We start from the raw sequence: 141,196 nt of genomic DNA on the forward strand, positions 1-141,196 counted from the left end.
GACAGAGGTAGTTTCAGCTGCTCTATAACAGCAGATTGCACAATGTAGTTTAATGGTTAACGAAAGTTAATATAAAGTTAAAACAAAAACATTCACAGTGTTGCTTGGACTTGAACCGGACACTCCTGGAGTCTAAGTGAAAGTCTGCCACATTGTATGTGCCCCACTATCCTCATCCTGCCCCTAAAACAGACGTCTGCAGCCATATTGGATGGCACTGGGCAATACTTGCTGATGAAATGTGGTGCTTTTTTACGAGGATGTGTTGTTATAGGCATAAATTGTGTGGTTCAAGTTGTAGTGGATTTTAGATATGTAGCTGGTTTGCATCATCATCTGGGTTGTCCCAGTGTACCATAAGTAGCTGTTAGCATTATGCACATTAGAGACTTTCTCACAAGCTCCTAGCTGAAGGTCAGTAATTTCCTGGGAAAAGAGTGTAATCAAATCAAATGTGATTTAACTAATCCGGTGCGGGTGCATGAATGCAGTATTGACTTCTAATAAACCTATGTCAACAATTGGTAAAACATCAGCCATTAAAACAACGAAATGTTAGCTACAGAAACTGAAAAAATACAAAAAATATAGAGAATGGATTGACAGAGAAGGTCAAGGTTTTATCGAGCCAATGTCGCTTAGAACAAAGTGACTTTGGAAAACCAAATGCTGGCCGGTTAAGATGCCAGAGCTGCCTTGTTTGTCACAAAAAGGGAACTTACAATTACACGCCAAAATTGTTTTTGACTGTTCTGATTCTGATTCTAAATATGTATATTTCTTTGGAGCCAGTCCCTAGAGGCTGTGGGGTGAACTACAATTTTTAACCCATCCACATGGGCTTAATGTCTCAGACCTGGAGGTCGCTCCTTGGGTTGAACCAATCAGTGTATTACAAGTACCAACAGTCATCAATTAGTTTTTCTTTTTGGCTTGAACATTTTGTTTTATTATTATTATTATTTTCACAGCTTTAACTAAGCGTGGTCAAATTAAATAAATAAGTATTTAAGACATTACACTTACAGTTTTGGCCCGACTCTGAAACAGATGGTTTTAACATAAAGTGAAAGCTTGCACCTAAAAATAACCGGGGAAATATATGTGATTGCATATGTGTGTAGGCAGACTATAAATAACAAGCACACTGATAGATTTTGTTGTTTTTGTTTTTTTAATAATAGATTTCACTTGTTATTTATTTGCATGTCCTGCAGACACATATATTTGGCGGTATATGTCATAAATTCCTAATGGGTAAGGAAAAACCAGACAGCCATGACACACACACATAGCACAGAGCTCTGTAGGTCTTTACTTAATGAGCTTCAAATGCAGCTCTCCCCTACTGAGCTGAACAGAAAGAAAAAGATGGACACATTAGAGAGGAGATGAGAGAGGAGGAGAGCAACACAGGGAGGGGAGGTGAGGAGAATAGGAGTATGTGAGCTGGGGAGAGAGAGAGATAGAGAGGGAGGGGGTGTAGTCTTGTTGAGTTATCGCCATATTTATATTTGTTGCTCTTTGTGTTGTGCTCTATTGTGTGCTGCTAAAAGGATTCTGTCTATTCATTGGAATTTGAATTTGAATCTGGACCTAAAAGGAAAGTAGTGTACAACATAGTTCATAAAAAAATGCAAAAATTCAATGTCACCAGTTACCAGTAAATACAACAAAGCTAATATGAAACTCAGTCTGATTCAGTCTCATTTGCCAATGAAGGGCTAGTGTGTGTTTTTTTCTCTGTATTGCGGTTGAGCCAAAAATGCAGCTCTGACTACAATTTCTGACAGCTTTTATTCTCCACGGTGTCAACGCTACTGTACGACAGCAGCAACACGCTAGAAGTAAGGCAGATGCTGGTAAAAATAAAAAAAATGTCTATCTATTAAATTAATTGAAACGTAACACTTAACACTCCTCCAAGTCTTCAGCAAAGTATTTCTGCCAAAAAAAAAAATCACATGTCATGTCATTGACAGAGCACGACATGCTAAATGGATTGCATTTATGTAGCACTTTTTTCCAAAGAGCTCTAAAATTACCCTCTCGTTACTGATTCACACAAGGAGGGGCTGGCCTCACCATCAAGAGTATTTTTAACTAAGTGGAGAATCCAACCCCAGACTGTGGCGGTAACTACTCTGTCTGTACAGACATATTTCTCATATTGCTGGATGTGTACAGTAAATAGGCTGATGATACACTCTGTCTAATGTAAGGCAGATTTAATGTGAGTGTGAAAAGAAAGAATAACTTCACATAACCTCTCACACCTAACTGTTAATGCAGGTATGTAATGAGGTGGCAGTAGCTTTAAAATGGGGGAATGGTGATAAAATAATTGGGGTAAAATAATTGATGCATACATGTTCTATTTTTTCATTTTAATATCCCAAAGATAAAATATGGCAAAGCAATATAGGCCTGCTCATAAATGCATATAATTTTTCTTAATTCAGCTCAGTATTTTGAAAGATATTTGACTCATTCTGTATATTTCACATTAAATTTACATTATTCTGTGTTTTCATTTAATGTGGATGCACAGAAAAATAACACAAATGTACAAAATACTTAAAAATGTAAAGGTTTGTTAAAAAAAATACAACTTGTGCAGAATATTGTGCAGACCACTGTCCTGTTATTGAGGGCTATAATGAAAAATCTATTACATCTAAGCTTGTTTTTAAAATGTAAGGACGCTTTGAATCAAAAATCTTCACTTTAAATTGAAGGAAATGTGTTTTTGTTCACTTTGTGGCATTTATCTCACTTTCTTCTAGTAACCTGTGCAGCAGATGACCACTGTTTGGCGTGTTCCGCCTCCCTTCATTTAACTTCCCTGAATGCTGAATTGGGTGTGAAAAGCACATTGGTGCACCGTGTCAGCTCTGACACGCTGAAACCAAGCTCACGTGGCATGTGTGTGTCACTACCTGTTTTTTTGTTTTGTTTTTGCTCCTTGCCCCATGATTTTGGTCTTGTCTTTCTTTAGCTCTGCATGCACCAAGAGTCAAACACACACACACACATGATACACACTTACGACCCCCTCTATGTCCCATGTGCCGGTCCTGGCTACAGCTCCAATTACCTGGTGGCTGGAGCAGTAGGGCCCTAAATGGGTTGTAGCACCGAACAGGCATGTCTGCAAAGGATCGCTCAGTGGGAGAGAAGGAAGAAGAGGAGGAGGAGGAGGAAAGAGAAGAGGAAGGTGAGGAAGGAGAGAGCAGGAGAAATGTGCCTCCTGCTGCTGGCCTGTGGGAAAACACAAGATAGGAAGAAAATGGAGGAAGAGAAGAGCGATGAGGCGAATTTCACTCTGGTTTGCCTAATATATGTGACATTCGAGCTTGCCGGTACATGTAACATGATGGCGGATGATGTCTGAAAACATTTCTCTCAGGTGTCCAATACCTTTGTATTATTTCAGCTTCTCATCCCACGCTTACACATGATTAATCTCTGTATATTTTGTCATATCTCCACCACTGTATGTCTTCTACTCTAATACCTCTTTTCTCATCTCTTCCTTCTTGTCTCTTTACAGCTCCTGAGGAGGTGAAGGATAAGAGGAAGAGGAGGAGGAGACGGGGATGGAGGAAAAGGAAAAAAAAACAGGCAGAATATACGGGCCACAAGTGGGTGAGAATGAAAAGAAGCTGTCATTTCCTACACAGCTTAAGAAATGATCTTACTGAGCCTAATCTAATATACGATTTGTGCAATTCAAACTGCATTGAATTAATGGCACATTTGCATTATCAGCCTATTTTTGCTTCCAAAAATCAAAGATGATACATTAACAAAGAAACATTATAAAAACCTGCTGGATACAAAATAACAGCAAACTTCTTTGTTTTTGTGGAATAGCAGGGTTATCATGTTACACGAGTGGAGCAGCTGTCCCGCCTCAGCTGCACTTATGCTGCTTTCATTGAGAATTTAAGATTCATGTGACAAAAAACGAACAGCGTTTGAGTCGTTTTTAGTTTTAAACATTAAAAATTAAACCTATCACCATTAATAGCACTGACCAATATGCCTGTGTGCTAAACTGTTGTGGTGATGTATACTAAAGTTAGCATGCTAACTGGCAAGCACCATCATCATCATCACACCACTTTGTACTATAATGGCCTATTTTTACAATTTGGCGTGTAAAAGTAAATAATTGCAGACTTTAAATCATTTTTGATACTATAAAATTATCTGTTGAAGCAGGTTAGTGTTGGAATAAAATTGTGGTAACACTCCTCCACTTTGTTTGCATTTTCATTTTAGCATAATATACATATTACTGCATCGTTATTATAAGGTATTAACATGCAGGCAGTGTCACATTGCTCATAGTGCACATAGTCTACCTATGTGCACTGGAATCAAGCACATCCCTGCAGCGTTTATTAAAGCCATTCTATATGAATAGTTGAGCAGAAAAATGTCCTGAGACCACGCAGCGTTAATAAATTAATGATATATTTACTGATATCATTTTTTCATCATTTCTTGTTCTCCTGTTCTTTTCCTGCTCTGTTGGTTTCAATGAGCTTCTGTTCTTGCACTTAATATTGACACAGCACTGTTTGTACTCTACCTGCTTCATGTGAAATTACATGATTTCAACAGGTTATTACTGAAGAAATTATCAAATGTAACAAATAACTGAAATTGAACTGAAAATATGATTTCATAATTACATATATATACATACATACATACATATACATGCAAAAAGAGATGTTTTGCAGAATTTTAACACGTGGCAAGTGTGTCCAGACACACACATGTAGCTCCAGGTCTGACATCATCCTGCATCCAGACCAGACCAGAGACCAGACTAGACCAGAATATTTTGCAGCAAATATTATTATAATTATATTATAAGACAAAAAAAGATCAGTCAGCAGTAACAGCATCTTTGCAGTATTTAGGATTTGTTTTGGGGCTTTTTATGTGCTCTTTAAAAAACAGAGACTGACACATTGTGTGCTAAAATCATCACATGTGTCAAATGGCTGTTGACACAGTCACGCGTTGTGTTTTTTTTTGGACACGTCTCTTTTTGCAGTGCACTTGTCTGCCTTCTAAGTCCTTTCACTGACACAGGTCCTTTTATTTTCAGATAGAATTTAATTTTATAATTTAGTAAATAATACAAAAATTAAAAAATATTTTTAAAGTATCATGTTGAGAAAGCTAAAAAAAAAACTATTGAACAAAAGCATAAATAATCCAAAGTAATCATATTTAGTGTTTATAGCTGATCTATTTAAACATTGTTTAATATGTTTTTGTTTTGTTTTGTTTTGTTTTGGCACCTTCCAGCTACCTTCGAGACATCCAAACAGAATTGCTTTTTTGACATTATGTGTTAGCTGACATCTGGGCCACCCCTTCATATTGGTATAGAATAATAGTTGTTAGTCTTTGTTTATGCATTTAAATAAGCAGGGCACATTCCTATATTATGTGCTTCAAAATAAATTTAGTTTAAACTGCTTTAGGTCCTGTGAGGTCACGCCTGGTTCATTTGGGCCGCTCTTGTCATAATTTGCAACATCATGTTTACAGCTTATTTACAATTAAGTCAATAACCTTTTTTTCCCCACTGTACTGTTCGACATCTACTTTTATTCTGAGGCCCTTGAGCTTCAAGCTACAAATTGTATCACAATCACACTGAGTGAAAAACCAGAGTTCACAGTACAGCTCCCAGTTCTAGCTGAGTCCCAGTGTAACTCTATATTTACAGCACGTCTCCCTGTTAATTGGTTCAGATTTATTCAAGACATTCAGTGAGGAATTGCAGCTTTCACCTGCTTTACCTCATCAAAAGTGAAAGGGAGTGATCACAGTCTGCTTTCTTTCATCTTAGTCATTCCAGAGGAAGGTTTTTTTTGCACTTCACATATTGTTGCACTTCACACCAGTTCACAGTTTGTGCTGACTTGTTGTAAACATGTCATTTATTGTTTACACATATACCAATAAAGGGAATTCTGCAGCCATTAGCATATAATTCATTTCCTCCTGTGCTCTCCAACATCCACACTGTTTAACAGTTCAACTCTGCCTTTCACTTGCTACTGAACCGGTGTTAGTGTGTGTGTTTCCACATCTTCATATTTCCAACATGGATCTCTTTGTGTTCTTCTTTAGCACGTGTGGGTTGGTGTCTGTGTGTGTGTGTGTGTGTGAGCAAGTAAGTGTTTGGGTGTGTGTGTGTCCAATGCCAGTCCCACATTCTGCATCACCATTCATCTCAATTTAACAGTGTTCAATGTGTGACTCCCTGTGCAGGTGTGTGTGTGTGTGCGGCCATCAGATCCTGTAGATGTATAAATCATTGGTTGAGATTACGGCTGTTTTATTATTCATGATGCAGGCCTTTTATTGCCAGCGATATTTATCTCTTCGCTATCTCCCATAACCTGCAAGAGAAAGGCAGATGATGGAGGGAGGAGGAGAAAAAAGAGGAAGAGAAAAGAGGGAGGGGGTGGGAAGCTTTAGCTGAGCTCTACATAAATAAATTTGTTAAGTGGGCGGGTGTGGTTTAGTATTTGTGTGTGTGTGTGTGTGAGAGAGAGAGCGAGAGAGTTGCCTGCGATTCTCCCACCATGAGGCCCAGAAACCACACGCAGCAGTCCTACATAGCACATTTTCCCTTATTCTCTTAACATAAGCATCTTCTCTCATTCCCTCTGTTTCGTTCTCAGTACTGTTGATAGTCATGATCTTTGTGATTCTTCATCCTCATCTTTCCTCTCTTGAATTGTAAATCAAATCCCGGATTCATTATTCAACACTATTTATGTTTTTAAACTTTCACTTTTGCCATCTGTGACAAAGTTGCTGCTCTTGTTTTCACCCTGCCTGTGTGCATGTGTGCTCATGTGCATCTATCTTTGTGAGAACTACTGATTTTTGTAAAGTGAGGTCATTTTAGTTTTTCCTTACTTTTTTTAAGACCCTTCAAAGTGGCATTTTAAGCAGTAGAACCAGGTTAAGGTTAAGGTGAGGCACTATTGCATCATGGCTGCCCCCACAAAGGGAGCTTTGCAAGACTGTGTGTGTGTGTGTGCTCATGCTTGTGTAGTTATCATGGTAATTGTGGGTTTAAACCATCATCCAATAGTAGCTTTGCCTTGGCATTCCTTTAATGCTACAGGTTTAATATCAAAATAAATACATTACATTCAAGGAAGGATTAAGGTTGATGTTGTTAGGAATTGGGTACAAAAGAAATATGTACATCAATCAACATCAACAATCGGTCACAGTGAAAATTCAATATTGTGTATCCCTAATAAGTAAAAACCGAGCAACAGACCCATTTACCCCCCTGACCTCTGCACATTAACTTCCTTAAGGGCACATTGTCGATACCATTTATGATCTGAGATCCATCATCCAATTCGTGACACTGTGATTCTGGTCTGAACCATATTCTCACAGTATTGCTTCTGCAGGAGCCAATTCACTTCCATTCTGGAGTCCACTGTATGTGTGAGCCAAGACTTCAACTTCTAACTTATTTTCACTATTTTTTTATTTATTTATTTTTTACTCATTGGATCTATTTTTGTCAGACCAGCTTGCAATGTTGAAGCATGAATTTCACTTGTGATTGTGTGCTAATAGGAGGGATTCCTGCCAGTTTTTGTCTTTACAGACATACGACTAAAATCTTTGAGGAAGCTCTTAAAAGAAGGTAGACGCACAGACAGGAGAAAAGAAATCCCCCATTTAAAGAGTGAAGAGTGAATTTCTGATCTTGTAAGTACCTGTGACTACACTGACCATAACGCACTAAAAAATGTCAGAGAGGCAAAAATGTTGACATGTCCTGCTAAAAAAACACAAGTCGAATACTGTGAGGTGCTTCAGGAGGACATTTGAACTGTGCCAGAGTCATGATGGCGCAGCACAGCCACATCTAGTGGATATGAGTGGTTTGGCTGCTTCAAATAGAAGTCACTGAACTCTTTCTATTGGTTCTTTGCTTCATTTTCATGCGCAAGCAGAATTTAAGTCATTATTAATAAAGATCTAAGACCTAATTCTGCCTTTACAGGTCTTGGCTTGCATCCTCCTTTGGAGATTTAAACTACAAAATTTAAGGTCCTGTGGATTCTGCTGGGTTTTCATTTTCACCGTTTTAACTAAGTGGTCCCTGAGATAGTCTTCTATGTGTCTCTGTTTCTCTCCATCTCTGCCGTATACACACAAACAAGTGATGTGGAACTAAAGAGGAGCATGTGTCGCAGGTCAGCCTTCACTTCACCTCACAGGTGGCAGAAACAGCTGTTCACACACACCTACACACATCTCTGAGCGTAGTATGGAGCCCCCTGGTGAAGGACGCAGATCGATTTAATACTGTAAAATGTTTGCGTTAAACTTCTGATTTATGATAAATGAACACATACCAGAGTCACACTACAACTGAGCAGCACAGTCTAACTGTGGATATTACTGCCACCTCCTCCACTATCTCCCCGTCTCTCCACATAATACAACACAATGCACTTTAATAAAGACAATATTCCTTAGCTGTGTGCGCATGGACCTCAAATAATGAAAAATATTGATTGGAAGCTTCTTTAAGTCGATATTACTCTCTGTCATCAGGGAGCAGTGAGCTCCAAGCAGGGACAGCTGAGAGCTGTGGTATCAGGCTGCCATTATGAAGCTTACATCGCCATCTACTGGCTGCTGGAGGACAACAGCATTGAAAACATGACAGAAAATATCTGACTTGTATATATATACCGTATATATATATATATATATATATAAACATATAATATAAATTTGAACAATACTAAAAAATGATGTTTTTTTTGTTGTGTATTACCTTATCATGGCCCTCCATGATAAAATTACCCACAGTCACTTTGCCAGTCTTCATCTGCTGACATCTAAAAGCATCATTCATGTCCATCTTTTATTTATTGAGAAGAAATGTATTATTTATTGTCCTGGATCCTAGAGAGAGGTCCTAAAAATGATGTAGGTAATGAGCTGAAAAATATATTAAACCTTCATTTCCGATCAAGCAGTAGGGCTTAAATCCAGCATTTGTTTTTAGGGAAAAGGGAAATATATTTAGCTAGCTTCTTTTTGTTGTTGTTTTAAATAGTTAGAAAAGAGATCACAAGTTTAAACCAATTTGTTATTATTATGATTATGATTAAACATTACTTTTATGTAAAGCAGGCTGTCACTTCCTGTAGAAAGCATCCTTTAATAGATACGATGACAATGATCCCACCATATACTGCCATCAGATCGCAGAATGTTATGAAATACATTATACATTCATTTACAAATTTAGACATTTATGGACTCTGGGATACTTATTTTGGACGGAGAGAGAATCTCTAACCAAACTAACATACTATGACGTATTATTCATGACTTATTAACAGATGTGAAGGAGTTAATCTGCTTTACTGACCTGCTACAACATTACATTAAAGCTTAACAATTAACTAATAATCTAATAAGTAATGTGCAGTACATAATAATTCAGCAGGAATTGTCATTGATCAAAAAAATGTTTTTGGCACTGTAACCATAAAATAACATGAATGATATGGAACAGAATAAAAAAACACAGATATTATACTTATATACTTGTTATATTTATGTAAAACATGCTGGTGTCATAGAAATGGAACAACCTCGCCTTGGACTGCTGGTACTCTCCACCCTCTGGTTCAGGTCTCAGCTGTGCTCCAGCCAGGACCTGGAAGGGGGGCTACTGGTGTTCTGCACCCTCAACTTCAGGCCTGAGCTGTACCGGTATCCCACACACTTCAGGTCTCAGCTGTGGCCCGGCCAGGATCTACCAGGAGGAGGACTACAAGTGTAAGTATTTATAATTCATTACTGTACTTAAGTAAATGTTTTATGTTTTACTTAAAATAATGGTACATACTTTCTACTTTCTACTCTACTACATTTCTACAATGTTTGTAGTTACTTGTTACATTTTATGAATACAGCTCACATCTGCTGGACAGATGTAAGGTCAGACTCTGCATAGAGGTGAGTGGGTTTACAAATGACCAAAAGAAGTATTCCTTGTGTGTGCTGAGTGAATGTTCCTGTCAGAGCCCTGTTTTATCTTATTCATCTCAAGGCTGCATATAACTGGTAAGATCACTGTCTACTTCCCTGTCTGTCCTCTCTGTTTCTTGTTTCCACACATTAGTTTATATACCACATTCTCATTAGCAAAGTCTCCTGTTTACTCAGTGATTCAAGACTAAGCTAACTGCCAACCTGTGCTGAGCTTAGAGCAACGACTTCTCACAACCACACGAGGGCAAAGCAGCACAAATCTCTTCTGCTGTAATATATGCTGGACACTCTTTCATAACATTCAGCCACACATCGGCAGTTTGTAGGTATTCTCACATGCACCATCTAAACACCTATTACTATCAAACTTTTTGACCTTTTGACCTCAGTCAAGTGAAAACCAACAACAATTAAAAAATAAAACCCATGTGACACATTTTGTTTTCTCCTTTTTGGAGTGACGGCGAGATCCCAAAGTAGCAATTGGCATGCCTTGCTTGCTGAAGTGGTATGTGCCGATCTCAAACTGCCATGCCAGTGCCATGTCTGACTGTTTTAGTGGTATGTGGCGATCTGTGGCTCACATGCCTCTGTTTTTAAGCAACATGCCATTTTGTTGGGGGATGTTTTGGTGGCATTTAGTGCTTTAGACTTTATCGCTTAGACATTCTGCTCAAGCACTATATGTACCACTCATATGGCGTTTGTACCGATGTGTCAGCGCTGGGTGTTTTAGTGTTATGTGCCGCTTCGTTGCTCCATGCCACAGTTTTGGGATGTTTTGGTGCCATTTAATGCCTGTTTTGGACTTCATCAGTTTCACAGTTTACATGTGTATTTTTTTTGTTTAAAAAAAAAAAAAAAAATGGCGCCATTGGGCCGTATTGTAGAACGCAGAAACATAACGTTGTCATGGCAACAGCAGTTGAAGTTTTCAGCTGTTTTTTTTAAAAGTGGAATTAAAATGTCTCTGAGCTGATGACATGTGAGCTAATGTGCAGACTGTGTTCCATGAGTGAGCCTTCACACCAGTGAGCTTTAAACTGGCTGAAGGAGAAAATGTCCTTCTACAACCAGAGCTTCAGTTTCATTATTTCAGGAGTGATAGAAAAGATATTTTACTTGTTATCTAGTGCTTTAAAATAATGACACAGACATTTTAAATTTAAATTCTTTATTCGACAAATTCTGACATTCTTTGATGTTTTCTCTCCTCAGAGGACGTCCACTTGGACTTCAAGGGTCCCGCAGGAGAGGACATCGCCATTTACTTCGAGGATGAGGTCTGTGGCCGAGGCTCCACTAAGAGAGGTTTTGAAGGTGTCTGTGTGGAGCCAGATGCCAAAAGACCTCATCTCGAGTGTGCAGAGGAGTCTGGTTGCACGTCTGCCACCAACAGGACCGTGGAGGAGGACTGCTGGTACTCTCCACCCTCTGGGTCAGGTCTCAGCTGTGCTCCAGCCAGGACCTGGGAGGGGGACTACTGGTGTTCTACACCCTCAACTTCAGGCCGGAGCTGTACCCCAGCCAGGACCTGGGTGGAGGAGCAGGACTACCGGTATCCCACACCCCCCACTTCAGGTCTCAGCTGTGCCCCAGCCAGGATCTACCAGGAGGAGGAGGACTACCAGTGTTCCGCACCCTCCACTGCAGGACATAGTTCCACCACAAACCCCCACAATCCTTCTTGAAACATCATCTCAGTGATTGGACTTTTCCCCCGTTTTTTTAACATTTAATTTAAACATAATGTTCATGCTACTAACTGTGTTTTATAGTCTCTCTCTCTCTCTCTCTCCCTCTCTGTTTCCAGGCAGCAGCAGCAGTTCAGTTCCATGCAGAGAATGAACAACCCTGATCCTGAGCAGCACTGCTTCACATTAGTCATACAAGTTGTTTATTTGATTGCATATAAACAAATGAATGTATGTGCACATCATCACCTGGAAACCATCAAACGGCTTAAGGATCTTCAGTGAAACCTGTATCCAAAGGCATCTTTTACTAATTAGATCACCTGATCAGCCAATCCGAGTTACTGAGTCCTGATGCAAACAGGAAGTTCTGACATGTTGAACAGGGTTTCTTCTGTTCCTTAAGTGTGCAGTAAATGATCAGACTGACATCATCCAAAGATACTATGTGAATATATTTGGGTCAGCAGACTTAGAGGCTGGTTTCAGTTCAGGTTTCTGTTTAGAAGGATGCAGAGGTTCAGTTTAAAAGACTGAAGCTGAGGTCTCTCATGTTGTTGCTTAGCCACATTTAAACCTTTCACTTCTTGGATGGTCAGATGTTGCTTTATTCACACTATTATGTAGTATGAGTGAAAGTTATAAAGTTTAAAACAATGAGTGAGCTTTTGTCTCCGGGGAGCAGCAGAGGACCTAAAGTGGAGCCTTACTACAAACACAGCCATAGCACTATACTGTGAGGTCTAAAAGGGTCTAAATACACACACAAAAAAAAATATTTATTCACGTGTGGTTTTTCATTCAATAATTATCCATCGCTGCTAAAACTTTCATTTTGTCATTGACGGTATAACCTTTTTCGTTACACAGGATGACAGATTACCAAACTACAGTGGTCAGGTTACCTTCCATAGCCGGGCCACTATGCCTCTCACTGTGGCTTGCAAAGGAAAATAAAATAACCCGCATAACCTTAGAAAGGTGACAAAGTTAACATCAGGGAAGCTCAATATCTGATTTAACCTAACAACTGCAGTTTTGCAAAATTGCCTGTGTTGTGCAGTGTGAATAAATGCTAAGTGCTGCTCTCTTTAAAGTTGTCTGAATCATTTTAGTCAAAATTAGGTTGGAACAATTCAGTTATACTAAACATGTTCCTACTGTCTCTAAACCCTGTTCCATAGCCTTGAAAAAATGTTTGGATAGTGCAGGGTGTAAGAGATTTTTACCACCATGTTGCTCATTGCTCGATAAAATATATGCTTAATGACTTAATAATGTTATGCAGAGCATTAACAAACAAAATACAGTGTGTAAATGCTGTGGTTTTTGCACAAATAAATAGTGTTTTTTATTAGATGATTTTCTACTGTTCAGTCTTCTATTTATTTATCTTTTTATTTATCTGAACTTACTTAGTCTTAAATATACATGTGATGTGTTATTGTAGATCTAACTATTTAACATGACCAACAACATTGAAATGCAGTTCACACTTTCATGCATCCAGAATGATTACAATGACATATTGATGGGACTTTCCCTTTAACTGAGCACTTGTAATTTTGATATTTCTGACATCTATTGCATTAGTATGACTTGTAGTGGCAGTAAAGTAATTTGAGAGTATTGCAAATTTACAAATTTATGTTATTTTTTAATTCTTTCCATAGCAGCCCACTCTTTTATAAGTTGACATACAGCTAAAAGCTAAACTAAAACCTAAGTGACAAAATCATTTGCTTTAGACTCATACAGCAGATGAAGCAGCAGCAAAAAAAATTCAGGAATGAGACATTTACACTCTTACCATGAGTGGATTCTGAGGGTCCCAGCTGAGTGTGTGTTACATAATCTGTGCACCTCTCTCCCCTCCCCTCTTTCAGTGGTGTGATTTCAGGTCTCCTCGCTGCCTGAGCACCACCTCTGTACAGAGTAGAGTCATGATTGGATCAGTCTTCCTATTGGTGCTTTGTGTGTTGTGTCACCCTTCCCTCAGTGGTAGCCACTCCCCTGTGTGTGTGTGTGTGTGTTCGGGTGGGTAAAGGCTATCCGGCCTTGACTGTGTAGACTCTGGTCTGTCAGGTTGTGGGAGGAGGAGAAGAAGCTCCTGCAAACTTTACAAGTTAAACTATGGACCAAATGTTGGTAAGAAGATTTTTGCCTTTATTTTCAATTTAACAAATTATCATGTGTTAAAATCGTTACACTCTGTTGTATAAAAAAAGCTGTAATGCATGTGTTTTTCTTTTTTGCTTTAACTTTGCGTGATCTTTGTCCTGCAGGCAATCCCTGTGCTGGTGGCTGTTTCTATGGTGGTGGTGACACTGCTGTACTTCCTCCTGCAAGGAGAAAAGAAGAAGAAACTTCCAGTGACCCTGCTGGACCCCACAGTGAAATATCCACTCCCTCTTATACACAAACAGGTGGATTTTATTTAAACTCACAGAGAGTGCTCAATTTGTGCTCACACTCGTTTTAATATGTTCATTTTTAATGGCAATATATACAATTACAAAGACACTTATACAATGTATGGACAGAACAGTTCTGACATACTCTAACTTGCCCTGAGGGGTTTTAGTCAACAAACAGCAAATTGGAGCACTGTTTTAAAGATATATTTTGTTGATTTTACACACACACGTCTTGTACAGTACACATGTGAATACAATATATAAGATTATTTTATAGCTCTAGATAGAATGTGGGGAATAAGCAGCACTTGAATCTCCTATTTAGCAGGCACATTGCATTGTGGGTAATGTTGCTGACAAGGAAGAATAAATACATGAAACATAAAACTGCCCATCATTGTGGGCGGTGCAGTGTAATATCATATTAGTGATTCACGTTTGCATGGATGGCATGCTTTGTCCTTATTTTTGTCTTCTCTTTAATCTATTGGTGTCCTTGTGCAGGAAATCAGTCATGACACAAAGAAATTTCGGTTTGGCCTTCCATCTGGTACTCACATCCTTGGACTGCCAGTAGGTACTGAAACAGCTTTTTTATGTCTCCTCTGATATAATACTTAAAAACAAAATACAAAAATTGAGAAATGAAGATATTGTAGCAGAAGTTATCTTGTATTCAGTAGTAATCATTATCTCCAGTCATGGACACGCTGATTTATTTTTAAGCTAGGGAGCTTAAACACTGTGAAAATAACAATTCAACTACAGATCCTTAAGCTAGTGTCCACTGTTAATCATATTAGCATGATTGAAATGTGATGAAAGCAATGAAATACCTTGTTTGTGTAAATACAGCTCAACAAACATTATACAAAGCAAAGCTTGTGCCTCTTGGAACACATGTACAGGAAGAATATAGCAGTACAGAATTTACAACCAAAACTCTCTTCCAGTTTCACTGAAATATTAATACCTGTATAGATATGGAACAATAAACAGTTGAGATGCTCACAAGAGATTGTTACCAGCACAGTGCAGCCTCACCACTTCTCCTGTCTCTGTACCAGGTCAGCATGTGTACCTGTCAGCCAAGGTGAATGGCAGTCTGGTGGTCAGAGCCTACACTCCAGTTTCCAGCGATGAAGACCAAGGATATGTTGACCTTGTGGTTAAGGTAATTAAACTGAGTGATATATGGAACATAAATCCCCTTAATGTTGTATCTGTTTAATGGTGAAAGAGGTAAAAAGAATATTATAAAGAGATCATGCCCAATCTGGCAGCACACACATACATACTCTTGATCAATGGCTTGTCTACTGTATGTACCTATTAATAAATGTATTGGGAGAATTATGCCACATTGTTACATCTGAATGTGAATATGAAACCATCATGTACCTTGTCTAGGTTTACTTCAAGAACTCTCACCCATCCTTCCCAGAGGGAGGTAAGATGTCTCAGTACCTGGACAACATGGCTATTGGAGACACCATTGACTATAGAGGACCTAATGGACTCCTGGTGTACAAAGGCAATGGTAGGGTGAATCTGATTTTTCTACCTACACCAGCAGATGGCACTGTGGTATAATGTAAATCTGAACCTCTTTATAGCTGGCACACAACACAACTTAATACTGAGTGTGTCTTGTTTAAACAGGTCACTTTTCCATCCGACCTGATAAGAAGTCAGAGCCAAAGGTTCGAAAGTTCAAGCACGTTGGGATGATCGCCGGTGGAACAGGTTCATTACATTTAAATCAATTATTATGCATGTACTGTTATCAATTAAAATTGACATTTCTGCAGAAGAGATATTTGTATTATGCTCTGTAAGTGGATTGTATTTGCTTATATAGATCATATAGATCAGGACAGAAAAAGCAACAATTCTGCAAGTGTGTTTGCTTTCAGAAACATTTAATGACATTTTCTTTGCTGCCCACAGTTGACACTTTCACTTTATTGAAAAATGAACAATGACAACATGTTACCTGGCTTGTCATCTTTCCAGGTATCACTCCCATGCTGCAGTTAATCCGCAGGATCACAGGAGACCCCACCGACAACACCAAGTGCTCTCTTATATTCGCCAACCAGGTCAGATGTGTGCAGTGTGTGCTTCCCCTGTTTATCACACATAAAAGAGAAAATTATAGCTATACATAAAATCTCTTATTTGCTCCATCTCAGACTGAGAAAGATATCTTACTGATAGAGGAGCTGGAGGAGGTGAAGAAGAACCACCCTGACAAAGTTCATCTCTGGTACACACTGGACAAACCTCCGCTGGGTGAGAAGCATTTATTCAACTAATGAAACACAACTCTGAATGCATGCTAACTTTGCTACATGCTGAATATTAAACATTTTACATTTTCATTTTAACTTCCTGGGCACTTAAGGAGTCTGCATCCCCTGATGCAGACTCCTTAAGTGCCAAAAAAAAAAGTGCCAAAAGACTTGGTCCCAGCAGCAAGCAGAAATCATGTAGCTTATCAAGCAGATCATCATACAAGCTGTTTGTTATATGACTTCGCTACTAATAGTGAAGACTCAAAAATAAGTTTGTTTGATTGTAAATTCCCATGAAAAATGATTCTTGTTTAAACCAGATCAGAATGTGTGTACAGTAATCATATGAACATTGAGATATGCTTACAGCTGTAAAGGCTAATTTTATCATGCTACCACACACAAGAATATCATGTGAGTATTATTAGTGCAGTGCCAGCTGAGTAAATCTGCTGAATATTCACAGTGAGCAACCAAACAAAGACTCCTTAACTGGAGGAAAATCCCAGCCCACCAAGGACGGAGATAGCTTCAACAAGGTGTTACAGTAGCTTAGCAAAAAAACACCCCTGTCTCTTTTTGCATAATCCTTAAAGCGAGCAGAAATAAATGAGCATAAAACTGTTGCATAATCTCTACTGTTAAGGCCTTTGAACACTGTCACGTCTTCATTAGTTCCACATAGGCACTTGATCAGTATTCATTTGAAGAGGTGCACTTGCTCTTTGTTAGCAGTGTCATTATTTTGTTGCCTTGGAGGAAGAGATGACTATCAATTGGATGAAAGAGGAAGTTGAAGAAACCTCTTTACGTCTCCTTTTACATGGCTTCATTGACACTAACCAGCTTAAATCCTTTATCTTTTGCTGAAGATCAAAAACCTGCAGATTGTTTCATTATCACTGAGGAAAAAAGGACAGAATACGTCATATACTTTATGTAGCACGCTAAATACACCAAAAATTTTAACAAAAAGAATTTGAAGCATATGATTAGAAATCACTTTCTTTGATTTAGCTGGTGTGGACCTTTTCTGACTCATTGTCCTCATTCTCTAAGGCTGGAGCTACAGTTCAGGATTTGTGACCTACGACATGATCAAAGAGCATCTCCCTGTCCCATCCAGTGATGTCCTCATTGTCCTCTGTGGTCCTCCACCCATGATCCAGTATGCCTGTTTGCCAAACCTGGACAAACTGGGACACAAAACAGAAAACATCTTTGCATATTAATGTTCGTATGTGCAGAACTTTGGTATAACATCATGTTTTACCTGCAGGCATTTTCATTATTTCATGTTTTACCTTATTGTTAATAAACATTGAATGAAAATTAGTTGAAATCTGCGAGCTGCAACAATAAAGTACATTTAATTAATTTTAAATAAATGTGTTAGTAATATCTAATAATTTGTTTTTATAGATTATGGTGTGTCACGGTGCTCATTTTATGAGTACATTTTATATTGTATTATATTTTGTATTAATATTTTAGATGTCTGTAGAAGCTCTGGTTATTTTTCATTTTATTATTTAATCTGCAATATATTTTCTCTTGTGCGGCCATTCTCGGCTTCCGTAGCACCACTGCTGAGAGCCTGCAGGTTTATGGCGCTTGCTTTATGTATGCGGTGAGGCGTTCAAACTTGCATCTTATATTTCCGACGTCCAGTGAAGGCATCGTCGGCTAAGGGGCGTGTTTCTCTTCAACATGTCGGCGTAGGAGTTTCTGCCAAAAGTTTACAGTTAATATTATTCTTTGTTTGTGTTTAACAATTGTCATTTGAAGGAATATGGCGTGTAAACGAGGTGTAGACTTAGTGGAGCCGTTTCAGAGCGGGGTGGTTTGTATGTTTGTAGTTTTAGCTGCATTTATTTGCACAAATCTGCCGGTGTGTGATTGTGAAGGAATCAGTCCAGAGAGGTGTCTCGTTTGGGGTCCAGGTCTGAACGCGGACACGGTGTTACCGGTCCGACACTTCTTTATTCAGGCGGTCAATTCAAGAGGAGAAAACCTGACCCTGTCACCAGGTAAGGCATCTTATACACGGCTGAATTGGCGATCTAAATGTATTTTTTTTTAGCTAATTTAAGCTGAAATGGCAGCATATTTCTGCATATTCTTAACGACTGCTGCTAACTGACTAGCTCCATACACTTCCACTAGCTAGCTACATTTAGTTTGTGCTTGTTTTATGTTGTGCATGTTAAAATAATATCAGTTAGCTCACTACATATTTTAGGAGCTTATTTATATTGTACCTAGTGTCTTCTTGCCTTTGGAATGTGTTAAAATGGGTCTTAATTTAAGTTAAGAAAAAAAATAAACAAGTGGACTCATTTTTAAAAGAATGATTTATCTACTTGTGAACCCCTGCATCAAGATGACATTTCACTGAAATGCTATATACATGTGCTGCCCAGGTAAAGACACATTTAAGGTGAAGATAAGTCCCCTGGATAACAATGAGCACATTCGCATCCATGTCCCTCCACCTATGGACAGAGGAGACGGCTCCTTCCTGATGAGGTACCGCCTATACGGCTCTGCACAGAAGGGTCTGAAAGTCCAGGTTCTCTACCGAGATGCTGCTGTGGCCAAGTCACCCTACACGATCCAAGGTTTGCCATAATGCCAACAACTAATTCACAGCAGTTTTTGTTTATTTAAAAAGGCACAAATTATAGTTCATCGTCTGTTATCGTCTTAACTTAGTCACTATGTTAGAGGAGCTCAACACTCTGGAACTTAAGAAAACACATGCAAAACAGTAACAAATAGTGGTGCATATGATGCATGCAAATGATGTGGTGCATGCAAATGTTTCCTAAAAAACCATTGGCAGGCTATAATAAGGCAAAGGCTTAATAATCCATCCAAGAGGGTAAAATAAACCAAAACGGCGTTTGAGATTATTTTCAAAACCAACAATCAGTAGCAGACTCCAGTCACTCAAGTCACTACAGTCTAAATGTTACTCTGTTTACCTGTTGGCACTTGTTTCGAATCCTGATCATTTCTTTCATTACTCCAGGTCCAGTCTATCATGAATACTGTAATTGCCCTGAACTCAATGCCGCCACCTGGCATAGAGTCATGCAGTGCCCTGCTGAGGAGCCCCAGATTCTGGCGGACTTTAAATCTTTTCCCAACATTGACCTTCAGCATCTCAGACAGGAAGTGCCTCACAGGTTTTCAAACAGGGGAGGTCTCATTCACTACTCCATCATCAACAACCAGTTGTACCGGCGCACACTGGGAAAGTACACTGACTTCAAGATGTTCTCTGATGAAATGCTGCTGTCTCTAACAAGGAAGGTAGGGTCTGCTGTTTTCACTCAATTGTACAAAGGAGATTGCACCTGACATTATGTTGTTGCTGAATGTTTCCTCTGCTGCTGAAGGTGAGGGTACCTGATGTGGAGTTTTACCTTAATGTGGGTGATTGGCCGTTGGAGACAAGGAGGGCAGATGCTGTTCCGATCCTTTCGTGGTGTGGCTCCACAGACACACAAGACATCGTCCTTCCCACTTATGAGGTCACACATTCAACCCTGGAGACCTTGAGAGGCGTCACCAATGACCTGCTATCCGTTCAGGGAAATACAGGTAACTTACACACTTTTGAGCCACTGTGAGGTGTGCTCCAGCTGTGAAAGCTGTTAGTGTTTTTTTTGGGTCATAGCCTTTAATACAGTAGACCACAATAGTCCAAGACAAATATAGACCCTGAGCATACCATATTGAACAGACACAGTGGTGACAATATGGTGGCAAAGAGTCACTGAAAGCCTTATCATCTTCTCATAAGAACCACTAAGTGCATAATGAATAGTATTTTATTCTATTTATCCTGTTTAACAGTGTAACATTAAACAACATACATATATGTTGTATATAATAAACAATAAGTACAAGATCAATATTTAGGAACAGTTGCCCTCCATATGTGCATCCGAACAACTGTGTAATTGTTGAGTATTTTATCTAGGGGCAAACGATTGGAAACACAAATATACTGTATTTCCATACTTATTTCTCTTTTATACTTACTTCTAAATGAGACTAAAAGCAAATTCCATACTTTTCTATAGTATGTTAAAACACTGGTATTTGCAAAGAACTGACTAATAGAGTTTTGGTAGTAAGAATATTTAATATAATATGGGTCAATATTTTAAGGACTGAAAGATCTTTTTACCTTTATTGTTGTAATGTTTATATTTTAACCAGGCCAATTACACACTGACACACAAATGATTACAAAAAAATAAAGCAGGGAAAACTCCTATTATGTTCCTGTCAGCAGGAGCTTAACATGCTTTTCAGGTTCTCCACGGTGTGTGTGTGTGTATGTGTTTGTTTTACCCTCTGGATTTGTTTTATAATCAGACAAGTGTGACAATGGGCAATTAATACATAATGTTTGACTAAAGAGTCATAAGATGTTACCACCCTCACCTTAGGCTTAATCTCACTGCTGTTGGGTCTGCTGATCTACTTCCTTAAGTCTTAAAAATTGCATTCCTAGTGTTGATATTTCTAATATTTGTAGAAGTACCTCAAATGTCTTTGAGCCTTTCAGACCCCATATTCCTCACATTTCTTGTGTTTTTGGTAATATTTGGTCAACCCTCTACCAGGGCCTCTGTGGGCTAATAAAACTGAGCGGGCATTTTTTCGTGGTCGGGACAGTCGGGAGGAGCGTCTTCAGCTGGTCTCTCTGTCCAAGAAAAACCCGGAGCTGCTGGATGCCGGCATCACAGGGTGGTTCTTCTTCAGAGACCGAGAGAAACACGTTGGCAAAGCACCACTTGTGGGATTCTTTGACTTTTTCAAGGTGAAGAACTAGTACAGATGTTATTTATAAATTTAAATCAGGCCTTTTCAAAAATAAAAATATGAATGGAGACAATGTGTAATATCCATGTATAATTACTCCTTTTTGACAAAAACAATGACGACTTGCCTTCTTCTTGCAGTACAAATACCAGGTGAACATGGATGGAACAGTGGCTGCATATCGCTTTCCTTATCTGATGCTTGGAAGCAGTCTGGTTTTGAAGCAGGACTCGCAGTATTATGAACACTTCTACAGTCAGTTGAAGGGGGGCACTCACTACATTCCTGTGAAGAGAAACTTGTCTGACCTTTTGGAGAAGATCAAATGGGCCAAAGAGAATGATGCTGAGGCACAAGAGATTGCCAGATCTGGCCAGGCAGCGGCCAGAGAGCTGCTGCAACCCAGCAGGCTGTACTGTTACTACTACAAAGTGCTGCACTTGTACTCAAAGCGACAGGCAGGACGGCCAACACGGCACGCTGACATGGAGCTGGTGCCTCAGCCAAATGACCACACTGCCTTATGTACCTGTGAGCGTAAAAAAGAAGCTGCTATGAAGGATGAACTATGATGCATGTATAGCAGTGGACCCGTAATGGTCACTGAAAACATTCCAGATGTAGTGAAGATGTTCCTGGTGCACACAGAGATGTTCATTTCACAGTTTACAATTGACAAATGCTTTTATTTTGACAGGAAGTGGTAGGAGTGAAAACATTCAAAAAAACATTTCACTGTTGAGCTTAATGACAAATAATGTCAGTCACTTTTATTGTCGTGTTGTTTCTCTTATATCTTGTAAAATGTTAGAAGAAATCCGAACACAGTAAATGTGCCTTTTCATTGGATATTTATATACAGTATTGTAATATGTAGTTATGTCTTAATAAAATCATATTTTTGGACAGTACTGGAAAGATTTCATTGAATTATTAAAATTATTTAATTTTAGTTTTTTATATATATGTATATTCCACACAGTACGTTAAGCTAAGCTAAGGTAAAATTTTCTGCTTTAGCTTTTAGCATGCTGAGGTGGACAGCAGTTTTTCAGGAATTGGTTACAGAGATACAAAGCTACCAATCATTTCAGTAAAACTCTCTTGCAAATCATTGTCCAGACATTGTGCCAGTCCATTAGCTACTTGTTTTATTGTTATTGTGCTACAAAATTCACATAAATTAACCATCTGGGAACCTTAATGTATGTACAAAAGAAGCATGGATATAGTCAACACTGCAAATTGCCCAAAACTATGTTTACAGTTAGAATTTAAACATTAGGCATTACAATGCAATAAGACAGTCACAATTAGTTTCTAATAATGACTAGTAAAAAGCTTAACCAAAATGAACATTCTTCATTTAAACTGTGTACATTTGTGTCCTTGTTGTAAAGATCCTGCAGCAACAACTTTAAGACAATGTCAAATTTACACTTTGAAGAGCATTCATACATCTGTTTCTCACTTGAGCAGCTGTTGCACCCAAAGCCAACCACGCTTTACACAAACAGTTAACATGTATGACATGAAAAAAGGTTTAATTGGTTTCAGTTTCTGAACCAGTCTCTGACCTCTTCTATACAGCTCCTGCAGAATCCCTCAGTTCAATGGTAGCATGTGAGACAGAACATGAATATGTGTCAAGACATTGGCGGTTGTAGAGTACATATCTAGCCATACTATTATCGCTATACTGTCTGATAACATACAAATAATGAATTCATTTGGCCTGTGTTCTGCTGTCAATCAGTTTCAGGACCCTGGCATGTGCTTCAATGTGACACTGCCATGGCCATCTTATATTCTGTGCTGGTTCAGCTGAATCTAATCATAAGTGTGAGGGGGTCATCATTTTTTCTGGTGACAATTGCCTGCATCATTCCTGAAGGTGTGTGAAGATACCTCGAGCCTTTGAAGAAGTTTTCAATCAAAGCACGGTCGATCTTGTTGCATTTTTCCCTGGCCGCCTCAAAGTTGTTGCTGAGGACGCCATAGATATTCTCCTTGTCGTTGTTCTTCCCAAAGAACAAGAAGAGGGCGTAGCAGTCCTTACCGATTGAAGTGCAGAAGTCCACCATTTTCTCGTACGTGTTTTTGTTGCTGGATTCCATGTGGGCCATCTGGAGAGACTCGCTGCAGGCCTCCAGGGCGCTCACTTCGGTCTCCTCCCTCTCAGGCAGTTGCAGGACCTGCACAGCTATCTGGATTTTAGGGTTTTTGGTAGGCTTCTCCAGCTTTGCCCAGACCCAGTCAGCTCCCAACAGGACACGCTGCTCTGGTGTCATGGCTGTGCAGTTGAAGGTGTCTGTCAAGTTGAGGTTGACGCTTTGAGTGATGTAGGTCATCAGGAAGACCTGTCAGAGGACAGTGTGTTTTAATGCATTACTGAAAAGTAGATTTAATGCCGATCAAGTCTGATGTGGTAGCTACTGTACCTGAGTAAGCACCTCAGAGCTCGGGTGGAACTTGTTCTCCGGGTCTTTGAAGGCAAGGTACTCCTGTGTTCTGCATGAGGCAGCAGAAAGGCAGTCGCAGAAAAGAGGAATGAAATCATTGGGCTTGACAGAGGGGGGTTTTTTCAGTGTGGCGAAGATGCATGGTCGGGGGGTCAGGTCCTGATGGGGAGGCGGTTGTTTGGGTGAGCCATTTTTAAAAGAGGAGATGAATTTGCCGTTATTCTGGCCCATGCTGGACTGATGATGGAGGGCAGGCGGTCAAAGGCTCGTCTCTCTGATACACTGAAAACAATTGATCCTGATGCAGTGTCAATTTTTTTATCATTGGTAACAATTGACTCTCATGTTAGTTTTGAACAAATAAAACTACCATTTGTATTCTTTCTTAGAGTGACTTTGAATTTTTGGTACAACAATGCAATAGATTACCAAAATGAATAAAAATGCCTGGTAGAACATTATTTATAGATCAATACACTCACCAGAATGGGACTAGGATTCCCTCCAGTTCCAAGTCCACTACCTGCCCTCTGCTCCTGTTCACTGCCCTGCTGAGAGACACAGTGTCTGTTCCTTTATGTGAAGCTCAGTCTTCAGGTGTCCTAATGTGTGCAACACTTTTAGTAGAATAAAGAGCATTTTCTATCCGAGGGGAGTTCCTGCTGACACTGTCAGCATTGGGTGCGGTTTTTTGGAACTTGTCTAAATTCAGTAAGTCAACAAAAGACTCATCTTACCAGATAAATGACTAGGGTAGCCCTGAGGCATTTGATGGGTAAACAAATTGCTTAACTGTCTCAGAGAGAACTGTCAATAAGAACATGTAGGTTGGGTCAGCTGATTCTGGTTTGGCTCTAGATTAGCAAATGAAAGGTAAGTTTCACAATCAATTTATGAAAGCATAGTGTATTTTAGTACATAAACTGTTGTGTGTTCTTTTCACATACATGTGTTCACCAATCAGAAGATCCAGTTTATCAGAGTTTTTTGAGTTTTATTTTTTTTTTCAACCATATATCAGACTGCATTCATTTGTGCAGTTGCATGTATATTTTATAAAACTAGATTTAGAATTTCCTTAAATTGATGGGGTCAGTACATCAACACACATTTAAAACAGTTCAGCTGGGCATGTGTATTCATAGCATTTTGATATAGGGGAGAAAATGAACCATAATTAGTTTTACTAAAGCATAAGATCTAATAAAACCACATTAAAGAAACACACAAAAAACGACAGAATTAACTGAAATAGTAATGAAAAAAACTAGACTTTGTAGGAAACAAAAACAAAACTAAAGCTAACTTAAATAAAATAAAAACATCCTTGTTACCTTTGGTCAAATCTGCATCATTATGTGTAGTGTTTGTAATACACATCTCACAACCTCACCCACACACCCCCACCAATAAAAATAGACTATTAATAAAATAAATAAGCATAAAACCTTGTATATGCTAACAATGCAACAAATTAATGAATAAAACTAAGCTAAATAAATAGTGTAATAATATTAAACGAGATAATAACATCGCCTTATGATGACCTTCTTGATAAACAGCTGCTTATTTGTGCTGATCTGTACAAACACAGAAAGGTTAGCCAAAGCATTAGCATTGTAGGTTTTTAAAATTTGATTAAAGTAACTTCAAATTTCTCCTGGATTCAAAAATAAACATTCTCTCTGTAACAAACTGTAAAAGTAATTGTTTCACTAACACTGCAGCCTGTCAGAGCTCAGTGGTCCCATCTCTTACACACTTTACACACAAAGAACAACATCACCAAGTCACCGCATGCTACAAATGCTCTGATGACACACTGTCACAACAAGTTTCTCACTCAAACAATGGTGCTCTGACCTCAAAATGGAATGTGAACAAAATAACGCGCACACACTATAGGTGTGTCATGATATTTTGTAACCAAGACATTTAAAAGTTAAATAGTGGTATTTTGGTAATAAAGCACATATTGTAATACAATGTGAACGATCCAGTACCTCTTAAATCATTTCAGTGTGTTTGTGTTTGGCTTTGTCACAGTAGATTACGGTAAAGCACCTCAACGCTGTTACCCACCACTGCTACCACAGCATGTGGGGACTGATAGATATCACCATAATAAAGTTATTGTGAATTCTTTTGGCCTTTATAATGGTGTAGTGACAGTCTGATATCATGACAGCCCTAAGTACATAGACTGATTCTCACCTGCATTCACTAATAGTTTGTCAATCAGGGAGGCATTTTAAATATATTTATACTCAACAAACTACACCAAAGAGGTCATTGTTTTTGTCGCCCAACCACCCCACTACGACATACAAACATTCTGCTGTAATTAAACCCATCCATTGTGCTCCCTCTTCCCCCTCTCTTTTTCCTAATATTATCATCTCTAATAAAATCAGTCTAACCAAAATCACACATAACAGTGTCATCCCACTGTAAAAGTAGTGTGAAACACTGCTCACACCCTGAATAAGCACCGCTGCCGTCCGGCGGCAAACTTTTAAAATTCGCACCACTGCACTAACTAACACAGCCCTGATCTTTTGTGTTTACTATATATATATATATATATATATATATATATATATATATATATATAGGTTAGAGTCAGGAGTTAATGTTGTGTGTTATGGTGTGGTTACCCTTACATATTGTCATTAAAATCTTATTACCATTCATACAGACAGTATTGATCATTAAAGGGTACATTGCATAGGGAAACAAGAAAAGCAAAAAATAAAACAGTTTTCAATGGCTTATAAGTAGCAGTCCCATATCTTCCATATCTACAGGTGTTACACGAGGTATCAGCGGCTAGTAGAAGTAGTGACCAGCTCCACAGCGCAGTGTTAGGCTGGGACCTGAGGTACGGTTCAGCTGTGAGAAAGGTGGCTGCAGGATTCTGCAGTGGATGAACGGCATCCGTCTCCATCCTTTAAACCAGCGCCGTCTGAGACCGCCTCATCTCCTTCCGCATCTCATCTCGGCTGAGCAGGTACTGGAAGCAAAGCACGATGGGAGTGGTAGCGGGTTAGTCGATGTTTGCTGCTGACCTGGGATCATCTGATTGTTGTCACATGAGGTTTTTTTCCTTCATGTGAAGTTGCATGATTCAGCTTTAAAGCTGCAACATCATGTTTATGACAAAGGAGGGAATGGTCAACCTAATACCATCCAAATGCTACACAGACTTTCAGTTTAGATCAAAGGAAGAACTGATCCCAGGTCATATTATGTCAGCTGACACCTTTAACTCTCCACAAAAAAAAAGTATCAGTGTGGTCTAGTTAGCTTAGCACACAACAGTAAACAGTAAAGCAACCAGCACATCTGTAGCTCACAAAGTAGGAATTGTTACAAATTATGGAAAATGCAATTATTGTGGTCTTGCTTGAAAATAAAATGTAATGCCAAAGATCAAACCAACAGCCACTTGATCATCTAAGCCCAGCTTAGCATAGTTTAGCTTAGCATAAAGCTAGATGCAGGGGTAAATTCAGGCTGTCTCAGCTAGGAAAAATTATTTCTAGCACAATAACTTAAAGATATAATTGATTTATAACTGACTTGTGAGGCAACATGACAATCCAGCAATCATGGTGTGTTTAAAGCTGAATAACTGACTGATCTTTTCCCCTTTTTTTAAAAAAAACCTAAATACTAAGCAAAGCTTTTGAGAAAGGTCAGAAGAACATACTTTTTTGCCATTAATATCATCTTATAATCATCAGCTTTTAATTCTGTTTCTAAATGTCAAAACTGAAGCAGAACTTTTCAAATATTTTTGTGACATTTGTTCTAATTTCTTTGTCACGATCTCAGTGCATCTCTGCTGTGAGAGATCCAGTGTTTGCTTACGTCAAAGCCTTGGGGTTCAGTTACTAACTTGAGCAAACAGAACAGCAGAACAAAGGCATCTGCTCAACAAGAAGTAATAAAAACAGGAAGTAGCAGCAAGAGGGTTTCACACTAGCAGTCAATAGTGTTCAGTCTCATTTATATACAGATATGTGGTGTTTTAATGGTGTTACTCTCTAATAATCTGCAGTTTTCCATCTGAGTGACTCAAACTTCTGTTAGAACAGACAGCAGGCAGTTACCCAGTGAGTGAATCAACTGCACCAGTCATTAATCAGCAGCCTGTGTGTGTGTGTGTGTGTGTGTGTTGGTGCTTACTGTGAGGTTGTTGATGCTTTCAGAGAGAGCTTCTATTTGCAAAATGGTATCCTCTGCGATCGCCATCTGTAACACGCACACACACACAAACAAAAAGATGTCTTATGAAGCCACTATTAGACATATACTCTTACTCGTGATTTTAACCTTGACATATACATCGTGTGCTTTACGTTACTTAGTGAAAGAATGAGGATTGTACCTGCAGCTGCATACTGAGCCAAACATGCATTTGCCATGTCACCTTTAACGGGTTACCATGGTGATGGTCATCAGCTCGGCCTGCTCAGCTGAAGGGGAAGCTGGTGTGATAAACGGCCATGATGGTAAAGATGATGATGATGATGAAAGCAGGTTAGTGGTTGATGCAAGTTACGGAGGCATGCTGCTCCACAAAGCAGCGCGGCACCTTGTCATCTCAAAGTTAGGTCATTCTCTTGATATTTGTGATTGGCATCGATTTAATGTGATGTTGTACAATCAAAATAAATACGTATATAAGGACACGCACCATTTGTCTGCATCTACTCTGTAGAAAGAAGCAGCCAACATTACACACATATGATTTAGTTTATTAAATGATCTGACATTTACAGGACCAGGTGTAAGCTCTCTTTAGCAGGTTCTTTTTGCTATAAAAATACTATTACAGTCAAATATGAAAATAACAGTACAAAACTCATCACCTCAGGTTTCAAACAAAACATGCTTTACTATTTGTCTGCAGTGACATAAATATTAAATAAAATCCCCCTCTATAATTATTATGCAAATATTGCACAAGTTCATGTTATAGAACTGAATTTGGTTAGAAAAATCAAAGGTGTATATGATGTGACACATATAAAATTGTCTAATGGTGGCGCACAGATGTTACAACAATTGCTTAATACTGTACAACAAGAGATGTCCGTATGTACTGTATGGAAGTGATGTCACAGGAATCCAGAGAGACGCTGTGTTCTCTCAGGATGAGTTAGGTCATGGCACAGGTCGGAGGCTGAGGTTGGGTTAGATAGGCATCTGAAATCAATATACTTCAAGTGTGCTTGATTCATTGTCTCAGAACGCCCTGCAGCATGACAAGCAGCCGACTGTGAAACAGCCAGGCGGGTTTATGTGGGCGTCTCTTTCAAGAGTAAGGCACAGGGTTGGGTGATGGGCGGGGCTTTAAGGAGCAGGAAGGAGAGGGGATGGGCTGAGGTATTAAGGGCTGCAAGCAAAGGAAGCAGAGTAGTAGCAGAGATAGCTGATTGGCTGATAGAAACTGTGACGCCATGGTTGTCCATGGTGTCAATACAGTATCGCCATGTTGTTATCACGGCTGTTGTCATGGAGATGAGTCGGCTCTGCTGTCCTCAAACCCCACCTGCTCCCTGGAGCGGTCAGGCTCTCGGTCCAGGATGGGGCTCAGGCCTCTGAAACCGGCGTAGGGGCGCATCTGCACCCCGTTCACCAGGGACTGTCCTGACAGAGGCAAGGATGACTCGATGGGACAAACGTAGTCTGTGGAGTCATCTGGTCGTCTTCTCCTTAGGTGTGTCAAGTTAGAGAAGCCCAACTTCCTAGGCTGCAGTGAAAAAAATAACATGTCAGTGTGCATAATTTGATCAGCCTTGTGAAGCTATTATTGTTTGCACACAGGAAGAAAAATTGTGGTGTTAGAAATGCTGAGGTCACCAGTGAGAGATACGTTTGAATAACAACTAACAACTAACACAACTAGCATTTTGGTATCTAATTTTTCACTTAGTTCAGTTTACACCAGCAAAATATATTATTTATCTGTGTCTTTTATCTGTTATGATAAAAGATGTTAAGATATGTCTTCTTCCTGTTGTGCATATGAGTAATATGTGGCTTCTAAAAATGTCTCTGCTAAGCTTGCTCTTGCTGACAAAAACCACAGTGATATCATCACAAAGTAGTATTGGAGGAAATGCACACACACATGTTCACACTTAAATCCATTTTTTGTGTGTTTGTAGACTCAAAGTGTATTGAGCATACCGGCTTATTTTGGTCCACACAACCATCCACATAAATATTTACTGCACATGTAGTATCTTAAGAAATTTAAAATCCAAGTGGCCAAGGTTATAAATGGGTCAACTGCAAGTGTGAATTGTGTTTTATGGTGGATTCCATTTTTCTCCAGCAGAGCATAGAGGGACTTAGAGCTGAGGCTGCAGCTGATGGCTGAGTCTTAAAGCAGTCCGGGTTTACTCTGCTCTCACAGGCTTAAACACACCGAAGGGGCTCAGAGATTAAACTGAGCTGACACACCGAGGTCCCACTGCGGATTAAGGTGCTTTCTTTAACACAGGCAGGAAGAGGGGACGAGTTACTGTGTGTGTGTGTCTTATAATTCAGCATTATGTTGCCTTTGTAATAGTCTGTTTTTTAGTATTTTCGTACCTTGACTTTAGCTGTGATGCTGAGTGGAGTGTATCCCGCCGCCTCCATGTACTCTCTCTTCTCCTGCTGAGCCTGTACTCCCACTAGGTTGTTGAAATTGGTATTTAAATGGCGTCTCAGCAGTGTTTTTTGAGTAGCAATGTTCAACAGCATGGCCAGCGTGTCAGAGTTAAACCGAGGTTCTAGCATCTGTTGGAAGACACATCATGTTGAGTACTTTTTTTTGTCTTTTTGATCCATTATCTATATAATGACATGCACTCACTATGAGACCACCATGCACGCCGCTGCCCCTCAGGTTTGGTGCATACTCTGCCAAATCCACAGATCTCAACCACTCCATTACTCTGTGGTTGGACCACTGGACTACTTCATTGGGAGTAAACTGACTCTGAAACATACAAGGTCACAAAAAGCAGGTATATAAATTAGTCCAAATCTTTAAATCAGGCAGCAAAGGACAAAAATATAATGAAAAGCAACAATTGTTATGTTCACAATAATACTAGATAAATAGGAGCTCACGCAGTCATACCTCGTTGCCGGGCCTGCGTTTGAGGCAGTTAGGGTTGAATTTATTGACATGGAGAACATGTATGGCGCACTTGATGCTTAGGTGATGCAGCTGACTGGTCACTTTGAGGAATAACAAGTCATTCTAAGATGGAGAGAAGAAAAAGATGAATGCACAACTATTGGGAGGAAACGTTTGGTGGATCACACAATTGAACACAAGTGCTCATGAAGACTTTACACTGGCTGTTCAACGTCTTTAGTTCTAAACTCACCACAGTGAGGTACTGCAGCACCTGTCCATCCACTCTGCTTTCATTAAACTGGTCTTTGTACTGAGGAAGGCCGATATCATCAAGCCAACCTGGAACAAAAAATACATGTGAACACATAATTAAGCACACAATAGGGTTTTTTTGTGTGTGTGTGTGTGTGTGTGTGTGTGTGTGTGTGAAAGTGACTAATGCTTCAGTACATACGAGTGACCCAGATGTAATCCAGCTCTGCAGATTTCTCCACTGTTTTGCTGCTTATTGTCTTGATAGACAATTGTAGCTTCTTCCTGTGGAGTGGATTCTTCATTGTCAGTTCCTGCAGACAGAAACAAAAATGACTGACTTCAACTGGCCAAAGATTTGTTACATTATAACTGCTACAGATAGGGTGAATTATCTAATTAATCCTGATGAGACAGAAAGGTTGGGGGTGTTAGGTGTCCAATGTTACAGCGTTAAAGGAGCAGAGACAGGCGTAACAAAAGGCCAAAGAGATAGACAGCAGCAACTGTCACAGGTAGACCTGAGAAATAGAGTAGCGTTATCTGATGGAAGCCAGGTTGTTCCATCAGATAATTGTCTGTTAAAATGCATGTGTGTACCTTCTCGAGGTCTTGTGGGGTGGCTGACAGCAGAGTCTGACCGCTGGTGACCCACTGGCGAGCCAGGATGCCGTACTGACCAAGCCCAATGTCCTCCAGCCAGTCACACACCTGCTCTGTGCTCCACTTAGCAAACGGTGTCTTCAGGTCTCTGAAACATCAAAAAGAAAAGCAGGTTTTAATGAATCCCCTCTTGTGTTACTACCAATGTGCACAAGCTGGTGTATGTATGTAGGTGTACCGTGTTTTTCCTGAATGAGCCAGCCGAGGTCCAGCTGTAGCTCTGAAGCCGCCCCTCTTGAACTCTCCCAGCTCGGGGTCGTGAACCTGCACAGGACTACCTGACTGACTGCGGCGGATCCTGCACATAGCAGAAATACTGATGAGTGTGTCCAGAAAAATGGAAAGCAGCATACTGTAAGTGTAAGAGCAGCCATCGACTTACTTCCCCCAGAGTTTCTTAATGCCCCTGTGAGTCTTCCTGTTCTCTGGTGAGACAGGGGACTGTTGTCCAGAGTCCACTCCTGAGGACAGTGGGGACTGGTCTGACAGGATGCTGTCCTCCAGCTTCTCTGATCGCCCTGCCAAACAAAACATTAGTTAATGATGCTGCACTAAACTGAGGAGACTATGGAGCCCAAAGTAGATGTAATTTTTAATTAAATAATAAACCACTAGTTGAAAAGCACAATATTTTTAGTAACCTAGTAGTTATGACAGTTTAGTTTCATTCCAGCTCCTATTTAAGCCTACAGTGTATTATGTTTTAAAAACTTTTTTAGACTACCAAGTGCAAGCCCTGGTGCATCCTGGGTATGAAAGTTGACTGCAAGGCTGCAGAAAAGGGTACAAACAAATACAACAACCACAAGGAGACACTTAGAAAGACAATGTATGACAAAAAGGAAAAATACAACAATAAGGTGGTAGAAAATGACCACAAAGACACACTAAAATGTGTAAACAAGTCAAAAGACAGGGTTTAAAATAGCTAGCAATAACTACACAAAAATGTAACTACTGGATAGGTACAAAGACACACAAAACACTAGAAGTTAAAAACAACCAGGAGTCAAAAATATAGGAAATAACCACAAAGAGGAGCAAAGAAGGACTGAAGCAACATGACACCTAGACACACAGCACTATTGCTGAAAGTAAAACAAGTCAAATACAAAGACTGAACACAACGATTTCATTCTGGAGGAGCATTTACAATGCTTATGTCTAGGGGCCCATTGTACACTATCTAAAATTAAAGATGGAACAAATTTCCTAAAATCTCCTTAGCACTTAGAATGATGTAAAAAAGAGCAATAAAATGCCATGAAACTACTAAGCACTAAACAGAACAACACTGTTGGAGTATCGGTTATTATGCTCCTCAACAGGTACAAGTGCACAGTAGGGTGGCAATTTAATACCCACCAACATCATAGAGGTCATGTTTTCCAGGAGATCCTGAGGCAGAGGGAGGGTTAGTGAAGTGAGAAAAAAAGCAAGCAGAAGCCAGTATTAGTCACTTCTTCAGGTAACATTGCAAAGCAGCCACATGCAAATCTGCAGTCAAACAGACGCAGGCTGAATACAGAAACTCAGCCAGGATTCTATGTTTTTAGTGTAAGGTAAAGGGACACCTATGCTGACCAAAAGTGAAATCTGAACATCAGAGTATCTTCCTGGAAGAGTTTATTCAAGGTGGTACTAGAAACTCACACAATAGGAGTACTAATGCTGATGCTAACTAAAGTGTATGAAGTATTATTTTACTCATGTTTACTTGGAGCACTTGCATGACTTTCTCCTTTTATGTGAATATCCGGCTTTGGTCTGTCAGTGAATGTGGGCTGGGAGAGGGTGTGAGGCCGAGGATAGGAGGGGGATGGATGTCAAGTTGCATCCTTGTTTGTTTACTCTGGGTTGTCTGCACACAACCTTAAGGCCCTGTGATTACCCTTCTTCTTTAAGCACCGGCTTTGTGTAGGCAGATATACTACACTGTGTGCTTATTAGCTTCAAGTGTGTGTTAGCTTCAGCAAATGCTGATGCGAGAGAGCCGGGCTTTATCACTGATAGCTCCCTGAGTCATGAGGGAGTTCACATAATCCTGGCTTTAAAACATCTTGATCCAGAGTGAAAACAGCTACTCATCCTGAATCTGAGGTTTCGCTGTGACCCAGAAAATCATGTTTTTTATTTGTCTGTCAGAAGATGTAGCTAAAACACTAAAGTGTGTTTCAGTGTTGACATTGGAGTTTTTATGTGAGCATACAGTACCTAAAGCCGGAGCACTGGCACTCCTGCAGCGAACTGCAGCGAGAACACAAACAAGGAAAAGAGCAAAGCAGACAAGAGGAAGAGAAAAAGGAGGAGGCAGTTGGAGCAAAGTTAGTCCAGAAAGTGTTATTTAGCATTTATAGTTTAGTGCTTTTCTTGTTAAATGACCTCTTTACTCATTTTGACAAGTTTTTGCTACACCTAGCTGCTGGCTTAGCTTGGCACGAAGGCTAGAAACAGGTGGGAACAGCTATGGTGTTTGATTGATGAGATTGTGCCCCAGATGAGCCATATGACATATGCAGTGAAGTTCAGCACTTAAATTGATGGTCAACATTTCTTTATTGCCAGATAACTGACAAGTCAGCCCTCTCTGAAGCCTTTATTCAGTGGTCCTCTATGTTCGCCTCAAGACGTCTTGGAAGGCCAGTCCTACAGGAGACCCTGGACCATCCATGACATGTTAACTGATGATTGCTGCTCTCCAAAACCTCTACAAACTTATTTTGCCCAGCCAGGCCATGCAACTCCAAACAAGGTGAGCAGGGAGCTTAACAGGTGCTGCAGTAGGTGCTTTCCATCTTTGTGCCAAGCTAAGCTAATTTTAGAAGCTAGATGAGTCTTCATATTTTACACAAAAGTGGTAACAAATCTCTTGCCCCTATCCTGGCAAGAAACAGACTTATACCCTTAATGCATACATCTGACTTATCTTAATATCACAGTATAAAATACCCATCTGTGAGAATTCAATTACCTTTACACACTGACTTCATTTTGAAAATAGTTACAATGCTAAAAGGCTTTCGTTAAACAAACTTACTTAGACTGTAGTCCTGGTCGGGGCTGTGGACTGGAGAGAGTCGGACAGGAGATAAGTACTCCCCGTCTCTCTCTCTGTCTCCATTGAGCTCTGCTCTTGCCTCGCTCTTCTTACTGAGTTTTCCCGGCAGAGTCTGGTACTTGCTGAGCTCCATGTGGGGGTTCTGCAGAATATAAATGTCAAGTAGCGGTTAATTTTTATTTTTAGTTTTTTTTTTAGTATAGTATAATATTTGTTAAAAATGACAATAAGTGATTCTTTGCATTAGAGCATACTGTGCCTGGATCTGCCTCTGAAACTTATGTGTGACTTTATGTGTTCTCTGTATCTTAATGTTTTTCACAACCTAACACTGAGGTCACAATGCCATTTGCTCTTTTGCTCTGTTACATAACAGAGTGTCCTTTGGAGGATGAATGTCTGATGAGTCTGAGCAAGCATCAGCGGGGCTCGGAAGAACATCTGGAGAAAGGCTAACAGAGAGAAACAGCTGGGAGGCAGCTGTGATGCTGAGCGTTACCGACAGCCACTTCAGGTGGGGTCCTGGCCCTTCTGTGTGTGTCTGTGTGTGGGTGTATAGACACAGTCTGATTATGGGATTGTCTGCATTTGCAGCATCTGTAGGGCATAAGAATATGTGGCTGTGGTGGTCAAATGGCATCTGGAAAGCTACGCGACCTAGTATTAAGTAAGTATTGTTGGTACTACTACTACTACTACTACTAATAATAATAAGCTGTTTTTAAGCAATAAATTATAACAATATTTTTTATTTATTTATTTTAAATAAAGACAGATACACCTTTTTAAAATTATAAAAACAATGAAGTGTTAATGTTCATGTGGCGTGCGCAACTTATTGTTTTTTTATTCTTCGAATTGTTTTCTGTGTAGTAAAATTACCCAAATAAAATGGCAGCTATTGGGAACTGCTGCTAAAACTTAAACAAGTCTTAATGGATTCTTATCTCCTTTATTATAGGTTACACTACTAGACCAACATACGAAAGGAAAATATATGATGTCCCACAATTTCATGCAGCAGACACGCCATCAAACAATTCAATGCGGCTGACAAGTGGTGAATCTCATGTAAGTTACGCTTTATCTTCTTCTATCAAATTGTCCCTATTAGACACATGTGGCTAATAATAATAATACCAGCTTATTTCTAGGAAATTATAAGAAAAGTAGTGAAGTAAAAAGAAGGGAAAATAACTAATGGTTACTGATCAAATAGTGCATCAGAATTATTAGGTGGTTATAAACCTGATATGCAAGAATACTGCATTATCTAGTAAGAACTGGAATGAGCCTGTGACATTTGACAAAGCTTTGTCTTTAATATAAATGCCCCAATCATGTGAAGGATGCATCTGTGCTGTATAAGCATGAAGTGTGTACGGTAGGTCTTTGTGTGTGACTTATTGTAGTAGCTGATCAGTACCTCAGCCCCTACGTCTGATTCACTTTCAACTGGCTGGATCTCTACAGCCTACAGCCAACACACAGACACAAGAGAGATGGAAGAACACACACACACAAACCCAGAATTAGCAGGTTAGGATTGAGATTATAAGAACATTACTATTTTGTTAGAAAGAACCCAGATTAGTGTACTGATCAGATATTTCATGAACAGATGAAGAAGTTAGAATCTAACTATGAGAGCTGAATACTAACAGACCTTTTGTAAAGATCCACTCTGCAACTCTTCAAGGCTGCTGGACAGCAACCTGCGCTGGTGCCTAAAACAAAGTGTACACAATGATGTAGAATCATATATTACAGATACACACTTTGAATCAGCTGTCTGAGTGGACTCACCATGATCCATTAAAGAAACTCATATCGGCAGCGGACACCAGCGATGTGTCCATAGAGTTCTGAAAACTACCATAAATAGCATGCAGGTTAATTGCAAGTTGTGTGTGTGTGTTTGGATAATACAGTATGTGTGTTGATACCTGGATTCTAGTTCTTTCTGGTAAGGGGATGAGGACAGCATAAGTGGAGAAGATCCTCTTGATGACATCTATGCATAGAGCAGATATATCCTCTGAGATGATTTACCTACAGATTTTTTTGATAAAGAGAGATTCTGTATGATCCCACCTCTGATCTGAGCATATCCGAGTGTGCCTTGTGTGTGATGGCTCTGAGCTTTAAACTGCCACTTAGCTCCTCTTCACTACTCCCTGGTAGATAAGAGCAGAACGTTTAGAACAGAGAAAAGGAAGGTTGTTTGACACTCACAAGTTCAGTAGACATTTGTAATTCTTACCCTGTGTGAGTGCCATAACTTCTCTCATCTTTCTGTATTGGCCAAGCAGGATGGTCAACTCCTCTATACGACGATCCTGTTGTCACCAGATCACAAATATAAGAAAATCAAGTAAAGACATATTATTCTGTCTTAAAAGTGCCAGTTGCTAACAAGTGGCTAGATTATTCTGCTACGTTGTTCAAACATCATCACTAGAAGCATCAGCTTTTTAACCCCAGATGATGTGTTATTTTCCATAGCTTCATTAGTGTTGTACTGCTTTTTAATCACCAAAATAATCATGTTAAGAAAAGACAAATGTTAATGTATTAATGCACACATTGATGTCTGATACCTTTTCATCATTTGAAGCTAACAAAGACTCCATCCCCACCTTCAGCCTCTGGTATTCCTGGTCTAAAAGAGAAAAAAATGAGATATTAAATAAATGACCCCCTGCTAGTTAGTTTCATGTGTCTGATGGATGCCTGAAGCGATGCTGGCATCAGACATGACAGCCATGCTAATACGAAAAAACAAGCAAAACAAATCTACAGTGACATCACGAACAAACACCATCACCTGGATACAAAACCACAGCAGCATTCCAAAATAATGTACTGTACAGACACTGTTTGTTGCAGTAGTAAAACCGGTACCAGGACAATGAAAAAGTGGGACTTGTATCTGCGACAGAACACAAAAACACACAAGGTGTTTAGCATCCTTTCAAATACATTCATTAAGCTTAAAAGACCAACAACCGTTTAGTAGGAATATTCGGATGAATTTTATCTGTAGCATTGGAGGTACTTTTAATTCAAATTAATTATGGGAAGTGTAGGAACTATAGACATGTGTCATAGTTTGTACAGATTGGGTGCTAGATAGCCTAACAAACTTGTCTGTGCTTTGAAAGGATGCAGACCGACTATGATCTGTCTAATTTGACAAACACTGAAGCGCAGCCATGGTTCGATCTCAAACCAGACACCTGATCAAATCCGCTAACTGGTGGTGTTTGGTTAGAAATCAGATCTATAACAACAGCAAGCACACCATGCCTTACATTTGTTAATCAGATGCTTGATATACACCTCCTCTACAGCAGAGGGCAGCAGAGAGTCAAGTACGAGTAAAAGTACACAGCAGAGGAGAGAGGGACATGTTGATTAGATGTTACAGTAATCTGAGTTGACAGACAGGCATATCGCTGGCTCTCTCGCACACATCCGTTCTGACAGATGTGGATCTGCCTTGATTGGTCAGACTGTCAGCCAGTGTGTACCTCTCTCTGCGCTGTCATTGCCTGTGCCGCCTCTGGCCAGCAGCTGGGTCTGCAGGCACTCGATCTCGGCATCTTTGGAGGCCACGAGCTGCTGCAGATCAGAGATTTCTGCCTGTGGATGGAGAGACAGTGGGTCTGTCAGCCTTTCGGGTCACTGAATATCTTCATGTACAAGGACTAGTTGTGCTCTTAATAATGAATGGCAGCAGTGGATTCATACATTGATGAGCCAACAGGGACACACAGAATGAGATGTAAGCAGCTGATGCTGCACATGTGTATTTTAAAGGACAACAAAACAGGCGCTGAACAAATAAATAGTCTAATAGAGTCACATGTAAGCCTTTTAAATCACAAGCTATCACAAGCCTGAAGCAAATACCACAGCTCCATAAGAATCAGCACTTAGTGATCTATGCACTAACAAAAAATTCTGCAAGAAAAAAAAAATGATAATAATAAACCGGGGAATCCCATATGTCTGGATTCAACACCCCCGATGCCCTTCAACCTCAGGTGTCGCTTCTCATGTGACTGACATGACTGCCTTGTGACTAACAGAAAAGAGCTTTCAGCCACTGTCTGAGAACATTTTTAAACCTCTATCACCATACAATAAAGACAAAAGGTTACTTATATCAAATCCAGTTGAAAGGTCCTGGGATCTAGTCCTGGGAATAACTTTTAATACTGGATCTAACCATGGTGGTGCAGAGGTTAGAGTGCTCACCATTATCTACAAATAATTCTTAATCATCACAAACAGTTGTGTCCTAATTTTTAAGCTTTTGGCTTGTCTGAAGAGAGTTGTGTGAATAGCGTCAAATCTGCTGAGCCAACAGCTGCAAGTCAACAGGTGTCAGGAGACAGGTGTGTGCACGGACTTGCATGTTTATGGCGGCATGCTATTGAAGCGGACTTAACACCTCCTGCAGCTGCTTTGCAATAAAGGCCTATGACCTGACAATAAAAAAGAAGCTGGCAAAGAAGCTCTAATTAATTTAAAGAGGCCACAGGGATGTGTTATTGCCATCAGCAATAAGGATTTATTTCCACACTAGAAAAAAATCAACATGATTGTACATTTAGACTTACATTATCCATGCAAACTCCATTAAAAGGGGGGGAAGGATGGATTGTTCCTTTGTTTCAGCAAATTGGAACAAAAAACTTGCCCTGTTCCAACTTATTTGGGATGTTTAACATTTAGCTATCACATGACAATAAAGAAAGGAAAATCTGCTAACCCAAAATGAGGAAGGAGGAGGGAGGAGAGACGTGAGTGCAAGGAAGACGCAGAATAGGAAAGGAAGAACAGGGAAGGGAAGAGTGTTAGGGAAATACTAAACATAGGAAAGAGACAAACACAGAAAGGCGACAAGCGGGATGAGCAGGATGAGAGAGAAGGAGGAAGAGGAGGGCACCTGTGCGCTGCGCCAGCGCTCCTCCCAGTGCTGCTTCTCCAGCTGTGTGTGCTCCACAGTCAGCTTGAGGCTGGACAGCTGGGTCATGAGCGACTGGTAACACACATGGAGAGAGTAAGAGATAGAGAGCTAGAGAGAGAGAGAGACAGGAAGAGGGTAATGACGGGTGGGTGGTTTAGAGATGTGGAGAGAAAAGAGCGAAGCCGCAGAGAGGGGTTAATAGAGAAGAAGAGAGGAGGAAGGAAGCAATGTAAGCACAGAGAAAGCAACGGCAGTCTGACCTTCTTTGAATTATCCAACAAACAATTGGAGATCAGAGACAGATGCTTATCTTAGCAAAGGAAATTAATGCTTTGGCTCTGCTGTTGACTAACCATAAATAATCCTGTATTTTAATTTCAGGATGAGTATTTGTACATGACAGGCAGGTGAGCCTAGAGAAAGACTGAAATAGTAAGTAAAAGAGTGTTTGATATACTGTAGCAGCTTGTTTTGCTAGATATTTCTTTAACATGAAGGTCTATGGGGAGTTGCTGTTAGAGTCAGCCTCATGTGAGAGTGGGGTTAGGAAAACTAACCCCACTCTCACATGTGTATAGTAAATATAAAGCCAAGTAGTTAGCATAGTAGTTCAGCATAAAGACTGGAAACATTAGTAAACAGCTAGCATTGCTTTGCCTCATATCATCTTTAGTTATATGGCTATTTTGCCATATGCTATTTTGCTTTGAAGTAGATACTGTCAGACTTTTGTGCAAATCCTGTTTCAGATTGACTATATGAACACTGCAGCAATGATTGTGGTATTTTTCCACAGCTGTGTTTACTACACATTACTTGAATGTGTGAATAGTTTTCTACAGCTGCTCATAATGTGACATGTTTGTCATGTGTTTCATATTGCTGGTACCTTGGTGGCTCTTAGCTTCCTCTCATACTGATTCTTCTCCCCCTCCAGGTCCTCCACCTTGTTCTTCAGCTGCCTAATTTCTTGTATCAAATCCTATAGAAGAAAAAAACACACATACAGCATCTTTTGGTTAATTAAACACGAGTTTACCTTCTCGTAGACAAAATCCTGAAAACTGCATCTAAATTTCATAATCAACGGCAGGTTTGTCTGCAGTACTCATGCTAACATATACATGGGAGGGTATTCAAACATCAGGTTCGCATTCAGTGCAGTTATAAAGGTTTCTGGGACCGGACAGTACAGTGGTTAATAAGAGGAAACATGATCCTCCTGAGACACACCAAAGCGTGCAGTTATCTACAACCAGAAAAAAATGGATGAACCCAGAATAATGACCGAAAGCTGTCCAGGCTGCACATCTGCCACTGTCTGAGTGAAACCCTGTGCAGTATTACTTATGTTACATGACCCATCCACCTGGTCAGTGTAGGAGGAAGCAGACAGATGTAAACCTTGTTAGTATGGAGGAACCACTGTCATGCAAGCAACCCACATCAGATCAAATCCAAACACAATGCCGGTCATAAATTTACAATGATTTATAAAGACAAAATCCAAAACCTGATTGTAAATGTTCCAAATGTTTCAGATACTTGAGGAGGAGTTACAGAAAGATTCCAAACCAAACAGTTCTCGTGTATGTTACAGCATAGAGCTCTTCTATCTAACTCCTCAAATGTACAGAAGCATTTGGAAATACAATCATAAGTCTCCATTTCTACCAGAACCAGAGCAGTGTGTGACCCCGGCATCCTGCAGTACACATACAGGCACTCTGCAGACACACTACAAGAGAGGATGTTAGCTGATTCTGTGGAAAATTCCAAATACCAGGTGGTGTGTGGACTGGTTAAAAAAGAAGAAGAGATAAGAAGGAATGATGGGGAAGGAGGGTAAGATGAGTTCATCCATCAAGTCTCCCTACGTGTACAGTCTGTCCTCCATAGTGTTTCCGCACATCAGACCCAGACAGGCTCAGGTCTGAGCCGGACAACCCCGCCTGAGGGCTGCAGCCCTGGCCTTGGCTGCCTCTGAGCTCCCCCTGCTGGGCCTCCTTCTCCTCCAGGGCCCTTTTCTCCTGGATGCGAGTGCTGATCTCCTCCTGAAACCTGCACATCTGCTCCTGGAGCTCACTGATGAGATTTACCACACACTGGGCAAGAATGGAAGACAAATGGAGGATGGCAGAAGAAGAGTGAAATGGGGAGATGAGAAGAAGAAAATAAATAAGAGTCAGTTGCAGGAGAGGAGAGGAGAGGAGAGGAGAGGAGAGGAGAGGAGAGGAGAGAGAGGAGAGGAGAGGAGAGGAGAGGAGAGGAGAGGAGAGGAGAGGAGAGGAGAGGGGAGAGCAGATGAGAGGAGAGGAGTCAGGCATAAACATTTGTTAATCACGTCAGTACAAGGAAATGGATGTTTGCCATATCGTGATCCCTGTAACTGTTAAATTAAGACAATAAAAAAACATCTGACCAAGTGAAAACACATATAAAAGCACAAGAATCGGCACAACAGTAGTCTGTACAGACTGAGTCAGCGTTTGGACAGCGTGTGAGCCAGAGGCAGCCTCAGGGCAGATGCAGGCGAGGCATCATGCCTCACCATCTCACATTGTTGAAATAGTGTGAGATATAGATACTCAGATACACAACAAACATAGTCCCTGTTTCTGTCTGAGGTTACTATTGAGGTTATTCAGGGTTCAGTAGAAAGCAGGCTGTTCCGTGGAGTCTGGAGAGGAGCCGTGAGGTATGAACTGCATTCTTAAGCCCCCTTCACGCTGGACACACTTAAACCAACTAACATGTGGCTTTTGTCTTCAGTTTGAAGGGTCCCTGGGGTCAAAGCGGAAGACCTATGGTAGCTTTCAACCATTTCTTTGCGACATATGGCAATGTTTTGTGGCATCTTACATACATTCCCTCAATATGGCTGCTGATGTGCAATCCTACCATCAGCATGCTAAACATGGTTTAAACCTCCACCAATAAGTAAACAAGTTGTGAGGATCTTTATCAAGATTATTTGTGTAAGATGATAGCTATGGGATTATAATTTCTCTATCAGAAATAATTCTAGATTAAATTGATCTTTTTGTGGTTTGTCTGTTATTCCCTGACTATGCTAACATTTGCAAATGGTTGACATAGAGGTTTTTAACCCAGACTTTGAAATGTAATAGCCCCACCCTGAAGACTGGGGTTATTATAAGATGCTTGAACTTTAGCCAAGTCTGGTTGCAGCAGAAATGGGGCCATGACCCAGAATCTGGACCAATAAGACACAGCTAACTCACAGCTTCTAGGGAAAACATCCCCACTCAGAGAGAGGGATATAAAAAGATTTCATATCCAGCTTCATAAACTTTAAAAATGCAGCATCATCAAAGTAAAAACCTGGTTCCTGAAAAGCTGTAATTTTAGTTCTTGAAGGTGGTCATCAGACAGCAGTCAGAGTGTGTGTGTGTGTGCTTGGTGTCGGTGTGGTTTCCTGAGGTGAAAGTGTTTGGCCTCCAGGAATGCTCAGAATGGATGCCTGCAATTCCTCCTGCCAGCCCACCGGAGCCTCGCAGCTGTTGTTAACCACACACACACACACACACTTTGCTGAAAAAATGTGAAGCAGTGTCAGCTTCCATCATAACGTGACCAAAGCAAAACACCACAGCTGTACTTCGGACATGTTAGATTTGGCTGAGTAAGACCAGACACTCTATCTTATTACTACACCAACAGAGCATCAACCTGTCAGTGCTAAACCAGCTGTCATGACAGCAGATTGATGCTGAGGTTTAGAACCTATAAGAGTGTAGGAAAATGAATACAAGCTGCTCCCCCTGCCCCATATAAAACACTGCAGCAGTTTGACAGGTGGATGTCTGTCACTAAAGCATTTTTTGGAGCTAGTTACTAAATGTTAGCATGCTAATATTTAGCTACAGATAAGATAACCCACACTGCAGGTTCAAGCTTTTTTTCTGTACATAAAGGGGCATTACATTGACGCTGCTTTAACATGTCACTTCCAACAACTTCCGACAACTTTTCCTTTTTGTTACTGGCTTGATGTGGACAAAAAACCAAAAGATCACACTTTGGTTTTGTTAGAGTCAGAAATGGCTGACAGTTATGTCCAGCAGAATTTATAGTGCCTGAGTGTCCACTTTGTTCACTTTTTGTGCGAGCCTTGCAGGACAGAACACAATATTTTCACAGTACTTCCTGTCATTTCTTATCTTTCTATCTGTCTGTCACTGCCCTTCATCTCCTCCTTTTCTCTCTCTCTCTCTCTCTCTCCATCCACTCTACTGCTTCATCCTCTCTGGCTACTTCCGCTGATGCTTATCACGCTTCATCCGTGTGTGTGTGTGTGTGTGTGTGTGTGTGTGTGTGTGTGTGTGTGTGTGTGTGTGTGTGTGTGCAGCGTGCGGGCCCCTGCATGTCAAAAATGCTGTATCGTGTTTATTCAATCAAAGTATGGCCCTGGATGCCTTGTGATATGAGCTTTACACACAGACACACACACAGCCAAACCACAAGAGCAGCTTCAGTATCTGTTGGTGCCAGTGGGGAGCAGCTGGGTGTCACAATGGACAAAGTCCACACAAAGAAACTGGTGAAGACAAGCAAGGACTGCTCAGCTGGACTTGGCAGGAGAGTGTGTTTGTGTGTGTGTGTACCATTATTTGTGTCTACCACAGTGACACCTGTGTTGCACAAGCTCACTCTCATTGTGTGTGTGAACGAGCCTTCTGAACATCAATCTGACTGGTTTTTGGATCATTTACAGTTGCAAAGCAGTGATATGTTACAGTGACTGAGTACATACATAACCAAACTTTAGACTCATAATAATACCTGACTGTTAGCATAATGGCATTCAAGCCGATTTTGAAGTAACTAATGCCAGATCCAAGCTGTGCCGATGCATTATGTCTTGCTTGATTGCTCTTCTTCTTGGAAGTCAAGTATTTGCTTTGTACCATTACATCACTGATTGTTATCACCACATTATCTATGGCAAGATATTTAGCTATCATATGCTGTTGGATAGTATTCTGCTAGTGATAGTGATGATCAAACAAGCATGCTAAGCTAAACCGATCCAGTGTAGCTGATTTACTGACCAGATCAACCTTGAGTTTGAATGAATCTGAAGCGCTCAGGTGTGACCATAAACATCACATCCTTTGGATCTCTGTGAGGGAAAAAAAACACCCCAGCTGTTAACAGAGAAAGTCAGGGAAGGTTTGCATGGGTGAAAATATTTCACTGAAGCAAGAAGTTGCTGCTGGCTTGAATAAAAATGCTTTTAACATTATAAATATGACAGTATTCTGGCAGGATGTAGTACTATTGTGTTACTGCAGATACAATTTAGTTCCTGATATCTGACAGCTTGTGGACCTTAACAACAGCATTCAGAGAAATCCTCTGTTGCAACAATGTGGACATTTTTGTGGTGTTGAATTTGCAGTTTGATGTCAGCTGTCTCTGTGTCAGGCCGTCTGCAGGGTGTTGTTGAAGCCGTCTAGAGAGGCTGTTTGATGTGTTGTGGCTTGTTTCAGAGCCTCCACACTGCAGCTTGTGGCTTATCCAGACACATTTCATTATTACCTCTGCACAGTGAAGTTGTTTTCACTGTTAGATTGCTCATTACAGCATGCTCTTCATTGACTCTTTTCTTTCCTTACACCAGCAAATAACAGAAAGAAAGCCACGGGTTGTGTGTGATTCGTTGATCAGTTTGGTGGGAAAACCAAACCTGAAAGACGACAACTGTAACAACCAACTGCAGTTTGGGAAACAGGAGCCGGCAACCGTTTTCTGTCGCTCAACCCCAGCTGGGTTAAACTCTTTTAACCCCTAATGTTCCTTTTCTGTTGTCCCTTAAACAGCTTTAAAAGCCATCTTCTCTAAATGTTGGAATTATTAAGATGAAACAATAACAATGTGGATTTAAACACAACTAGAACTATCTTTCAGTTTTGGTATTGAGAATGTATTAGTCTTTGTATAATTTGTTTCTTCATAGTATATAATGTACATATGATTTGCTAGTTGCCTCTATAGTGACCAGCTAACAACCCTAACCCCAGCTGATAACAGATCTGTGAATAGACCGGCATAACATCAAACGCACATTCCACCAATCACACTCCTTCTCAGTGAGAACATCTGCTACCAGCCAACAGGTGAACTCACACAAACAGGAGATAAGGGGCCACATATTATATCTAATATAGACCCTCTTATTGAAAAAGCAACCTGCTTCACTATTTAACACCATGCCATGTCATAGTGAGCAGAAAGTTTGAGTTTGTAGCATGTAGTGGAGAATATTCGGTATATTTTGCGTGTCAGATTTGTCCTAAATCATTCCCAAAAACTGGTGGCAGCTCTGTGACTAGAACAACAACTGTTTGGGTTAGGTGGATTACTGTGACCACAGCAGCCTGTCATAAATACTGCTAATGCCAGAGGCAGTGAAAACTGGACTATGGATTTTACACTTTCAAATACACACTGCAGGTGACTGGATGAGCCTTCTGTCCATCTCTGTTTATCGTATAATTTGAGCCATTCAGATCACTTCTCTCTGTTGTGATACCTGCAGGACACTGCATAGCTTGAAGCTTAACCAGGTGGATTGTTGAGTGATCTCATGAAGCTCCTTTGTAAGGTGTTGACAGACTGTTGTTACCACTGTAAGGTCTTCATTGCTAGTGTGGCTACAAGTCTCTCAGAGTAATGTGTTATTACGGTGATGTCACAGTCTGATTTAGTTCTTTTTTTTCTGTAAATTTCATACAGAAACTAAACAAATTTGCAGCTTATCCACAGAAATAACAGAACTTTGCTTAGCATAGCAGCCCATAGAAAGTAAAGTTCCCTGATCCTCAGTTGCCTAATACACAGTTTTTTTCCAGTCATAATGTCATGCAGATTTTTCCTCTTTCAGTTCATACTGGTTAAACTTTTCATTATTAAGAAGCAGCTGTTCTTGTTCTGGATCTAGCTGAGCCAAACACACCACACAACATGTATTTTCATACCTCTGCTTTGTTCTGCTTTGTGTCCATAGAGTCCTGTGAGTTCGTGTCGGTGTGCGTCTCCTCCATGCTGACCAGCTTCAGTTTGAGGTAGGACACCTCGTCCATCAGATCCAGCTTCTGAGTCTCCAGAGAGGTCCGACTCATCAGCTCCTGGAAAAACACACACATGCACTGTAAGTCTGACAAAACATGAGCCGCTTTTAAAAACCACAGCAACAGAAAATGTCACTCACAGATGTCAATACAATGAGAACTAAACATGCTCCTCCACTCAATGCAATGTTCTTCCCACACTAACAGAGCAGGCCGGCCAGGGGTCCAGACCCCACAAAGCTAAATATACGCACACACAGGCGTGTGAGGGGCTCTATTAATACATCCCTGTGCTTCTTTGGTATGGGAGAGAGTAAAATAAAGCAGAGAGACAAAGGGTGTGCACTCTACTGAACATTAAGAAGTGTCTTTTTTCTGACTCATAGACAACACATCTTTTTGGCAACTCAGTTATTTTCAATTCCTCATCTAAACTAAACTTCTAAATTTCACTTCCTCTTTTAAATTCATACTTGGATAGCTGTTTAAGCCTCTAACATCCATCTGCCCGTTCTGAAGCAGGGTTTTTCCTGACTCAGGGTGGAGCACACTTGATGTGACCTTAATGTAATGCAGCACAGCATTATCCAAGATACAAAGCCTACAGCCAGACTAGAAGCTCTGTGAGGCTGCACATGGATGGACTAACATGCCAACAGTTTTGCACGTGAGCCGAGACAGATGGGAGGCTCCTTTTGTGTTAGTAGTACAAAACTTGTTTAACTTTTGATTTGCTGATGTGATGAATTTAGAGGACTCAGGTAGACAAGCACTCTATGAAATGTAAAGGCAGACTGTTCAGCATGTGGAGTCAATACCTGTGTCAACTTTAGAATCAATGCCAATTATGGACAAAAGCACCTATGATGTCACCCATACCATGCACACACTCATACCCGTTATCTCACCACGCAAAACTGAGACCACTGAGACTTTTACACCAGGCTGTGAGCATGTTTATTTCTTCTGTAGAGTTGGACATTTTAACATAGAGGTCTATGGGGATTGGCTCACTTGGAGCCAGCCCCCAGCAGCAACCGGGGCGGAACTCCACTGTTCCTTTGTGTAAATTTTTAATGACAATCCTTCCTACTACTACTCCAGTCCTACACAGTAATAGAGACTAATCACTCTTAAGTCTCTTATGTGTTTTTTTATTTATATTGATTGTGTGGAGGTCACATACATTCAGCTTTCTCTGCCGTGCCATCCAAATGGAAACTTCACCTGGTAAACACAGCGTGTCTACACCACAGCCACACAGACAGACAGCAAAAACCTCATAATCACTCTGGCTCTATTTCATGCACACACACACGCATACAAATCTGCTTAGTTATGGCAGCTGACTGTCAGTTTGCAATCTAACACCAGTGTCACTTACAGAAGGATAAGCCGCAATCTTTAGAGGTAATTTATCACAACTCCGTGGCTCAGCTGCTTTATGAGGAGCAGCACGTGACAAATTATCATCTACTCTGCAGCATTTATAGACCTCTTTAAAAGAGGCTGCACTGTTCAATCTGATCTGAGCTTATAATATGTGGCATCTGAAGAGTGTCTTTTAAAACCTTAACAAAAAAAGGAGATGTCAATTTTAGAAAGGGCTTTGATATAATGAGTATGTCAAAAGATAATGACGACCCATGTGGTTTTCCTTTTGTGTTGTTAATGACCCTTTGCTACCACAACACTGGAAATGTGTACACACAAATGTCTCATTTCTGTGTCTAAATAAGGGGCACTGTAGGACATGTAGTCACAGTATGACTCCATGTGTGGGTGGATCACCGCTAGCATGACAACACTGTACACTGTGTGTGTGTGTGTCTGTGTGTGTGCTGAGTAAGGACTATTTCTGATTAGATTAGTTGTGGTTCCCACAGCAGGCAACGGCCCTGCAGCATCGACGCATAAAGCTGCACGGCTGAATGGCCTCCTTGCTTCGAAGGCACACATACTGAGTTTGAATTTGGGCACGAAAACATGAAATGGGTAACTCCAGAAATGAGAAAAGAGCTTTTGTTTGTATACATCTTTCACTCGTTTTTGGATACTTGTGCTTATCCGTGGGGATGTAGACTTATGCAACCTTGGATGCACAAACCGTAGTGGCAGTGTATCACTTTGTGTCTTACTATTGGAGTGATGAAGATAGGCAGGTTTGCCTCTGTTACCTTGTTGATTGGCCTCGACCACATGCACATGGGTGTTTGTTGACATCCTAAAGATAGTTTTAATGATACTGTGTTACTTTAACTAAAGTTTGCTCTGTGTCCCGCATCGACCTAGGTTGATCAGATAACCAGTAAAGGGGTGGGGCTCACACGCCTCCAACTATAACAAACCAGTCTGTTGGTACAGATATGGCAGGATGTTAACAGACAAAGCTGAGACAGGAACATTGAACTGTCTATGCTGTTGAATATTGATGCTTAATTTCATGTGGGCCCAATCACATTGCAGTGATATGCTGTTACGTTTCTGAGGAGGTGCACGTTAAGCACCTGTTGGCTGTTTAGCTAAGCTGGTGTGGGCAATGCATAGCGTCACATAACGTCACAGCATACTGTACGCCAGGCTTAAATCTCACTGCAGCAGTAATCAAAAGACCTAATGATGAAGTCATAGTGGTTATATTAAATTCATAGTTACTACATTTGCAACAAAATTAACTCAGTTCTGCTGTGTGAACTAAGAGGCAGAGGAAGCATAGCAGGCCTGAAATAAAATGAGACACAAAAGTGTTCATCATCATCAGTCATCAGTCATTACTACACCTTTATTTAACAAACTTCTAACCCCTCAAGTAAAGTGGCATTGTGAAACTAATTTTGAAAAACTCACTAAGTAGTTTTATGTTCATAGGGATCATTAGGAATTCATAACTTACATAATTCATGCACAAACTCTCCATGAATTAAGCATTTCATAAACATATGAATACCCTTTATAAAGCGCTACCTGTGTCACTTGTTTAATGTTAGCTGATAACTAGGACTCAGTCGCCTCAAATCTGAAGACAAGTCAGCCTGTTTCAACAGAGGTTTAGTCACATCCAGACACCTTGCAGTGATAAGATAATGCATTTGGTAATAACTGCTTTGGTGTTGCTGGTTACTGTCCCGTGAAAAAAAAATGTAGCAACATATTTAATTACTGCTTTGAAACCATCACAGGTGCAAACTGTGTATAGTCATGAACCGGGATTGAAGAAATGTTTACTATTCATTTCCCCCCCCGTAAAAAGGAAACCAGGATAAACACAATCTGTGACACAGAGTGAGGACATCCTGCTGCAGGAAGAGACATGTTGCCTTCTCCTAAGCCCTCTAAACTTACTTAAGGCACACAAAGACATTGCAGAATTCTACACAGCAGACACATAGTGTTATCTCTATCTCTCTCTCTCCCTACACTTCATGTCTGTTTACCAAACATCCTGTATCAGATTTGACCAGCGGTCATTAGCTGTGAAAGGGGCCCATGTTACAGGCTAACATACAAGTATCAACCAGGACAACAGCTGCAGACCAGTACAGCCAGTAAACCCCCAACAGATTATAAAAATATCAGTCAGCCTGAGATGTTGCATTCTGCAAACTAGCTGAGCACATGTCAATGTGAGTGAAATTGCTTACAGTTCATTGGAAATATCAGTCCATCGTTTCCACCTGATTGAGAAGGAGACCACAATAAAACCTCTAACCTATCCTATAAAAAGGATACGTTTCTTTTTTTATTCAACCAATCCTACACAGACAATAAAAATAGGGAGATTATAAAAGCTGGCTGATGAAGAATATACATGCCACAGCCTTGTTGGGGTATTTATTTTGTGGCTGTGGTCTGTTTTTTTCCACGTTGTTAACAACATGGAGGACAAAGAGCCTGTTGAGGCATCTTAACAGAAGGCCGATTCTCTGATACACAGAGCTGTGCTCTTGTTGCATCCAGGCTGGCAGAAGCTCATGAGTTTACTTCATCAGTGACGTCAAACAACTGGAACAGCTTGAAGACATTTAGTGTTTCATGCTACTCTGAGCTTGTGATTAGATAGAATCTGCAGTCTACAAGACACATGCCTACGCTTACAATAAGAGGTCAGGTTAGGCAAGGCTAAGGTGGTGCACTATAGGGTGTTACCCACCTTACTACATGTTGGACCGTAGACCAATTATATTACCTACCCACTGGCCACTGCATCAATATTTTTTATGAAAATAAATACAGTGTAGTTTTGCTAAGTTTGATCAGTACTTGATTATAGGACACAATAAAACAAAAATTAATAAATAATCTTGGACAGCTCACCTGTCTCAGGTAAGGATCTCCCCCTAGCTCCCAATTGCTCCATGTCAGAGATCATTTATAAATACTTTCATAAGTCAGTAGTGGGGTTGTGTCATTGTTAAGCAACATACACATATGTGTGCTTGCTCTGCCTTGTCTGGTGTTGCTCAGTCATTACATGCTTTGTGAAACTGCAGATTCGTTAAATTTAGAATTCAGAATCCTGCAGGCGCAGGACGTTCAGCTTTCAGAATGTAGTGTCTCTGTTCTCAGCAGCGGGAGTTGACTTACAACAAAATACTTTTTTTCTGATTTTGTACTGTAGCAAAGAACATAGCTGATAATGATTAAATATATCAGTTTATGTGAAAAAATATGAGCCCTGCAGGGACAGGGGTGAGGAAAAACATAAAAATTCAAAGATCAAATTATGCCCTTATGTCATTACCACCTATTCTTGTTCCCTCATCATAGCAACTCTAGTAATTGCTGGTCTGACCACAGTGTTGGACTGAGAAGGTGTGCTAATGGTAACCAAGCCAGACAACACTATGTCAAACAGAAACTCTATTTATTTCTGTCACTTGCCCTAACTAGTGACATGCTAACACTGGCATGCTAACATGCTCATGGTGACATGTTGACATACTGTTGATAGATGTTGATGTTGCTTTTCCTTGAGCCATGCTACTAAATTTTATGGCGATCAGCCTCCAATCTTTGAGGGATTGTGGCAAAAAAATGCCACATTTGGTCGTGAATACCCCGGCCAGTTACATTTCTGTTAACAGAACATGTGGACGGATTTCCTGACATACAACATTATGTTACATGTATGTTGTGAACTTAACATTACACCACCTGACTCATCTGAACAAGGGACCAATAATGCCACAAAAGTCTGAGTGCATAGGTATCTAGCACAGTGGACTTTCACATAGGGGTCCGAAATTTGAGTCCCCCCAACAACACAAGCTGTTTTATTTTTGCTCGTTCTTAAGTTTTTTAAGCTTTGTTTTTGCGCGCGGTTAACTTTTATTTTAAATCGCAGCTGGATATGGCATAAGAATAACTGGTTAAGGCTACACATCATCTTAAAACACACAATTCATAATATTAAACACCTAAAATATCTGCCTAAGCTTAGTTTTACAAATAAATGTCACACTTTACTTAACAAAAAACAGACATTATAAGGTATAATGCTGAGCCAATATTAGTGTATCCAACCAACAAATACTCTCAGCAGCAGTCTTAATCCAAACAGGTCACCTTGTGCGTTATGAGAGTAAACTTCATCTAATCTCATAACAATTCATAAAAACAGAGCAAAGCCGAGTTTTGACCTGTAAAATCTGCTTCTTTTAGGCTCTATGCTATAATCTTTACATAACCGAGTCAGAGGAAGTCAAACTGAAACACTCCTGCCCTTATTTAATCAGTCCTGCCACTCCTTTATTTATTCACATATAGCTCCTCTTCAACCACTCATTTTAATCAACTTTCTGTTTCACAGCCAGCAAAAATGTTAACAGAATTTGTCTCAATAAAAGACCAATTAAAACCATTATCTCAAAATATTATTGGCTCAAGTGCATTTTAGATTACAACATAACAAACTGAGAACATACGCAGCGTATTAAATATGAGGAAATTAAGTTGATTAAATGGCTCGGTCAGTCAGTTTTAATTAAAGCATTACAATCATATTACTGGAGGCTAAAAGGCAAACACACACTTCTACAACCAGACTGCAACACATGATGACTGATAACAATCTGGTGCTAGCTTTTTTATATTTTGAACTGCAGTGAACTCAGATTCACCCTCTTCTGCACTCTTTACTGATGGTTAGGCTGTGGGGATGTGTGTGATCCACAGAAATAGAAAAGAGCAGAGATGCTGAGTTTAACAAATCAGCTTCTAGCCCCGCCTCAAAGTTTTTCAAGGTCGTGCAGAAACACATACCCTCAGATAATTATATTTCTCTCCCTGAAATATCTATTCTTACAGTGGTGATGGCAATATATTTCCGCCAATGGTTTTACCATAACACTATAGGCCCGTAGGTCTGGCTGTAGCCTATCTAGCATCAATTCTGGTATCCAGGAAAATCAGTAGAACTTTTGTATGTGTGAAGAGGACTCCTTGTGGGTGAAGGTTTGTCTGTTCTTTAGTTCTGGAGGACCTCATTGGACTCTGATTCACACTGTTTTGGGATGAGAAACACTTTTCAGGGCATCTCTGATTGTTTGTGCTACGTTGAAAACAATGTATAAATCATGTAGTAACACAGTCAATAGTGTGTTATTGTGTATTCGCACACAGTGTATTCGCCGTGTTTTTACCTGTTGTAGCATCTCCTCCGTAGATGCAAGCTTCTGCCGGTGTTCCTCTAAAGAACTCTCAAGGTCTCTAATCTTCTCTCCCTGAGCCTCCACCTGGTCTGTCAGAACGCTCACCTGATGGGTATAGACATATTCAGTTAGGACTCCTGAGAGAAGATGAAGAAAAATTGAAAAAACAGTTTGTGTCTCCATTGTGTCCCCTTCTACACAAAAAGGGCACATCATCACTTCATACTCCAAAACAACACGCATTTACTCAGCAACCTGTCACTCAGGAATGCATTCACATTCATAATAATCTCACTGACAACACATCCACCTCATGCCAAACACACATTCACAATCCCTCCCGTTCTCCTAAACTATGCCAAATCCATCTGACAGCCACCGATTCTCTGTCACTTCAGCTTCTCTGATTGCTGCCCCTGAAGCCTCGTCCTGTCTCATCGCACTCTGCCAGGGAAGAATCTCTTGCCAAGTGTTTTGGCTCAACATGTATTTAAAATCACAAAGAAACATCCTAATGTTGACCATATTAAAACAAAAGTGTGACTAAAAAAGGAGTTTTACAATTCCGTGTGCACATAAAGTTGTGCATGACTGACAAATGTACTGCACATATGTCTGTTATATGTAACTGTGATATGTGAAGCACAAAGAAACGGCGGTTTCTTACCTCCTCTGAGCTGCACACACAAATAGAAGTCGCTAACCGCAGTGTGTGTATACAAAAACAAAGTCGCACGCACACTGAAGTAAAGCAGAAGCAGGTAAAGAGAAAGTATAAGGCTGAGGAAGCAGGGGGGGCTGTCAACTGTCAACAGCCAATTAAATCACCAGTCAGGAAAAACAAGCCCCGGTCAGCTTGGATATCCACCAATCATGGCCAACGTCAGTTAAGGAATGTGTAGCAAGTAGGTGTGTGTGTGAATAAGGGGCAGAGGAATGAGATATGGACGTTATGACAAGCCAGGGTCGTCTAGGCGGGTGGTGCACTTAATCTAAAATCCCCACCCTCATGGGGTTACCCGGAGAAGAAAACAAACACACACACACCTGCAGCAAAGCCAGAGAAGCAAAAAGTGAGGGCAGAGTGTGAAAATCACAGCTGCATGAACCAGCTATTAAAATGATATGAAGGCAGAGAGGACCTGTTGACATCATATAGTGCAGAGATATATAATCATCCTGTGCATTACTGCAGCAGCTGTGACTGTACAAGTCGTCAGTAAACACATGCTTAGTTGGTTCTGGAGATGTCTGGGCACGTTTTGTTATGAAATAACACAAAATATCTTAAGTCCTAGATCACAGACTAGAAGATAAGATGTTTTTTTTCCATTGTAGCACAAATCCTTTCAGACAGTCTCCAGGTTTATTTTACTCAATGTAGGGATTCAAGTAATTCCAAACAAAGTCCAGAATAAACATGACTGAAGCACATTTACAGATTCTGATTGGTACTGATAGAGAGTACAAAAAGTACTTTAGTCCAACTAAAAGCACTTTGTAGCACTTAAAATCAGAGCAAAGTGTCAGTTCTGACCTGTAGCACCAGAGATTCCTTGTCTCCCTCTAATCGAAGCAGTCGTTCTTGGTAGGACTCATTGCTGGCTGGAGAACACAGGTTCACCTGGATGAACACACAGGTTAACAGAAAGGTTAGTGATGAAGAAGCACAGATAGTCTGTGGCACCAGAGACAGGTTCAACACATGATTTTTAAAACAAAACCCATTCAAATTATTTTATACACAAACTATTTTCATGAAGTTTCGTCAGTTAAAGCTAAAGCATCTCCTTCTTCACAAAATTTTTTAACTCTACGCAGACGAACCCTCCTCTGATTAGTCAGAATATGGTGTAACACCAGGACTATTTTAAGCTACCCTAAACCAGGTTAGAAGTGCGTTGTTGACGGTGTAGGAGTTATTGAGTGTTTCTGAGAGATGTTTTTTTTTTAGTCTTCCAGGTCATGTTTTTGCCTGTTATCCAGAAGATCTTTCTGCTTGACAAGGGTCATTTGTGGTCTCTTTGGAAAAAAAAGTAAAGCCTGTCCAGACATTATAGTGACTGATTTACTCAAGAAACACTAGCTACTAGCTAGATAAAAAGTATGAACTGTTGTGAGTACTGCGAAAGGTTGAGTGATCATGCTAATACTGAAAACACATTGAATACTGCAGATTACAGTGCTGCACTGATAATCCACTACCACTGTGGGAAAGCCTGCTGACTGCTGCACAAGGAGCTTACAGAGTTGTTTTCACCGAGCACATGATACACGTTTATAAAAAAAATCATCTGACTCCCATTTATGTGGAAATAGCCCAACATTGGCAATAAATCATCCACATGTTACTGAAGCTTGAGTAACATAGCCACGAGAAAAAACAGTGTCTAAAAATAGAAATACTTTCTAACATGTACTTAAACACTCACAATGAAAGATTTTTTTCATTTGGTCACAGCTTGTTCTCTAGTCTGTAGCTATTAAGGTTGCAGCAGAATTATATCTTCCACAAGTCAAGAAGTAAAAATGAAAGTCAAGCAGAACAATATTCAATGATGTCAGAAGGAAAATGATGTCTACACAGTTTCCATTTGGCTATAAATTGTCAGATTATCCTGAGTGTATGGGTAGTGCAGAAAAAGCGTTCTGCTTTCATGGCGATGACCCAGTTTTTTAAGAGAATGTAAACATCTGGGTTTTAAGATATTTTTTTAACTGATGCTGCAGAACAACTGTTAAAAAACAGTAAGTTCTAGACCACCAAAATTGTGGACAAGGTGTAAAATAATTAGCTTGGTCCTTTTATTGTTATTGTTTCAGACAAAGATCCTAAAATCAGCGTGTAATCCTTCACAATCTGTCTGCAGCTGAGGTCAGGGAGCTCAGAGGATGTAAACACACTAAACTAGCTGACACTGACCATATGGATGCATTAAACCGATAATCATACTGTAACGTGAATGGGTCGGAAAGAAACCTGCACACATAAAAAATAAAAAAATGTAGGTTTGCTATAGTGTGACAGAGTGACCTCTGGTTTGTCATTGGCTGCAATCATAGACGTTTCCATCTGAAAAGCAGGAACTCTTCAGCATGGTGACAGCACTCCAACGAGCTGATAAATAAAGCAGACAGGTCTGTTTCTATCTGTCTGTCATCACTTGTTAGATTGTGTGAGGATGGGGGGAAAGGAACAGACGGAGAGGCCGAGAGAGAAAGTTTAAAAACAAAGTGCAAGTCCTTTATAGCTGATAATTTTCCTGGAAATGGCTCCAATAATGTCCTTAAATGAGCTGATATTTAGATTGAAAGCTTATTCACAGTGAGTCACTTTATATTTTTAGAATTCTTATAGTATAAATACAGCTCGTCATCACCGAGAGGAAATGGTATGAGGCTGATATTTCCTGTCCATGGAAACTACCACTGTGCGGGTACAAGCCACCCACTCATGTTATGTGTTGTTGTGGGTGGGATTTATAACCAGAAGGGCACTTTTTTCTTTTCTCTTAAAATGTACAACAGCTATCAATCCAAGGCACAAAATGGAATTGTTAATATATGTAATAAAAATATAATAAATACTCAGAAAGCATCAAATTTCTGAGACCTCAGCTGTCTCAATAATGTTAACTTGGCAATGTTTACTGTGAATTCAAAATTGTTGTATTTAAATATTTAAACTTTTGTTGCCTCAAAGTAGTCAATTAGAATACCAAATATGAGCACTGGAATAAATAGAGCTTATATAAAAAAACAAATAATGTTCCACAGTTTAACCAAATCTGGCTCACGTCATATATAATAAGTAGACATATAAGGCTTTGTGTAAGAGGGGTGGAAACAGTTGGAGGTTTTTTGTTTTTTGTAAGTGGAGTGGGTGGGATTCCTCATGACATAAAGCACAACATGCAGTATGATCCCAGTGTGTAAAAATGCACGACAACTTGCAGCACACCACCTACTTTTAATGATCCACATGTAAGTGTTTTAGTGTCTGCAAACATGCAGCATGTACTGAACACTGCTCTCTAACCCGTCGCGTTCATTTTGCGTTGAAAGCTTTATTTGCTCTTAAATTCAGTAGTGACTCTTTATCTATATCTCTTTATCTGATTTTGCACCATGGCAGCATGTGTAACACATTAGCTTAGCCATCCTAAGTCACAACACTGTGTCTCTAAATCCAATTTAAACCACTGGTTCAATTCAATTTGATGTCTGCACAGCTTGACAGTCAACAGTCCTACTGAGCATGGAAAGTGAAGGCATTCAGGATGTCTGTTTTGGTTTTCTTTATAGGAAGCAGTATAACGTGTTCCAAAAAGGACTGACTATTTGTACACTGATTAACAAATATTTGTATATAATTGATTACTGTTAACTTTTGTGAGGAGCTGGTTTAGTATTCTATCATAATAAAAGCTCAGGTCACATATAAAGTAAAGGTGAATAGTGTTTCTGCAGGTGTAATCCCTTATTTGCTAAGGAACTAGTGTGAAGTATTAGGCTTGGATGTTGCAGATTAATAAAGTAGTAATGATATAAAGGCAGTTTTGTAGGGGTACTAGTCTTAGGTCCCCTTTTAAAGATATGAAGAAACATGCATATTCATTCATACATTCATTCATTTTATTGCACAACATAACTTACTAGAAACAGTAAAAACCTGTGTATTTTACCAAATCCATGCAAAAGATTCTTGTACGAATGTAACAACATGCAAGAAGCAGAAAGCAGGTGAGAGGAAGCTTCATTCATTCATTAAAACACTTCATTGAGCAGTGGTTCTTCCACAATGCAGTAAAATGTGGATTATGTGACAAACTGCAGAAGCCAATTAAAGAGACGAAGAGCGCCCCCTGCAGAGAACTGTGACAGCTTCTTGCACGATAGGTGAACTTTTCATGTACACTCACAAATCACACAGACCACTTTTGAAAGCTGAGGTTTCTGGTTCCCTGCTGTGTATTGTAGTTTTGGAAGGTAAGTGGAAGTGTCTTAATGAATGAAGGTAGCCTGAAAGGTCACCAAACCGAAGATCTGACTTACATTAGATTAATCCAATTACATAACTCAAAGACCAAACGAGTCCAGACTCTTCTTCTGTCAATTAAAGACTGTTTGTGTCACCACAAACAAAGTCTCTCTGATTGAATCCCACCTTATCAGACACTGCTTTGTCAACACCAATCAGCTGATGGATAATACCTCTAATCTGATAACACAGGCCGTGTGATGCGTGCCTCAGTAACACCACAACAACTTGAGATTTAGCCCAGCTCTTCAGCTATGAGGGAAATTACATCAGAAAACAGTCTGTCACCAGGAAATAACACAACAAGAGCAGGACAATGCCATGCATATAAAGTAGAGCAACAATTATCTCAGTGGAGCTTCCCTCCTTCCCCTCCTCTCTCTCCTTTCCAACTAAAAAAATCCTCCTTCTAGGCATCAGTCTAATAGGAGGAATGTGCGACATGGACAGACATGAAAATCAAAGGAAAAGCCCTCAGCACTCACCTTTTTCAGCCAGGAGAAGTGCCTGTAGAAGTCAATGGGAGTCTCCATGCTCCCAGCCCATCGCTGCCCTGCCTATTTCCTTGTGTTTTAGTCAAGCTCAAACTGTGTGTGTGTGTGGGACAAAGTGAGAGTTTTCAGACTGATGTAGCATGAGTGCGATGTTCACAGCTGCGGAGGAGGGCTTTTTTTTTTACGATCTCTGCCTCCTAAGAGGGACAACTCCCCCCTGCTTCATCCCCTTCCTCCTCCTCCTTCTCTCTTTCCTTTCCTTCTTTAGTACCACTCTATTCTCTCTCTCCCGCCTCTCTTTGCTTCTTCACTTCCCAACTTATTCCTGCTTTTCATTGGACGCTTGCGCTCTCTCTCTCTCTTCCCCTCTCTCTCTCTTTCTCTGTAGAGGTCCGTCTGACAGCCAAATGGCCGAGCCCAAAGAGGAAGGGGGGTGGCGGGAGGGTTTGCCGTTTTTCTTCTTTCTCTGTCATCTGTTTGTGTCTGAGTCTTGGCCCATGTTCCCTCCCTCTTTCTCTCCCTCTCCCTCTTACAGCATCTGATGTCAGACATGCGAACAAAGCAGCAACAGGCTTCACTGTCAGCGCAAACACAAACCATGCCAGGTCTCCCCTCCTTTTTTGTGCTTTCTTGTAATTAAGTTACAGTGTAGTGCACTTTGGGACTCTCTCGCTCCACCACATATCTGTCCATCTCTTAGAGTCTAATTATCATCACACACACACACACACAACAAACTTCAGTTTGTGTTTTTCTTTCTTTTTTGTCAGCTGGATGTTCATCTTATTTGTGTTGCTGAACTTCCAAAACTCTTGAATGTAGTCAGAAACATTGGATTATCTCAACACAAACATCTGTGGTCAGCAGTGCTGAGCAGCAGTCACACAAGGCATCACAGCTTCCTGCCAATAATATAACCATGATGCTTCCTGTGTTTACATGTATGAGAGTGTGTGTGTGTGTGTGTGTGTGTGTGTGTGTCAGTCACCCGAGAGAAGCCCACAGGGTGCAGACTAATTGCCAGCATGGGTGTCTTTGATCCTGTTCCTGTAGGTCAGCAGGGAGGTGCAGGGGGAAGGAGGAGAAGGTGGACAGGATGAAAGTGTACTTTCCTGGCTGCCTGGATAATTTGCCAGGCTTTTGTTTAACAGCTATTGTTTAACAGCTTTGGGCTGACTGATCAGTTTTCCACTGCAGGATCAGAAAGAGGAACTCTTTAGAAAGTGTTTGTGGATGATCCAGACTGATAGGGACATTGTTGCTGGAAAGAAGTGTTGGAAGTGATGATGCTTACTGTAATCTGCAGACACAGCCATACATAGCTGGATTAAAATATTTGGATTGGCCGACCTACATACTGCAGCATCCCCAATCCAACTTTCTATTCCCATTTCTCATCACATTTCTACTAGCAGAAAAGGGCCTCCATCAAAAAACAAAATGTCAAACAGCGTTGCTGCAGAAACACTTTCAGTAACTGCTGTAGCTGCTCATGTTGATTTTTTTGCCTAATTTCTTAGGTATTTCTCACCATGCTGCATATGTCAACCAATGTAAACATGTAAAAGAATATATAACTTTACCCAATCCGTTAAATTTGACAATGAAAAACTGCAAGAAAGAAAGAAAGAAAGAAAGAAAGAAAGAAAGAAAGAAAGAAAGAAAGAAAGAAAGAAAGAAAGAAAGAAAGAAAGAAAGAAAGAAAGAAAGAGGACTGGCCTGTGATTGAGTGCAACATGTGGGACATCTGCTGTTGGAACTCAAAAAGCTGCTGAATGGGATCCAAGATCCACTTTCAGCCTAAATCGTCTCAGTCATTATGTGTAAAAACCTAAGGCAGAAAACAGCAGCCTCTGCAGGTCAAAACTCAGTAACAGCAACAAACAATTGACAGCATCTTTTAAAAGAAGCACTTAAAAGAAGTCTATAAATTAAAAAAAAAACACACAAAAACATTAAAAACAGTATGATTTAACCTGCCAGACCTCCACAACAACAATCAATCCACTCCTCTGTAGAGTTGAGAGCCTAACTACTAATACATGCGTGGCAGGAGAGTAGCACCATGCAGTTAAGAAAGAGAGAGTGACGTAAACAGGGAAGTTAGAAATACAGAGAGAGAGCCCACAGAGGACAGGCAGGGTGTGAGGGAGGGAACTCTGCACAGGAAGTCGATAATAGTCCAGTTGTAATAGCGTCTCTGAGGAAAATGTAATGCAACCACTCCTACTTGGCCTCATTCCCTCACTATAAAACACTGTACTTTTAGTTTAATACACACCAAATGGTGAAGAGGCAAAATGGAAACAAGACACACAACTGAGTTATGCTTAATTAATGAAGCAGACGCATACATCCAATGAACTGGACAATTAGATTTGAAGCTGAAATCAATATGCCAATCAATATTTGTGTGTTCAGCTGTGTGTGTATTTTAAGTTGTATTCGCCTGTCAGTCACAGATGATTAACTGACTTTATTAGAAATACCCGCAGAACGAACAAACCCTGCAATGAAGTAACAAACACTCCTTCTAGAAACCCGGCTTTTAAACTAATAGTTTCAAACGAGCAAGAATTCAGAAAAATGAACTCACAAAACACAAATAAATCCATTTCTAGAAATACTGAATGAAGACTTTTACTCACAGGAAAGACCCCTGAATAAATGAACAATCTAGCAAATTACAAAGTAGAAAAAATAGAGGATATAAGTATAAAGAAAAAAAAGACAAAGATTAGGTGACGATGGTCTTGTAAGACTGGGACAGAGACCAAAGTGAGTCCTGAGTTCATCCTCACAGAGACATGCAAACCTCATACAGCAGCAGAGAATCTGTTGTGTAGCACAGCAGCTAAATTCCTCTCCACTGCCTCTGACCTTTCAGCTGACCCCATCTGAACCCACTGCAGCTTACATGATGGAGCACTGGACAGTACACGTGAGCTCCTGTCTCTAAGCATCATGAAGCTGCTTGAAGTCTCTAGTATTCTCAAGTTAACCAACTCAACCACTAAACCTGATTCAGACATGAAAAGCAAACCATCCTGAACCCGCACTGAATCCAGCCTTTCAGGAAAAAACTATGTACACTTTGAACATAAATATCCCCTGCTCAAAGAGACCTTTTAACACAAAACATCATTTCATTTCATTTTTATCAGCATGTTTATTGCTCAGAGGCCAAAACATCACCGTAAATATGCTTGTAGAACTAAAGGAAATCTATCCCGTTTGCTCCATAACTTTCATTCACAGAGACGTGAGCTTGCAGTGCCATTTCTAACCTCTTTGTGTAATCTCTTACACAGTGAGAGTTTCACTGCAATTTTAAAATGACCTTATCTATTAACTCTGCATCCGCTGACACAGAAATACACCACTTATTGGTTTAATTCAAATGTAAAGCACCTTTATAGGCCCTTATCTACAGAATTGTTGTCAGAAGCAAGAACATAATCTGCACTACATGGAGGCGACAAACTCATAACAGTCATAGATAATCAGAAAACATCTATTTTTGTGCTCAAAAAGCTGAGCAGAATCTTCAGCATGGACCGATGCTCATTTTCAGCTGCATTTAACAAACGCAACAATCCACAAAAGTACAAAACAAGAATCAAAACTTTTGACTTTGCTCAATAAAAATAAAAAGACATATTTCTCCTCACACTCACGTTTCCAGTCTGCAGCCACTCTATGAGGGCCTGTGCTGTTTCCGTGGGCAGCTGGGCTCTGAGGCTTTCCCTCTCCTCCGGGTTAGGTTGGAGCTCCAGAGCAAGTTTGAGATCCTCGGCTAAATGGACGACCTGCAGTGGACCGGTGCTAACGGGAGAGCCCAGGTCGTACATGCTGTTCGAAAACTCCCTCGCTGCTGCTTTGGAACCTGGGAAAATGGAACAACACAGCTCAGAAAATGGCGTTTTAATCAGAGTCGTACATCATACAGAATATTTCCAAAGTGTCCATGTGTCACCTGGATCATTTCCCTGGCTCTCACACTTAAGACTGTATGGCACAAGCTAGCACACATCTGGATACACTTAAGTACACAGCCATACAGTACAAGTCCAACATTCATTTAATAAAAACAGACTTTGCTTTAATAACTGGCTTCCATTTTAGTATAATTTGTGGAAAACCTGAATTGATGCTATTACTGCGTGCATTATATAAACAAAAAACTTAATGATGGTTAAGGAGAAGTAAACATGAACAACACAAACGTATTCATCTTTTTGCCCATCCATGCAGATTTTAGTAGGCCAGCGCACACACAGAAGAAAATATTATTCACACACTGTCAACTCAGTGTAAGTGCAGCAGCATTCAGCACCCTGCAGCGGGAGCACCGATTCCACATTACAAATGTTGTCCACTGTGAGGTCAAAGGTCAGGATTACTGCTGGATAATGTTCACCAAAAATCTAAGAATACAGGCTTTTTTTTTGTCAAAAATACATCTAGTCATAATTATCAGGATGTATGAGCACCACTGAGCTGGCAACTGTCTACAGAAACCAGCAGAGTGCTTTCACCCGTATTCCCACAAGATGCTTAACCCAAAAAGAAACAAAATAAACTCTTGATCATGGAATGCAATACGACCAACATATCTAAATTCTGTTGATAAGTGAGTCTAATTTCCTTGTTTGTGATTGGCTGATGTTATCGCTAATGGGCTTTTTAATGTATTTCTATTTGCGGTCAGTGAGAGCCGGAATAGAAAACACCAAGTACTGGATGAGGTCAGTGAGTTTCAGACAAAACAGCAGCAACAAACCTTCTTTAGTTTACTTCTGATATACTATGTCATGTTTACTCTAGTCAAAAAAAAAATAGAGTCATCTCTCTGTGACTGCACAGATGTTGTGTGTGTTCCCACTTCATGTTAGAGGACCACATCAAACATTTACCCTGCTCTTAGTTAAACCTGGTTGCCGCCAAGGCTGAGCTGGTGGCAACAAACGCAACCCCTGTTTTACACACACAAGTTTGCAACTTATTAACCTGCTCTTGTCAGTTTGTCTTGTCAGGCTAATGGTGTGCAGTGTGTCCATAGCTGATACAAGTGTGTCACCACAATGTTTTGCCACACAGATGTTCTTTGTGTTGGTTGCTGGAGGATAAGAATTGGCAGTTGGTAAACTCCATTGGCTATGTGTAGACTATCAAAAACTGCACTTTCTTTAATAGCCACTAGAGGCCGGTACAAAAACATTATTTGTCCCTGTTTAGAAATTGGCATCTTTGCTTGGATTAAGGACTTACTGGAGCTGCTAAGATGGCAACAACTGGAGTCTTCCACACAGAGATTCAAAGCTGCACACCTATATATTCATACAATATGTAGTATTATGATTCTTACCTGCAATGATGTCATCCATCTGCTCAAGTGCCGCCTCCAGCATGTGACTGGCCTCTGATTCCATTGTGATGGCCGGTAGCATCAGATCTCAGCTGCTGCAAAGGTCTATAGGATTAAAAGATAAAATGAGTTGATCAGTCACTTCCTAAATATTATCTATACAGAAACACTTTTTTAAGAAAAGAAACATTGACACCAAGTGTCTGAGAAGCATCTGTGTATCACTTTAAATGCTCTGTGAGTGGCTCAGTGCAATCCTGCATGGAGACCAGATAAATCATGGAGATGTGGATGCTCAAACTAACTGTAATCCAATAAGGATAATGCATCTCATTTGCTTGGCAACTTACTATGGCTTTGAGAGTGTAATAGTGTAATACAACAGTGTCGTTGTTTGGCCAGGGCAAGTGGCACACATGTATTACTATGGTTACATAGATGTACTCTGTGCCATATTCTGTAACCCTACATGCATGCACACACACGATTTGTTTGTAGTAGAAACGGGGTTGACTGTCCATCCTTCACCATTGCCTCTGGCTCCTTCCCCTCTGTCATGCCTTTCTCTGTGCAGCACTCATCCCTTTTTCTGTCATCTCTCCTTCAAGGCCCTCGTCCCTCTGTCATGCTGTCATACCAATTTACAGACAATCAGACATCAACGTGTGCAAATCAAAAAGGAAGGACGGTGATGTAATATGCTGACGCCTTTGGGAGAATAAAAAAACCCAACCGCAAAGTGCTAATGCTAAACTACAACTTTCACTTAATGCCTGATGCTGACACAAAAAACACAATCAGTGGAATTATGTGTGTGTGTAAAGACAGTCTGATACTGTTTATTATTATAGATCCATATTATTAGTGTTGTTGAGACTGAGGGTGACGGCACCATTCAGACACTGTGACAGAGTCACTCTGTTCAACAGCACTGTGACAACAGTTGACTGCAACAGAACAACAGAGCCTTTGTTTTCAAGTGTGTGTGTGTTTCTGTGTAAAATGACTCTGTGGAGCAGGGAAATTATTATTTATAGTGAAGCTGTTAAGGTGCTGGTATACAGATTACTGTCCAGTTCTAGCCCAGACAATCACATCCACTGTGTCAGGCCTGCACAATGTGTATTGCTGTATGTATAGCCATATTGATTGTGTGATGCTAAAAATGTCATTAGCATGTTGCTATAATCAAAAGATTGAGGAGCAATGAAGTCATGGTGGACACAGCAGTCCAAACAGCACATTATCTTAAATCTGGATCATCTCGTGAGACTAAGTCACGCTGTCAGTGCTCCTTGACTTCTCATTTGTGTCTTGGTTGTTAGAAAACAGACACACCTTTTTCCCTATGCACTCCAGAAAAACTAGTTTGTCAAACATGTGACCAGCTACACCCGCCTTAGTGCTGACAGCTCTCTTCTACTGTGTCTAAAGGGAAGCTGCTGAGTCTGACACATTCACTGACAATGGGGGAAAAACAACTCATTGGGACGTATCAAATTCTAATACATCAACAGCTAGAAAATGTTGCCATTGTGGTCATTTTACTTCAGCACTCAACACTTCCAAAGTTTGAAAACAACAGGAATTCTGCTCAGTACATCCCATTTGACATCCAAGCGAGCAGGTTAACCAGGTTTCACAGAGCTGCCTCAATCCAAGTGGACACTTAGCATCTTTGGGTTTCACAACACACAAGGCAGCATGTTTAATCAGCAGAGTAAACTTACATAAAAAAACTTGTCATAAAAAGATGCTTATGAGTTTGACAAAATGGCGGCGAGTGTGAACAAAACTTTAAAAATCTTTTTCTGACTGAAAAACTCTTGGCTGTTGTTTTTTTCTAATCTATTCTGTAAAGGGCTGCAGTTTTGTTCTTATTACAAAAACAGTGTTACATTTCAACACCCAGAATGCAGTGGGGTTGTTACCCTTTTAGCTTGTTTCTATCTTCTTTTACACATGCTAACCACCTTTCTAATGCAATGCTGACCAGTTAGGGGCTCAAGTATTGTAAATTCAGCCCTCTATTCAGACTCATTTTTGGCGTGAAAGAACATAGCTGTGTTGTATCAAAGTTACAACTGCTAACTGCTACAGTCTTATTACTTGGAGAATGCTGCAATGCCCTGTTACATTATAATATTACACCAGCAAGCATCTGTGTGTGACCAGTTGGGTCTCCATGTTAACAGAGCAGCTTACTAACAATAGATAATAGATCAGCACCTCCCTGTAGAGCCCTCACACACACACACGCACACACTCAGACATTACACAATCTCCTGCCACATGCTGAGAGGACGATAATCTATTAACTAAAATCCAGCTGCCTGCACTCCAGGAAATGGCAGTTTTAGAACAATATCTTCCAGTCAGACAAAAAAAAGCCCAGATAACACTTCAACTCAAACACCCCACTCTGCTACAGTGCAGCCAATACTTCGACATACAGCGCACTCAGCCCTATTATCTATGAAGATGATAAAATCAGACATCTGCTATAGGTGCCTGTAAACAATCATATCAACAGATCTGGTCCATTTGCATGTGAGAACATAGAACAAAGCAGCATATCAACCAGTCCAATCACCTCCAGGCTCCATGCAGCCAAATTGAGGAAAGAGGAAGAGAGGGTGTGATTAAGAGCACAACTGTCCCCAGCGAGTATATAGAAGCTGTGGGTCAGCTTTGTGTTGAACACTGTCAACCTCTACTGTAACCCAGAAGTTAAACAGAAGTCATTTAAAATACAAAAAACATCCTCAAACACACAACAAAGTAATGCATTAGCGTCTTTGCGTGGTACAAATAACTGAGAAGCTACCCTGCCCATCATTAGGTATCAGTGTGAACAGAAGTCCATGCTGTGCTAGCAGATGGCTAATTGTATTAGCATGAAAACTGAGAATTAAACTGTTGCATTGATTTCCACCGGGGTCACCCATGCAGTCATAGGGAAGGGATTTTTATGGACTTTGTCTGACTGGTCCTTTATTGCTTAGAGAGTTTTGAATATGTCAGCTTCGACCATGATGTAGCGTTTGGTATGTACTTTATCAAGGCAGTAAGAAGTGTGACTTTTTTATTTTAGAGAGATTATTTCTCACTAGCAAGTGTGCTCTTTTCTCCTCAGGCTCAGTACCAGCCTCACACAGAGAGGGAGCAAGGCTATAAAAAAGTCTGATCTCCGAGCTAAGTCTGTGGGCTTCAACACTGCTTAGATTATCTTTTTCTAGTGTGTGTGACTGTGGGTAGTGTCTGATCTGTGAACCGTGGCTGATGCATGGCTGCTGGGAGGACAAGAATATATATTGTATATATTAATGTGACTCAGTGCTGCTGCACTGCTCCGTACTGAATGACTCTGCTCTTACTTGTCCTGTTTAGTCCTGCTTTAAGTGCATTTGATTCATCTCAGTTCTGTTCTTCTCAGTTCTCTCTGTTTTCTGCTCTCTCTGCTTTATCTGATTCCTTTCTCCTCGCCTGTGCTCAGCGCTCCACTCTGGTCAGTCCAGTTGACTTCTGCTCTCATTTCTGCTGTAATCTATTTTGCCCTCAGAGTGAGGGTAATGAACCATAACACCAAACAACACATGACTTCCAGTCAATGATCATCATGAGGGTAACAAACAGCAATGTCAACACTCAAACATGACTTCAAATCTGCTTCTTCTAATAGGATCCACAACATGACCAGTGCTGCACTCTTAAGCAGACTGTACGATTATTTCTTTGTATTATTTGTAATTTCAATTAGTATGTATGTATTATGTATGTATTAAATCAAAATAAAATCTAAAGACACTGTTCCCTTCTATTCAGCCACAACAGATTAAACATCTGTTTAATGCCATGAAGGCCTGTATGTCGTCTCCAGTGGTGTTTAAGTAGAAGGCACATCCTATAAGTAACATCCATATAAAGGCCAGTAACCGCGTTTCCCTGCAGAACATTTATCAGTGTCTTCACAGTACATGCCTTCACCTTCTTCTCCCTGTGTTCTATGGTCCAGTTCTCACTCTGAATGCATATGCACATTTAACCAGGATAGAGCCAAAGTTGGCCTTAGCAGTTAGCATGAAAGGCAGGTAGTCATTGTCCACAACTTGCAGTCTCCTGCCTCACTGGGGGCTGGCACCAAAAGTGTGTCAGTCCCACACACCTCCATGTTAAACTGTCCAACTTTACAGCAGAAACGATTATGTTTACACTCTGGTACGCATAAATCTATCAATAATTTGTGAGAACTGTATGAGGTGGGATATATATAACCGATTAATTATGGGCTGTGTGTGGCAGAGAGATGCTGACTCACAACGCAAGCTTCCTACCTTCAGGACTGCTGCCTGCCTCAGCCTGCACTGGGAGTTTAGGTGGACTGTGACACTGCCAACATGGCGAAGGTTAGAGCCTCAAAACAGCTCTGGGTGGGTGACATCACAAATGCTTTGTCCATAGTCTATAATGTTAGCACTATACTATATTCATCTAGCCAGATTCTTTACATAACACATAAATGTCAAGAGCTGGCCCAAGGACAGATAATTATTCACTTGACCTGTCCATGGTTTTAATGCTGAGACACTGCAACTCTTCAATGGGAAATCTGTAAAAACCCACTCACTGTGTTACAGAAGGAGAGTAAACACCTTTATTCTGTTCTCATAAACTGGACAGGACCAAGCCTGTTTGAAATATCCTCTTTGTTATTTATGTAACAAATTACAACCTTGGTGAACACATACTTTGCCCACATGTTGGAGCAGTCTGATAAGAGTTCCCCTGTTGTTTTACCATACACACATTCACACCTGGCAGGTATCCTGTACTTCCACATTCTCTTATAATGTCAGTTGCAGAATATCCTGACTGTAGTCATCAGTGGGACAACTCGCCCAGGGGCACTAACGGCTAAGATCAATGGACTGAAGCTGTGAACAGGCTGTGTGAATGACCTAAAACTTTAAACTGCAGTGCAGACATGCAAAGTGACAGATGAGGCACAGCTAGGTGCAGAATGCTGCATGACACTGCATAGGGCAGCAGTGTTAAAGTATAGTACGAGCTCGCACACATACAATTTAGAGCTAGCTACTATGCTACACAAACAGTGATCAGTAGTCAGCAAGTAATTCCTTTTTAAACCCTTCCCAATCTATGAACTGTTCTGGTTAAAGTATCAAGTAATACCAAGTGGTGGCAAGTCCACACAAACACAGAGACAGAGATGAAGAGCCAGAGCAAAAGTGACGACAAGATAAACTATAAAGAGACAGCGCTAAAGACATTTCACCCACAAGGCACCGCTTCCCCCAACAAAGGCAAACAAAACAGAGCTGATATGAGCTGACACTGAGCGGATTGATGCACGACACTTAGCCTCTGGACTCTTATCACAAGCACGGCTTATTACTTATCATCCAGCTGACTTACTGTAATCAGAAGAGGATGTGATATGCCAAAAATGTGCTGCATGTCAATGAAACATTTCACATTCATTTCCCTCCAGTGTAAGCCCACTATTCATTCTGTCAGATAGTGTTTTGACAGCTAATTCAGTCCATCGCGACCTTTGTACTACAAAGTTTGTTTTCAGATGCAAAGAGGCTCCACAAGCAGAAATAAAACTTGATTTTTAGGCCCCGTTTAAAGTCAATCCAGCTAGAGTAGGATTGTATCTGGATACAATAAGCTGGATACTTTCGGACCTATTTTCAAATCTGGCTATCACACATGCGTGTCCGTGCTCAATCTGGTTTAATCCGGCTTGTTTGTTGTCCTCCAAAACGCTAGGTGGCGCCTCGTAATATACAGAGTCCATTCAGGCCACAGTAGGACCGCGTGTGCGCATGTGTCATGCGTTTCTTTTTTATGTTTTTTTGTCCGGTGTCATTTGTTTTTTCGTTTTTTTTTTCCCGTTTAAAAGGCAGTTTATTTCTTTGTAGCCCTGTCGAAAATAAACTTGGGGCAAAGCTGTCCTAGTTCAACAGTTGTTTACATACAGCTTGTGTACGCAACCCGGACACTGTCCCCGTGAACTGGAAGTATCACGTCGCTAGCCGGATTTGCGTTTAGACCTGAGCCACATTTGAGCCAATCTGGCTCAAATGGATATATCCGGATTCGTGTTGTTTAGACTCAGAAAAAGCTATCCTGATATATCCGGATACGGCCCGAATCCCGCTCAAGCCGGATTGATTTTCCCATTGAGAACAGGGATTAATTAAAGGTCAAGTGGGATTTGCTACATTTTATACTGCAGAGTTGATATTAGGGCATTATTGTTTTCAGTGGCAATGAACTAGTATAAACTGGCAGGGTAAGCTAAGCTAAATTAACTGTTGCAACCAAGCGGCAACCTTCGGGGCTCAAAGTGGAAGCCCATGCGGAAGTGTCAAAACTTGTAATTCACGCTGCAACAGCTGGGGGTTGGCTCCAAAAGCGAGTAATTTCCCATAGACTCCCATGTTAAAATGGCCGACTTCACAGCAGAAATTAACATGTTTACGGCCTGGTACAAAAAACCACTCTGGTCTCAGATGATAGGTTCTCTTCTAGTGTCAATTGTAGGGGGGGTGAATTTTTTTACAACCCACTCGTTTCAATTGTATTCGGACTTAAAATTACGCATAATTATGGGCGTTGCCGCTTGAGTGACAGACAGTTGACGTATCACAGCGTGAGTTTCCTGCTCCCACGATCGCCCGCCCCCCTAAACCCCGCTCGTGCTCCCCCTCTTTGTCCATATTTGAGAGTTTTGGCGGACGTGACGCTGTCAACATGGCGGCGGTCATCACATCCTGGAACCTCCCACCGAGCCTCAAAACAGCTCTTCAGAAACAAACGGGTGACGTCATGGAAGCTCTGTCCATAGTTTTTACTGTCAATGGTTGCAACCTACTGTGAGAAGATTGCATTTAGGTGCTGCTTGTATACTAACCTTTATGACTGCTGTTTAAACATGGACTGGACCACTGCATGTAATTTTATGTATCACAATACTCAAGAAAGTAAAACAACTTATCCTTACATGCATGGTATATTTGGTTGATAATCCACAGATAAAAATCATTGAACTGAATTAAATATACTTAAATTCATTAAATATAGTTTAATGCTCAGCGACATGAAGTGTTGGACCTCCCAGGAGACCCTTATGACAGTTAAATGTATCACTTTTATGCATTGAAATTTGTGCTGTCTGTCCTTCCTGCTGATGTAATCTGAGGATGGCGGTACAAAAACTCTGCTTTTGTTATCACTTGCGGTGTGGTCGAGCGTTTGATACTACTTGATTTAGGTAAATAGATACAACACTTAATACATTTATGAAGGAAAACTGTCCTATATCTTTCTAACAGGTGCATTATATTCGTAAAAACCACACCTGGGCTCTGGAAGAACAGGCTGGTTGTCTCAATGACCTGGAAATATATTTTCTACATTCTCCCAGTGGGGGCAGGCTGAATCAATAATAGTAAACAAGTCTGAAACCTGACCTCCTGGGTGAAACTCTGGAGTTGAGTTTATCCCCAGCATCTGTGTTTCCAGGAGTCTTTTGACTACTTTGTTATCTTGGGAATAATTAGCACCGTTTGTCTTTGATTTGTGGACGCATTACAACTATTCATAGAAATGAGCACAAATGTGAAGGTGAGTTCATCCTTTTCAAAGGGAAAATTAATAGTCGGAACACAGACGTATAAGAAAAAATGGTCCATCTGCTGTTTGTTCCTGCTGTTTGTTTCCTGATTTGCCTAACAGGAACAGAAGGTTTGGAACATTATTCCATATAGTAAGGATGAGACATTTGAATACATTATGCAAATAAAGAAAATAAACAAAAAGCGTTTACAGTTACAGAAGATTATCACGCTACAGCATAATGCTTAGGAGTAGCAAGAAAAGTCAGCAGGCTGAATATGATTGAAACAATGATGTTATTGTTTTATTGTTTTTTTTTTCTCTTCCTGAATCTCTGCTTTTAAAATCCACCAAAACCTTCAGAATAATCTGTCAATGACATGGGTGTGTGAGAACAGGAAATGCCAGAATGCATGTGATCCTTTGCAGTTCAGAGGAAGGGTTAAATATTAACACAGAGGAAGACAAAAGACACACACACACACACACAGAGAAGGGTGGCTATGTGTGAGTTTACTGTTCCTCCTCATTTGGCTTAGCCTGTTTGGATTAGTCTCACCAGCTAGAGGCCAGACCTAAGCCCCCTAGGCCCTGCTGTCACACAGGGTAAATACAACTGTGTGTGTGTCTGTGTGTGTGCATGGAGCCAAGCCAACAAGAAACACCAGATTCTTCACCAATTAACATCAATGCGACAGGACCACTGACATTTAAGATGATGATGCTCCCTGTTCTGTCCTTTAGTCCAGCCTTGAAATCTCTCTCTCTCTCTCTCTCTCTCTCTCTCTCTCTCTCTCTTCCATCTCTGTTTTTTTAAATACTCAAACAGCAGCTAAAGACTAAAGCATTTTTTCTTTACCCAATTTTGGATTAAAGGAAAGATAGGTGGAGTCAGGTACTTCCAAAATGGCAACTCAACAGAAACGTCTTGTTTGATGTCAGGAAGGGTTTGTTCATCTCAGTTTGCAGGACACAATGTGAGGACGTGCAACACAGCATTAGCTACACATCACTCATTACAGTTTCAACCCAGGTATTGTCTGCCTGCACCATGAATCACTTATTAAATAATTTATACAAAAAAGAGAACACGTTTTTGCCTATATTAAAATTGTTTAATTAATCCTAATCATTACAAAATGTCTCCAAACTCACCACACTAGCACACAAGCTGAATGATCAGTAGCGGGGACTTATAGCAAATGACAGTGCATGTGTGTGTCATGATCCCTTGTTTAGTGGGTTTGTTTTAATTTTGATCCTTGCTTTCCCGTTGTATTTCTAGTTATTCTGGTGTAGTTGTGTTTTCCTGGAGTGGTACGGTGGTGCAAATGGAACAAGGTCGCCTCACAGCAAGAAGGTTCCTGGTTCGATTCTGACTGGGGCCTTTCTGTGTGTAGTTTATATGTTCTCCCTGTGCCTGGTACTCAGTAGGGCTGTCCCAATCCCATATTGATATCGGATATCTGTCCGATATCAGCCAAAAAACAAATATCGGATTTTATCGGAAGGCATCTAAAATCTCCGATATCAATGCTCTGATAAAAGTAGGTGACGTTTCACACTCCATCACAGTAGTTGGCGGAAGTGCACCCGTTGCTGCCGCCCGCTGAAGAAGAAAAGCGCCCGGCTTCAGCATGTAGAGATCACGTGATCACAACAACAAGTGTGTGTACGTGTGCGACTGTAGCAAGGAGAAGACATGTCGGCTGTGTGGCAGTATTTTTCCTTACAGTCAGACAAAGACATCGCAGCTACGTGCATAACTTGTCATGCTCACATTTCCCGAGGAGGCACAGAGGCAAGGAAGTTTAATACGACCAACCTCATCGCACATTTGAAGCAGCACCACAAACAACAATATGAAGAGTTTAAGAAGATCACCGAGGCGAAAAAACAAATATCCTCTCCCTCCCTCAAACAACCAACACTGGGCGAAACATTTCAAAAGTGTGACAAACTCCCGCGGGACAGCAAAAGGGCATTAGCTATAACAGAAAAGATAGCCCAATTTATTGTGCTTGATGACCAGCCCCTGTCTGTGGTGAGTAATGTCGGGTTCAAACGCTTACTTGAGCACCTCGAACCTCGCTATATTATTCCCAGCTGCCACTCCAAAACTATGAACCAGATGCATGAAGAAGCTAAGACGTTCATCGCCAGACACGTAGAGAAAGCTAATGCTGTTAGCTTCACCACCGACATTTGCACCTCAAGCCATTCTCCGCTGTCTTTATTGAGTCTGACTGCGCACTGGATAGACATGAGTTTACATTGCAGAGAGCAGTGTTACATGCACGTGAGTAACACTAATAGCGAGTAACAGTAAGAGTAGTCAGCAGTTTAATAACTGACTGACATTGTTTTCTGTTCTTGTTATTAGAGAGGTGTGTTTATTTTGTTTACACTATTTGTTTAAGACTAAGAGCAATGACCACATTGTTTTGGGCCCAGTTAGTAAAACTGGAGCTGTGTGGACTCTTGAGTTTGAGCAGTTAGACAGTGAACAATACTGTTGTTGGTTTTGTGTCCCTGCTCTCAGTTGTTCTCACCATAGTGAGCTTGCCCCTTATTTTTTTTACTTTTGTATTTTATTCAATTGTTAATAAATGGGTCTTTCTCATACCTACTGCTTCTGACAATTTATAAAGCCTTTTCTAACATTCCACTCTACAAAATTTGTAATTAAAGTATGATATGTGTTGATTTAGTGTTTAGTGAATATCGGATCAATATCGGTATTGGTCGATATTCATGGCTGCAATATCGGTATAATATCCGAAGTGAAAAAGTTGTATCGGGACAGCCCTAGTACTCAGGCTTCCTCCCAATTAACGTTAGGTTAATTGGACGCTAAATTGCCCACAGGTGTGAATGGTTGTCTGTCTGTGTGTGTTGCCCTGTAATGGACTGGTGACCTGTTCAGGGTGTACCCCAGTGTTAATTTTGACAGCAATTTTTGATTTAGTTTTTATTTTAGTCTTGTGACTAAAATGTCATTTAATTTTAGTCACATATTAGTTTAGCACACTGGTGTATCCTGCCTCTTACCTAAAGATAGCTGGGATAGGCTCCAGCCCCCCTGCACTGGAAAAAGAGGGTTCAAAAGATGGATGGATGTATTTTCTTGAGTTTTGTTTATGGTTCCTATTTTAGTCCTGTTCTCCTTGTGTATCCTCTCTCAGTTTTACCTTCCATTGTGATTGCTTGCTCCGCCCTAATGTGTTTCACCTGTGTCTTGTTATTCCTCATGTATTTGTCTCTGTCTGTTTGTACTGTGTTCCTGTCCAGTGATCCAGTGATGTACCTGTGTAATAACTGTGTTACCTGTGGATTACCCTGTGTCCCTTTTGGGTTGTTTTAGTGTTGCCTTGGACTCTTTAGTTTGTATTTAGTTCATTTTGGGATTTTTCTGTGGCTGTATAGAAGCTCACTTTTGTTGGATTTCTTGGCTGTCTTATGTCTGTGTTTGGATCCCACCTAAACTCTAGCACACATAACTGTGTGTGTGTGCAGGTGTGTGATGACCAGAGCAAAATGACTTTGACAAGATGTGTCGTCTGGCCCTGTCACACACATTAACACACAGATGCAGAGTACTATGCAGCAGCAGTGACAGGCAGAACACAACAACAACCATCTCATGCATGTACACAACATACAAGCACCTATTATATCTGCAGTGCAACTAAAACAAACTCAAGCTTTTTTACGTCTTTAGGACTAAATTCATTAGTGTATGTAAATAATAATAATTTTTCTGTCATGTGAATTAGAGATTGTTTTTGCTGTTTATTTCTACAGCCAGCAGCTGCAGCTGAAATTGTACTTCAGGCTATGAGACATCGCATGCATTCTAGTTATGTTAATAATTATTCATGACAGATTGGCCAAGCTCCAAAAGGCACAACTTCATTCATTCAGCAGAGCCTGTTCCACATTATTATACAAGTACGGTTCACCATGTGCAGCCTCCTCCTCAGCTTTTTGCTGAGTCTCAAGTCGAGCTAAGACTTAAGACATTCTTGTCTTAAGCAGGGCAGGAGACACCAGTCAGAAACACAGCAGCAGTGGTGTCATCCATGTGTAAGTGGATTTTGTTTATAGCGTAAATTCAGCTGGTTATTGCCCGGTTAAACACAAAAGTGGTACACCCAAATTTGAACTAAGTGGGAGCTAGGCAGACCCACAACCACTCTTCAAACACCTATGTGTCATGGTTCGTCCATTTTCACTTAAGAGTCCGTTGATAAAACATGAGCAGAGGTAGCATGGCTTGCTAATGTTAGCCTCAAGCTCTGTTGCTTGGCATAGCTTCTTTGCGAATGTCCTTACATAATCATCACAACTAATATACCTAAATATCACATCTGATGTTAATGGACATTTGGTTACATTTGATGAGTTCAAATCTATGCCAATATCTGCTCTAATTTATATACTTACATGTTGTTCTCACATACACATTTGCAACAACTGCACAACTTCTTTAGTTTTTAAAACTCTTAACAAACCCACATTTTTTTAAGAGGCTGATCACACGCTGGAATAAACATACAAACATAACTTTATGGTTGCATTCTTTGCATGACGTCCAAGAAAAAAAAACTGCTGCACTGTTTCTGTGCACTCATTACTTCTTGCAATAATCTAAATGCAATAAAACAAAACACAGTCCTGCAAACCATGTGTGTTCACAAACAGCATCCAAAAACACACCAACAACTTGTCCCATTGACTTCTCATCTCATCACTTAACATACCACATTTAAAGGACATGCCATATATTCATTTTTCAAACACTTCCAGACTTTTTTGTTTGTTGTTTTTCTGCTCTGGCAACGTAATCACAAGATGGTGGTCTGATTAACTACATAAAACAATTGCCTGGAGTAAACAGTACTTTATTAGCCCCATAATAACACAAACATTGCCTTTAAGAGGCTTGGCATGTTGTGTTTCCTGTTTCTGTCTGTCTTACATGCAAAGAAAAATAAAAAATAGAGAGCAACACCTGGAATAGGAAAATACTTTTTCTTTTTTTTTCCACAGCAAATGCAGATTTTCTTTTCCAGCTCGTTTCTAAAGCCCTGACATGGCCTCGAGCTTACCAGCCAGCAGAAAGCTCAAAGACCCGTGTCAGCAAGCCTGTGCTGAAAAAACAACATGTCAACACCACTTAATACATACACATTAAAGACAGTCACAACCTCATGTGACAGCTGAGACTAACCAATCAGCACTTAGCTTGGAACGGAAGAAAGCGGTGGGAGCCGCTGTGAGTAATGAACTGCACCGTTAGACTCATTCTGCCATGTGTTGAAGCTGATGAGATGACACTGCAACGCACGATGGGAGGAATTAGTTCACAAATGCTCAGGCCTGTTCACTAATGTGCTCTACTTAGCCACTCTCTGTGACAACATATAAGCAACCATCATATTTAGAGCTGTTAGAGCATTAAAAAGAAAAAAACTTGACCAACTTGTTCTTGTTAACGAATTTAGTCTCCAGGCTCTTATTCTGAAAGTCCAGGGTTCATTATCCTGTGCAGCCATATTCGAAACTTCACTGTAAAGCTGATGTCCCTGCTGCTTCTCGCAAACCATTGCTGTACAGTGTGGCTTGCTGCATTTCAGTCCAAAAACTAGACTAAACTAAATGAAACGCTTCCAATTGTCCAATCAGATGCAGCCATAAAATTAAATGTTATGCCCTTTTCATTTCTTTCATATATCACCACCTAGGACACACTCAAGTGTCCAATACTCTGATGTTTTGAGTAGCGTGAGTATATATATATATATATATATATATTGTGTATTACTTGACAGGCAGCTGTTGACTGTATAAAATAAGTAGGGGTGGAACGGTTCACTAAATCCACGGTTCGGTTCGTATCACGGTTCTGATGTCACGGTTTTTGGTTCGGTTCGGTTTACAATGTTGAGGTTTTTTCTATATTTAACACTCCATAGATGAGCACAAAATATATATCCTAATAATCCAACATTTACCATATTTAAGAATCAGTTTGTTTTTCCCCTATCATTATATCAGGTCAATTTCTATATAGCACCAGATCATAACAGAAGCCATTTAAGATAACCTTTCCTATAGAACAGAAACACCTTGTTCTTTTATTAAATAAACTAAACAGCTCATGTTATTTATCTTATTTGCACGGCAGCATGTCATTTCTGTCTGCATGGTTGTGCGTTTACAATTCACCGCTGCTGTCTGCGCACAGAGGCACGATGCGTGTACACACACAGACACATGCACAGACACACAAACACACACAGACACGAACACGGACACTTGTGCGCACATATTCCCACCGTCGGACAGAGAACGACATGCTAGTTGGATAGACTGAACTCTATGACTATGCTAAGCTATGCAAAGCTAACAGTACTGATGTCCGTGGTTTTATTTTTATTTTTGCCATTGAAATATATTATTTACATCCCGCTCTGTAAGCATTGACAGGACCAGCGGCAGCTTTGCGCACAGTTGGACGCAGAGTGGTGTGGGTCTCTGCTCTGACTGCAGCTGAACCTGCTGCGTGAAGCTACAGACAGAGTGACCGGCTGTGAGTGTTTTGAGGCGGGGGAGGAGCTCACAACTGCTGCTTGTCGAGGAGAGTAGCTGACTGCAGAATGATACGTGCTTTCACGTCAGTCTTCAACGTCACCAGAGAGAGTCACTAGTAGCTTTTGATTAAAAAAAAGTTTGGAAAGCCGCGAAATGTAGCGAGAGAGATGCCAAGTTGGCAACACTCGTCTCAATGCTGTGGTAAAAATGCCTCCCTGTATTACTTGATGCGCATGTCCAGAACCGAACAGAATACGTGCCCCGAACCGAAACACGTGTACCGAACGGTTCGGATTTTTTTTCCTGAACCGTCCCAGCCCTAATAATAAGTTTAGGTCAGCTCAGTGTGGAGGCATCAGGTGTCGCCATCTTGGCAGCGCCTGACTCTACCTAACTCCTGAATATTCCAAATATGTGCAAAGAGGCAACAGTAGAGAGTTTGTTTTTTTTAATACAAATCAGTGTGATAACAACTAGCTAACAATTCATAGCCATCTCTGTGAAATAGTGTATAGAAGGAGTAGTTTTAGTTTTAAGTCGGGTCTGTCTGATCGACTAACGTGGCTGAGGCAAGATGTTTAGACCTCACCTTTGCGGAGCTGTTATGACATCCTTTTGTCAATGTGGCTCCATGCTCTATTTTTAACTGTAAGTTTGTAATCTCCAAACTCCAAACAAGGTTTAGTCACCCTCCTGTTTTAACCATTATTTTTTCCTCAGACTTCATACAGTTCCTGTTGTTATCCAAACTAATGAACGTACAGCAGTATTCACATGCAGAGTGGTGCACAGCATGATGAGTAAACTGACCTTTATGTGCAAAAGCACTACCTCAAATCTATCCATGCTATTTTCCCAATAATCTCCATTTTTGTAAATATGAAAAAAAGTCTCAATATGGTGTTAAGCATACAAGAATCAGAAGGTTAAACAGCAGTGCCAACTCCTACTGGAGCCCCACTCTGAGACCGTGAACAGTTTGAGCTCTGGCAGCTAAAGGCTTCTGGCCACCAGCCTTGTAAGTGCAGTCAGCTGGCCTCCGCATTAGCCTCCATCCAAAAAAGCAAAAAAAAATGCTTTTCCACTACACAAACACTATCTGGGTGGTATAAACCTCTGTCTTCACAAGCCACATGTCAAGCAGGATGGAACAGTGAAGTGCAACAGTTAAGAGGCTGGCACAGTGGCTGCAGGAGACTAAAGTTACACAGTCAGAGTCACAACCTGCAACAAGCTATCTGGACAAGAACAGAAGCAGCTCACATTACAGGATAATGTTACAGTCACATAGTGAGTGTGTGTTTGTCTTTTGAAGGGTTTCAGGAAAATGCCAGCAAGACGCAGGTGCACAAACACAAAAACATACTTCATTTCATCTTAACCTTTTTTTGAAATATATAATCTTACAGAGAGACTGTGCTGCCCAGGTGGACTGAAACTACAGCTTCATCTGTACAAGGGGGACTAACAAATTACTTGTTTGATATTCATTTCCATTTTGATATATAGGAGGCGAAAGTAAATTACTGTGTGTCCACATCCACAAACTTCAGTACAACCAAAGAGAGTGTTTTACAACATATTCTTCATTCCTAATTCACTTTTTTGATCTCTTCATTGACCCAGCAGTCTGCTTACAAAACTAGACTATTGGTAATAAATGCGTCTTGGTGGGTAAATTCCTGATATAATACAACAGTACCTTACAATCAGGCAGAGAGCAGGATGTATTGAAAATTCTTGCAACAGAGGGTAACACGCTGAAATAAAATCCAGTTCAAATATTGACATTTGCCAAGTCTCATGGAGTGATTATTGGTACAGGTCTTAGTTGACGGACCACACAGCACAGAGGCACACTGTGAAAACACAAGCCAGAGTAACTGGAACTCAGGACCTAGCTATACACAGTATGTAAGAATTTCTGAAGGATATATAAGTATAAAGTTTTTCACATCATTATGTCCTTGTGTATCCCATCTCTAATACCACCCTGTTTTATCCTTATGCAGCCATTGATCCTGTGATATCATCCACTCTGAGGCAGTGTTTTTATTCTTCAGTTTAGCTAGATTGTTTGTTTTTGTCCTCATCCCCATCCTGAGCTATCCTGAAGTTTTCTGACCACTTCTCAGCAGCATCTGTATGTAAACCAATGCAGCTCCATCATTTTTTTTTCATTTTTGCAGCCTACAATGGGTCAGAGATTAATAACATAATTGAACTAAAGGTCTGTCTGAAATACTACCTTAAGTAACAAAACCTTTCTTAAATCTGCAGCCCTTTGGTGTAAATTTCTGTGTCATTTATGTAACTTGTGCTGTCAGCGTGTTCTCTGACCTCATACCTGTCACTAATAATCCAGCACTGATCTCTTCCTATTGTTGCTCTGTTCCCAAACTGTGCAGCCACCCTCACCTCCTCTCTCTTCTGCTAATCAGCTGGCTGGTCTGATATTGTCCCTGACAAGTCAGACTATAAGAAGAGGTGCTCACATGCCCGGTATTCAGGTCACAATTGAATTTAATGCGTTACATGCACCCAACACAAAAAAACTAAATGAATTGTTGTTGTAACAGTGCATAGATATTTATAAGCCCATACTAACTTCCATTCAAGCACAAGTGAGAAATGTGCTAAATGTTGGCTCAGCTCCTAAAGTGCCACGTCATCTCAGCCTCACAATCACTCCCTGTTTTTTTTCTGCAGAGCGGAGCAGGAGCTGATGGAACAAAATCAAATAATACAAGCTTTTATCCTGTTGTTTGTTAACAACGCAGCTAATTTCCCTTCTTTCCGTCCACTTCAGTAAAGTAGTACAGAGAAATGTAAATCAATGAAACTGAGTGCAAATACAAAGTAAACTTTACTTTCAACACACAGATGTGGTTCCAAGGGGGTTCCAATGTGTGAGTGATCAACACAGAAGACTGAAGGTGGATCTAGAAGCTCACAAGGGTCATTGGAACTGAGTGGACAAAGGTATGCTCACTATACTCAGCCCTTGTTAGATTGTGCTGTTACTCTTTTTCGACATACTTTAATTATACTGATCCAAATAGACAACTTCTTTATCTTGGGAAAGAAGAGATAGTCAGCTAAGGTGAACAAGTATTGAATAAGATCTTAGTGCTATAGGTTTTAATTTTCAGAGAGAGTTTCAGAGAAAAAACCAGTCAAAGAAACCCACTCTTAATATTTAAGTGTTTTTCTTCTACAGGCATCACCGGGACTGCACTCCACAATGGGATTAAAGTTGTTGTGAAGTTCCATGATACTCTAATTATCATATTTTCACACATTGTCAAGCATTTCCACCAACACAGTACTTTAATTTTTATCACATATTACACCTTTAAGTCATACCTCATGCACCTATTCTAAAGAAATGTCTGAAAAATAACCTAAATCTGTCTCTGAATCCAACCACTCTTTTCTTTATTTCCTGTTTTCTGTCAGGACTAAAGCATAGCATGTGCAGCATCTATCCTCTTCTAGTCTCTTCCACTGTTTTCTCATTTCCTTTCCTCCATTTTTCCATCCTTTGACAGCCAACTACAGATAACCTCTAATAAACTGCACTCATTTCATTTTTATGTTTCTCTGTGTGTGTGTCTGTCTTCTCCATTCCCTCAGCAAGCAGAGGATTATTCCTTGTAGATTAACATCCTGACTTTTTCTTCTGTGTTCACTGTGCTTTCCTTTCTTTTTGCTTGTCCTCTTGCATCCCTCTGCCTTATAATCTAAGCTATATATCGCTCCTTCTGTTATCATCTCCCTCTCTTCTTCTGGATTACCTCCAGTGAACTACTCTGGTGGTGTGAATAGCGGCAGTGGTTAAGATGACAGTGCAATCATCTGAACCTATACGGCTGCGGAGAAGACGGCCGCTCTTGGAATTACACAAGCAGCTTTGATCACAGGGATGAGTGCCATCATCTGCTGATCCACTGTGTGCAGTTTTCTAAAACCCACTCCACAAGTAGGTTAATGGTCCTGTCAAAATATTCTGTTTTATAACAATACGTTTGTTATCAATTTAGAGGTTTTTATCAATGGCCACTTCACCCTAGCTCCTGCTTTTATTCCCTCTGTTTGTAAGTGCTAATGCCACCCAAGTGCCAACCAGAGCAGCTTTAATCAATTCACTGTCGTCAATGGCAATGATGCCTTTCAACTCTATCCCTTTTAAATGAGATTTGCAATAGAAAAGAGGCACCGGCCTGCTGTATTCACTAGCAGGAGGCTCCTTCAGCTCTCTCAAGTCTGTGATGTCTGTGCACGTGCGCGCCCCTGCCTGTGTGTTGTGTACTATATCCCAGCATTTAGATGCAGCAGATGCTTTAGCAGAGGGGAGCCACACATCAGCCTTGATATTCTGCTATTAGCATATCAGCGTCCTCTCTTGCCACCCCCCCCCCCCCCACCCACCCCCCTCTCTCTGCTTTACCCGCGCTGTCAGAAATTGATGATCTGCAATTACACAGCATGTGTCAGTGCAACTAAACATCATTTAATAGCTGCAAGCTGACAGTATATGACTGAGCACATGGAGAGATACCAGTGTCACAACAAAATCATTTTTTTCTCTCCTGGAGCGTGGACACTTGTACACAGGCTAGATTTGTTGTTATGAATATTTGTGATATTTAAGGGTACAAATAAGGCTACACTGTAGACCCACGTAATACCACTTTCAACCACTAGATGGGCTACTGAGCCAATGTAGCAGCTAGTCTGTTCAGGCAAAAAAAAGGGAAGAAGTACTATTCAAATTAGCATTGTTTGTGTGTATTATAGTAATCACCCAACAACCAGTGTGTGTGGTGGATGAGCTATCTCTGGTTGATGCAGTTAGCAGGGTTCTATCCCTTTGCAGCATAATGTTGGGAGGTAGCAGGAGAAGGGGGGAAGGGGTGAGGAAGAAGAAACCCAGCAAAAGAATGGTGATCTATGCTTGAATAAAACGAAACCTCAGCGCACTGATAAAAGGGACTTCTGGACTTCTACGGTGGAAGTTTAGAGCTTCATCTTTGCTTTTCCAAAGACATCACTCAGCAACAAATTCCCAGTTTTTTTCTTTCATTTGCTCTTCATTTCCTTTTTATGTGTCACAGCAGAAGGCTCGCACTGGTTGCTGGCGTGTTTATCAACCCGTGGCTAGTTTCTAGTTACTTCTTATCACTGGTTGATGACTGATTTGAGCTAGTAAACCATAAATAAATGTACAGTAGTGTACTGTATTACAGCCAAGCACACAATGAATGAATTAGATTAAGTAACTTGGCTATTTAAAAGTAACTACAGTAATCATGTTATAGAGACTGGTACTACAATTTATATACATATTGCTTTGACTAATGCATAACTCCACAAAAATCAAGGCAGGATGTGTTATAAATAGCTGTTGTTTATCATTTATCAAAAATATAATGCTATAATAGTTCATGCTTACATCTTTGGTCTAATTAAAGTGCTGGGTTCAATCCACTATTAAAGGAACGTCACACTCATGTTAGGCCAAGCAATGTAAAGAAATATGTTACAAATTAGCTACATTGAAGAGCATATCAAAAAGTCCAACAGTATTATTGTTAATGGTGAGCAAGAGAAATTCATCATAGATCCTGCATTAGTCCATGCATAACATTATTATGAATCATGCATTAATAAAGCATTAGTTAATAAAAATAAGATTATTTTTACCTTTATATAAGTGTCAGGAAAGAAATACAATGCATTTATATTCCACAACACAGATCAACCACTTTAACACACGAGGGTGACAGATCTGATAAACCCACAGCTGAGTCCTTGTAGGATTACAATGGCAATAATATTATGTGTGTGTGTTCTAGTGTTGGACTGTGTGTTGGACACTGCTGGTCCAACACACATCAGGTCCAATGTTGTCTTTACGTCATTAAAAAAGACTTAAAATGGGCTAAAACTTTTGTTTTTATCACAACTATTTTCGAAAGTGATTTTGGATTTACACATATTTGTACACTTTTCAACGGAAGTCGGTTTACACAAGAGAGAAACTACTCCAGCAATTATTTCCCAGCAGTCATATTACTTACAATGTGCGTCTCCTCCGCAGTCCTTAGCGAAACAAATCCTTCAGTTGTGTTTATGGGAGACCCTTGCAGGTAAAGTCCGCACACACATGGTCCTCACACTCATACACACAGACACACACACACACATATATGTAACACTCACACCTGTGCAGTTATTGCCCCTCTTCTGTCCGCGCTCTCCGCGCTCTACTGTAGCGCTGGCTCCCTCAACTATATCACCTGCCATGTGACGCCTTCACGAGCTCCTCGTATCTCGTGCGCTCATGTGTCGCTGCCTGAAACCGAAGTTTTAGTAAATGATGACATCGCACATGATCAATAAACAATTAACGCTTATATGTGAATAAGACAAGAAACAAAATGTTTAACGTCCACTCTTTTTGTTATTAAAAAAAACAGTAATATACTGCAACAAACAACAGTGATCATTTAGCCTACAAAAATAACATTTAACTTGACAGTTTACGCTATCGTTACTTTTCAATACCTGTGACGACATTCTAAAGTTTTAATCACCACAATTTATAACGCAGACACGCCTCATTTGCGATGTGATATTCCGAAGTCTTTGTAGTCATTTATCCGACAGTCCCTGAAAGCAGCAATATTTAGGAATAGGAGGCAGTCTGAATAATTAGCCCTCCTATTTAAATAAAAATGAAAAGTTAATCTGTTTTAAACATCACAAATCTCCATTAGAAAAAAGGGGCGAAGGGACCCGTTGAGAAAAAGAATGCTGCTTATTATTTATAGCCTAGTTATTTAAAAAAAAATCTGTCAATATGTATATTAACGTAAAGGATAACAATATGGGAATAAAAATACATTGTACTTTCTAAGTTTGTACAAATAGACCTTTGTAGGCTCCTGCTATTGTAATGTGACTCGACACTGCCATCTAGTGACTGAATTGATTGGCATTGGAATAGTGCCCATCTGTGTGCAGTCTACGGAATCATTTATTTTTGTACAATACTATTTCTTCCTCGCTGTATTTACAATGTGTTTTGAGGACAATAGTAAGAGATAAAAATAAAATATATTTTTATTTTGCCAAAACAAATCTCCTTAAAAAATAAGACAATAGCGTTTTGTTTGTTTTGTTTTTACCACTCATTAAAGTAATCAAAATTTACTTGTGGAAATACTTAAAAATAAAAATAGTAGTTTAAAAGCAGAAAGAAGAGGTAGACGACATATGGTGCAACATTTTATGTAAATGAAGCCTGCTAATTGTGATTCACTGCAAAAAAAAGGAGGAGGAGGAGGAGGACGTTTGTCAAACTGTTCCTCGGTTAGATAATGATCTCTAAGTTGTCATTTTTCACATTAGCACACAATGATTTCACAACAGTAACTTCTTCTACAGTGGTTCATTATCTGGAACCCCACAGTGCAATAAAAAGATAAAGACAATGGAACAAATTCCTTCATTTATCATTATACTGACAGCAAATTAATGACAGATTATAGCTTAATATGATGGAGAGCTAGTGTGTTTTCTTGTTTCTTCAATTTTGTAATGTACATTACGTGGAGCCAAAACTGTTTAAATTTGAAAGCCTATTAAGATTAAAAAAACTGAAGGGACGACACCTATTGTCTGGTTGAACTCACTACAAAAAAGGTTGATATAATTATAGTATCTCTGCAATACCACCAGTGCAAAATACAGTATCTTATATGTTTCTGCAGTAAGTTTGCCAAAATCCTAGCTGACAGTAAATAAAATCTGATTTAACAGTGTTGATATTTTTAGTAGGTTGTTGTGATTTGTATTGACAAAATATAACCAGCAGGGGGAGTCAGTGTGCGTGGTAAAAAAGAAAAAACAGCTATTTTAATACATCATCGAAACAATGTAGGAGTTCCTTTAATCACTGGATGTCCAAAAAAGGTCTTCCTCTAATAAAGGAGTAACATGGTAAATCAGGTTTGAAGGTGACAAAGAAAGATCAAGGATAATGGAGTGGCAAACATTGTCTGTCTCTGTAATGTCCGCCGGGTTAACATAAATCTATTTACAGTACGAGAATACAGTGTTACGGGCAATTAGGCCCGGGGCCAGCTGGTGTTGTAAGTCTACCTACTAAACGACTGGATTGCAGGGTGCTCCACAAACACACACACACGCTTACACACAACTGGCCTCTGCATTCCGTTCTACTGTCGCTGTCATTGGTCAATATGCACGTCCGTCATATTTTCCCAGCCTAAACCTGATTCTGATTGGCTGGAGGGACACCTACGACGGTAACACAAACGCCATTGGTTGAAAAACTAGGTTAGTGGTCCGACAGGCATGACGGTGAAGAGAAACTGGGTCACCGATTGAAAATCGTTTATGTCACAGTTCTGTGTGTTGCTATTACATATTACCGGCGTCTTTCAATGGATAGACTAATCCCACTGGACCCATTGTAAGTATAACACGAAATCAACCCTGTGGTTTATCGATATTGCATCTCGGTGACTCGGCTGTGGTTTAATCCACGGTGGATATCGTCGATGTTTTCCCAGCACTGTGGTCATGTCAGTGTGGTTTTCTCGAGCAGGAGGAGGGACGTTAGCTCGCTGGCCAAGTCTTGACAGTTAGCGTTCCGTAGCTAGCAACTGTATGCTAATATTAGCCAGAGTGATAAAATGAAGTGAAAACGCCTTTAGTGTGCCTGGCTGGTTTTACGTTGCCACCAAATGGAGCTCGGACACCGGTAAGCGTCTGCCGTTATGCTTGCTATATTTTAACTAAACATGACCCAAGTCCGAACAATGCTCCAGTGCTAGCACGCTAGCTATGTAAACAGGCCTTGCTGGGTATCTGGCACACGGTTTCTTCGACAGCATCCTGCTACGATAACTTGATGGCTCTCATCATCGACGGGCGTCTCTTTAAATTAAGCTGTACAGTTTGGTTGCAGCTCACGCTTTTTAAAACACGGTACTCATGTGTGGTTATGAAATATCGTGACACACTGTTGGCATTGGCTGTGGAAATGTGGCGACCGCTCGGTTTCTGCAGTCTCCGCAGGGGTTGCCAAAAGATGAGCATGATACTAGACTTTACTGTTACTGTGTGCAACAGGAACAATGAGTGCTTCGTGTAAATTCTTAGAGGAGGAGATCCCAAATATTAATATGGGGAGGATCCCCAGTGATCTCAAACGAGATGAGCAATAGTTGCTCTTCAGTGTTATTTAATCTAGTGAGTCATACTCTCAGATTTTTTTGTAGGACAGTCCCCACAATAAAAGAGCACTTTATTTGTGTATTCCTGATTTGAATGACTGAGTTTTGATGTTTGTTTCGAAAGGCTTTTTGTTGCATTTTATATTGGTTGGATTGTTAAATGTGCATCTTGAATTTTCTCATTTCTGTCTTAACTATCATACAGCTTGTAGTTTATACATTTCCCTTTTAATGACAGGAAATGCAGCTGCTATGAACTTCAGACTTAGACTGCTGTTGTTTTTGTTCCTGGACTAGCACTAACCTACATTAATCCTAATCAGTATTGATATGCTGCCACAGAGGTATTTTGATAACAGACAATTGTTATGATGATTCAGTCCAGCAGTGATCCGGTTGGTCATAAAGAAAAGACAAACTATTTAGTTATACATGCATAATGAAAAATGTGTATATGTTAATACCTGGGGTGTGTAAAATGGTGGTCAGCCTGTCTGCCACACCATGACTTATTAGGTATAATGACATGATTTTTCTCAGTTTGGAAACAGTGAGTCACACAGATCGCCCAGTGGAACACATGTCTTTGTCAGGAGCAGTAGGTGGCTACAGTTATGGTGAAGATAAAAATCCAGCTAGATTTTAATGTTGGTCTGATCATGCTTATCTGCCTCTTTTACTACTGATTGTTTTGTCTCAAAGTTTTCATTCATTTCATCAAATAATTTGATCATTGTTGTCTGTTTCACTCACCCAGGTGTGGCCACACAACTATAAATGAGCATGCTTTGACTGTTATACTTAAGTCATAAATTTCTGTAAAGACAAGTGTATGCTCCTGCTCGCCCACACAGGTGTTTTGTGGCTGATTAGCCTCAGGACATAAGACAAAGCTGTTCTTGAATTTATGTGACCTAACTACAAAGTAAAATTTGAACTGCACTATGTGGTAAAATTGAAAATTGACAGTCCGTAAAAAAACATTTGTAAATCTCTTGAAACGGAGGATGCGGCTGCATAAAACGGCCACATTATAGACTCGGACTCTTTTTTTCCCCCCATGCCAGCCTGAATGGTATGTGTCATTGTATAGTAAAATACAGGCTTTGCTGTGAATGGCCATGTAAGCTGTCTGGCAGGGCTTGAAGGCATTACCGCTTCCTGCTGGTTCAACTTGAAGGAAACTAACATGAACTATTTTAAGCAGTTTTACAACTCTGTTAATTTCCTTTGCGCTTCTCTGGAGGCCACAATGTGTTCGTATTTTAATTTAAACATTAAAACAATGTACATATCCACAAGCTTATCCAGCAAACCAAGTTAAATAAGGCAGGTTATTGGCTTAATTTCCAATACCAGACAAGAGCCACAGTTATTTGATGTACAGTTGTTCTGGTCAATCAGTCTTGTATGTGAAAGAAAGTGTTAAATTCCAGGTTTGAGCATAGAAATTACAATCTTTAAAAGGCAGTGTGTATGGTGGCAGTGTGGCAGGTGATCATATTGAGTCATAACCTTGTGTTTTCGGGTCTGTACACTTAGTAGATACTATTACTAATTGCTTTTTAAACATGGTATGCATTTTTCCTTTTGAAACCCTTGTCCATGGCACATGCCAACAGGTTTTTTACGTCCTCTCCACCTGGAGCTTAATTCCTTGTACATGGACTTTGGTGACCTCGTGTATCCCTGCATAGCTCCAAGTTTAACCTAAGCAGAGGCTTTATCATAAGAATTAAGGAATAACACCTGTGTGAGTGAGCTGGGGCTTGTCTAACAGGCTCCTTCAAAGGTGGCTCTCGTGTTTTATTTAATTGAACACTGTTTGTACTGTTATTCTGCAGCTCTGGGCAAAATATGCTGATTTTAATGTACCATGAGATACCCTGTGATTCCCGACCCTGCATCTGACAGTGACAGCTTCTATTAGAAGTACCCATTTAGATGTTTGACATTTTTTAGACTTTTAGGACTAAAACTAATTAAAGGACCTCTTAGACACAGCCATCGGATATGTGGCGTAATCAGTCATAATGAGTCTCCCCTCAGTCATAAGTCGCATCTATATTTCAGGGCACGGAAAGCCATTTAACTGGTGTGTCAGTGATACACTTTAAAATCACACAAACAGATTAAAAAAGTACTGCAGGCCACAGGGGAAATACAGTGTATTTCCAATTATTTATATAGATGCTGACAGATGGCTGATTAAAAAAAGCAAAACTCATGCAAGATCTTGGCTGTAAACTGACTGTCACCGTCCTCAAAAAAACGTTTTTAGTTTTTGACCCTGATTTGAGGACATGAGCTGAATGAAGACTCACCTGCTGTCACCTCAAAACCTTGTTTATGCCTGGCTGTTTTTATTGTTACCAGCTCACCTTGAATAGAAATTAAAAGGCTAAAAATTCACCATATGAGTATATATTATTACAATGTCTATTGCTCATGCAGGTTTATACAGTGGACCCACTTGTTGCTGCAAGTTGCTTTCCAGGTGGCCGTGGGCCAGCCGGCTATTTAAATATGAACTTTACATATCAGCATATAGATCACAGTGGGGATGGATGATCCAACTGCAGTTCGAACTGTGTTTTTTGCCTTTGAACCACATTCTCAAATGTTGTCACGTCACATGTTTGATATGCGGAGAGGTGCTGATCAGGATGAGAATCACTGAATTGATAAAATATTTTGAATGCACATTATTTTTTTTTCTTTTAAATGTACCTAGTTTGTTTGTTGGTATGAATTATACACAATTATTTTCACACTTTCCAGAAGTGTGGAAGAAGGAAGCCTAAGGGAGATTTGGCAGGTGAGCTTACTTGCTACCTGGATACTTCCTTGGTTCATGAACACTTGCTGGCTGCTTCCTGACTGAGTGGGTGTAGCAAGAGTAGAACAGGGAAAGGAAGCTTGAATGGCTTGCTGACTCACTGATGAAGTACAAGTAGGTGGTGGATGGAAATTGAGGCTGGCTGGTTTGAGACCATAGAGACTGGCTGACCCAGTTTCCACTCCAGCGCCAGTTCTTTTCAGCGTTCAATCATGACATAGTGGTTTTCCCCTTCTACCCCGAAGCTTTGTCCCAGTAAAAGAGCTCACCAAACTTATCCTGATCCAGTACTATGCTGCTTGCTTCTTATGGTGCTTCTTGAGCTTCATATTTAGCTGTCACTGCGCATTAAATACTGACCTAAAAACACTTTGTCATGTCTTTTATTAGGGCTGATAAATCTTACAATCTTATCTGCTGGTACTATTTTTTTTATCAACTAATGCATGCATTACTACTACTACTAGCCCTGCATTTAAAGATATCTTTCCCCATGACTGCAGGCAGACAACACGTCTGAAATCAGCTGACTCCTTTTCACATGTTGCAAACAGTTAGCACCTTAATGTAGCAATGCATTAGCAACTACATTATTTTGTGTGGATTCATTTTATATTAAGGAAGATTGTTTATTCAATGCAATCCTCTGTTAATTACAATATTTTGACTTCCAGAGCTTACATTTTTTTCCATTTTGGTATTTTTAATACAAAAGCTAACTAGCTCCACTCACAGAAAAAAAATCCTCTTCCTCCTTGTCTGCATGGCTCATCATGCAACATGACAATGCTAATGGCCTTCTTGGTGCTTGTAAGTGGAGAACAGGCATTATCTTAGCTAAAGTTGCTAGTCATTAGCATAATTTGTTTTTCTCTTTGTTAATAATTATGATGTCTGAACATATTACCTGGCAGTATATGGAGTCACAGTTTGTCAAAGACTAGTCCACTCGCTTATTGTCTTTACAGCATTTTAGGTAGTACTGGAGACTTTTCTGATTCAAGTTCTAGCATAAGAAAATTAAAGTTCAGCGTTAGGAATTTAGAATATATTATACTTGCTGTGTCAGAGGAAGGGAAGTTAAGTAACTGCAGACCTCTGTTATGCCATCACTGCTCACAGAATCAGCTGTGCTGTGCAGTTTGTTACCTGCCCTGTCAGAGCCTGTTGCGTGTTGCATTATGTGTGGAGTCCTGTTTATATTTTCCAATTTGTTTAATTTTGTTTTGTGTTTTGCGATAGATAAGGTTTGGATGTGGCTGAAAGGTCTATCTTCTCACTTTTCCGCAGAGGTAGACGAGTTGAGCCAACTGCTTAAGGATCAGATCATATCGGGGCAGACCACATCAAACCGGATGAAACTAGGTCAGGTTGAATCAAACCAGACTGAGACCAGATCAGAACGGAGCAGACCAGACTGATTGTGACGATACCAGGCCCATCCAGGAGGCCTGTTCCAGTTTCCTATTCAGGTAACTAAAGAAGCCATTAATAGGGGGTAAATTTGAACCAAGGAACCTTTGTTCCGACCTTTTTCTAGAAACCAGTAGATGTCCTCTGGTCCTCCGACCACTGCGCTGTAGCTGATATGAACAGCTGGAATACTAGGGTTGGATACTGAACTCAGTGTTTTTAATGATAACAGCTGAATTATGTTGGCATATTAAATGAAACTGTGCCAAATTTCAGGAAAAAAAAGCATCTGAGTAAGAGAGTATATAAGAAAAGAGACAAAGGGCAACACAATGTGGGGTTATGTGTCCTCTCTCTTTTTCCTTCTTCATCAACTTCAGTTCTCTTGTCCTAAACTTCACCAGCTGCTTCATTAGCACACTGAAGAATATTTATACATCATCATCTTGATGACTTTTTTCAGTGATTTTTAAGAATTAACAGGAAAGTTAACCACTCATACATGCATCCAGTGTTAATTAGCAGCTGTTTGTGTGTGCACGCCCCACAGAGACGGTGAGGGCTAAGACAGGTCTCAAAATATACTTGGACAGCTCGTTTCTATGGGAAAACTACAAGTCAAATACAGTCATACCAGAGGCAACTCATGGAAAAGTTGTTGCAGGTATTGCCAAATGAATGGATAATGAAACTCACAGTTGTGTTGAAAAAGACAAACAAGCTGGATAAGTTATTTTATTTTTTTGAATTATTATTTATAGTCTTCTTCTGCAGTATTACTGTAGTGTAGTAATATACCTGTTGATCCATGATAGGTTAAGACCAGTGTGCAACAAGGAACCTTTTTAAAGGAATAACTGTTAGCTACTTTCACCAAGCTACTACTCCATCAACAGTTATCTGTCTGCAAAAAACTGTTTAGCTGAGAACTACAAAATTATTTCAATACTAATTGAAATGCACACTTATGTGTGTCATGTAACTGATATGGTTTGACCTAAATTTGCTTGTGAAATAATAACTATAGCATACAGTTTTTACATACATATAGTTACAGAGACAACGGCGGCTTCCTGTTTATCTGCCTCCACATTTGACCTAGATTTATTATATTATCTGAATGTGTCCAGGCAACTGTAACTGTGTGTGTGTATGTCAATGTTTTTTTGTATTTTCAGGCAGCGTGATCACTTTAAAAATTATGCTATTGTGTGTTCACAGTTGAGGGCTCACGAGTGGATGGAAGGAGATGATTTTAATACAGAGGCTGTGATGAACATCTGTGGTGAGTGTGACACGTGAAACGTCAAATCTTTTACCTGAATTTCTGCTCACCAAGTGATGCAGTCAGTACAGATAACGTGACCAATCCTGCAAATGCTGTGGTTAATAGTCGGCAGTTTATTTACATACTGTGAAGCAAATCAAATACACTTCACTTCAATTGTACTTAACAACAAAGCTGCCTGTCTTTGCTGTGCAGATGACCTGATGGCAGACCAAAGGATGGACATCTCGTCTACAATGACTGACTTCATGTCTCCAGGCTCCACTGACCTCATCTCCAGCTCCATCAGCACGCCTGGCATGGACTACAACCGCAAGAGGAAGGGCAGCACCACTGACTACCAGTAAGGAGACAATGGAGGAGGATAGTGTTGATACACACACACATGCATTAACCCCCATGATGGAGTGCTCATCATACCTGGTTTTGTGTCACATCAGTTTCATGCATACACCGAATTCATACCAAAAACTGAAGAGGAAGAACAAGAGGAGAAAACAACAAATGTTTGACAGACTATTAAAAGAAACCCAGCAACTCATCTGGCCTTTCTGATTCAATAACTAAATATTTACACCCAGTCTCTTTTAATAATTGTGTCTCTAATCATCTTGACTGTGCAGGGTCTGTACCTTATGAAACACTATCAGTCAGTGTTGCTTTACTTCTCACACATTGTAAATAAAAACATTTTGCCAAACCCGTCGATGACAGAAATTGATTAATAAAAGTGTGTTTTTTTTTTTTTTTTTGCAGAATCGATGGCTTCTCATTTGAGTAAGTTCAAACATGACACAATGTTAATAGATGTAGTGAGTTTAATTTATCAACCCCAAATGGCAATGAGCCACTCTTAATTTTGCACCATGAAATATTGAATAGCCCTAATGGCAAACCTTCTCAACCCAGTGAACTCTGCAGCACTGTGGTTTTTTTGTGTTCTGAAGTCCTGGTTCATACTAATATCTCTCCTGTTTTTCTCCTTAGTGACATGGACCCGGATAAAGATAAACTGGGAAGGTAAGATCATCATTGCTATGCCGATAAAGCTAGAGCCGTATATTTTTATTTATTGCTGCTGATGCTGTCTCTTTTTAAATCCACTGGTTTCAACAAGAAGGGAGTCATTCTACTTTCTCATTTTACTCTAGCTGGTCTGTAGAAAAGAACAAAATTTTAGTTTGTTTTATTTATTTAGGATTTATGCATATTAGCTTGCAGTTTTTAGGCTGGACTTATTGTCACTGTAAAGTGAAGTCCTACAGTGCTATGGAAACAGTCATGGGTAGAAGTACAGAGAGCTTTGTGTAGTATAACATGAATATAAACCTGTACTCTGTAAAAGAAGAAAAAGTTGATTTGAACTTACAAACATGATATTCATACTAATGACTAGGACCACATGCAATTTAAGGAGTCAGTGTTCCTGGAAAGGTTTGGAAACTAGAATTGACAGGGAAGCATTGCTCTTTAACATTCAGTCATCCCGTTCAGATCAGGAGAATCGATACATCTCTGGGTGAAGGGAAGCAGTTTTTGGATGTAGTACCAGTAGGTGGAGTCAGGAATTCTCCCTATTGTTAGTTCTTTATGTAACTCTGCAGGTGAGGAGGTTTAATCAAAACCACGTCATATTTGCTCGACAACAGTCAGATTGTGCAGTCAGAGCTGACTCTGCGTAACCTAAGTTGCATAAGCTCTGATGCTGTAAATGAGGTTGGTTACGGAACCTGTGAGTTTAGCCGCTATGGCCCCATTCCCTGCCTTCTCACTTTTTCTTTCCTCACCCTGTAAAAATCCATGCTGCCTCATAAATGTTTATTTTCCTGTTTACTCTCTTTAATATGTGTTTTTTTTGTCTTTCCAGTGACCAACAGGGCAGGATTAAGAATGCCAGGTATAAAACTCCTTACTTTTCTCTCTCTCTCCCTCCCTCCCTCTTACCTTCTAATCTCTCTTACATGAACTAAATGTCACTCTGTCTGATTGGGCACAGAGAGATCTTTGTGTATGTTGATAATAAGAAACTTTATACATTGAAGTGTATAGATCGCAGCATTATGTGGGACTAAGGGACTGTAAGCACATACCTAATGGCTCATGCCAAGCTCTCTTTCTCTTGCATGGAAAGAACTTCCCTTTTGTAGCTACTTGTGTTGCCAACTTAGTGTGAAGGCAGGGTAGGCAGGTTGGCTAGACCATCAGAGGGGTTTTCACAGTCCTGAAGGATAGACCTAAAATGGCATTTTATCTTTCATCCATAGCAAATGATGTCTATTCAGGATTTATAGCATGGTAGATAGGACTATGGGGCGATGGATAATACGCACTTTGGATCGCCTGTATGATGTTTCCTTTCTGCTACTTGCAATTTTAGGATATTTATAGACGGTAAAGTGCAGCCAAACTGAGTGTTCTTGTTAGTATTTGTGCCATTGAATCGTTTGTGTTACAGGAGAAAAAATACAGGGAAGATGATCGTGTGTAATTCCTAATTCTTCCGCTTTCACAGAGAGGCGCACAGCCAGATTGAGAAGCGTCGCAGGGACAAGATGAACAGCTTCATCGATGAGCTGGCATCACTGGTGCCCACCTGCAACGCCATGTCCCGCAAGCTAGACAAGCTGACAGTCCTGCGCATGGCTGTCCAGCATATGAAGACACTCAGAGGTTAGAACTAACTCCAAAGAAATGTTGAATACAAAAAGACATATTTCAGTGCATCCAGGTGTCAGCGTACATGGTTAGTGCTGTAGAATGCAGACCGTATGTAGGGCTGAAATGTTGTAAAGCAGGTTTATAGCTTATTAAACTTATATTGGAAGTAAAGGCTTTGTTAGAGAGTATCAGCTGCCCACAGGTGTGAGCTGTGTGTTTGCTGTTCAGGTGCAGCCAACCCATACACGGAGGCCAACTACAAGCCGTCTTTCCTCTCAGATGATGAACTGAAGCATTTGATACTAAGGGTGAGTGATCAGTTAGAAACGTAGTATTTATTATACACACTCTTATTGTTACTTTAAATGTCCGGTTGCTGTTGTGTTCTGCTATTTATTACATATCTACTAGCATCTATCTAGTACTGTGTTTGCTGTAATGTTACCCATAATATTCTGAATAAGCTCATTCTGGTGTTTTCTGTATATCATGATACAGGCTGCTGATGGCTTCCTGTTTGTGGTTGGATGTGATCGTGGCAAGATCCTCTTTGTTTCTGAATCAGTGTACAAGATTCTCAACTATAGCCAGGTATGAAACGAGATAACCCATTTTAACCCCATTAATGGCTGGTATTATCACTGATGGTCAAAGAAAAGAACCAAAAGTTGAATCAGTTTGTATTTTGTAGGAGAATGAACAGGGAGTTCTCATCACAGAAAAAAAGCCACTTATAATGCTATAAATAAGTGAAGTTACTATAAAACATCTACAGAATTTTAGTGCTGACTTAATATTTCTTAAAAAGATCAAATGAGCAAGATTTCATCGCCATGAATAATCTGAATTCCAGCAGCAAGTCCTCACAGCTTCATGACTTTTAGTTAATTCTGCCCGTCTCAGCAGTTTAGCAGCTTCCCAGTTTAACTTTCTCTGATCTGCACCTTAAAATGTTGCCAGTATTTTGTTTATAGCTCACTCTTTGCTGTTCTCTCTCTAATGTGTCTCAAGAATGACCTGATAGGTCAAAGCCTGTTCGATTATCTTCACCCCAAGGACATCGCCAAGGTGAAAGAGCAACTGTCCTCTTCTGATACGGCCCCACGAGAAAGGCTCATTGACGCCAAAAGTAAGCAAGGACACACTCATATCTACATTGTAAATTTTCCCTCCTTGAATTTACGTCTTACTCTGAGCGAGTTTAGCAAAACTGTGGTGCTCAGCAATTTTAACTTCACCTTCTAAAGATACATATTTTCTCTATAGGGTATTATTTATTATTTGTTTTATAACTGAAAGCTTGACATCTTTGATAAGCTGCTGTTACATTCGTTGTTTATTATGTTTGCAGCTGGTCTTCCAGTGAAGACAGACATCACCCCAGGTCCATCTAGACTCTGTTCTGGAGCCAGGCGGTCTTTTTTCTGCAGGATGAAGTGTAACAGACCCTCTGTCAAAGTAGAAGATAAAGATTTTCCCTCCACCTGCTCCAAGAAAAAAGGTACCTTGCTCTTTTTTTTTTTTTAACACGCATTTAAAAAAAAACTGCTCATGTCATCTTGAAAGGTCTTATCTTTTTCCTCACGTACATAAGAGACAGCTTTCTCAGTATTTCAGTGACCTCCTTATGAAACTAAAAGCCCCAATTTCCTGATTCCTCTTCTTCTATTTTTAGAGTCGCATCCCTATTAGAACAAGGAATCACAGCTCACTTAGCACGAGAGCATCACCATTACACAACCAAGGAAGTTGGCCCCTTTAAGTACATTTATGTTTAACTTGACCATTACTAGATCATACTGCTGAGTCAGGGAAGTCGTTTCAACACTGAAACAGATTTGTTCATCTTATACCAATAGAAATGAAATGCATTAAAATCGGTCAAGAAATGTGTTTATTTTGTGTACCCCTCAGCCCAAAAATAGGGTGTCTTCATAGAACCTTATGTGTATGTTGGGTTTTTTTTGTATATGAATGTATATGTAATAATCCCATAAGGTATTAGACATGAAATATAAAGTCATTTTCTCCGTTAATTAATTCATCATAAATCTTGTGGATCGTCTGTACTTTTTTTCACCATGAACCCAGCAGAGGGAAAAACCTTGGAAGTGGACAGGGCATTCAGCTCTTCAAGAGGTGTAGTCATACACTTTACATGATGATTTCAGCTGTGATGAATACACTAGAAATACTTACTGGGATGGGGCACAGTGTAGGAAGATTTAAAAATTAAACTTCCGAATGGTAGCATAGGTGGAGTTTCGTCACTTTCCCTTTTTCCCTCCTGGTAAATTGTGACATACGTGGTATATGGAATAAGAGCAGTACAACATTTTGAGTATTGTGTTATCTGACTCTTTGGATCTGAGGTGTGATTTATCCACCCTTTTCCCTCATTCTGGAGAGCACATGAAACACATGGCAGGCTGCTTTATGGCTGATGGGGGGGAGTGTGGAATTTTTTAGTGTGTAGCTGAATATTTCATGGAGACAAAAAAGTCTCTCTTACTGACATTGTTGGTATTATTCAGTGTTATGCTGGCTAAGAATAGAAGATGTGTTGTAAGCTTACTGAATCCCTCAGAGGAACATGGTGATACAATAATTATCATTAGGAAAAAGATTAAATTAATATCACTTAATATGCATCTTTGTACCTGTGAGTTCAGCAAGAGCGTCAGTCCTCGGCCCCTTGATGGATTTTTGGTGACACCGTGTAGATCAGTGAGAACCTAATTATCCCTAATTATGCACAGAAAACAGATTAAGTGTGTTGCAGCTGCACACTTCCTGTGTAGATGTAGAAAAAGTCTTTTCTGTAGTTGTTGCTAAAAGATAAACATCTGTTTTGCAGTGTAAACACTCACACGCAAATACGTTTTTTTGTGTTTGAAATCAGTAGTTTTTTTTTCTCTGCTTACGTGAATCCTGTTTTGTAACAGATCTGGGTTATAATCATAAATCTTTTACTGCTTCACACAGTTCAGTGATTTGGAAAAAAAAATAAATCTTCCATTCTCCCACACAGCATGGGGACAGCATCCCACTAAGATGTACCCTGTTGATTTCCAATTGTAACCCACCCCCCCTTTCCTTCTCTCTCTCTCTCTCTCTCTCTCTGTTATTAAAGCGGACCGTAAGAGCTTCTGCACCATCCACAGCACAGGCTACCTAAAGAGCTGGCCTCCCACCAAGATGGGTCTGGACGAGGACAACGAGCCAGACAACGAGGGTTGCAACCTGAGCTGCCTGGTAGCCATTGGCCGGCTGCACCCCCACATCGTCCCACAGCCCAGCCTGGCAGACATCAGGGTGAAGCCCACAGAGTACGTCTCTCGACACGCCATCGACGGCAAGTTTGTCTTCGTTGACCAGAGGTGAGACACGGAGAGGTTACCTGGGGTACTTGAGTTTGATTGATTTAATATGACAGTGAGGGTCAACTGGCAGATTTTAAGGCCATGAAATAAAAATAAATAAAAATTACTGAAATAAAAGCAATGGACAGAAAGAAGATGTTGGCCCAGCTGAGCAGAGTTAACTGTATGTTTGTCATCCAAGTTGCAAGTCTCTCAGTGAAGGTAATCACATCCTCTTTCCTTCTCCAGAGCCACCGCTATCTTAGGCTACCTGCCCCAAGAACTGCTGGGAACTTCCTTCTACGAGTATTTTCACCAGGATGACATCGGCCATTTGGCAGAGTGTCACAGACAAGGTAAAATCTGGCAGAATGTGACCACCAAACTAAAAAAAAATAATCAAAATATGACAATGATGTTTCCTGCTTGTGTTGTACAAATGATGTGTTTCCTGTGTCCACAGTGCTGCAGATGAGAGAGAAAATTAACACCAACTGTTACAAATTCAAGATCAAAGACGGCTCCTTCATCACGTTGAGGAGCCGATGGTTCAGCTTTATGAACCCCTGGACCAAGGAGGTGGAGTACATCGTCTCCACCAACACCGTTGTGTCGTAGGTGTCCACCATGCTTGGTGATGCAAAAAAAAAATGTTACAAAGGTTATACAGAGGTTCCACGTAGGTGTGTTTTTTTTTCTTCAGGTGTCCTATGATGGAAGGATCAGATTACCCTCAGTCGGCTGCCTCTCCACAGAGTATGGACAGTGTTCTAACCTCAGAGGGTAAAAAAAAACCTCTTCCACTTGTTTATGCTTGTTTACACCTGACTCATTTATTACAAGAACAAACAAACATTCAGCTGTAGCCCTATGTTGCCCCGCTGTAAGCCAGTGAATAAATACCTTGTTTCCTGATTGCTATTGATTGGTAGGTGGTGGGAGGCGAGCGCTGCAGACGGTACCTGGCATCCCTGGTGGCACAAGAGCAGGGGCCGGAAAGATTGGGCGTATGATTGCAGAGGAAGTGATGGAGATACAGAGGTAAGAGCAGATGATAGTCCTAAGGTGTAGGAACTGTGGCCTGGTTTTCATGTAGATCATAATGACAGAGGTGAACACATTATTTATCAGAATACATACTGCCATGGCAACGCTAAAATATTCCCCCCTCCACTCGAAAATATATCAAAAAATATCACAATGCAATATACAATGCTTTATTGCAGTGCTGGATGAAACTAAGAAGTGGAGAAATAAATGTAATGCAGGCCTCATGTCTACATACATGTCTACTGTATATCTGGATGCATCCGAAGCGAGATGATGACTGTGCCTTGTGAAGGTTTTTGCAGTTAGTTAGGATCACATCTGTAAAATACAAGCCCTGCAGCCATCTGTTTTCCTCCATCAGGATTCGAGGCTCCTCCCCCTCCAGCTGTGGCTCGAGCCCTCTGAATATTACCAGCACCCCTCCACCTGACACCTGCTCCCCAGGGGGCAAGAAGGTAACACACACACACACACACAAAATAAAGATAGTTTCCATACACATGTAGTGTTGATGTGTGTTTCCCATGAGCCTCTGCAAACAAAGCTATTTGAAACGGATCTGTTCTCACAGTAAACTGATATGTGTGTGTATGTGTGTCACCCCTATAGATTCAGAATGGAGGAACACCTGAGCTGCCGAGCACGGGGATTATTCCTGGACCTGATTCTGTGGGCTACCCCTACTCCAACCAGTCCATCATGAGTAAGTCAGATAAACACAAACCCACACGTTTTTTCCATGGCTGTGCTCTCCTTTCTAACATTTTTCAACATGTTGTCCTCCATCTAGGTGACAACTCCCACCTGAGCATAGACATCATGGATGAGCCTGGCTCCAGCAGCCCCAGCAACGACGAAGCGGCCATGGCGGTCATCATGTCCCTCCTGGAAGCAGATGCCGGCCTAGGCGGCCCCGTCGACTTCAGCGACCTGCCCTGGCCTTTGTGAGGGAGTAGGGAAAGGAAAGCCAGAGCCACTTGTGGAGAGAGATCAGTCAGGTTCAGTTCTGGCCTGCCATGTTTTCTCTGTACCCAACTACACTGCAAAAATGTTCATCGTAACCAACAAGTGAAGAGTCTGTAGATACTAAAGATTTTTACTCACAGAGGAGAAGAGAGCATTTCTCTTAGATGTTGTGTTATGATTTCAGTCCTGCTTTTTGATTCATCATTCCCTGTAGGAGGAGGCAGACAGGTGGCTTTTCATATAGATCCTATGCCAGGTGATCATTTTTACAGTGTCAGTTGCCTGCAGACCAGGCGGTTCCCTAACATTGCCACGGTGAGAGTTCATTTCTCTAACAACTGTCCACGGAATGGAAACACGAGTTACAGAATTGCGGTGCTAAAAGTGTGGACACTCCTACACTGGCTGCGCTCTGCTTTAGCAGCGGCTCTGAAGCGCCGCCGTCATCGTCCGGTCTACAGCCAAACCAACACAAAAGACTCCTGAGACATTCACAGATGGTGGTTGACGTTTCATGAGTGGTTTTTGGGGTGAGGAGCGTTTGATTTCTACATCCTGCTGCAGCCCATCTTAACATGTCCCCCTGCAGGATACTGTACAAACAGATAAGAGAAGTGAACACACGGCGGTTTATTCTCCGGACTGTTTATTGGAGGATTCTTAAAGGACCTTTATTCCCAGAATTCCACAGGCAGGTGTATTTCACTTAATATTAAATGACAGATTTTTTTTTTTTTTAGAGAGAGCCACTTAGCTGCTGTTTCCTCGACTAACATGAACGTTGGCATCTTTTTCTCCTTGTGGAATTATGTTCTCTCAGCAGAGCACAGCTGGTTCTATACTTTCCCAGCCAAGCGTTCTAAAAGTACTGATGACAGCTGATGCTCAGAGGTCTTCACACATCAGAAAATGATGCAGGTTTCAAAAATAATTTGGCTCTTGTAGATGTTTCAGTTCATATTGGACCAAATTTCAATGATGCAAAGACAAATTTCTTTGCTATATATTTGATCAGGCCTGCAGACATCATTTATATCTACAGTATGAGATTCACCTCTCTTGTTAAAAAGCTGGGCTGTGACTGTAAGCAAGCTTTAAGTGTATACATGTAAAAGATTATTCTCCTTCGATACTAATGGGCGAAAAAAAAAATATGAACATATTCTGATGCACGTTTTAACTGGTAGTGTTTAGAGTGTGAAGCACTCAGCGGGAGTGATGCTCTGCTCTGACATCTGTTACCAGAAGGAATCAGACTTTTTTTTTTTTAACAGAGAAAAGGAGCTTATTGGAATCTGTTAGGAGCAGCAGCTCAGTGCGCGGGTGTGTTTTCACGACTCCAAACCAAGAATATTCAGTGCTCCTCTATGAGGAAGCGTTCTTCACTGCCATTTTACTGGGGACTGCGACACATTCTGGAAGGACACTTAGCATCAGCTGGCTAACGTAGAAACTTCTGGGTCACAGGGTGTCCACCTGCTCATCTTCCTTCCACTCTGATACCAGTGTGAAGCACTTCACTAAGCTCTTATTTATAACAAGAAAGACGGGATGTAGGAAGTATTTCTTTGCCTTTGTGTCCACATCTGGGCTTAACTTTAGCCCCCAGTATAGGAACAGTTCCCTTCTGACTGACTGAGAGAAGCTAAAAATACCTCGAAGTTGAATCTTGCTGCAGAAATGTCAGATTTATAGTAAGTGGGTTTAAAAAAAAAAAACAACTGCAGTTACTTATGAATCTGGTTCATTTAGCACTTAATGCGCAGATATACTGTGGCTAACTGTCAATGCAAACTACACTGTTAGCACAGAGGGCTATAACATAGATGGGGAGCGAGTATAGAAACAGATGAACAATGACAATGGAGGAGTTGTAACAGGGACGGAGCTAAACAACATTCTCTAATCAGTGACAGTTAACAGGGTCAGGAAAGACCAGGCCGGCCAGGAGCCTTTAAATGGAATTTTTCATTTCAGTGTCTGTTTTTCCTCCATCATGATGAATATCCTCAACACAACCTCTTTACCTCACCAGCTCCCTGCTGTACACAGTCACAGGCCTTTATGTTGTGTTTGATTGGAAGTGGACGTTGTCAGGAGGAGCCTGCCCCTGCCTCTGTGGAAACAAAAATGGGATTTTAGGCACATACACAATTTTAAATTTAAAAAAAACTATACTAAATATTTATTATGAAGAAATTAACAGATTTTTGTCTCAAACATTAAAAAAATATATGAAAAAATTCAATTTATTCACATTTCTAGGTGCCTAAACGTACATTTCCAATGCTTTTCTAAGAGTTTTTAATTATAACACCGAATTTTAATTTGTGTTTTAAACATTAAGCAAAGAAACGTTTTCATCTTTAAAGTGTGATTCTGGCCGTTCCCATAGACTTCACTGTTAATACAACAGTGTCAGACATGTTTTTTTCCACATGGGCAGAATGTTTGTATGCTTAGACTGATCAACCTGTTGTGGCTAAAAACTTCAGCCGCCCCTTTAAAACAAATTGCGTGGCTCCGCCCCCCTCCCTCATCCTCCTCCAATCAGGCAGCAGCTGGTGAGGTCGCCTCTGTATCTGTTCTAGTGGTTTTTCTGTTTCAATGTTTTTACTCTTCACACTACAATAAGGTGTTCCCCTTGTTGATATTCCCCTCCCCACCTGACAATAATGTATCAAATCTTTAAATATTATCATGTTAAGAGTATACTTTATGCAAATATATATGAGTATGATGAGTGTATTGTATGTATCAGCAGTGAAATATTTTTAAAATAAAATTTGTTTCTGTCACTGTGGGTTCAGCCATGTTTAATCTTTCACAGAGTCTTTTGTTCATTCATAACTCTGATCTGTTGTCTCAGCCAATCAGCTCAGCCCTGTGGTATTTTTACATGATGTTGCCATCCCAGCTGCAGGAAGACGAGCGGCTGCACGTACGCAGGCGTTTCTATTGCCTGGCAGCTGAATGGAGGTCAGTGGACAATGCACACACTTTAATACAACATGTGTTCATGTAACACTCCAGAAAGAGGGCGAAGCTGCTGGAAGATGTAAATTTGTGAGTAGTAGACCTGCTGATTCGTGCACACTTTAGATTTGTTAAATACCTGTGTTTACATTACTTATTAAAATGTCATTTGATCTACAAAAATCTGACTTAATATGATGATCAGACTGTTCTCTGTACATCATATAGATTCAACATAAATAACTACACAGTACAGTACCATTAAAGCATGCAGCCTTATTTACTTTGATGAGTCTTGCTTATCTAATGTGACCTTAACTTACTGGGCTACAGTGAGGAATGTGTTTGTCTCCCTCTTCTGGCAGTGAACAGTAATTACACCAACACAAACTAAAGGTTAAGAGATCTCTGATTGGCACAGAATGTGATGTAACAGTGGTTTAGCTCCTAGGATAATATGCTAAGCTAGCTTTGGCTAAGAGAAATGTGTTGATCATTCAGCAGGATTGATGACACCAGAAGTCTGTATAATTCCTTCAATTTCATTGATGGCAGGCTTATTGTGTAACCATTCCTCAGTTTTGATGTTATTAAATTAAAGATATAAAAAGAGACACTACTTTATAAAAGGCATTGAATAATGAAGTGATTCATGAGGGTTTTGTGAATATTATTTATTATAAAAACTGTGTTCAATATCTTTTCTGACATCCTGTGTGCTCACAGCAGTGACCGATAATCTGTGCAGTTTTCACAGCAGCTCAGTCAGAATGGAGTGGAGGAAAAAAAGTGGAACATCTTTAAAAAAAAAAAAAAAAAAAAAAAATCATGTAAAACAAACAATCCCAGTGAGAATCAGAATCACACACAGAGCTCTCACGCGTGCTTCTGTAGAACGTAAAGCAGTACACTAATCTTTTCACAACGCAACTAAAGTCTCCTTTGGTCAGAAGAAGAGTGTGGATGAGGGGTCCTGCTGATGTGCTTTTATAGTTCATTCGGCTGAGGACGGCTGCAGCAGAGGTGCAACACAAGGCAAAGTGGTGTTTTGCCACTCGGGAGAAGGTTTGAGGGAGTGTTCTCACTGAAAGCAACAAGTGGCTGGAAGTGCTTTAATTTTAGCTCGACATGTTGATCTGAGTGCTTATTGGCTACTGAAGGCCAATTAGACTACTGTGCTTGGATGCGTTACCGTTTTATTGAGATGTTTTTCCCTCTTTATGACTTTTCTAGCAGTAAATTTGACTCAGTGTGATAATGCCATTGTTGCTGCCACTGTGGACACAGCAGTGAAGGGGGGTGGAGGGCCGTCTCATGCAGAGGGTGACGGCGTATCAGGGTCTGGCTCGTAGTGGTAAGTGGCCTGAGTGTGGCTGCTGTGGTGCTGCTGCTGGTTGCTGTGGAGCAGGCCGCGTGCTGCCTGGCTGTCCTGAGCCTGCTGGTTTTGGCCCTCGTAGACCTGCACTAGCTGGGGGCCTCCACTGTTCTCCGGGCCCTGCCCAGATCCTGGTTGGTGGGGGTCGCTGGCACCTGGCAGCTGCGGCAGAGTGTCCAACTCGTCTACCTGGGGCCCCGGAGGGTGCATAACCACAAGCTGGTCCTGGGGAATGTCTGCAGCAGCCGCAGCCAGATTGGTTGTAGACTTGGATTTGACACATTGGAAGTCCACGTGACGACTCTTCCCCTCTTCCTTCTCCCAGGACATGCGGATGAAGGGACGCTGGACATAGTTGTAGATGACTTCCGGGCGGCCTCCAGGACGTCTCTTTACTTTCTCTTTATAGGTCGGATATCCTGGTGAGGAAAAGAACAAAACTGTTAAGTTTTTTTATTCCTTTAGCTTTATGTAGTTACTACGTATTGCATGAAGTCTTTTCTCTCAGTTTTTCTCTCAGTTGCTACATATTATGACCTGGATGACTGAGAATCTTCATCAACATTTAGCTTTATGCTAAGCTAACTGGCTGTAGCTTTATAGTTTCTATACACACAGCAACATTTATTATCAAATCCTCAGTAAAGAAGGTAAACTCTCCTTAGACTTCGGTGTTTGCTGTCTGTGGACATAAAACTTGGGCATAGCCGTGTAAAAGTGTCCCACTGTGGGCCTGAGGAAACGAGTTTAGTTCGTCAATGTGTAAAACTTTTTAACGTGATCATTTAGCGAGAGTATAAAGACCTTCCTTGATCCACGAGGAGATCCAACAGTCTGGCAATGGCTGCTTGGACCCCTACAGAGCCCTGAGCTTAACATCACAGAGCCTGTGTGGTGTTGTACATGAAGAGTTGCTAGGTCCTTTCACACAAGGCAGATTTTTTTTGTGGCTATTGTGGTTCACCAAAGCTCCAGTAACCATCTTATATATACACAGGTGACTACACAGGACACTAAAAAACCAAATCAAGTACCTTCAATTCCCAGTCGGATCTTCTTCAGTCCTCTGTCTTTGAGCACTGACTTGGCCACATCTCGGTTTTCGATGTATTTGAAGAAGCGGTACAGTTTGGTACTGTAGATGACTGCAGAGAGAAAGATGAACGTTCAACACGTCAGTCCTCCACACATCCACCAACTGCTAAAATTAAAGTACAAGCTGAAAACCAGGACAGGCTGTCTCTCAGTGTGGTCTGTCTTTAAAGGTTTATTTTTTGGGGTGATAAAACATTCCATTGTTATTGTGATGTGCAGTACTCTAATGAGATTGGCTAGGGTGTCTTTGAGGGCAGCAGCTGCAGGAAATGAGGTATCCTAACCTGCTTCCTGGTAAGCAGACCATGACCTCTGGCAGATTATTCTCGTGCAGTTAGGAGGTTTTAAACATGCTGCCAGGTCACCGCTGCTGCGGCTGGGTTAATCATGAAACTGTAAGAGAGCCAGTATCTTACTCTGTGAGTACTCCTCGCCCATTTGCGGTGGGTACTCTTCATCCCAGTCCACTACGTCGTCATCGGTCAGCACCACCACGTGACACTCCCTCTCTCCGCTCTGTGCGCTGGCCACCATCAGGGGCAGCACCATCTCCTCCAGGTAACACTCAAACTGACGCCGTGCTCCGTCGTTAGACAGCTCGTGCATCAGGGCGCCTGAGGGGGGAAGCAGCAGTGAGGATAGAGAACAGACGGAGACTGTGCTGACTGAGCGTTACTTTACCAAGCAGGATAAACAGGGACAATTCTAGAAAGACTGGATACCATTACTGCTACCATTTATATCTGCTAAATTAAGTCATGCACAATACAACTTTTTAGTACAAATCTCATGGACACACACTAAGCTGCTAACATACAACTGCAAGCACAACAATAAACAATTTTACTGAGAGAAAAGACTTCATACAGTACGGTAAGTTCAGCGTGTTTAGGTTTTAGTACCAAAAGGGACTGCTCTGGTCTCTTTATGGCAGAATACATGAGGTTTATGAGCTTGGTTTACACACAAGCTGAGATCAGTGGTTTACAGTAAACACTATAATGGCCCGTGTTCTTCAGAGTGAGGCTTTACACACATGGAAATGTCTAGCTCTTCTGTTTTTACTGTCCACTGCCTGTGTACAAATGAACATAGTATAATATGATATTAATTATGAATTAATACACCTACAGCTGCCTCACTAAACAGATGTAATAAGCATGACTTACATGATGGCTGAGGTTATGTCAAATACACTGATAAAGACTTTCCAGCAGTGCACTTTACAAACCAGCTACCATCTAGCTCAGCTGTGATCAATCCAAAAGAGAGAGACTGACTGAAATCATATTCACCACTAATGGATTGAAGAATACACAAACATCACATCCTGAAGAGGAAGACTTGGACCTGCTTCATGTGTGCCTGCATAACAAGCATTCAATCTTACAGCTAATCATGACCTACTTAAAGCCCAGCAGCAGGCTGCGAGCTGAAGCTGCTCCTCCCACACACACACAAACAAGAGGCAGCGACATCCACAGCAACAAAAATATCACTAACACCCACACACACACTAAAAGACATGTTGCTGCACAATGTCACACGAGTTTTATGAACATTACATGCAGCTTCCTTAATATTAGTAATCATGCAGTTACACTGGTGATGTAATGGGCTTTAAATAGCAGCTACAATACAACTTTAACCATACCCTATTTTTGTTTTTGTTAAATTACTGATTATTCTTCAAAATATTATATATATTATATTATAAAATCATTCCCTGCCTATGCCAGCTTAAATGCAGTGACGTCTATGTTTTGGTATGAAACAACCTCAGTCTGTGTTGTTTTCTATTGCAGTAACACAACAACAATGAAACAATTGGCTAAACACTCACCACACTCTGCGCTGACAGAACGAGGACCTACATCAGTCTGCACAGATCAGACAGTAAAAACAACAGCGTGTGGAGCTCGGATACTCACTGAGGTCTCTGCACTTGATGGTGTTGTAGTTGAAGGAGATACAGAGGTAGTCACATGCCTCCCTCAGCTCAGGAATGGAAACGCCGTCAGGGCAGCGGATTATGCCCGACTTGTAGTAATCCTGCCATTTTCAGCAGCGCACGCACACACACACACACACACAGATGAACAAACAGGCAGAGTGTTGGAGCATTCAAGCACACACACAAGCAGGGGAGCAAAAACAAGACGCCATTATTAATGCAGCTTCACAGAGAGCAAGCAAGAGGGAGAGAGAGAGAGAGAGAGAGAGAGGGAGAGGGAGGGGGAGGAGGGATGCAGAGCGATGATGAAAGTAGCATCAAGCAACGTCACAGACGAGAGAGAGAGAGAAAGCGAGGAAGAGAGGCTAAGAGGAGGAGGAGGAGGGGTGAAGAGTGATGAAAGCAGAAAGCTACAGACGTCATATCCCCTCCCTGCTCCACTTTCCATCCTCTCCCTGTGTCTGTGCAGTGTCTGTCAAATGAGACTCTGTTTCCCAGGAGAGCGTCTGCTGCTGGAAACAAGAGAGGGCTGACTCTGGGCATGCAGGACAGGCAGCTCTGGCACCGATCTACTTCACTCAGTAGAACACACACACTCATGACATAATCCATCATACCATGACCGCAGTCAGGCAGTTATTAGCCCTCTGTGTTGCTGAAGCTCCACAAATGAATAATCTTTTATTTTGACATTAAACATTTCCTATCCTCATTTGTTGTTACATTTAAACTCATGATGTGGGTACGTCTGAGCTGCTGCCATGTTTGGCTTAGTTTATTTTTTTCATTTTCTGTTCTTGTTGTCACTTGCAGCTTTCTTTACGCTTCTTTGGTTCAAACTAATAATGAATCAGACATTTTTTTGTCCTAATGACTATGTTAATCTCAGAGTTAATCTCGTGAAGATGTCATCAGCTCTTTCTTCTGACTTGTTTCATCACACATATCTGACCAGATTCAATTTACATAAAAGCACCCCTGGTGTGTATTCAAATATAAGGGGGAGCGTGTTAAATTGCCAGTATGAGTTTACATTAGAGAGATGATGTTGCATCACATAGTACTTTTCCACCTTTTTTTTGACAGCGCCACTGGTTTACTCAATTTCACGGCACATTATAGCGCACTACTTTCTAGAGGTGTGGACAAATTGCATTGGAATTAAAGACTTTTACTTAAAGCAAAAAAGAAAGCCTAAAAAAATGACCACTGTGCTGATTTTAATAGCTAACAAGCCACCAATGGTCATTATAGCATCCCACTGTCTATGTATTATTCCTGAGACTGCACTTTTTCCTAACGTGATCATGATCATCTTTACCTCACATTTTCCTAAAAGGAAGCTTCTGATTAGCTGCATTTTTTTGTTCTATTCAGAGGAAACAGACAGATGAGTTCTGACAGTAGAAGCAAATGGTGGTAGATAAATGATCAGCGTAATGAGAACAGGAAGAAGCCTAAAGGAGCAAGAAGGAATGCATGGGACAATGAGATGGGAAGAGAAGGAGAGCTACAGAGAGATAGAGAATACACTGATGCAGTGTGAACACAAAGAGATAAGCTTTCTCACCAGGATGGCTCTGAAGACAGTGGAACTTATGCCATCTGCCACCTCAAATTCTCCCTTTTCATTGGGTCGAGTGAAGTTGTTGTCCCGCCCAGAACCAAACATCCTAAAAACAAACACCAGAGGAGGAAAATACCAGGTGTTTCACTTATAACTGTCAACAAACTGCACATTAGAACAAATCCAGCTGGACTAGTTACTGTAACTAGTAACTGTGTACTGTGATTCTGTTTTAAAGACTGACTGCGTGCCACCAGCTCATATTCAACAGAAAATGCACTGAAATGCGTCAGGCTTTGAACTGGCAGCTGGTTAATGAAGTGAAAGGTCAACTAAAAACATCCAGCTTTAAATAATGATATTGTTAGACATGAAGGGAATTATTCTGCCCACACTCAATCTTATTTTTTAATTAAAATTTGGTCACTGTTTTTTGTTATTGTCTGCTCGGTCATAATTGGCTTCTAACAACAATTGAGACACTTAATAATATTTTGTTGTGTGTAACAAGATGCCATTCGGACAGCCCCACAATAAAACTTGGAATAATACTAGATACTGCTAATTAAAATGTGTTTTTTATTTTTAACTTTTTACTTAACAAAGCTACTTTTATTTTTTATTTTATAATTTCTCCGCATCCTTACCTGCCCAACATGGTGTTAGGCTGAGCTGTGAAGATTGCAGGATCCACCACAAATCGTGTATTGTCCACAATAAGTGTTACTCTCTCTCCTGGTCTCAGCCCACTGCGATGTTCTTTACTGGTGAGTTCATACACATAGATCATATCACAGGGTCCCTGACCCAAAGCTTTGGAGAGGTGGTCACCTCCAAGTGGACCCAGAGAGCGAGGTATGTGTCCACCGATCAAAGCTCCTCCTATGTGTGAATAGGGAAGAGAAGCCCTGGGAGGACGTGGACTGGAGGATCTGGAGGACGAGCCACCATCGCCTCGTTCACGATCTGTGAGTGTGAGGATGATACACAAACACAAGTGAAGTAAACAAATAATCACAATTAAACACTGACATCCTGTGAGAATAATTTCTCCTTTATTTCCTCACCATGTTGTCGAGTGGGAGAGGTAACATTCCTGATGCAAGGCGTCAGCTGGCTCTCTCCTCTCTCATGGGAGGAGTCACGTGATCGATCACTGGACCGCCGTCGTTGTTCTCTGTAATGTTCTATTCCTCCTCCTCCTCTGTCCCTCACGCCGCCAACAGCACCGCCGCAACCATCACCGGCCCCGGGGCCAGCTCCATATACACTCATGGTCCTGACCTGTGGCTGCTGTTGGTGGTTGCAGTCCAACACTGACAAACCACACTGCTCACTTGAGAGGGAAAGAAATGAGGGTGATGAGTATGCAGCAGACTTTAAGAAAAAACAAATATATTGATTAAAACGTTTAAGAAGATTGAGTAGATGAGAAATCATGATAGGTATTTTTTTATTCATTTCTGGTATCATTTAAAATGGAAATTAAACTACTGCTTAAGTTTGACATGGTCACAACATCAACTACACCACCAATCCCATAGAAAGCACTCACACATTACTGCATTGAATGATGGGATAGATTACTCACGGCTCAGATTACAACCTCTCTATATAATGTCACACACACAGTTGTGCAGAAATTGCTCATAGGGGTAAAGGACTTGCTTTTGCGTGCTGAAAAGAGTGCCTCTAAAAAAAGTCTGCAGTCAACTCATCTGAACCCATATAGTGGCTTAGTGCTGCAGAAAGACCAAACTGTGAGAACCTACAAAACTCAGCCTGCAGGATACAGGCACACATATATAAAACACGCACACCGGTCCAGCATCCATTAGAGAGTGCATCCATGTGAAACAATCTGAGCCAGCGGAACTCACTTAGCTACAGGACAACAAACAGAAAAGGGCTCAACTGTTTAGCTGGGTTCTTTTTAAAAGATTTCTGACAACCACTCCACCTTGCCTCAGAGTGAACGGCGCATCCTGGAGAGCTTCACTGTAATTCAGTGTTTTTCCAGAGACGGACAAGCAGCCCGGAGAGAGCTGTTACAGTATCTGCCCTACATTTCAGAAAGGACTTAAACACACACACTGAGGCAGGCATTAACGCAGCGGAGTAATGCACAACAAGCACACATTTGACAATTCAGAGATTCTTTTGACACTTTTAGGTTTTGAAGTTTCATATTTTGAGTACAGTATAGTACATAATGCTACACAATCCAGCTTCCATTTAATGTAGATAAATGTATATATAAGTAAACAGATAATTTGATCCACTTGTGTGAATCACACATTAAATATCTATAGATAGGTTCATACTATGTACTCAAAGTTTAGTACTGATATAAGTATTGAATAGAACTGAACCATTATTATTTTATATTATGACAAATGACTTAGTGGTGTTGATGAATGTACCCTTTTCAGTTCCACTGCGACAGTGCAGCTGCCTGGGCATCTGATCAATACTGCTGAGCTTATAATGCAGAACAGATCCAGGTCTTAGTAATGAAGACAGCCTGGCTCTCTTGAGAGGAGCTGCTATGAAATATGATTATGATCATCTATAGCATTAGAGACACAGAAAATGGAAGGCACTGAAAGAGAGACTGGTTTCTTACACCCAGAGAGACAGAGTCCTGCCGTCTACTTTACATTTGACCTGATACATGTAACACAAAAAGCACTGACTCAGCTTGATGCTGCAGATTCAGGTTTAAGGTTTAGCTGCAAAAACAAGACAATACCAAGCTCATAAACCAAAGGGGAGGATGTTTACTAAGAAAATACTGTAAATAAGTTTTGAATCTTCTGCTTCCATGCTCTGTGCCCAGTCGATAGACTTTGTGTGTAGAACTACAAAGGCTAGTACGGTAAGTAGAAAAGTCTCCATGGACAGTGGCTGACATCTTGATGTACTGGATTGCTAGGTCCTTACTGCTGACAGAGCCTGCTGGCTAACAGACTGATTGAGGTCCTAATTGGTTAACTGACTGGGTGGGTAAAGCCAGACAGGGCAGTCCAGAACATACCAAACCACAAGAAAAAAAAAGAATCAACATTGCAGTATGGTATATCCACTTCACCTTGATTACTACTAACATCAAGTCAAGGTCACAGATTTTTTTGTTTAATCAATCAGTCTGGTGATGGAAAAGACTCGACATGAACAGAAGAACAAATTTATCAAAGTTTTGTACTGTCAGCAATTAAATGTAATAATGTAAAGAAAAAAATCCATAATGGAATAGCTGACTTTTGAATTCTATTCACAGTGGTTACACTTTGGATGATTAAAAAATAAAATCAAGATCCTCACTTTTCCGTTTGCATCATATACAGCTACAGACTCTGGAAATGTCCTTGGAGACAAGGGTCACTATAGTAGCTGGAGGAAGAAAGAAATGCGCACACACACCTCTGCCTCTGGTTCAGGTGTACAGTCTGACAGGCACAAAAGATAAAAATACTACCCCTAGAAATACAACAAATGCAGTACTGCCCTTTACTAAAATATGACAACATTTAAACCTATTCATACACAGGCATACAGCAGCAGTCTGGCTTGTTATTCCTAACGTGGCGAGAATAATATGATAAACAATGCATCTCCTCTCCCATGGTTAGGAGATCTGACTGACGGTTATTTACAGCGGTGACTGGCACAGCATAAATGAACATTTTTATCTTCAATGTCTGTCAGAAACAGGTTAACAAAAAATAAATTGCAGGTCTTTCAGCCAAACAGGCTGGCAGCCAGTAGCCAGAGCAGCAGGGTAGAGGGAACAAAGGAACTGAGAAGGCAACATTTCACTCAGGGCAGACAGATCCTCTCATCTTTCACATGGCAATGCAAATCTATAGCAGCCGAGACAGAGCTACAGAGAGAGAGAACTAGAGGGGGCTAACACTTCACTTGTCTAATTTCCCGTTACCGGGCACCACCAACCCCCCTGTGATATCATAATTTCCCTTTCCTTTTAGCCAAATAGTTCAATGGCCGATGCTTACACAAAGCTCTGTATGTAGGTTTAATGTGTAAAAAGAAGTTCCCCAGCCCATCTAAGAGAAAATACCTCAGACAAAGATGCAAGGCGCCCTGGCAGTCTATTAAAAGCATGAGGTGAGAGCCCCACGGGGTGAGGGTCCAATCTATTATTTAGGGGCTGCTGACACTGACACACTCAAAGGCAAAGGCAGGGAAGCTGCTCTGTGCAGCAAATAGGATGATCCACCACAAGGATAACGTATATATTGGGGAAAAAACACAATTACTTCTTTTTAACAATAAAATGAATATCAGCATTGCTCTACATAAATGTGTAGTTTCACATTTTATTTTCACATCATGGGAGGTTCAAGGCTACAATTAGATGACTACTCACTGCCAAGGTCCCATCAAGGATGAGAGTCGCAGCTCTTGGTTTTCCTTCTAGGGCACTAATTACAGTGAACCACACAAAGAGATAGGCACTAACAGTACTAACACAATGACAGAGCTAAAAAAACCACATCCTCGGTGCTTTGAAGACAGACGCGCACCTACCGGTCGGTATCAGACGGCCAAGTGAAGACAAAGCAGCAGGGGACGAGCTGTGGGATGACAGCGGCACAAAAGCCTTGCGCTCCTCCGAACAAAGCGGGCTTGCCGGCAGCTTCAGCATCCTCGCTCATTACTTTCCAACTTCATCAGCATCGTTTCACAACATTCAACCCTGACTTCCACTCGCTGGTAAAGAAGAACATTTACCCGTTTCGACCTAAGCTTTAACTGTCTGTACAAGGCGAGGAAGAAGCGCACCGGCCAGTCATTCAGAGTCACCGGAGGGACCTGAAACTGTGAATGGCCGCGTGCTCGACTGAATCAGAGAGATGCTGCTTTCAAGTGCTCCTCGGAAGCTGCCGCTTCGGACCGCTCCGTGTATTAGTAGAGCTTCTCGCTGCTTAATATCAATATATTCAATACAATACTAGTCGTCTACCACAACCCTAATTAAACATCTCACATGACAAATGCTGGTATGCCTCAGTTCTGGTTAAATCTCCCTACTTGTAGGCTACATAATGCTTATGCACATAAAGCTACAGGGGCAAAACGCAAGATGCCTGAACACGTCATATTGCCACATAATTTGATAGTGATCAGACAAACTATATGAATCAAACGGTTGTGTGGTATTGCGTAATTTCAAAGACCAATAAGTAAGATGGGATACTTTTTCTGTAATAACAATAAAAGCCAACTATGCACACAAAATTACAACCTACAAAATATCCTGTATTTCTCATGCTCTCAGAGATCCACCTCTGACCCTTAGAACTTGATCTAACTATATTAACAATATTATTATTACAATAATAACACTGCTATTAGACAAAATATTGCACATTAACGGCCAGGCTTAAGCACAAGAAGAGCTCACAGCTAATCTTTTTATCATGCCCTGATTAAACTGCTGTAAAGACATGGAGAACAGTACTAATAATAATCATAGTGTGTTTTGCCTCCAATCACTATCTGTAGAAATATTACATATTTGTGAAAACTCATAATACCTACAGTCATTAGCAGGGTTAACATAAGTCTTTGAGAATAGCACAAAACAATCAGATGATTCACACAGCCGGATTAGCCAGATGAACACCTGTCTGTTCTCTAACCCTCGTACACCAAATGCTGTGGTGGATAATAAAATGATCTCTTAAAATATTGATTTTTTTTTACAGCACTTTCAACATCCTTTCTCATTTGATTATTTTTGACATGTTAATTTGTAAAAAAAAAAAAAAACATTGTCTAATGTAATGTTAGCTACATTACATTAGACAATGATTTTTTTTTTAATTTTTTTTGTCGGCTACACACAATACCCCGGCATGTTCACCTCATTGAATAAGAGAAGCACCATGTCTGGTCATGTAACTGTAACTAACTTTACAGCCCAGCCAACAGCCTATTAACAGTGTTACTTTACTACCACGATAAATAATTTAACGTTCATAAAGCTACATAACTTGAGTTTCTCTTACTACAGCATCTAATGCCGCCATGGTCGCAACGTGGTTACAATTAGTGTATCCATACTTGCTTCCACAGTTTGCATCCTACGTTTAATATTCGTATATTTGATAAAGTGAGAGCAAGTTAGCATACTAGAGCACACATTGTTAACTCCAAATAACAATTGACCGTGTAAAAACTTGTTTAAAAATAGATGTGTGCTTACCATCGGTGTAACAAGCAATAACTAACACAATGTTTTTGTAGTTTACAAAGACTTTAGAATAGCTAAGAGGATTTTAGACTTTTTGGTTAGCCTGTTAAGTTAGCGCTAACCGCTAAGCTAAATCACAGCTAAACACCTCCGCTACTGCCAGGCTACTATTGTAAGCTAGCTGGAGCAATGACAATGAGTTTAAAAGACACTTTCCGTACCTCTTTGCGTTACATCCCGGTTTGACTGGTAGTCAAACGCTCTTTAACCAACCTCACGTACGTAGCAGACAAAAAAGCAAGTTTTTGTAGTTCAGTGACACGACTACTACTAGCTTTAGTATCCTTTGTTTTGATTTGGGACAGCGGAGTTCACGTGTAAACTATCGCGATATCAGACGGACGAGAACGCCGTCGCCAACACTGCTTATTTCTTATTCTGAATGCACAAATAAATAACCAAAATCACCACGTTACAAGCATTTACTCAGAATACTCTTTATTACGTTAAATTACACATACATAGAGTACTTGGCCTATAAAAACATTTGATACAAAAATAGCCTCTAGATAAAGTTAAAGTGCATCTAAGTAGCCTAAATTCAGTTGCAGGCGGATTTGCTATGGATCTTACCTAAGCTACATTAGGCTAATAAACGTATTTTAAAATAAGTTGACAGTAATTTAAAATAAAGGACGGTCCGTGTCTGATAAGGCCATTTTCAGGCCTATAGTTGGTCCAATTATTCGTCCTTCAGACAGTAAAGCTTCTAGAAAGATCATAACACCATCTGAAAAGTACATGACAGGGAAGCCTTGTCTCATCGTTTCATAAATATCAATTCATAAATAAAATAAATAAAGTAACAACGTAAAATAGATTAAATAAAGTGACTTATAAAAAAATCACGTTTCAGATTAAACAGAGGACAAAAGACTGAACAAAAAACGCTGGAAATGTTGTTGGACTTTGAAAAAAAAAAAAGTCACATAAAATCATGACTGCTTTGACTTAAGGAGCTTATCCAAAAAGTCCAAAGCTTGCTGGATCTCCTCTGATGTCATGTCCCTCAGCTCGAGCACCTCCCAGGGACGCAGCTTCTTCCTCCTCCGTTCCGCTGCCTCTGCACTGCTGTCCCGTGTAGCGGTGGTGTGAATGCCCCTGAGCCTCATCTGCAGCCACTCCCGGCGCTCCTGCACCTGTTTGCGCTCTCCAACATTGTGCATGAGCTGGACTTCACTGACTGTTCTTTTCCTGTAGTACACAGCCATACATACAATTAATTTGTCATTGTAGAGGTTTTTTTTTACATGCAAGTATTCTCAGAGAGCAGGTAGGTTACCTCAAGGGCCTCCCTTGGCAGTAAAAGGAGAGGTGCAAAACGCAAAGTGAAACAAATAGGATTCTATAGTCCATGTTGATAGCGATGGCCTGTTAAAATGAAAAGAAATGTTTTAAATCATTTTTTTCTTCTAATTTGATCAATCTTTCAAAACATGCCACATTTTGCAAAAATCATCTAACAATTTAAATTGTATTGAGACTATATCTTAAGTCTATTAAGGCCACATATTAAATTAAAATAAAATGTATCACATTATCAGCTGCAGATGAAATTTGTTTGTTTTTTCTGAATGAACCTACCTCCTGAAAGTAAAAGCACCAGTCTCATAAAGTGAGTTACCCTGTTTTGGTGCTTGCCTTCTATCAGTTATGATAAGCACTGGACTCCCCAACTTCCTTATATAGCCGTGGGGTCCAGCCTTTGATGAGCTGCCTTCATTACTCCTGTTGATGTCATACCTCCAGCTCCTGGAGGGGGCAGGACGGGAATGACAACACCTCCTCTGCCTTTCAGGCCTTCACCACTGTCATACCAGGCCAAACGAATGGCTTTGCATGTTGAACCCAGATAACCTCAGAGTCTTACAGCAAACATTTTCTTTTTTTCTTTTAAAATACAACTTAACTAGCTAATTAACTACTGTTTTTAATATGATGATCAGAAAACAAAAAGGTTTTTTTTTTACATGAGACGCTGTCCCCATGTAAAACCACATTTCAGGGCCTTTTTTAGTGCAGGACCTACCTCCTGATGTTCAATTTTGCATGCTCCTCATTTGTTTCTTAATCCTTTTCTTAAGAATCGGCTGCATCTATTTGTCCACATCTGAACCTTTTTTTGTCTGAATCCCAGCAGGCCTCACAACAATGGCGGCCAACATTTAGATGGATTTATGAGTCTCATTGACCATCAGGGGGTCTCCTTGGTAACATAGGGCGTTTACTCAAGAATTAACATTGTTTTAATGAGTGTGCGTCTCAAAAAAAGAGCTTTTGCAGTGACTTGACGTCAGAGGAAAAATCCTGAATCAAAGAGTGAGAGGGAGTTCAGGAGGTCTGTCAGAGAGTGACGCTATTGTCGTCACTGTCTTTGCCATAACTGGCATGCATTTGTGTGTGTGTGTCTCTGGATATGTGGGGAAATACAGATTTTTTTTTAAAAAATTAATAACAATCAGAATCCAGGAATAGGATAATTGTTAAATTAAAAAATAGTTAAAGGTCTAGGTAATTCCACCAGCAGGGAGGAATGTGGTCGGTGTCGATATAATATAATTCTGTTTACATGCACAGTCAGACCCTAAAAGACGTGGAGTTTTTTTTTAGACATGGGTTAGTTTAATTAGAAAACACAATTGTATGTAATTAATATATCATATTAATAGTGACACCTGTGGGCATTTTGTAAACTGCAGTTAGCACCCTGTTTCTGTTTAGTCAAGTAAAAGTACTTGGTTAGGTTCAGGCACTAAAACTCCTTGGTCCTATACCCTGAACAACACAATTGTTATGTATTACATATATAAGAGAACATGTGGGTACTGATAACAAACTGGTCAATGGCTCAGAAATGTCTCTGTATTTGTAATGTAATTTGTAATGTAACCCTGAAAGGATGACTACACCATGACACACCAAGTTATCTTATCTGTCCTGAAAGTCATTCAAAGGTGATACAAACTATCATGATCAGACTGGTTTTCACAGCGTTGTGTCTCATGTTGAGGACCACCAAAGTGTCATATTATAAGAATGTGAGCTGTGCCACATTGATCATCCCTGACAGGTGTATTGATCATCGTCCTCATGGGCTGTTTAGACCTCTTCTTTCTGTTCCCATGAGAGAGAGAAAGAGGGACATGACAGCATCAGTGGGGAAGGCTGAGTATGTTATGTGAGGCAGCTCAAGCATCCCTAAGTGAGAAGATGTCAATTTGTTGAAATGTATATTTAAATTGATGTCTTATCGTTTTCTTTTGTTTTACTTTTGCTATTTGAATTTTACTGGCCAAATCTTTAAATAGGGATTTTGACAAAGATATTTATCATCAATATTGATTATTCTCTGAAGTCAGCTGCTGCACCTGTTGATCCATAAACACATGGTTGTAGTGTTTGTTGGTTATTAAAGTGTTTACATACCAGCTTTAAAAGATTTATGGAGATCGGTGTGGCCCTTCAGAGACAGTGACTTCCACTGCTTTCATGCAGTACTATTACCGATGCTGGTGACCCCAGTCTGTTTAGATGACACCTGCTGAACATATTGACATCTGACCTTAGCTTAGGATCCTACACGTTGAGATCCTCATTACCTCATGCTCCCTCAATGTGTAGGGCGAGGTGCATGGTGACAAGCCAAGAAGACTTCATTTCAAACTCAGAAACAAGGAGGGCCCCTTATCAGGCAACACATTAAAAAATACATGCTTGACACAGAAAAGATGATCTGAAATTGCTTCTTTTTAACTTTTAGACATTTGTGCATAGCAGAGCTGTAAACAAAGAAATTGCTAACATGTGGGACCTGACATTCACTGCTGTTGTAAATCAGGTGAATCAGTAAGGCATGCTGGCACCAGGACTTAAAAATAGTTTGGGGGGGAGTAAATAAGAGGACTTCTATTTTAGGTTAGGCTTTGGCTTTTATAGAGGGGTGACAGCATGTCCTGAGAAGGGTGACAGAGAAAATAACACTGCACAGATGCAGCTTGAAAAGAAGAGAAGCTTACTGCAGGTGCAGGCTGGGTTTGACAAAATTAAACCTCAATGAAAACTAAACATAGAATGAATCAGTTATAAATAGGTACCATAGATCTTATCACGTTGTAATACTAAATATGTCTAAATATGATAATACTAAATATGTATGATTGCTCTGGCTCTGTCCAACATTGTACAAGGAACCACGAACCTTTGGTATGTGAGTTAGCATTACAGATTAATTCTAAGGGGCTATTTTAACAGCATGTCCTGATATTATGTTAAAAGTTATGTTTAGGTGCTGTTTCCAGACAGTTACATTGTTAGCCTTTTCTAGTTGTGTCTCCTTTAGACCAGGTTTTACCTAGTTTGGCTGAAGGTATCTGGCTACTAGCTTTTTGATGGTATGAAACAATGGAGTTCAATAATTACAATAAATACAGTTTATCAGAGAGAAATACAGTAGGCCTGTGTGGGCTTACAAACCAAATTATACAAACACTATGAGCAGCATTTTTACACTAGTCATAATATCATGTCAATCATGATCTTATAATTAACCTAAAACCAATAGGCAGCCAGCAGAGGGAAACCTACATTTCAGTGATGTGATCTGTTAAAAACAGTAAGCATAGATCTTGCATTCTAGGCAGGTGACCCATCAGGTTGGTCTGACTTGAACTGACTCTGAATCTAGTTTGATCCTGATAGGTGTGAGGTTCAACAAAGCTGCGAGCTAAGCTGAATGTCAGTCCATGATTTCTAGCAGTGGGTTTTCAGTGGGTGGACAGAGGTCAGAAACTGATATGGTTGAAGTGACTGACGCAACACCCCACCGATACTTATTATCAATAGAAGATTGACGGTAAAATTCACACACACCATTAAGTTCAATATGAATGCTGTTTCCTAGTAGCCTATTAGGAGTGTCAGGATTTACAATGTAGGGAGGAGGGTCAACAGTGAGTGACCTCGTGCATTACTGGCAGTTAACTACTCTTGCCTGACCCTCCATTCCCAGAACTGCCTCCTAAGGTAATGCACCATCATTTTACTGTCACCAGACACCAGCTCGCTGCATTGTTATGTCAGAATTCCTTTAACGAAGCTGGACTCACTGCTTTCAATAACCATTTTAACATTCTACCAATTGAACTGGCTTACTACAGAAAATTATTAAAAGCAGGGTGACAGAACTCACATGATGATCTGAAACAAACCCATACCGGACTTTAAATTTGGGTGTTGGGTAGCTATTGCATTTCCATAGTCCTTTATATGTGGAAAATATTCTCTCTAGAGTGTAACCCTAAGGAGTAGGAAGGGAAGTGATTTAACACCTTAGTGATCCTTGCCTCTGTGCTGCCAAGTTCCATGGAGTTGACATGGCAACAGAATACTCCACAGATGAAAATTAAATGTGCCCAACAGGAGTAATCTGGGAGCATAATGAGGACACAGAGGTGACGGATTACACGAATCTCATTACTCCAACAGTTAGAAGTACCGGTAATCGTGCCTATACAGTTGTCTTCATTGTTGTTTCCTGTTTCTTACATCGGTGTGTGAGTGCAGGCTTCACTTCCTTCCTGAGGCAAAGTCGTGCCTGAGTCATGTGTTAATCAATCCATCAACCCCCACAGATGTGTTACGGTCATTTAGTGCTGCAGGGCAGTGAAAGTCTGACTCATAACCTATAACCAGGCAGAATGGAAATAGCAGATAAATCAGAGCACCAGCACTGCAAGATAAAATGTACAAACACGTGCTGTATAAGCTGAAGTCACCTGTCATGGAGAACACCGCTACCACTGATGGAGAGAGGGAGCACTGGAATGTCATTATCATCACTGACTTGGCATTCTTGTGAGCTACAGTTTCCACATTTTTCTTACATCCTTTGGTTAAAAATGACAAGATGTCTTATCTGTGGTTATTAATTGCTAGAAAAATCTCCCTGAATCTACTCAAAAAGTAGCAAATTGTCTCCTGACAATATCAGACCAAAGGAGTTTCAGGACCCAGCAAGCTGACACTACGGCCACTAACTGTTCCTGGGATGTAAAAAACTTGATGAAAGATGACAATATGATTAATGATGCCAAATGGTTAACATGATTTAGGGCTAAATGGCTATGAATGCCAAGCTTTGAAAGAAATTGTGATCATGTTAAATTTAAAGTGTCATTAACATGATGAAACCCTAAGTAAGTAAAATGTGTGTCCTGTAGATGGCAGAAGAGGCCTTTGTGACATCCATCCATCATCCAAACCTGCTCTATTCTGCAGTGCAGGGGGCTGGTGCCTATCCCAGCTATGGGTGAGAGGTGGGTACACCCTGGACAGGTCACCAGTCAATCACAGGGCAACATACAGACAAACAACCATTCACACCCACACCTATGGGCAATTTAGAGTCACCAATTAACTTAACAAGCATGTCTTTAGAATGTGCAGACTCTACACAGAAAGGCCCCAGTCAGTCACTGATCTGCGGAAAACACGGTCACGGTTTTTGGTTCGGTTCAGTTCACATTGTTGAGGATTTTTCTACTTTTAACACTCTGGAAATACCATAGATGAGCACAAAATATATATCCTAATTATCCAACATTTACCATATTTAAGAATCAGTGTTTCCCCTATCATTATATTAGGTCAAATCAATTTCTTCTAAAAAGTAAAACATAAAATCTGATGTAAAAGAGGGTTGCATGGCATTAGTAATGAAAGCATGTCATTGTGACCATTTGCATGTAACTTAAGTTATAAGTTACTTATATAAGTCACTCCTAAAAAGGCCCACACAGCCAAAAAGGAACTGATTAGTCTGAAATGCTGCAGCACACACAGTAGCTTGAGGCCTAACCTGGCTTTTAACATGCTTGAATGAAAAAACTATAATCACATGACACTGGTTGGATTTCTTTGTGTAACTGCTGTATTTTATTAGATCATCTGAAGTATTTTGATGTGGCTGTAAATCTAAGTTGCAGAGTAGATGCCTTGGACTGAAATCAGGCTGGCTGCAGAGACGGAGGCCTCGTCTTTCCACTGTGAAAAGATTATAACATTATGTGATTAGCCATACACATTAAAGTCATTGTAACAACTGTGAACATACTGAAAATGTGAACATGGGCAGTGAACACTTTGTCTTCAAAGTTCATGTGTTAAAGCAGAAATGTGCTCCTAGTGTGCAGCTTGCATTTTATTGACAAGTCACTGACAATAACTATAAGTTGAACAGATGATGGTGGTGGAGATAGCACCATGCAAACAGCCGTCATTTAGCTATAGCCTAGCAAATAGTTGGCAAGTAGCCGCCAAATGAATGACAGCTTGATGATGCGACACGTGATGTCTGTTGCCGTGGAAACCATATATGGTTTATACCGGTAGTCTTCTTCCAAACTTTGCAGATATAAATACTATTGTATTATAATATTATCTAAATACTATACATCATAATATTAGTATGTTTACCGTCGTGATTACTACCAATATGAAGTGCAATTTAAATATTAATACACAACTACTTAGAAAACAATATGAACAAACGTGTACCAGGCAAAAGATTGACACGAATAAATATGTGGAAGATTTTGGAGATGAAGTATACATTAAACGAGGGAACCAACAAAAAAATAAACGTTTATTTAGGTGAAATCGCTTAGGCAATTACGTCACCACGAGCGGGCCCGCAAGTTGAATTACCATGGCAACGTGACGACGCTTCCGTCCAGAGCAACTGCTAACCGACGTTAGCCTTCACCGTCTTTCAATCCAGTCGTTCTCAAAAATGAAATAACCACATGCTCACTTCAACAAATGTCTCCACGTTACTTCTACGCGCCCATTTCCCGCCATTTCATAAGGAAACGCGAATCAAGCATTGTTGCATTAGAACACATCTTTTATCGATCAAGTATGTCGACATAGATGGTCGTGTTGGGCCGGTTCGTTTGTGTTAAATAATAATATAATAGTGATCGTTTCCTAAAAAGGTTTATTAAGGGCCAAATCGCTTAGAGAAATGCGTGAATTGTCAGAGCGACATGACTGTATCAAATCTCATTCATTTCTTTTGGTGCTCATGTCCGTGGTGTCCGCACGTATTTAAAATCCGCGGTGTCCCTACGAAAATGCCCCGCGTTGACTTTCTATGAAGACAGTTTTCCGTGGTGCCTGCACGTATTTCACTAATTTTCGTGTCGGTGCCACGTAATTCAGTGTTAACAATCCGTGTGCATGTCATGTATTTCTGTGAGATCAAGTTGGAAACTGCTCTCATGAAGAGCACAAGGCACCATTGGTAAATCTGCCAATCTTGGTGTTGTCTGACACAGCTCAAATTGATGTGCCATCCTGGATGAGCTGCACTACCTGAGCAACATCTGTGGTTGTAGACACCTCATGCTACCTCTAGGGGTGAGAGCACTGACAAAATGCAAAAGTGAGTGATCAGGCAGAAAGGATGAGAACAGAGAAATGGTCTGTGGTCAGCACCTGCAGAACCTCTCCTTTATAGGGCTTGTCTTGATAATTGCCTCTCATTTCCACCTGTTGTCTGTTCCATTTGCACAACGGCAGCTGAAATTGATTCACAATCAGTGTTGCTTCCTAACTGGACAGGCTGATTTCACAGAAGTGTGATTCACTTGGAGTTACATTGTGTTCTTTAAATGTTCCCTTTATTTTTTATTTTTAGCGGTTTTCTGATAGATGAAGGGCCTTCAACGTAAAAGGGCAGCTAACACAAAGGCCTAAAAGCCACCATCTGATGAAGATGAGATTTCTGAGGGAGATGATGAGAATACAATATCCAAGATCAACATGCAACTTGTGATCAAATATGAACACACAAGTCTGAACACGCTGCATGCCATTAAATGAAGAGCCCGCTACATGCAAAGGGTGGCTAATGCCAAGGCCTAAAACCCAACCATCTGCTGAAGATGGGATTTCTAAAGTAAGATGATAACCCTGCCTGACAGTCTATTTGTCTGATTGGTTCTGAATTCATCTGTGCAATTTTAATAAAATGTAAATTTTGGAACAATATATAAATCCTTTGCTTCCATATTACAGAGCTTATGTCTTCATCAACATTCTCATTTACATCCCATCTGTCTGCTTGTAGTTATAGTATGTTAGTGTCACGCCTGGCTCGCAGAAGGCGGACAAACAAAACACCAAACGGGAGGGATGCCAATCAAAGTGCAATTTATTAACATAAAATAAAGTATAACAAAATGAAACAACCCAAACAAGTGCCAAAACAAAAGAAAAGGTGGCCGCTGGCGAGCAGGCCAACACAACCAATGCAGAGCAGGGCTGGCAGGGCTGAGCAGAGAGAGCCATCAGTGCTGGAAACTGGCTTTTAAACCTAGCCGGCCACGCCCCTGCCAGGTGGCACCGTAATCAGGAACACCTGATAATAGGGAGAGAAACAAGGGGAGAGGAGGAGGCAGAGCTGGGAGTTAAAGGCCCCAGACCATTGACAGTAAAAACTATGGACAGAGCTTCCGTGACGTCACCCGTTTGTTTCTGAAGAGCCGTTTTGAGTCTCAGTGGGAGGTTCCGGGACGTTGATGACCGCCGCCATGTTGGCAGCGTCACGTCAACTAAAACTCCGAATATGGACAAAGAGGGGGAGCACGAGCGGGGATTAGGGGGGCGGGCGATCGTGGGAGCAGGAAACTCACGTTGTGATACGTCAACTGTCTGTCACTCAAGCGGCAACGCCCATAATTAGGCGTAATTTTAAGTCCGAATACAATTGAAACGAGTGAGTTGTAAAAAAATTCACCCCCCCCGTACAATTGACACTAGAAGAGAACCTATCATCTGAGACCACAGCGATTTTTTGTACCAGGCCGTAAACATGTTCTTTTCTACTGTGAAGTCGGCCATTTTAACATGGGAGACTATGGGAAATTACTCGCTTTTGGAGCCAACCCCCAGCTGTTGCAGCGTGAATTACAAGTTTTGACACTTCCGCATGGGCTTCCACTTTGAGCCCCGAAGCTTGCCCCAGACACAGACGAGATCCAGCCCACTCAGGGGCCGTCACAGTTAGCATACCATTTAAATTGTGACCACAGCAGGCTACTATCCTGACTATTCATACAAAGGGACTTATATCTTCTGAGTAGCAGCAGCACGGTGACAATAAGACATTAAAAAATATAGCTACATGGTCTGCCGCTGGCTACATCAGTAAATACAGAGAAGATGAGACTAAATGCAGAAATATGAATGTTGGTGCTCAATCCTTTGATGTATAGTGACATCACAGCCAAGTGACATCACAGCCAAATGACATCACTAGCGACATCACAGCTAAGTGACATCACAGCCAAGGGACACAGACATATAATATAGCACTACAGAAGAGTATTACAGAAAGTACACTCGCTAACTGGGATCAGTTGTGTGTCACAGAGACGCTTTATCTATCAGTTTAATAGCTGTAGATGTTTATGTGTTCACAAATGGAGAGAATGGATGCAAGCAACTCTGGAGCAAAACCAATCTCAGAAAGCTCTTCTTTTGATGAAGATGATGATCCTCAAAAATACCAAGTGGAGCTAAAGCCAAGGCGTAAGATCCTGTTGCTTGATGAAGAGGAAGACAATGGGCCTTTATGCAGTTGCTGGCCAAAGACTAAGAGCACATCGTTTGATAATCACGAGACCTATGAGGAAGGCAATGAGTGGTCAGAGCAAAGGTCTAACACAGCAGACCAGGAGGAGGCAATAAAGAAATATCAGAGTAGTAACAAAAAAATGCAGAAAAATGAGAAGAAAAGACAGAAGGAAGAGGAGAGAAAGAAAAATGAAGAGTTAAAACGATTAATGAAGGAGGCTAAAAGAGAGGAAAAGAAGAAGCGGGAAATTGTAAAAAAGATGAAAAAAGAAATAGCGCACAGAGAACAAGAAAAGAACAGAGAGCAAACAAAAGAGCTGACGAAGATATTATTTGAGGAAAATGAAACTAGGAGAAAGGAAAGAATTCAAAGAAGAAAACAGCAGGAGAAGGAGGAGAAGGAGGAGAGAGAGAGGCAGAAAATGAGGATAGAAGAGAGAAAAAGACAAGAGGAGGAGGAGAAAAAGAGGTGGAAAGAATGGATAAAAAGGGAAAAGGAAGAAAAAATAGAAAGGCTGAGGAAGGAGAAGGAGGCGAACAAGAGACGAGACGAAGAGTTAAAAGAACAGCTGGAGAGGGAAAAAGAGTGGAGGAAAAGACGAGCGGAGGAGGAAAGAGAGCGGCAAAGGAGGATGAAAGAGGAGAGAAAAAAACTAGACAATGAGTCAGAAGAAATGAAGAAGAGGATGAAAGAGCAGGGCTCTAGACAAACTTTTTGCACTGGTTGCACTGGTGAGCCTAACTTTTTTTCTTTTCTTTTTTCACAAAAGTTAGGTGCATCGCATCACACTTAACACCGCAGTTTGTTTGTGAATTAAAAAATGATTAAAATCATATATTATATAATATTATCATCACTCATTCAGGTCAACAGCAAATTAGCAAAACCCGCAAAGTAGCAGCGGTTTCAGAATGAGTCAGAAGAAATGAAGAAGAGGATGAATGAGTGTATAGAGTATATGAGAAAGACTAGAGGAGGCAGACCGAGAGGAGAGACAAAGAAGAATAAAGGAGTGGGAAGAGGAGAGGAGAGCAGAAGACTGGGGGAGAGAAGAAGAAGAAGAAGATTTAAAGATTTAAAGAAGAAGAAACTTCCAAGAAAACACTTTGCGGCTGCCTGGCAATAGCTGTCCGGGGCATAGGACTTTTTTCTCAAAAACAAACAAACAAACAAACAAAAAAAATAAAAAAAATTAAATGCATTTTTTTGTGCTCATTTGTAAGATCTACACTGTAAAAAGCCCTTCAATGGTGCTGTGTATAGGAATATATTATATTATTATACTATATTTCTTCCAATAAATTGATTCCCTTTTTGAGTTTATTTATGGTAACTGTTTTGGTAACTTATTACCTATCATAAAATTGATTTGCTGAACTTTACAATAAAACTCAACTGGATCAAAAACGGAACAAACTCATAGGCTGTTCTGAGGATCAACCCACCAGCAATGAGGACCTTCCTCTAGTATTCAGATGACTTCTTTTAAAGTCATGTGACTACATTAAAAGTCACAGTAAGGTCTTATATAGACAGGTGTGTGTCTTTTCTAATCAAGTCCAATCAGTATCATCAAACACAGCTGGACTCAAATGAAGGTGTAGAACCATCTGAAGGAGGATCAGGAGAAATGGACGCACCTGAGTTCAATATATGAGTGTCACAGCAAAGGCTCTGAATACTTAGGACCATGTCATATTTCACTTTTTCTGTTTTAATACATCTGCACAAATGTCAACAATTCATAATTAGTTCTAACATTCATCATCCACATCAACATCATGTCATGGTAAGTCAAATCAAATATTGTGCTTTTTGAACTACAACCCTTGTAACACATGATGTCCAATTAATTGACAATTAATTAATTGTTTCTAAATGTTTACAGACAACACATTGAACCAGTGGTAGAAAGTCCATAAATGTGGTTTCACCAGTCATTATCGTTAACCATCGGATTGTTGGACTGGATGCACAAATGGATGAATGTAGTGACCCCGACATATTTACAATGAACAGACCTACAGGCCTATATGCCGAAACAAAACTATTTACAGCATGAGCCACACTGTGTTGTTATGGCAACAAGCCACAGCTGCTTTAAAAGAAGGTGCACTAATATAAGATAATTGTAATGTACTATTAAAGCAATAGGTGAAGGGCTATTATAGATGATGTGTTTGTGAAATAATAGAGAAACTTGAAACATACTGCTAGAGCTTGAAATATTCATGTTACTTTTTTTTATCAATAAATGTTTGCCTTACTCTGAGATGAATAACATGGTCATACTTTAATTATGTATGTTTTAAAATGCACACATAGCAGCAATATTAATGGTATCAAGTAACAGTACAGTCTGTTGTATGTGTTTTCTAGTTTTCTGCTTCATCAAGACAGCAAAGAGAGGCTGAAGCCTTTCAACAGCTGGCAGATGATTTGCGCCAGTTTTTCTGCTCAGTAATAGATCAGAGCCAACAGACAACAGAGCAGGAAGAGATGGAGGAGCGGAGAAGGCGGATGAGAAGAAAGATGGAAGAAGTCATCTATGACCCGGTGAGGCAGAGGGGAATAAAGGAAGGAGAAGAGAAGGAGATGAGGACATTAAGAGTAATGAAACCAAAAGAAATGTGAAGGAGCAGAAAGCACAGAAGAGCAAAAGCAAGAAGAGAGGAGGGAAAAGATCAGCTGAAGACGAGCTCTATGTGCAACAGAAGACAACGTTTAAAAACAGATACATGAATTGAACATGTGCATATTTCTGTCCTCCTAATATTTGTGAAAAAAAAAATAGCATGAGCCTTTAGGTTTTAATGAAGCACTCACACACAAATTCCTTATTGTACTTCTGACATCTAGTGGTGACAGAGCAGTTTTGTATATTGAAAGGTAGATGTTCAAATACTGGGCAGTCCATAACGTTTGTAAAGGAAATTAACTTTGTGTGTTTCTGCTTGTGTGAATTACTTAATTACAATTTTGATCAAAAATAAATGTAAAATCACTTCGTGTCAGTAACAAGATCAACAATACACAAGACAAGTTTCAATAAAATGTACATAGTGTTAAGACAGGGATACCTCCTGCAATTGACAAAACTCCGACCTTTACAAACACACATGAATGCAACATAAAGTGGCGGGTGGCGGTCTCTTTGAAGTTACGCCTGTGGCTACGTTGAAACCGGATTGTTAGGTGAGTGCTACATTATATCTCCATATGTTTTTAGCGTTGTTAAGACTCTTCATGGCTCATATAGCGGTCTGAAGACGCTTTATAACTGTCTGAAAAGGTTTGGTATGCGCCAATTGAACAAACTCCTCAAGTTTTTTTAGGGTTTTTTTTGACACACTATCATCTTCATTTCAAAATATATGCTACCACTTAACCTTTGACCTGGACTGTAAATGGACCACCGACTTTACATACATGTTGTAAGATTCCAGATTCTTTACCTTCCTACCTACATTATTGCAAACCAAGTTTATACTAGATGATACTAGCATTAGCAAGCACATCCTATGTAATGTTACCTGTATTCTGCCGATAATTATCAAACCAACAAGAGAGAACCCGTAAATAAATACTTGTTCAGATATACTGTTCAAAAAACAAAAAAGCTGTTATGGGTCTTATTTGGGTGCAGTTGTAGTCTGGAAAATATAATGTCGTACCCTCCTATGGATAATTACTTCTAGATGTTTGCTAGCTAGGCACACTCAGGAAACTTGTTTAGGATACTAAACACCAATAGACACCATTAAGGTAAAGTGCAAAGTCATGACAAATAATAATGACACAAATGTTCCATATGATAATATAATCAAATGGAGGCATGTTATACCTTAAAGGCTAATGGGTAACCTCACTGTGATGTCATAATGTGTTTACAAAACAGTTGCAAAACTTCAATCTGACTGATTGTACATGTATTTCTGCTTAAATTGGGTCAGATGTTAGTTCTTTTTCCTCTTTCTGTTTGGCAGACCAATGAGAGAGTTTGATGATGTTGACTTTCTCATGGAGTCATGGAATTCGCCTGAGAAAAGAAAAAGAAAAAAGGGCTCTAAAAAGGACAAAAAAGGAGAAAAACTGAAAAAGAATGTGAATATGAAAACACCACAGGAAAGCCTCCAGAAGAAAAAGAAAAAAAATACTAAATTCAAAAATGCAATGGATGACAGGAAAGAGAAAAAGAAAGAAAAGAAGAAAAAGAAAGTGGCTTCAGACCTACACGACTCAGTGATGTTTACACAGAAGCCTAAAGCATCAAAGCCCCCTCTAAATCAGAGGCTGGATCATGTGATGCCAGACTCTATGAAGAGCACCAAAAGAAAAAAGAAAGTGATGCTTGAATTACATCCACATTCCATAAACGTCAAATGTTCAAGATTTGTCTCTTCGACACCCAGAGGGGAGGAGGACCCTGTGACAGTGAGTGACAGTTGTTCTCAGGTCACAGCAGGCCAGGCTCAAGTGCATGATAATGGCTCTCAGTGCACCAGCGATGATATCAACAGCCAGGACTTGTTTATCACCCAGAAGATATTCAGATCATCAGCCTCTGAACCTTCCAGTGAAGACACCAAAGCTTTCGCCGTGTCTCCTCTCACGCAGAAAGACAAGGGGCAGACATATGTGGCTGAGATAGAAAAGTTTTATGATGACAGATGTTTACAGGACTCACATCAGACAAAAACAGAAAGGAGGAGAAAAATCTCCTTTCAGACTAAGATGGGGTCACAATCAACACTTACAGACAAGAAACGATCCAGTCCTGAATATGTGGGGCCCAGTCAGGTAAATACTTACTTGGATGAGCCAGTGGTTGTGAATGTTGGAGAGAAGCATACTTCACTCCAGCGCCTTCCTGTGTGCCCCACACACACAAATGACGTGACTCCACTCCCCCCATCTACAGTAAGCACTTCGACACAGACAGAAAACTTCTTCACCACTGAGCTCTCCTCCTACCTGCACTTCTCTAAGAAAATTAGAGCCACTGTTTGCTTCCAGGATGTGAAACCTTTAGACTTGAGTCTGAAGCACACAGGGAAGACATTAGAAGAAAAGATTGCAGATGACCAGAAAGGAGAAATGAAAGTTATCAGAGACATGAATCCATCTGATTTGTCACAAGTAAAAGAAGTAAAGAAGGAACATTCTAGTCATGCTGATACTACCCCCAGCCCACAGTCTGAGTGTGAGCACAAGTCTATCAACACAACAACCTCTAGTGAGGACAATGAGTTGTCCTGCCGCACCAGTAAGCTGGACATGACCCAGGTGAGAACAGAGATAACAGCAAGTTGAGACTGAAACACTTAATGTTGCCAGGAGCTCTTTGGTATTAGTTAAAGATTGCATAAATAAATAATAAAATGTCTTTCCGTTGGATTTCAGATCAGAGGAGTCCAGATGAGGCTCAACGAATCCTTCTTTTTCAAGACCAAGGGAGACGGACATTCACCCAGGCCAGAGTCCCCACTGATGAAACTGGTTCAGGGCGGAGATGTCAAAAGCAAGAAGGCACACTGAGGGGGAGTAAGGTGTTTCTGGACACCAAGCTGTGGCCACAGTCTGTATGTTTCTAACATGTTCTACATATGTTCAGTGTTTTCTTAGCTTGAGGTTAAGAGCAGTAAGTTTCAAGTCACACTATGAAAGAGAACAGTATATAATTAAAATGGCTGTTAGGAAGAAAAAGAACATTTTCACTGAAAAATAAACTTTTGGGATATAAAAACATTTCTTTTCAAATTGATTAAACCTTAATTCAAAGTTGTTTTTAAGTTACAGTTATGTAATGTTGGTGACTTTTAAAGTTGCTCATTTTAATCAGTTTCTGTGCATGGCAACAAAAACAAATTGTAGTTAATACTCTTGTCTTTTAAATATTAAAGTTTTATGATGTGATTCACTTTTTAAAGTGTTTCGAGTATGAACACACCAAATTCCTTAACAGTGTCCTTTATTGAGCTTTAGTAATTCAATTATCATAGAAGTAGTACATGTGTAACATTGTATATGGACATACTCCTTCATTTGTCAACAACTGTTATCCTCCCAAGTAACCCAATGTGTAAAAATGTATGTTACATTACACACAGAGGTTTTAAAAACACTTCAGAGATGGTAGATCTGGCAGAGAACAGTCTAGTTGTGCCTGAAGAGCTTGATCCCCATCCAGCTCCAGAGGTGGAAGAAGACATAGACAGGGATGGTGACCGGTAGCAGCAGGCTGTAAAAACACAGACTGCTGCTGCTGGTGCAGCCTTGAGGGAAGTTTTCATCCACTGCAGCAGAGTAGAACAAGCCGAAGAGGGACACTATGGGGACCAGTCCCACCATCACAGACAGGGAAAACATCTTGACTGAATGGTGTCTGGTAGTGGGTAATTATTAAACCTCAAACACAGATATGATCCAGTACCGCTTAACAAAAGTGCTGAGAGTGTTTGTCTTTGGGTCAGCTGAAGTTATGGAGTTTGTATTATTGTGTTGGAGTGTTTGAAGTGTCTGCGTCTTTCTGGATGAGTCTAGCTTCCTGAGGGATCATGTTGGGTATGCCGTCAACGATGGGATAGGCGATGCCCAGCTCCTCGTTGACCAGCTCGTTGGTCTGAGCCTCGTACCTGGGGGAGATAAATAATTCTTTCAATTTTTTTGTGACTACACAAAAGTTTAGTACATAAAGCTTACAAACAGTGTGCGCTATTTGTCACATACAGAATAAAGATTTCAGAAAACTAATGCAATACTACTCACTATCTGAGTGTTTAGATATTTCTAACAATCCATCTTTCTATAATTTTTAACTGTTTAAGAAACTCTTTGGCCTCCTCTGCTCTAACGTTTTTCACGTTTATCCTCACCAAAAAAAGTCAATTTTCGACAAAGAACAGCCTTTACTTTTCCCGATCTTTGTGAATACAGACCCAGTTCATCATTTTTTAATATCCACTTTGTTCTTACAGACTGATATGGGAGTGGAGCGAATTTAGAATGAGAAGTGAAGCCAACCTGCAGGTCTCTGGGCTCTACAATAAAGCGGGGGGCCCTAGTCTCCTCCTAACCACCAGCCCTCAGACAACCATTAGACAGTCAGAGTCCATTACTGGTTTGTGAGAAACGACACAGACGTGTGTCCGACATATGCACATGGTACAGTGACGTACGGCAGCCGGCAGACATCCGAACAGGTGTTTTGTTGTGTGTCTCCCTCTTACCTCAGTGGCTTCTTGGACAGCGGACAAACGAGGACGTCCAGCAGAGACGGATCGAAAGGCGGCTGCACTTCGTCCTTCACGTCCGTAAAGCTCCTCGCCGACACGGAGGCAGAAGTTAACGTCTGTATTAACGGTCTGTGTTTCACATTGCGGTGGAAACGAACCGTTTCTATCCCCAGCCTACTTAAAACATTCTTAAACATGACCAAAATCTGCTCAGCAAGCTGGGCAAAGTCCTGAACAGGAAGCAACAGTGTCTGTGTAACCGGGACTTCCGGTAAACAGCAGTCGAACGTTCCGCTTCATAATTTCTTTAGCGTCTGTCTTTCAATAAAATGATCAGTCTTGGGAGTTTGCCATGTCTAACTATTGAAGTACCCATATTTTTATATTGAATATATAATTGTCATACTTATGTATACAATTTGAGAGAATGGTTGTTTCCGTGGTTTCCAAATAAGTCCGCATGGTGGCAGTGTTGCGCTGTTCAGCTCATTTCTTTCTTGGTGAGTTGACCTCAACTGGATCTCAAAACATGAAAAAGAACATTAAAATAACATGAATGTCATGACTTTGATCAGCTAGACTACACTAGATGCTGCACTACTCCAACTTTTGATAAAAAAATACAAATAAATCTTTTATGAGAGCTCTGCTGCCTACAGTATTGTGGTCAATTTTCCCAAAAATAATCAAATCAGAGATGTCCTATCATTTGGGTTACGTGGAAGAAACTATTGTAGATACATAGTTTGTGAACACTTGCTGTTTGTACTGTGGTTTCATTTGAGCCCAGCAGACGTCCTGAACATGATTTCCCAGCAGGTTGTAGCCATACAATATTAAACATTGTCAGAGATCCTGGTGCCAGCTAGAGCAGAATGCATTCCCTCATCCATATGGCTGAGGATATTGCTCTGAGACTTTCTTGGCAGTGTCCCAACTTGTTTTAAAACTGCTTCTAGCTGTAATATATCCCACTGCTCGCTACATGACAGACCTCCTAATGTAGTTTTCTTTTGCTTTTCATAGCCGCCAGGGCTACAGCATACAGCATAGTGGCCATGCATTCTTTTTTTTTTCTTTTGTGGGCCTGTTTACTCATGAGAGGTATCCATCATCTTCGACATATTCCACTGAGCGCTGAGGCTGCTAAAACTGTAATAGTGAACAGGGTTGACATATCGAAAACAGAAGGAGCTGCATCATAGCACAAATGACTGAGTTTTTTGTGAAACGGAATCTAAATCTCATAACTGTAGACCAAAATAAATTCAGAGTTGGTTGATTGTGATCTGAAGAACATCTGGACACCAGCCACTAAAAGTCCTAATGATCTGATCTAATTTCACACAACATCGCTCTTGAAGTGCTGATGAGGTTTCACAGAGACAATATCTGTGCCATGAAAGCTGTGAAGTTACATGAGCCAAAGAATTAGAGAGGTTAGGAAAGAAAACAATGCTAACACAATAATGTTTGCTATGGAAACAAATTGTGATGAAATTATTATAGCAGCAAAAACTTGCAAAACAGACTATGAGAATAAGGCTATTTTATAATGTGTGTGTGAGGAAGTTTGGTTTTAAAGCATTAAAAATCTCTCTGCTCTGTATAGTGAGTCTTTGTTTTTGCCAGGATCGTGCCGCTGCACATGTTGTGTGTAGATGCTGATTCAAGGATGACTGTGTGAGTCGCTGCTTTGGCCTGAATGGCCACATACTGCAGCACAGTAACCGCGGATAGGCCTGATTTTATCACAGTGTCCTCAACAGGAAAAACCTGGAGTCCGACCCAAAAAAGGCTTCGCCGTTCCCCTGTGACAACACAGCCCCCTCACCAACAGGCGGCTCGGACTTGGCAGAAAAGTGAGTAGGTCTTTGCCAGGGCTGTTACAGCACTAATAACTTCTAAGCTTTCTGGGCCAAAGAAGGGATTGCTCATAATCTCTGCCATCAAAACAAATGCTACTTAGTGCACAATGCTGCTTTACGGTGTCTTTGTGCATCAGACCTTCATGGCTGCACCGCTTGAAGCCTCATGTCCTAGTTAGGAAGATTGTTTATGTGTTAAATTTTCCACCCGTTGAGTGTCCTCAGTGTGTGGTTCACTTCTACATGTGGGGGAAAGATGTGCATCTTTTTTTCTGTACAGTGTCTTCTTCATCAAACCCACTCCTCCCCGGTGATAGCTGACATCTTTTATCAATCCCACACCTCTGCTGACCTTTTCAGAGTTGCTCACCTGTGCACAGAGCTCTCAGTGATGGTCTGTTTTTTTTTAAGTTTGTATTGGGGAGATGTCTTTCAGTGACAAACTGCCTCCACAACCTGCTGCTGATATTTGATGCTTCCTTTATTCCTTGCAACTTACCCCCTGAGCAGCAGCTGTCATGGTGGACGAGTGGAATCCTGCTTGTTTCATAATGATGAAGTGAAGACTGTCAAGGCTGCACACCTTTAAACAGGCTTTCACTGCATAACAGAATAGTTCAACTCATTAGTCTAATTACCACTGACCCACATACTGAGTTTATGGTAATGCCAAATTACTTCACTCCCTCAGCTTCCACTGTGTTAACAAAGTAAAAGCCTCCATTTCCAGATTTTATTATCTCAGGAAACCATTAACAAGTTATTCCCTATCTGCCCCAGGACTCTAACTTACAATGATAACTTAACTTTAAAGTTCACCGCACAGAATTAACATAAAGATGTTATGTATTCTTGAGTTTCCTACAGATGGCACATCGGAGAATCTGAATGAGAGTTCAATGTCATTCCGTTCAGAACTCCGATCGCCTCCTTGCTGAGCAGCTTTCATCCAATTAGAAACAGAAGATTAGGCTTTTTTTTCCTGCCAGGAGAGCTTTCATTTCAATGCTGAAATATTGCTGATGTAGCATTTCTGGCTTAATCTGATAATCAGATCTCCAAGGACTCCCCCTCTTCTCCTGTTTGTCTTACCTCCCATTGACCCATAATCCTCCTCTCTGGTTCCCCTATCTCCTCCCCTTCCTCTTCCTTCATTTACACACACATTCTTCTGCCATCAAAGATTAAAAAGGCTAAACTCTCTCCAATGCACCTGATTGATGGATGGGCACAGATCCAATGAAGCGTTCCCCTTTAATTAGGCCGTCTGTGGTCACCTGGCAACAGTGTTAATGAAGTGCACCCTTCAATTAAGTCTCACCGGTTACTCAGCAGAAGCCCGAGCCAATGAGGCGTGAGCGAAGGTTGACGTCATATCATTAACACTCCCTTCAAGGCCCCAGGGCCCCTGTACTGGCTTTAATCACTCAGCTGCCATTTAGTACGACAATGTTGCGCGGATCTGTGCGTGTTTATTATAGTGTGCTCTCACAGCTCATTGGAAGTGTTACAATGCCTGTGATGTTACGAGAAGCTCTTTATGAGCTGTTCGTGGTAACTCCTCCAGACAATACAGATGGAGCATTTCATCTGGGGGAATGCTTTATAGCTGAAGGACACGGAGCATAAAGCTATGTTGATGTCTGAGCATCACGGTAACACTTTAAGGCGACGCAGTGTTGGAGATGCATCCTCTGTATAATGGCATCTATTAAAAGAAGGGGGGGGGGGTGGATTAGAGAGGAGGAAGGAAGAGTTCAGAGTGAGGAGGAGTGAGAGGAAGAGGGCGGGAAAACAGAGAGGATAATGACAGAGTGAAGGCGAGAATGAGACCGTGTGCGAGTCCAGCCAGCTCTTCAGCGGGTTAACGAGAGAGTGGGATGTTGCCTGGAGGTGATAATTAGTGTATCCTCAGAGGCTGTTGGGCTGCAGTGGCTCACATTTCTGACCCCAGATTAGCTGCACTTCAGAGGACAAACTACACCGCTGAGGGTTTATTATTTTGCTTTGGTCCGCAGTGTTTTCCTCTGAGTTCTGTAACTTGTAAAATCTTTAGAGCCTTCAGACCATCATGAGATGCCTAAATCTTCTGCTGGAATCCAAACTAAGGGCTTTTCACAAAAACAAAAAAAAGTGACTCACACACTGATTTAAGGAAATTGCAGAAGTTAAGAGGGTTCTTTCAAAGTCTGGATCCACGCCTTCATCTCTTACTACGTCCTTAAGATGGAGTTCAAGTCTCATCAAAGTATGAGCTAATCCAGCGTGAGTCACACATTCTTTCTGAGGGGAAGGAGAGGCCTTCAAAAGTTCCTAGAATCTTGTAAAAGCAAAGCTACATTAGTCAAATCCAACTTAAGTCAGATTTTATATAAACATAGATTGTATATAACTATGGATATTCATAGATTTAAGTTCCTAAACCCCCAATTCAGGCAAAGAGGTGAAGCGTGAGTGGCAGAAAGTAGCAGTCTATGGAAGCCTGTAAGGATTGACTTGATCACTTTTGGAGCCAGTCCCTAGAGCCTTTAATCATCTGCCCCAGAGGTTACAGCCTTTAAATGAACCAAGAGTGGTTGCTGTTAATTGACAAACGTCTCAAAATCATTAGAAACTGCATGTCGGGTCTAAAAGCAAAGAGATCACAGTCAGCAACATATAGATCGGTTGATTGCCAGTAAATTCCAAAACAACATGTGGGTCATTTGGCTGTGATGGATCAGATAGGCCCACAAGGACCGAGAGGCACAGAATGGATGGAGCATATAGCTCATCCAGGAAGGTGATATGTGTTGAAACATATCTTCATAACAAGACAAACCTCTTGTATGAGCAACAAGCGCCTCTGAATTTATTTTGGTGACCATGGTGAGAAGTCCACCACAACCAGGACACTGTAGATCCACCTATTCACACGATAACAGAGGGGTGAATAGCTACGCAATGAATCTAACCCCTACTGTCTTCTCCTGGTGAGGACGACTGATGCACAGACATTTTTATAAAATATAAAAACATTTAATAGAGTATATAAACTCTATTGGAACCTTATAGATGTTTTCTCTCTTTAAGGAGGTGAACACACCTCTAATTTAAATTCCTCTCAGTGTGTGTAAATATCTGCAATATTTCTGATTCTGGCAGGTAATTTAACATCATCAGATGGTTGTTTGTTTCCCACAAATACATAAAAATACTTTTAAAGCAATCTGAACCCTATATGTGCGCTTAAATCTGAACCGTGATGGAACACATCCACCCGGCACCGTTAGTGCTTCACAAATCATGAATCACACTCAGCATCGCTTTCATTTCAGTGCCTTGCTGTAAAATAATGACATAAATTGTGAAACGCATGTGAGTGCGTGCATGCAAATGAAGGCTTTTATGAGACAGTGGAGGAGTAAACAGCAGCGTAACTGGGATTGATGCTAGCCGTGCTAGAGTGCCGCCTCATACATGTTTCATGATGCCACACTCAAGGTTCAGCAGAGACGCAGAACCTCTGCTTCTGCTGAGCGACCTGCATCTTTGAAGCTAATGTAACATCAGCAGATGCAGGTGCAGTATGGACACACAATAAACAAAGTTTATCCACTTTAGATGTAATAGTAAGTCAATATGCAGCTTTCGGCAGTACACACATTCCACATAATGTGGAAGAAGTTCTGGTAGGGATGAGAAATATGACCAGACTTTGCAGCAATCATTATCAATGAGCATTTAACATCTCATTATTTTGATAATGATAATGATTATTTTGATTAGTTTGATTTCACTCTTTTATTTCCACACTCAGGTTTACTCAGACCCCTGACAAGAGCAACAGCTAAATTGTGCTTTAGCAAAAAATGACAGCAACCTCTGGAACTAAAAAATGAAGCCCATGCAAAAGTTAAAAAAAATGCCAGTTTCCCAAGTAGCATCTAGCCTGGCTGGCTCAGAAAGCAAGTCAATCCCCACAGACCTCTTTGTTAAAGTGTCCAACTTTCTCAGCAGAAGTGTTCCAAAAAAAACTGCTTGCACACACCCATTCATGCTTTGTTTGCCTGTATTAGAAGTTTAGGCAGACTGTGATGTAGCTAGCATGGCAATGGTTAAAACCTCCCACAGGGACCTCAAAACAGCTCTGCAGAAACCTATGGGTGATGTCACAGACGCTCCGTCGTTAGTTATATACAGTCCACGGAGATCACCACAGATCATTGAGACTGTTGATGCAGCTAGCAGTTAGTTGCTATGTTGCACACAGTCAAACTAATGTTGCATGCCAGAAGAGCCAAGAAGATTGTGGTACAGAAGGCCCTAGAACTGCAGCCAACTGAGCTTACAGACGGTATATTTGTTCCACAATTTCACTTTTGTTATCCACAAAATGTGTTTGTGGACTACATGGGGTTTTTGAAGGAAGCTTCAGAATGATTCACAGAGCTATGTGTTGTGATGTATTGTATATCTACAAAGTCCGCCTTCAAAGGATACAGACAGCGAATCAAAATGCCTTATTGCTATGAGGATAACCTAACCTAACCCAGCATACATTGTATGTCTGTGGCTGGCAGA

At 40.5% G+C, this 141,196-nt stretch overlaps 9 protein-coding genes across 11 annotated transcripts; 3 read left to right on the forward strand and 6 right to left on the reverse strand.

Moving 5' to 3' along the window:
• The first annotated feature begins 13,830 nt into the window (after positions 1-13,830).
• Positions 13,831-17,780, forward strand: cyb5r2 (cytochrome b5 reductase 2). Its single transcript, XM_028408244.1, has 9 exons — positions 13,831-13,937; positions 14,075-14,215; positions 14,711-14,783; positions 15,274-15,380; positions 15,617-15,746; positions 15,869-15,952; positions 16,223-16,308; positions 16,402-16,501; positions 17,563-17,780. The coding sequence occupies exons 1-9, from the start codon at positions 13,923-13,925 to the stop codon at positions 17,733-17,735; spliced, it is 909 nt and encodes a 302-aa protein (XP_028264045.1). The 5' UTR covers positions 13,831-13,922; the 3' UTR covers positions 17,736-17,780.
• Positions 17,781-18,201: 421 nt separating this feature from the next.
• Positions 18,202-21,984, forward strand: poglut3 (protein O-glucosyltransferase 3). Its single transcript, XM_028408143.1, has 6 exons — positions 18,202-18,533; positions 18,927-19,124; positions 19,538-19,821; positions 19,908-20,112; positions 21,147-21,343; positions 21,486-21,984. The coding sequence occupies exons 1-6, from the start codon at positions 18,296-18,298 to the stop codon at positions 21,915-21,917; spliced, it is 1,554 nt and encodes a 517-aa protein (XP_028263944.1). The 5' UTR covers positions 18,202-18,295; the 3' UTR covers positions 21,918-21,984.
• Positions 21,985-22,544: 560 nt separating this feature from the next.
• rep15 (RAB15 effector protein) lies at positions 22,545-24,617 on the reverse strand. Of its 2 annotated transcripts, none has more exons than XM_028407392.1 (3): positions 24,290-24,617; positions 23,787-24,105; positions 22,545-23,705 (listed from the first exon to the last, which is right to left on the reverse strand). In XM_028407392.1, exons 2-3 carry the CDS (start codon positions 24,036-24,038, stop codon positions 23,166-23,168), a joined length of 792 nt encoding a protein of 263 aa, XP_028263193.1. In that variant the 5' UTR covers positions 24,039-24,105; positions 24,290-24,617; the 3' UTR covers positions 22,545-23,165. The 2 variants fall into 2 exon arrangements, with proteins under 2 accessions (XP_028263193.1, XP_028263192.1); XM_028407391.1 differs by having other exon boundaries at positions 23,787-24,089; positions 24,290-24,616.
• A 1,768-nt stretch (positions 24,618-26,385) lies between these two features.
• On the reverse strand, positions 26,386-85,111 carry ppfibp2b (PPFIA binding protein 2b). The gene is made up of 28 exons (XM_028407389.1): positions 84,883-85,111; positions 64,556-64,660; positions 62,859-63,073; positions 55,190-55,276; positions 53,644-53,757; positions 46,910-47,059; positions 41,783-42,010; positions 40,795-40,887; positions 38,461-38,572; positions 37,528-37,589; positions 37,191-37,266; positions 37,022-37,104; positions 36,874-36,941; positions 36,734-36,799; positions 36,594-36,654; positions 36,354-36,401; positions 34,907-35,069; positions 32,252-32,387; positions 32,048-32,167; positions 31,807-31,957; positions 31,409-31,520; positions 31,205-31,293; positions 30,952-31,074; positions 30,682-30,807; positions 30,417-30,605; positions 29,368-29,568; positions 27,999-28,064; positions 26,386-26,820 (listed from the first exon to the last, which is right to left on the reverse strand). The coding sequence occupies exons 2-28, from the start codon at positions 64,635-64,637 to the stop codon at positions 26,758-26,760; spliced, it is 3,084 nt and encodes a 1,027-aa protein (XP_028263190.1). The 5' UTR covers positions 64,638-64,660; positions 84,883-85,111; the 3' UTR covers positions 26,386-26,757.
• Positions 85,112-87,168: 2,057 nt separating this feature from the next.
• On the forward strand, positions 87,169-103,425 carry bmal1a (basic helix-loop-helix ARNT like 1a). 2 transcript variants are annotated; one of them, XM_028407829.1, is made up of 20 exons: positions 87,169-87,302; positions 92,198-92,379; positions 93,542-93,605; positions 93,804-93,951; positions 94,365-94,385; positions 94,596-94,628; positions 95,476-95,505; positions 96,121-96,278; positions 96,495-96,574; positions 96,765-96,857; positions 97,278-97,395; positions 97,618-97,767; positions 99,400-99,646; positions 99,878-99,984; positions 100,092-100,242; positions 100,332-100,411; positions 100,561-100,669; positions 101,040-101,133; positions 101,288-101,381; positions 101,469-103,425. In XM_028407829.1, the coding sequence occupies exons 3-20, from the start codon at positions 93,560-93,562 to the stop codon at positions 101,624-101,626; spliced, it is 1,917 nt and encodes a 638-aa protein (XP_028263630.1). In that variant the 5' UTR covers positions 87,169-87,302; positions 92,198-92,379; positions 93,542-93,559; the 3' UTR covers positions 101,627-103,425. The 2 variants fall into 2 exon arrangements, with proteins under 2 accessions (XP_028263630.1, XP_028263631.1); XM_028407830.1 differs by lacking the exon at positions 87,169-87,302 and adding an exon at positions 90,868-90,886.
• Positions 103,426-105,279: 1,854 nt separating this feature from the next.
• On the reverse strand, positions 105,280-117,195 carry LOC114437727 (BTB/POZ domain-containing protein 10-like). The gene is made up of 8 exons (XM_028408590.1): positions 117,053-117,195; positions 111,679-111,947; positions 111,259-111,577; positions 110,615-110,717; positions 109,022-109,142; positions 107,507-107,704; positions 107,030-107,140; positions 105,280-106,414 (listed from the first exon to the last, which is right to left on the reverse strand). The coding sequence occupies exons 2-8, from the start codon at positions 111,884-111,886 to the stop codon at positions 105,933-105,935; spliced, it is 1,542 nt and encodes a 513-aa protein (XP_028264391.1). The 5' UTR covers positions 111,887-111,947; positions 117,053-117,195; the 3' UTR covers positions 105,280-105,932.
• A 631-nt stretch (positions 117,196-117,826) lies between these two features.
• pth1a (parathyroid hormone 1a) lies at positions 117,827-118,247 on the reverse strand. The gene is made up of 2 exons (XM_028408606.1): positions 118,174-118,247; positions 117,827-118,085 (listed from the first exon to the last, which is right to left on the reverse strand). Exons 1-2 carry the CDS (start codon positions 118,245-118,247, stop codon positions 117,827-117,829), a joined length of 333 nt encoding a protein of 110 aa, XP_028264407.1.
• Positions 118,248-133,484: 15,237 nt separating this feature from the next.
• On the reverse strand, positions 133,485-133,932 carry LOC114437416 (phosphatidylinositol N-acetylglucosaminyltransferase subunit Y-like). The gene has a single exon (XM_028408082.1). The coding sequence runs from the start codon at positions 133,897-133,899 to the stop codon at positions 133,687-133,689; it is 213 nt and encodes a 70-aa protein (XP_028263883.1). The 5' UTR covers positions 133,900-133,932; the 3' UTR covers positions 133,485-133,686.
• Positions 133,933-133,990: 58 nt separating this feature from the next.
• On the reverse strand, positions 133,991-135,023 carry pyurf (PIGY upstream open reading frame). Its single transcript, XM_028408081.1, has 2 exons — positions 134,760-135,023; positions 133,991-134,165 (listed from the first exon to the last, which is right to left on the reverse strand). Exons 1-2 carry the CDS (start codon positions 134,960-134,962, stop codon positions 134,024-134,026), a joined length of 345 nt encoding a protein of 114 aa, XP_028263882.1. The 5' UTR covers positions 134,963-135,023; the 3' UTR covers positions 133,991-134,023.
• Between the last annotated feature and the right edge of the window lie 6,173 nt (positions 135,024-141,196).

This window comes from Parambassis ranga, chromosome 6 (genome assembly GCF_900634625.1).
Source record: "Parambassis ranga chromosome 6, fParRan2.1, whole genome shotgun sequence".
Classification (NCBI taxonomy): domain Eukaryota; kingdom Metazoa; phylum Chordata; class Actinopteri; family Ambassidae; genus Parambassis; species Parambassis ranga.

What these genes read in the sequence shown, in the direction of transcription:
- cyb5r2 (XM_028408244.1), top strand. An exon ending in CATCCTTGGACTGCCAGTAG is followed by an intron (nt 14,784 to 15,273) that starts GTACTGAAACAG and finishes TCTCTGTACCAG; the next exon opens with GTCAGCATGTGTACCTGTCA. An exon ending in ACTGGACAAACCTCCGCTGG is followed by an intron (nt 16,502 to 17,562) that starts GTGAGAAGCATT and finishes TCATTCTCTAAG; the next exon opens with GCTGGAGCTACAGTTCAGGA.
- poglut3 (XM_028408143.1), top strand. Translation starts at nt 18,296, where the DNA reads ATGGCGTGTAAACGAGGTGTAGACTTAGTGGAGCCGTTTCAGAGCGGG. An exon ending in TGCTGTCTCTAACAAGGAAG is followed by an intron (nt 19,822 to 19,907) that starts GTAGGGTCTGCT and finishes CTGCTGCTGAAG; the next exon opens with GTGAGGGTACCTGATGTGGA. An exon ending in GATTCTTTGACTTTTTCAAG is followed by an intron (nt 21,344 to 21,485) that starts GTGAAGAACTAG and finishes TTCTTCTTGCAG; the next exon opens with TACAAATACCAGGTGAACAT.
- rep15 (XM_028407392.1), bottom strand. Translation starts at nt 24,038, where the DNA reads ATGGGCCAGAATAACGGCAAATTCATCTCCTCTTTTAAAAATGGCTCA. An exon ending in GCTCTGAGGTGCTTACTCAG is followed by an intron (nt 23,706 to 23,786) that starts GTACAGTAGCTA and finishes GTCCTCTGACAG; the next exon opens with GTCTTCCTGATGACCTACAT.
- ppfibp2b (XM_028407389.1), bottom strand. Translation starts at nt 64,637, where the DNA reads ATGCTACCGGCCATCACAATGGAATCAGAGGCCAGTCACATGCTGGAG. An exon ending in AGAGTGGATCTTTACAAAAG is followed by an intron (nt 36,402 to 36,593) that starts GTCTGTTAGTAT and finishes TGTTGGCTGTAG; the next exon opens with GCTGTAGAGATCCAGCCAGT. An exon ending in GGATTACATCTGGGTCACTC is followed by an intron (nt 31,294 to 31,408) that starts GTATGTACTGAA and finishes TTTTTGTTCCAG; the next exon opens with GTTGGCTTGATGATATCGGC.
- bmal1a (XM_028407829.1), top strand. Translation starts at nt 93,560, where the DNA reads ATGGAAGGAGATGATTTTAATACAGAGGCTGTGATGAACATCTGTG. An exon ending in GCATATGAAGACACTCAGAG is followed by an intron (nt 96,279 to 96,494) that starts GTTAGAACTAAC and finishes TTTGCTGTTCAG; the next exon opens with GTGCAGCCAACCCATACACG. An exon ending in TCCACCAACACCGTTGTGTC is followed by an intron (nt 100,243 to 100,331) that starts GTAGGTGTCCAC and finishes TTTTTTCTTCAG; the next exon opens with GTGTCCTATGATGGAAGGAT.
- LOC114437727 (XM_028408590.1), bottom strand. Translation starts at nt 111,886, where the DNA reads ATGAGTGTATATGGAGCTGGCCCCGGGGCCGGTGATGGTTGCGGCGGT. An exon ending in CTCTCCCACTCGACAACATG is followed by an intron (nt 111,578 to 111,678) that starts GTGAGGAAATAA and finishes TCACACTCACAG; the next exon opens with ATCGTGAACGAGGCGATGGT. An exon ending in CTGTCTTCAGAGCCATCCTG is followed by an intron (nt 109,143 to 110,614) that starts GTGAGAAAGCTT and finishes TGAAAATGGCAG; the next exon opens with GATTACTACAAGTCGGGCAT.
- pth1a (XM_028408606.1), bottom strand. Translation starts at nt 118,247, where the DNA reads ATGGACTATAGAATCCTATTTGTTTCACTTTGCGTTTTGCACCTCTCC. An exon ending in TGCCAAGGGAGGCCCTTGAG is followed by an intron (nt 118,086 to 118,173) that starts GTAACCTACCTG and finishes TGTGTACTACAG; the next exon opens with GAAAAGAACAGTCAGTGAAG.
- LOC114437416 (XM_028408082.1), bottom strand. Translation starts at nt 133,899, where the DNA reads ATGTTTTCCCTGTCTGTGATGGTGGGACTGGTCCCCATAGTGTCCCTC.
- pyurf (XM_028408081.1), bottom strand. Translation starts at nt 134,962, where the DNA reads ATGTTTAAGAATGTTTTAAGTAGGCTGGGGATAGAAACGGTTCGTTTC. An exon ending in CTGTCCAAGAAGCCACTGAG is followed by an intron (nt 134,166 to 134,759) that starts GTAAGAGGGAGA and finishes TATCTCCCCCAG; the next exon opens with GTACGAGGCTCAGACCAACG.